Source organism: Pogoniulus pusillus, chromosome 5, assembly GCF_015220805.1.
Source record: "Pogoniulus pusillus isolate bPogPus1 chromosome 5, bPogPus1.pri, whole genome shotgun sequence".
Classification (NCBI taxonomy): domain Eukaryota; kingdom Metazoa; phylum Chordata; class Aves; order Piciformes; family Lybiidae; genus Pogoniulus; species Pogoniulus pusillus.
Window position 1 is genome coordinate 19,676,833 of NC_087268.1, and position 123,001 is coordinate 19,799,833.

The following is a 123,001-nucleotide window of genomic DNA, read 5'->3' on the forward strand; positions in this document are numbered from 1 at the left end:
CAGTTCTGGGCTCCTCAATTCAAGAGATGTTGAGGTGCTGGAAGGTGTCCAGAGAAGGGCGACAAAGCTGGTGAAGGGCCTGGAACACAAACCCTATGAGGAGAGGCTGAGGGAGCTGGGGCTGTTTAGCCTAGAGGAGGCTCAGAGGTGACCTCATGGCTGTCCACAACTAGCTGAAGGGAGGTTGTAGCCAGGTGGGGTTTGTTCTTTTCTCCCAGGCAACTAGCAACAGAACAAGGGGACACAGTCTCAAGTTGTGCCAGGGGAAGTATAGGCTGGATGTTAGGAGGAAGCCGTTCGCAGAGAGAGTGATTTGCCATTGAAATGGGCTGCCCAGGGAGGTGGTGGAATCACCCTCCCTGGAGGTGTTCAAGAAGAGTCTGGATGAGGCACTTAGTGCCCTGGCCTAGTTGACTGGATAGGGCTAGGTGCTAGGTTGGACTGGATGATCTTGGAGGTCTCTTCCAACCTGGTTGATTCTACAATTCTTAGAGTTAAGGTGATACGCATCTCCACTAGATTAAACCACTACATAACAGTGTACTGGGCTAGCCAGAAATGTTACAGTTCAGAAGTTGAGGAAATTCCAGAATATAATCCTAGGCTGTAATAATGGAGCAAGGAAACAAGACCCACAGGGTTAAACATAAAATCCAAACCACATGTTTAAGTTTATTTAAAAAAACAGGAACTACATCAATAAGCATATAAAATCCGTCCAAAATATTAACAATGCTCTCACAAAAAAAAAACCAAACCAAAACAAGCAACAAACACAAACAAGTATCTTGTGAGAAAGACCTAAACATTGTTCCAAGCCAACACACACCTCTGATGTAAAGAATGCTCTTATGCACAGCTTGGGGGGGAGGGGGGGAGTTTCCCAGAATTATAGATGCCCCTTTCTGGAAGGTCAAAGGGCAGGCAAAGAAATCTGCATAACTAAGCCAAAAATATGAAAGTTGGGAAATATGTCAAATGCAATACTTCTGAGAATAAATATCTGCCATGGGAGCCTGACAGAAAGCCAGGAGAAAGTGTATCTCAACAGGTTTGATTTGTGCAAAGCTGGATTATATCAAATGAAGCCACAGGAAGTACTCCACAGCAGTGAATTTTACCAATTTTTAACAGTTTGTCTTCAGGGAAGGTAGGAATGTTACTCAAGATGTCAGATACACATCCCTAGACTAGACACCAATGGCAACAGCTCTGACCTGCTCTGAAACAGCATGCTGTCAGGAAAACTTGGACTGTTTGCGCTACAACAATTTTGCTGTTTTTCCTGCCTTTTACCCACCTTGAAATCTATGGGCCTGCCTCTCCTCTAGGATAACCAGCAATGAATTCCAGCATGAGTCTGTAGGTAGACCCAAGTCTGAACAAGTTGAAATGTACAGATGATGTTAAGAGCAGTTTAAATTGGACCTACCTCTTTTTAGCCTTTTGGTAATTTGTGGAGGACTGGAGAGACACAGGCCTAGAGGGCTGCCATCACAACAAAGCAAAGCAAAGCTCCCACCCATGTGCTTCTTTTTGCCTTCCTCAACTGAATTGTGCTAGTATGGCAGCGAGGGTAGGTGTACACAGTCTGGATTGTCCAACAATGCAAGTGGGGAGGCCATTACTTACTGATGTACAACTTCTCTGCCAGTGCCTGTAGTAGAAGGGATATACTAGAGCCATACACATCTACACAGCACACTGGTGAGCATCACATCATATAGATATTCCAGAGAGGACACGAGGCAAACAATACTTGATCTGCAAACAACCAGTGAACTGTGCACCACAGGCCTTCCACACTGCTCAACTAATAAGCTTTGGTCTCTAGCCCTGCACCTTTATGAACTTACATAAACTATAACTCAACATACTTGCGTCCAGAAGGGTTGTGCTACATGCCTCTATCGACTATTAGAGCAGTTGCTTTGGAAAATAATTTTTATCCTTACACACCTTAAAGTAACTTCCAAATTTTAGACTTTCACCTACTGAAATACAGCAGAGAAGCAAAAAACACACCAGGCATAAAGTTAAGAGAAGGCAATAGTTACCTTCTGGTTTCCAACTGCCACCTTCAATCACTCCCTACAATGTTAAACTGACTGAAAACAAATAGCACTGCCTATTTCCTAGAGTACTACACTTTACACTCAGGAACAACATTTAAAACTGCCACCCAAAATGCCAAATATAGATTTGGATGGATAAACAAGCATACCTCTTTTACTCACTAGTAGATATTTAATTCTAGAGGGCCCAAATAAGTTAAAAGGTGATGTGCACCACCACCTCTGTTGTACACAGCATCCAAAATACCCAATCTCCTGCTTAGTACCACATTGCTCTTTTACAGTCTTATTGCACCTCAAGTCTACAGCATCTTTCATTAGATTAGCTAATTCTCTTAAAACATCTTCAATTTCATTATCTGTACATTTTTGTACATCATTAAAAAAATAAATATTTACAAAGTGACATACAAATAAATAAACTCAAGTAAAAGTATGCTTTCAGTCTGTCTATACAAAAAAAAAAAGCTGGAGAACATATGTATGTAAATTGGTCCCCTTTTTCCTGAGGCTGAAAAAGTGCACACTGGATAGGAAAAAACAAGGAGATGGCTTTTTGGTAGGCTTGTTGAATTCCAGTGTTAACACTGCACACATGCACACAGGGCATACTTGAAGGGCCAGGGACCTGTTTGATGGGTCACGTCAACTCACTACAAAAATAGTATTAGATTCCAAATACATAATGCTCAGAGTGCATGTTAAGCCCAAATAGCAATTGCAGGTGAGAAAAGCAAAAATATTGCCAGGTCTTCTCTCATCCTGATGTTTGTGCCAGGAAAACTGAGATTGTTTCTCAAGTGCCAGCTGTCTTCCAGTACCTGAAAACGGGATAACCCATATCAGATTTGTTTAATACTGGTAAGCCTGACAGAATGGGCAAGTATGGGTGGGGATAAAGAAGAAAATAGCAGCAAGTCCAAGTTCTCATAGTTCTCTTTGCTCATTCCTTTAACAACTCAAAGCAAGTAAGAGTCCAAGTAGAGGAGTGTTGTGAATCTTAGGCAACTTCTTTATCAGGCTGTATGCTGTTCAGCTCTACCATGGGGTTCTTCTCAACAGTCGATGTGGGGCTGGCCTCTGCTCGTCCTTCAAAGCCCCTGGAGATGTCTTCAAAAGTCCTGCCCTTGGTCTCTGGTACTTTGAAGAATGTGAAAATAAAGAAGATGACCAGAAAAACAAGGAATATGAGGAAGACATAGGAGCCACATAGTTTCTGCAGGGAAGAGAAAAGCAGGAAGTTTTAACATGAAAAACTCATAAACATAAATAAATGCAAAGTCATTTGCCATTGACAGCTCCAAATTCTGAAATCTTTCTCCAACAAGGCTCTTAAACTTTTTCCTCAACATAGCATTTTTTAAAAAATAAATCAGGTTCTTGTGGGCTTCTGAAATGCTTTAATGTTCCATGAGGTAACCCAGAAACTCTTTTCTAAACAGAAAGCTTACATTTATTAATTAAGATGGCAAAATCAAAAGGTGAGTCACAATTCTAAACTTAAGTAACTATCAGAACATAGAAGCAGGGAACTTCTGGAAGATTAACCAGCCCTCTGCTCAAAGCAGCAACAGCTTCAAGAGGAGATCAGGTTGCTAAGGATCACAGTCACACTTTTAAGTCTCTCTAGACACCTATTCAACTGCTGCAGCACATGCAGTGCTTTGCAAATTCAAGTCCATACCTCTGCATAGGGAAAGAGCATTCCCACCAGGAAATTAGAGGTCCAGTTGGAACAACCAGCCACTGCCATGGCTGCAGGCCGTGGGCCCTGGCTGAAGAGTTCTGCCACGATGAACCATGGAATAGGGCCAGGGCCAATCTCAAAAAGAGCCACAAAGCCAAAAGTGGCAACAATACTGATGTATCTGATCCACTCCACAATGTCCTGCAAGGAAACAAACATGATGGTGACGCACTGGAAAAAAGTTGCCCAGGCTGTGGGTGCTTCCTCCCTGGAGGTGTTTAAGGCCAGGCTGGACAAGGCCTTGAGCAACCTGCTCTAGCAGGAGGTCTCCCTGCCTACGGCTGGGGGTTGGAGCTTAATGATCCTTGAGGTCTCTTTCAACCTAGACCACTGTATGATCAGGGGCAATTTGGAGGCAAACATCACACAGCGCAGTGGCATTTTCACTGTCACAACTTTCTGAGCTGGACTGTCCTCACTGCAGCAGTTTCTACAGTCAGGGAGTGGCACACTGCACACTCAGCTCTACCCCCGAGATGTACCAGTCCACAAAGCAGATTTGCAGGTCAAGGCAGACACATGGTCTTAGACGTCCCTTGCCGGGATTAGCCTTGACAAAACGAACACTAGTGACTCACCTTCAGAGCTAAAGCAATGGTCATCAGAACAGCGCACACAGCCATGCCACCCAAGCCAACTAAATGGAGGGTCCTGCGCCCAGCACGCTCCACCAGGAACAGCTAGAAATATAGCAGGAGGAGAAAAAAAAAAAAAATTACTCCTGCAGGAAAAGAGGCTCCCTTGCTCAGTGAGCCCTGCAATTGTCTTCTGTCATCTGCCTATAGCCTTCAGCATAAGGAGGCAGTCTCAGTGCAGGTCACAGAGCTCCTCCATCCTTAGTTTCAGAAGAGTTTCTTCTCTCCTTGCTACTGCTTTCTATGTTTCCTCCCCATATGCACTCCTTTGCACCCTCCCTTTCATTTGAAATCTCCTTCTCTCACCTCCTGTCCTCCCACAATGTTCTTTTCTTTGCTCTTAAAGGCCACCACCCAGTCCAGTGCTTTGCCTCAGCCTGGGTACTTGTCTTCAGTCACATCTGCCAAAAGCAACCAGGCAGACAAGTCACCTCTCACCATAAGGCCCCATTCCACTTACCGACACAACTGTGAACACAGTGTTCACCACACCAGCTCCAATAGTGGCATACACAGGCTGTGTAATGCCAGCTCTTTCAAAAATCCCTGTAGAGTAATAGAACACCTGGGAAGGGAACGAGAAGTTGGGCACCATCACAATTCCAGTGTTTGAGAGTGTCCCTCATTTTCTGCCTAATACTTTCCACAGTTTCTTAGAAGCACAGTAGAAAACAGCATGCTTCCAGTCACTGACTTGATGCCAGGCTGCAGTATCTTGCCAGTGTGTCTGTAGGAAAACTGAAAGCCATTCTAATCTTCACCTTCTATTTTAACAGTCACTGCAGTATCACTAAATTGTGACCTCCAATCAAGTCACAAAGGTTTTCAAATGCACAAGCCTCTCAACATTAGTGGCAAGTGTACCCAGAGATAAGGGAGGCAACTCACAGCATTGATGCCTGAGAGCTGTTGTGAGAGCTGCAGCATGATTGCAATGACAATGGCTTGTCGGTAGTTTGGAGAACGGAAGAGTTCTGGCACTGTTGCTTTCTTTTCCTGGGACATTTTAGCACTCTCTTCTTTCATCTCCACAATGTCTTGAGACACATCCTGTGTACCACGGAGCTTCTGAAGAACTGGACAGAAGGATCAAAAATGTCAGGTATAATACCCCCACAACTAATAGGTTCTACTCTAGGCTGCTCTTTCAGTGAGGGCACACAGACTTTGTGGCCACCTGCCAGTTTGGACCTGCTGTGTAGGGAAGTCTGAGCTTTACATGCATGCTTACTCATCTTTTCAACCCAGATGGTGAAGTACTGTGATCACCATGGCAACCAGGCCCAAGTCCTGCTCATGCTGTTTAACGCCCAGATAAACATTTGATCCCTAATTCTGTTCACATGTTTGACAGCAGTGACTACCAGCCATCTGTATTAATAGAAAACCTCTTCCAAACTCCTTGTTAAACACCAGTCTACTTCCTGCCTTTCAGAAGGAGCCCACAGAGCTGCAGCAGCTGGCCATACTACATCCCACCAGGCAAGACGCCACTCCTCATATTTTAATTCCACTTGTGAGTCTGTTGGGATGCCAGGTTTGTCACAGTTCCTGGCAGTGGTGTAACTGAGGGATGGCACAGCAGGCCTGGTGCCCTGTGGGACGGGACTCCCACCCTGATCTACCACATGCTCTACAGTCAGTCCTGGCCTCCCACTCAAGTTCAGAGCAGGCTGGGAGCCAGAATACAGCCCAGCCCCTTCAGGGATGAGCTCTTACCTGCTTGTGCTTTCTCTTCCTCCATCTTGTTGATTAATAGGAAACGAGGACTCTCAGGGCAGAAAAGAAGAGCCACGCACTGCAGGATTGCTGGGAGGACTGTGAACCCCAAAAGGAGTGGCCAAAGTGTCTCAGTTCCCATTATTGCCTCCAAGCCAAAGATCTACAGCAAGAATCGGAGAGAGAGAGACACTCAAATATTCACCCTCACACCAGTGAGTATCGCATACCACACCTGATGGCCAGTGTGGCCCACTTCACCCTTCCCCAGCCCTTCTTACTCCTAAGGGTAGTATCAGGTTGTGTCAAGCCTACCTGGGCCACCAGGATGCCCACAACAATACCCAGCTGGTTGAGGGTGCCAAAGGCTCCACGGAGGCTGGTGGGCGAGACCTCACTGATATACATAGGCACAAAGCCAGTGCTAAGACCACAGAAGAGGCCAATAATGAAGCGGCCAATGATCAGCATCTCCACTGCCTTTGCCATCTTAGAGAAAGCCATCAGAGTACCACCAGCAAGGGCCAAGATGTTCACCAGTAGCATAGAGTTCCTCCTGACAGGGCAAAAACATCAAGATTGAGCTTAAACTGGCAATACAGTGGAAACATCACTGGGAGAGGGAAGGAAATCCTACCCATGACCCCAATCTCAGGAGCAGGAGAAGAACAAGAGTAATTCCTGTTCAGCTCCTGCCTTGGCCTGCAACCTTTCTTTCTGCAGTCACCTCCTCCTCCCTTCCTCTCATCTCTGCCCTCTTCCTCCCAATACTTCACTCTAGAAGGGTCAAAAAAATCCCTAATGGCTTAGATCCATCTTCCCAACTTACCTGCCAAATCTGTTGACGAACAGGCTGACTGAGAAGGAACCAATCATACCTCCCACTGAGAAGATAGCCACAGAAAGGGACCACAAAGAGGTAAGGAGCTCTGGGGAGACAACCTCCCCACTTCGTTCTGACAGGGTACTGTTGAAGAACCGCTGGATGATCTGCAAGAGAAACCAGGTGGAGAGGGCATTACAATCCAGTGTGAGGTTTTTTGCACTGGGCAGATTACTTCTGAGGTCTTCTTGATCTGCTTTCCTGGAAGTAAGCAACAAAGATACTCTGAAAATGCTGTAGGCAGCCACAAGACACGCAAGGGAATATGAGGATGCAGAAAGAGCTTTCACTGAAAATACAGTATACAGGTAGCAGTGTGATGGAGAGATTGCTTCACTGCACATGACAGAGCTGGCTAGTGTTTAATTGATGATGAGAGCCACTGCTTGGGGGAGGGTGAGAGACAGCTGGAAGTGAGAAGAAGCAAGAAAATGTGACCAGAGAATGGAAGGTGAGATTCCTGGCAGTACTAGAACTCTGGCAGCAGGAATAGAGCTTTCTGGGATGAAAATATTTTAAAAAGGCACAGAAAGTTTCATTGAGGTAAGCCTGAAAACTGCAGCATTATGAGGAACCTTCCTTCATTGTGTCAGGGGGATATGACAGTGCTGTTTTGCTTTCTGAAGCAACCCCTTTGCCAACAAATGAAATTATGCAAGGTCTGAGGGAGCCATGACCTCGGAGTGTTTACCCCCAGCAGATGGCAGCAAGATTTCAGCTACGAAGGAAGCCCACACACACACCACCCTCCCCACACCCCCAGTGATGTGACACTTATTCCCGGAGTCAGGGTGGATGTGGTGAGTCAGGGTGACTCAGTTCCTGAGAGAGGAGCCATCTTGTAGTCACAACAAAACTACATTTCTTGTTCTCTTCATCTCTTGTCTTCTTTCTTTGGCTAGTCATGAGATTATTTGATCAGTACCCCAGCAGTGATCCTTTCACAAACACTGAAGCTACAATTAACACAGGAAATTAATAAACAAAATTAAAGAAGCCTGAGATCAACTCTCAACATTTATCTGCACACTACTCTCTACATTCCTGCTGCCATGTATGATTTATTCTGACTCAAAACTGAAGAGACTCACGTTCTTCCATGCACTAAATATAGTCCTATCAGGAAATGGCAGATGGAGCCCTCCTGCCCGCTCTGCACTCCTAATTAATAGAATTAACTTTTCCGTTTGCTCTCTCAACCCTTAAACATGGCTCTCCTTGTCCATTGTTGTGAGAGGGAATTTTGAATGCCATCTTGACTTCATAAATCAGAACCAACCCTACTAGCTGCCTGGGAGACAGCTGAGGAGCTGTCCTTCCTATACCCTCAGTTTTCCACCAGCCCCACACTCATACCATCTCCGCAATTCAGTTTCCCTCTCACCTTCTCAGGAGCATTGATGACACCAGTGTTGTAACCAAACTGCAGAGATCCAATGGCAGCAATGGAAACTGCATAGATAAGAGGTGCTGTGATTTTCTGTGGGAAAAGGGAAAAAAACATTTAATTTGGTTATACACGCTTTCTACACAACTTGAGCTTGTCTTCAGACACTGCTGTAGCTGCAACACACCTACAAGAGTACACCAAGAACTGAGGGCATGTGTGGGTACCTAGTGAGATCCAGAAATGGGAGATGCAATTGGACAGTAGGAAAAAAAAAGTTCTGTGAATCTCTTGCAGGAGGGCCTGTCAGGACCTCCCCTTTATCAGCCCCTGGCCCGCATCAACTATTCTCAGTTCATCAGTAATGAATACACTGCCTGCATTAGCAGCTGTTATTTTAGGTTGATCTGCTTTACAGAAAAGCTTTTGCTGATCTCTGACATGTCATGAAATAAAGAGTCTAACTCTTCGCTCTGCCAACTAATGAGTTGCCATAAATCAAACCTCAGATCTGCCCATGAACTATTCTGGCACTCACTTCTAACAGTTAAAACATCTCTTCAGCAACAGACCCACTTTTCCCAGGCTAAAGCTTCCCAGCCCTGCCCTAGGGCACCTAGCACAGCAGCCAGCCACAGAGGTGGTAGCAGCACTGCCAGCCTCCCAGTCTATTTCCTTTGGAAGTCGTGGCAATACTTAGTATTTTAAATAAGTACATTCATAGGTGTGGCTTTCTTTATAAACTGGTGAGCCCTGGGCTCAGATGCACAAAGAAAGTGTCCTACAGACCAAGAAATATAAGTACCAGTGAAAAGCATCCAACATTTTTTTTGGTTTAGTGTTTTTAAAGATTTCAGTATCTAAGCCAGCTCAGACCTAGGGAGGTTTCGGGAAGTAGGTGACACAGGAATTGGCACTCAGATGATCAGTTCTTGAGTTAACATGATCTGGAAAGATCATGTTTCTGTCTCAGAAGAGATTGCAAGTTTTTCAAAAAACACTGAGTCATGTTTAAGGATTTCCAATTTCTGTCCTAATGCTGGCAGAGGACAACAGGTACTCCGTGGGGCCTACTGACACAGCTCTTCCAGTTGCTCACTTTACAGCTCAATCGCAGGAGCAATGGCTTCCAAGACTGCTGAAAACTTCTGCCAATAACCTTCTGCCATTGCTCATACCACCTTTACCAACCTTTCCAGCCAAGCATGTAGGTGCTTTTGGCCTGCACAACCCACACACAGGCAGCAGTAAACAGAAACTGCACAAATTACTCTCAGGCATGGTTTCCCCCACCTACATGTCAATTTGTCTCGCTGAGCTCTCCTCACGTCGAGGATACAGAGACGAAGGGGACAAGATCCTTTTCTTGCAGGGGGCAGACTATTCCAGAGCTAACGGTCACACCTGATGACACCAGAGGCAGTCTAGGCTTTCTTACCCCTGCCTAAAGCTGCTCCCCTCCTTTTTGTCACAGGACCACAAAGACAAAAGACATCCACATCACCGCGATGGCTGTAAAATGGCATTAAGACATCTAAGCGCACTTAATATTCTGGTCTGGGTTATCCCTAGTAAGTACGTAGAGCAAAGCTGAGGACAAAACTCATCTCTCCACATTGTCAACACAGTGACTCAACATAAGAGCACCTTTCCCCCTCAGAGCTCTGCCTTGTCATAGCTTGCCACGGTCACAGCAGTGCCTGGGTGCAGTAAGCACATGCTTTGTGCACAGTGCTCATGTATATGGTACATACATAAGCTATAAAGTTCTAAGGAGGTTAGCTGTTCTACCGTCTTTCATACTCAAACACTGGCATAGGCCGTCCAGGGAGGTGGTTGAATACCCATCCCTGAAGGTGTTTAAAAGACAGATGTGGTGCTGAGGAACACAGTTTAGCACTAGACTTGGTCAAGATAGATAATGGGTGGAAAAGACCTTTAAGGTCATTGACTCCGAAACAACGCTATGCTATGATTCTCCTGGCTGTTGGCTGCTATTCATCTCCTACCACGCAAGCATCACATGGCCTGACCCTTCATGGAGCCAGACCATGATGTAATGTATGGATCACTGGAAACGCCTCACTTCCCAAAAGGCAAACAGGGCGCTTGAAAATAGCACAGCTACACCCACCCTATCCTAGCTAAAGGCTGTACACCAGCAAGGAATTCAAACCACTAGCTCTTCCTGCAGCCAGACATCAGCAGCGTTCGTTATCCAAAATACGCTTCTCTGCAGCCCCCCATTCCCCCCCCCGCCCGACTGGATTCTCTGAGCCGCACAACTTGTTGCATCAAGCTAAAGCAGCCCCCTAGCCCTCTGAGCGACCTTCATTAGCTGCTCTCCTCCGCTCTGACTCATCTTCTTGCACTACCCGGATCGCCCACCAACATGGCGGGCCGGGCCCCGAGCTCCTGCTGTGTAACTGTAAATCCCCGGCACCCCACAGCAGGTTCGGCTGGATGTTTGTCATCTCTCCCCCCTTGCCCGCCCGCTTTCCTTCCTTGGTGCATTCAAGCCAGTCATCAGCTCGCCCCGCTGCCGCACGCCTTGCTCGTCGCTGCAGAACCATACCGAGAAGGGCTCTGTCCTCTCTCCATACGAGAAAGAAGGGAAGGATATGCCTTGCCTTCCTCTTGCAATTTAAAAACACCTTTAATAGAAGCCGTACCACCACTACAAAAATACCTTAAAGGTCAATCCTACTTTGGGCATCATGAACGCCTGAACAAACCAGTGCTGCTCTGCCAGCAAAATGAACGTCGTAAGCGATAGGACAAAATACGGACAGCACATCATGCGGCTCCTCAGGCCGCACAAGAACAAATCAATCCTGCCCTCTGCAACAACCTCTCCCCAGGCAGTCTGTGCCCCTCGGCCGCCCAAAGCAGAAGGGTCTTCTCCCAAGGCACCCGCCGAAGCGCCATAGCAGCGGCCTGGCCGCCACCACCACCATCTTCACCAGAACCTCCAGACACCCGGTGGCGGCCTCGCATCCAAATCACCCGCTAGTCACGACATTAATCCCCCTCTGCGGCTCTCCACGGAAGCACTCGGCATCCAAGGGGACGGGGGGAGAGGGGACGACGACGACCGAAGTGGGGTCCGAGACCCGAGCAGCGGCCGTTCACGGCGACTACTTCGTGGCGGCTGCGGTGCTCCCGGCGGAGGTGAAGGGGAGAGTAGGAGCAGAAACCCGTGTTTCATCTACTCTACCTTTTTGGCATCCATCGTTGGCAATCCCCGGCGAAAGAACGACTGCCGGACCTACGAATGAACAACCCGGCTTACCCCGCCTAACGGAACCCAGGCAGCCAACAACTCGGCTGCCCGCCCAGCCCCCGCGCCTGCCCCGCCTCAGCCCACGTTTTGCCCGTAACTGCAGCCCGGGGATTTATGGCCTACGTTAGAGGAGGGGGAGCTGGTGCATGGGAGGGGCCGGGGAGGAGCTGGGGAAAAAAAAAAAAAAAACAAACAAAAAAAAAAAAAAAACAAAAAAACAAAAAAAACCCACCACGCGCCCCCGCCCCCCGAAAAGAGGCAAAAAAAGGCAAAACAAAGCAGCGCTCTGAGCTCGGACTGCTTCTTGACTTCAAAGTGACATCAGCTGTCGCCATGCGTGCTGGGCAGCCTACCTACTATGGTGTGCCGAGCTCCGGGCAGAGGTCCCGGGAGAGAGCACAAGCTTGGAGAAGTACTGTCCGCTTTGGATGGCATGCAGGTGTGAGCTAGCGGTAAGAGCCGTGGTTTGCCTGATGCGGGCTGTGTGACATAAAGCTGTTCCCATTCTTTGGATAGAACGGGAAGGCACAGAATCACAGAATCGTTTCGGTTGGAAGAGTGGTTTAAAACCACAGAGTCAAACTACTAAGTCTGGTCCCCCAGCACCAGCATCTCTGTCTCTTTAAAACGCCTCCAGGGATGTGGAGTCAACCACCTCTCTAGGGAGCCTATTCCAGTGTCTGAAAACCGTTTCAGGAAAGAAGATTCTTCTGATGTCTGACCTAAACTTCCCCTGGTGGAACTGGAGACTATTTCTCCTTGACTGATCACTTGTTATCAGGGAGAAGAGACCAACACCCACCTTGCTACAACCTTCTTTCAGGGAGCTGTAGAGCAAGAAGGTCTCTCCTTATTTCTTACAGTCACTCCTCACAGTACCTGTTCTCCAGAACTTTCACCAGCTTTGTTGCCCCTCTCTGGACCTAGTCCAGTGCCTCAATGTTTTTCTTTTAAGGAGGGCCCCAAACTTGAACCCAGGTATGGCCTGACCAGTGCTGGCCCTGTTGGTCACACTATTCTGTATACAGGCCAGGATGCTGTTGGTCATCTTGGCCACCTGGACACACTGGTGGTTTGTACCAAGTGGGAATGGCTGCAAAGATAGCATAGGCTCTGTGCGTGCTCATCAGAGAACTGGAATGGTTTGGGTTGGAAAAGACTTTAAAGATCATGTAGTTTCACTCTCCTGCCAAGGGCAGTGATACTTTCCATAGACCACAGACCACGTTGCTCAAGGCCCCATCCAACCTGGCCTTGGTGGTGTCACACGCAGCACTTCAGAAGCAGTTTACTTTGCTGAACAAGTTTAGAATTGTTTATAACAATTATATAAGATACAGGAAGTTAAATGTGTTACATTGTTACATTGATGGCCCAGATTTGATTTCCCATTATATCTGTTATATAATTAGAATCACAGAATTGTAGAATCAGTCAGGGTTGGAAGGGACCACAAGGACCATCTAGTTCCAACGCCCCTGCCATGGGCAAGGACACCCTACCCTAGATCAGGCTGCCCACAGCCTCAGCCAGCCTGGCCTTAAACATCCAGGGACAGGGCCTCAATCACCTCCCTGGGCAACCCATTCCAGGCTCTCACCACTCTCATGCTGAAGAACTTCCTCCTCACCTCCACTCTGAATCTACCCATTCCAGCTTTGCTCCATTCCTTCTAGGCCTGTCAATCCCTGATATCCTGAAAAGTCCCTCCCCAGCTTTTTTGTAGCCCATTTCAGATACTGGAAGGCCACAGTAAGGTCACTTTGCAGACTTCTCTTTTGCAGACTGAACAGCCCCAACTCTTTCAGTCTGTCCTCACAGTACAGCTGCTGCAGCCCTCTGAGCATCCTCGTGGCCCTTCTTTGGACATGCTCCAGCATCTCCACATCCCTCTTGTAATGAGAGCTCCAGAACTGGATGCAGTACTCCAGGTGGGGTCTCAACAGAGCACAGTAAAGGGGAAGAATCACCTCCCTTGCCCCACTGGCCACACTTCTCCTGATGCAGCCTAGGATCTGGTTGGCCCTCCAGGCTGCAGGTGCACACTGCTGGCTCATGTTGAGCCTCTCATCCACCAGCACCCCCAAGTTCCTCTCCTCAGGGCTGCTTTCCAGCCAGTCACTGCTCAGCCTGTATTTATGCTTGTGACTGCCCCAACCCAGATGCAGGACCTTGCACTTGGTCTTGTTGAACCTCATTAGGTTGGCTTGTGCCCACCTCTCCAGCCTGTCCAGGTCCCTCTGGATGGATCCCTTCCCTCCAGCCTGCCTGCTGCACCACACAGCTTGGTGCGATCAGCAAACTTGCTGCACTCAAAACCTCTGTCCATGGCACTCACAAAGCAATTAAGAGATTTTTGCTTCTATTTGGTAACAGAACCAAAGTGCAGTATGCACTGTTCTTAAACTCCACATGATGTCATCACACCTTCCTATGGAGAGTAGGCATGGTTCTAGATAATATCTCCAGAAAGTGGCAGCAGCTCAGAGCTGGGGCTGGGGGCACGGACAGCAGAAAGAAATCTGATTTATGCAGGGTTTTTTTTGTTTGTTTGGGTTTGTTGTTTTTTTTTTTTTTTTAATAAAATTACACTGGGACCAGCCATGACTTCACAGTATCACAATATCAACAAGGTTGGAAAAGACCTCATAGATCGTCAAGTCCAACCCTTTACCACAATTCTCAAGGCTAGAACATGGCACCAAGTGCCACGTCCAATCCTGCCTTGAACAGCTCCAGGGACGGCCACTCCACCACCTCCCCGGGCAGCCCATTCCAGTAGCCAATGACTCTCTCAGTGAAGAACTTTCTCCTCACCTCGAGCCTAAATTTCCCCTGGCACAGCCTGAGGCTGTGTCCTCTCGTTCTGGTGCTGGCCATCTGAGAGAAGAGAGCAACCTCCTCCTGGCCACAACCACCCCTCAGGTAGTTGTAGACAACAATAAGGTCTCCCCTGAGCCTCCTCTTCTCCAGGCTAAACAATCCCAGCACCCTCAGCCTCTCCTCATAGGGCTTCTGCTCAAGGCCTCTCACCAGCCTCATCACCCTTCTCTGGACACGCTCAAGCATCTCAATGTCCCTCCTAAACTGGGGGGCCCAGAACTGAACACAGTACTCAAGGTGTAGTCTAACCAGTGCAGAGTACAGGGGCAGAATGACCTCCCTGCTCCTGCTGACCACACCATTCCTGATGCAGGCCAGGATGCCACTGGCTCTTCTGGCCACCTGGGCACACTGCTGGCTCATGTTCAGGCAGGTATCAATCAGCACCCCCAGATCCCTCTCTGTCTGGCTGCTCTCCAGCCACTCCGACCCCAGCCTGTATCTCTGCATGGGGTTGTTGTGGCCAAAGTGCAGCACCCTGCACTTGGAGCTATTGAACCCCATCCCATTAGACTCTGCCCATCTGTCCAGGCGGTCAAGGTCCCGCTGCAGAGCCCTTCTGCCCTCCAACCCAGCCACATCTGCCCCCAACTTAGTGTCATCTGCAAACTTGCTGATGACTGACTCCATGCCCTCATCCAGATCATCTATGAAGATGTTAAAGAGGATGGGGCCCAGCACTGATCCCTGAGGGACACCACTAGTGACAGCCGCCAGCTGGATGAGGTGCTATTCACCACCACTCTCTGGGTCCGGCCCTCCAGCCAGTTCCTAACCCAGCACAGAGTGTTGCCATCCAATCCATGGGCTGACATCTTAGCCAGCAGTTTGCTGTGGGGGACAGTGTCAAAGGCCTTGCTGAAGTCCAGATAGACCACATCCACAGGCCCTCCTACATCCACCAAGCGGGTCACCTGATCATAGAAGGAGATCAGGTTGGAGAGGCAGGATCTGCCCTTCCTAAACCCATGTTGGCTGGACCTGAGCCCTTTGCCATCCCTCAGGTGCGCAGTTATTGCCCCTAAGATAACCTGCTCCATCAGTTTCCCTGGCACTGAGGTCAGGCTGACAGGTCTGTAGTTCCTAGGTTCGTCCATCCAACCCTTCTTGTGGATGGGGATCACGTTGGCCATTTTCCAGTCTCCTGGGACCTCTCCAGTGAGCCAGGACTGCTGGAAAATGATGGAGAGCGGCTTGGCCAGCTCAGCTGCCAGCTCTCTCAGCACCCTGGGATGGATCCCATCTGGTCCCATGGACTTGTGGGTGTCCAGATGGCTCAGCAGGTCCTGAACTAATTCTTCATGAATTTCCAGGGGAACACACCACTCCCTGACCCCATCCCCCAGTTCAAGAGGCCTCTTGCCCTGAATTTGCCCTCCTTACTGTTGAAAACTGAGGCGAAGAAGGCATTCAGGACCTTAGCCTTTTCTTCATCATCAGTTATAATGTTCCCCTCCTGGTCCAGTAAGGAGTGGAGGCTCTTCTTGCCCTTCTTTTTAGCACTGATAAATTTATAAAAGTGCTTTTTATTATCCTTCACAGAGGTGGCCAGTCTAAGTTCTAGCTGGGCCTTAGCCTCTCTAATTTTTCTCCTGCATAATCTGGCTACCTCCTTAAACACATCAGGAGAAGCCTTTCCCTCCTTCTAAAGGTGATACACCCTCTTTTTTTCCCCTGCAGAAATAACCTGCAGAAGTATATAGAGACTTTTGTCACCCTAGCCTGGGAAACCAAAAGGAAAACATATTAAATTAATTTCTGCTGTTTATTTCTCATGGTCATCCTGCCACACATAACGGGAAATAATATGGTCGAACAGGGTGATACCTCACTTCAGTCTTTTGACAGATGTTTATGTGTTAAAATATGGTACCCACCATAATAAAAGCCATTTGCTGTTTGGAAGGGTGAGCAAGGCGCCTGCTCCACCCTCTTTCTTAGTTGTTAGATAAAAGTTCTTCCACACTCCACAGAGGATCACAGAGAAACAATGTCAGGAGGAAACCCCCAAGTAACACCCTGCCTCAGCTAATCCAAGGCCCATAACAGAACCTTTAGCACATCAAAGGCCCCATTTTTAACATACCTAGAGGACAACCAGAGCACAATGGGAGATGCCAACCCAAATTAAGGACTTAGAGGAAGGGGCACCCTGTCTGGGCCACCCCTCCCAGAGCTGTCCCAGGAAAGCTACAGGTCCCATTGTCTAGGTGTGAAATCCATCACCAAGGATCAACTGCAGAAGTGCATTTCAAGCTGGAGGAGAGGAGGTGCTTCATGCAAGGGCACTGGAGACATTACAGGATAAGACTGCACAGGATTTGCCACGGAATATTTAGGAATCATGGGAGGGATGAGAGGTACAAAAAGGACAGCTGCATGTAAACCATCGCCTGGCCAGCACACTTGACCAGCATTTGATAGCACAATTTTTCTAATTTAAGTTATCATTTCTATTTTAAACTCCTCTTTTGTGAGGTGTTTGGTCGTGAGGCGACAGGGTTGCATGGGGATCTGAGTGCCAGGTCACAGACGTCTGTGCAGGCAGAGCTACTAGCAGTAGTAAAAATCTAGCCAGATCAGCTGGCAAGCAAGTGAAGTGGTCCGGGAGCTAGGGAGAAGGTGGTGTGTGTGATTGCGAGGGAGGGGCTGCCCATCAGAGGGACTAGGACAGGCTCAGCCAGCTGCCAGAGAAACCATGGGGTCTGGGCTACTACAGGGGTAAGACCCACTTGGTGTCTCTAAAGGTTGGCCATATGGCAGGCTGGCTACTAGAGGGGCCAGTCCTGATCAGTCATGCACATGCTTGTCTGGTCTTACATGCCCAGGTGTCAGTAACTGGGGAGACGGATCTGGAGGCAGACCGAGTGTCTATAGATGTGTACTTCCACTGTGGGACCTCCTCCATCCTGCTCTGCCTGGGAGGGGAACAGAATGAGGTCATTCGTTCTGTCTGTGTAAATACTCTGTTTATCTCTGTAGGTCGTATGAATGACATATGTGGTGTACATATGTATGTTTTAAACGTGCCAGTAGGGATAACATTCTGAGCTTTGCTGCTGGCAGCATCTGGGAGCATCTGTGGCAGCTTTGCCTCTGTCATGCTACTGTATCTGGGTCCAATTCCCTAACACTCTTTGTTTGATTAATCTTGCCTCACTTTCTCCATCCCCCCACCCCCACCTCCAAGCATATTTTCCATTTGTTTGCAATCAAACTCTGGCATTAGCTCTGGAAATAGTCCTTTACTGGTTAGTGTGGGAAGCTGCTGTACTTGAGGCTCTAAGCATACCCAGATTTCAGAGACAATCTTCAGGCTATGCAAAACATTCTTCTGAAACGAACTCATTCCTTTTTTTTCCTGGACCCATATGGCTTTGTTGCAAGTGCTGAGCAATCCAAACTTCAAGATTAGATTAAATACACACATAACTACTAATCCAATTCAGAGGCAATAAGGGTTTAGCTGAAAATTAAATCTTTAACACCACAGTGAAAACAGTGGGTGGCACTTCTTTGTTTACAGAACAAAAGAGATACAAGCTCAAAATGTAGCACCAGAACCCAAATTTCCTTAAGGAATGTGGAGGAAATACTCCACCCTCCCATTTCAGGGAGTTTTGTACCACTCTGAATTCATCTGCAGATGCTCAGATATTTAGGTTTGAAGTTTGCATCACAGTCTGTGCCTTCTAAATAACAGTTTTGTCTCTGCTCTAGGACAGACACCTTCCTCCCACATCACAGATAATTCTTCAGAATATCAGCTCCTGGGGGAAGTATCTTAATACCTGAGCAGAACTATGGAATTTCTGTGCCAAGTAAAACTATCCATCTTGTCTTTTTGTGAATATACAACTCGTGGATTATACAAAGTGTGTTAACTGCACTAGTCTGGAGACCCGCTGCAGCTTCCCAGTAGCCAGACAGGCGTGAGATTTCTGAAGAAAGGGCTAGGCAGAATCAGACCCAGGTAGCACTCGATGCTGGATCCCCTCACAAAACACCAGTATCCTAACCACAGAGCTGGATGGACTGGAAATTGATCATTTTTGCTTTACTTTTTTTCCTCCTTTTTAGCTTTGAGAATGCTTGCGTGTCTAAACTAGTGCATGCCTACTCACTCACTTCCAGGGACTTTACATTTTCTGAGGAAAGCTATTTTCATTAGAGAATGCCTGTTTATCTTTAAGCAACAGCCCTCACAACACACAAGTCTGTTCTTCATTTACCTCAGAAACTGGAGACAGCGAGTGACCTCACAGAAGCATATTGCTGTGACTTTTTGAGAGCTCAAACAGGTACAGTCCTCTGGTAAACATATAAAAAGCCCTGGCTCAGGGGAAAAAAATGAGAAGACACAAAAATTGGATTACAGTGTGTGATTCTGTTCGTGCCTCCACAACCTCATGGGAACAGAACCTGATTCACAGGGACTGATCAACCACAGCATCCTCACTCAGCTGTCCAAGCACCTGGCAAAGCTCACCTAATATATCTGCCTAACTTTCAGTTCACTGGTGCTGCCCCATACTGTTAAGTTCTTTCCAGTCTCTCTTTTCCATTTTAAGTTTAGTGAAGCCTTTCTCACGTTTCTCTTCATTTTGCCTGAAGAACAATTCTTCAGAGATAAGAGGTGCAGAAACAAGGAGAACTATTACGCAGTGTTTGCCTTGAGAAACGATTTTGTACTTTTCTGTTTGTTGTGTTTGTAACAAAAGAGCATTCAGAACAAAGGAGAATGAGAGCCAGCATGGGCCAGATGCTTCCCCCACACGCCATGACTTTTATTGTTGAGAAAAGCTGAGGAGTGGGGGGGAAAGACAGGAGATAAAAGAGAGAAACAAGATGATGGGTGGGGAGTAGGTTGTTCCACAGACAACAGGAGTTTAAGTGAGTGAGAAGGGAACCAATGGAGAGACAGAAGGCATAATGAAGTGAAGAAAACTTCATGAAGGTACAACAGTAAAAGAGAAAAAAGAAGGAAAAGGCAGCAGGAAAGTGCCAGAGGAAAAGAGATAATAGGTGAACAGTCAGAAAAGAGGAAGACAGAGAGAAAGATGTACAAGAGAAAACTGCAGAACTGCCAAGTAGGAGAGCAGACACACAGCACCTCTAACCTCCGCCCTCTACTATAGTGAACTGTAGGTTGGGGCTAACCCAGTTGGTTAATCAAATTGATGCAGTCAAAAGGGTTTCAGACTTTAACAATCACTTGCAAATGATAAGTAACCTTTCATTTAAAAAATAAAATTCTGCATTATCTGACAGACTTGAGAGTAAACCACAAGCAGTAGTACCTGTTGAAAATAATGTTTCTTGTACTTCTCGGTGCTATGCTAAAGGTGTGACAACTTCCAGGAAGTCATCTAAGATCTCCTAGTCCTACTTCCCATAACACCAGCCCTCGTCCTCTTCTTCTGTTTTAACTGGGAAAAGACTCCTGCCCAGCATCAAGCCCTCTAGCCGACAAACATACTCTTCTTGTTGTTGACTGATGTTGCCTGAGCAGTCAGAAGAGAGGAGCTATATACCTGTGCACTCAGCTTTTTCTTGTGTGAGCTATTTAGCCTGTTTTATTCTAAAGTTAGCCCACATCTGAGATAGCTATACTAAAGTACATGCATGTGACCCAAAGAGAATCCTGTAAATACCCTGTTTCCATCAGTAACCACCCTTCTAAAAGCCTCTATACATTTTTCCCTCCTTTTTTGCTGGGACATACAGGTACCAGGTGAGGTATGTCCAAAAATGTCACAGAGCCTACATCCAAGTCCTGCCCTGGGATGCTGCAGCAGCCGGGGAGATAGAGCTACCAGCAGAGCTGTGATGGGGCCTCAGGATTGAGCTAGCAGAATACTGCAGGGGAGAAGCTAAAGTATCTGTGAAGTTTTTTCGATGCATCAAGCACTGCGCCTCACTATGGTTTTGTACACTCTAAGAAAGAAACGGAATTTGAAAGAGAATGTAAGAAACCAGCTTTTTAGGCAAAAAGTCCAATTAAAATATCAACATAAATAGAAAATGTACCATGGAGTAAAGTTACAAAGAGAATTTCCTAGTGAAGTCTTGATTGGTAGCATAGCAACAGGAAAATACACCCAGTTCAGGAGAGGCTAGGAGAGAAACAAAAGGTATGGGATACAGGGAATTAGGTCATCCTCAGACGACTCTTTCCTCCTTTTCCCATGGGCTTAACAGCATGCACATAAGGAGTAAGTTGGTTTTGATGAGTTTTCACAAAAGTAACCTTGACTTCAAATTCCTTGTGAGAATACTTACATTCTGATGGAAAAACTATATTTAGGAGGAGATTTTTTTTTCTGGAAGACATAAAAAGAATTTATCTCTGGTATGTGTAGGGCACTATGCCACCCCAATGAAAGGACAATGAGAAGTGTGACAAATTCAGGTAGACAATGTTTTCTAGCTGCTTAACCAAATGCAGTGTTTCAGTCACACAGATACTAAGCAGAAAGCAGTGAGGAAGCCTGTCACAGCAGCATTTTATGCCTAGCTTTGTCAATCCAGCACCAGTGCAATAAGTGCTTGGGTGTGCTGCCTGCTGGCAGCACATGGAGCCAGTCTGGGCTTGCACACCATGTAATGGGGTGGAGATATTTCAGCAGTGTAAGCTATCTTATCTCATGTCCCAGTTTAGATGTACTTCTAACACCCCAACATCAGTAAGAGAAAACTACACACATAGCCAGCACATCCACATACGGTATGCAAGTCGAACCCACCCACTATACATACACGCTGCCAGCAAATACGCTGACACAGCAGCTCAGACTGAGCCACACACCAATAGGCACAAGCAGAACAGAGAATTCACAAACATTCCTTCTGGAGCACATTCTACTCCCAGTTACCTGGCCCTATATATGCTACACCCCACCACATACATGGTGCAACCAGCAGAACAGGGAAGCAATTGTTCCTCTGGAGTCAGGACTGGTGGCACACCTTGAGAACACTTGGTTCAGTTTTGGGGCCCTCATTACAAGAAAGACATTGAAGTGCTGGGGTGGATCCAGACAAGGGCAATGAAGCTGGTGAAGAGAGAACAGATCTTGTGAGAAGCAGCTGAGGAAGTTGTGGTTGTTTGCTCAGGAGAAACAGAGAACCATGAGAGAACTCACTCTACAATTCCCTGAAAGAAGGTTGGAGCCAGGTGGGTGTTGGTGAGATAGCATGAGAGGAAATGACCTTAAGTTGCACCGGGGGATGTTTAGGCTGGATGTTAGAAAAACTTTCTTGACTGAAAGGGTTCTCAGACAATGAAACAGGCTCCCCAGGAAGGCAGCTGAGTTCCCCATCCCTGGAGGTGTTTAAAGAAGGCAGAGATGTGCTGAGGTACATGGTTTAGCACCAGACTTGGCAGAGTTAGATAATGGCTGGACTCAATGATCTTAAAAGTCTTTTCCAATCAAAACAATTCTATGATTTTCCAGCAATGGGATGAAGGATAGTTTTGTCCATCTCTCCCTTGGAAATGGCATGAGAGCAAGCAAGCCAGGGTGGGCTTCTGCTGTAAACTGCCTTCTCATTTTATACTGACACTTCTCATAGAATCATAGAATCATTTTGACTGGAAAAGACTTTTAAGATCTTTGAGTCCAACCACTATCTCTACCAAGTCAGGTGCTAAAACACATCCCTCAGCACCACATCTCTGCATCTTTTAAATACTTCCAGGGATGGGGATTCAACAGCCACCCCGGAGGACCATATTGTAGTGTTTGAGAACCTTTTTGGTGAGTTACTAGGGAGAAGAGACCAACCTCCACCTGGCTACAACCTCCTTTCAGGTAGTTGTAGAGAGTGAGAAGGTCTCCCCTCAGCATCCTTTTCTCCAGACTAAACAACCCCAGTTTCCTTAGCCACTCTTCACAAGACCTGTTCTGCAAACCATTCACCAACTTTGTTGCCCTCTTCTGGGCCCGCTCCAGCGCCAAAATTACTTCATCATAGTAAGAGCCCCAAAATGGAACCCAGTTCTCAAGGTGTGTAGTCACCAGTGCTGACTCCAGAGGAACAGTCACTTCCCTAGTCCTGCTAGTCACTATTCTTGATATTTTCAGGGGAAGATCACACATTTCCTGATTCATGCTCTCTGCTTGTTCCCTAGCCTCCTTCTTCCCACTCCAGTGAGGCCATCCTGCTCATGCAAACCCATCTGGCTTTTGCATTGCTCCTTCTGAGTGCTACGTACACCTTTCATCCTGCGCATGTGTCAGCTTGCTTGCAGCCCTCCTCATCTTCTTGAAAACTACAGTCGTTACATTCCAAGAGCCTAGCTGTGCAAGCATGCTCTTTATGAAAGGCTTAGATGCACTCTTGTGGGCAGCTAGAGGATTTTCTGCACTTCTATATTAAATGCTTATTGTGTTTTAAGAAGTAAACAGATATGTAACATGTGCTATTGCATGCCTGTACAAATATTAACATGTCTGAGATTACCAATGCATAGAATCACAGAGTGGTAGGGGTGGGAAGGGATCTCTGAATATCATCTAGTCCGATACCCCTGCTGGAGCATGAGCACCTGAAGTAAATCACAGGAACACATCTAGGTGGGTTTGGAATACCTGCAGAGACAGAGACAACACCTCTCTGGCTGTTGAAATGCTCTGCCACCCTCAGAACCAAGATTTTTTTCATTATGTTTATGTGTTCCAATTTGTATCCATTGCCCCTCTCTTGTCCCTGACCACCACTGAGAATCATAGAATCAACCAGGTTGGAAGAGCCCTCCAAGATCATCCAGTCCAACCTAGCACCCAGCCCTAGCCAGTCAACCAGACCACGGCACTAAGTGCCTCATCCAGGCTTTGCTTGAACACCTCCAGGGACAGTGACTCCATCACCTCCCTGGGTAGCCCATTCCAATGCCAATCACTCTCTCTGTCAAGAACTTCTTCCTAACATCCAGCCTAGACCTCCCCCGGCACAACTTGAGACTGTGTCCCCTCAGCCTCCTTTTCTCCAGACTAAACAACCCCATAGTGACAGGACTAGGGGGAATGGAGCAAAGCTGGAGGTGGGGAGATTCAGATGAGAAGGAAGTTGTTCAATATTAGAGTGGTGAGAGTCTGGAATGGGTTGCCCAGGGAGGTGGTTGAGGCCCCATCCCTGGAGGTGTTTAAGTCCAGGCTGGATGAGGCTCTGGCCAGCCTGCTCTAGGGTAGAGTGTCCTTGCCCATGGCAGGGGGGCTAGAACTAGACGATCCTTGTGGTCCCTTCCAACTCTGGCTGATTCTGTGATTCTGTATTATGTAGTGTTCACATATATATATGTCCATGCTTTTATTTCTGAGCACACATTTAAATATCTAAATATATTTATACATGTGCTACTTTGTACATATGCACATGTTCATATAAATCTATACACAGTACATAGTTGTACTTCTGTTTGTGTTTGTCTATCTCTGCTTGTTTGCATTCACTATCTACACATTTGTTTATACGTATGCATTCCTGTCTACCAGCATTCACTAGTTTCCTATCTCAGAGTCTTTATTTTTTTATTGTTTATTTCTACTGGGCATAGTTTGCTCAAAACCAAACATTAACTTTCCCATTCACATTAACTAAAATAAAAGCAAAGTAATATCCTACACAGAAACTTTGGAAGGTAATGAAGGAGATTTTTCTTTCTAAGTATTTTGTTGTGAAAAGAAAAATTACTCAGGTCTCAAAACCTGGAAAAGAAGAGAGCTTGCACAGTAGAGATAAGAATTTTGCTGAAAGCATGAAGAAACTTGACAGTACTGACCAAATCCTCAGAACAAATCTATACTCTTCCAACAAGATGTAAAGGGCAATATTTCTAATATTTCACATCACCATTTGCAATGGAGTAGGCGTCAGCTGGTGTTTGCACAGCTACCCTTTGCTTTACACCCTTTCTTCCTCAACGGAGAGGTCTTTGATACTCCCCAGTGGCAATTCCTAGGAGAGGCTGCTCTGGGAATCATCACACAGGAGCCATAGTTGCTCTAGCCAAAAGAGAGCTTTGGAAAATGGAGAGATCCAGCCCTGGCTGCATGGCTCCTTCCTTCCAATCCACATTACTTCCCCCTACTCCTCAGTAAGGAAAAGGCCAGCTGCTGAGAGGTCAAGAACTTCTACAAAAACAGGCTTAGAGGCAGAGATAGTTTAAATATCTTCAGTACTGAGAAGCTTGCGTTCGAGATCCTTAGTGATAACACAAATGGTGGGACAGCTGGGAGAAAATGGGTTCAGCACTACTCTATGGCTTCTGGTCTATGACAGCAACAGCTATCACACCGCTCTACACCACTTGTTCCAATATGGGCTTTGCTCTTGGAGCCATTTCTTCAAGGGACTGAGGTGGAGTGTACAAGTATTTGTGACACATAAATCACCATCACAGTTGGCTCTGACCCTGTGGTCAGCCTGAGCAGGCAGGCAGTGGATAGTGGTCATGAGCTGTCCATCCCACGGCTCCAGGTCAGGCTGAGGTGCTGTTCACAGGGGAAGCCATCACACATCTTTCCAGGAGGGAAAGTGCTTGGCCTCAGGTCAGTGCTTCTGCACAGATTTGTTCCAAGTTAATTGACCAGGTGGGAACAGGCTGCACTTTGTTCAAAAGAGATTATAGTCCTGAATTAGCTCTCCTGCCAAGTCTGTTATCAATCTGCAAACAATGTAAGTATGGGGAAATGGACCTGGGAAAGCATAGATTGGATGCATGAGGAGGAAGAGTATAGATTCCTCTGCTGATGACACAGATAAGTAGAGCTGGATGTTCCTCAGCTCAGAAATTAAATAAATAAGATGGCAGGTCTAGTACAGCAAGGATCTACAGTGTGGGAGCTACTTGCTGCCCAGTGTGTTACCCCTACTGACAGAGCTACGAGAGTGATAACACCCACAGGAAAAGAGTGAAGGATCATGGAATGGCTTGGGTTGGAAAGGACATCTAGAGATCTAGTCTGACCTCTCTGCTAAAGCAGGTTTGCCTACATCAGGTTGCACAGGAATGTGCCCAGGAACGTGTTCTGAAAATCTCCAAAGGAGGAGACTCCACAGTCTCTCTGGGCAGCCTGGTACAGTGTTCTGCCACCATCAACGGAAATGGGTTTTTACCTTATGTTTAAGTGAAACCTCCCCTATTCTAGTCTGTACCCATTGCCCATTGTTCCATCACTGGAAAGAGCTCAGCCTCATCCTCTTGACCTCCACCTTTTAGATACTGATAAGTATTGGTAAGACCCCCTCTTAGTCTATTATTTTCCAGGCTAAAGAGCCCCCAGTCTCTCAGCCTCTTCTCATAAGAGAGGTGTTTCAGTCTTATCATCTTCATGGTCCTCTGTTGGACTCTCTCTAGTATTTCTTTATCTCTCTTGAACTGGGGAGCCCAGAACTGGACACTATACCTCAGATGTGGTCTCACCAGGGCAGAGTAGAATGAAAGAACCTCCTGGACCTGCTGGCCACACTCTTCTGAATACACCCCAAAATATTCCTGGCCTTCTTGGTCACAAAAGCACATTGTTGTCTCAGTCCAGCCCTTAAACCTGGTGTCTTCAGCCACTGGTCTTCTCTCCAATAAGCAGCATTTTTAAAGCCAGTAATTCCCTTTCTACAAAGCTCTACCCTAGGCAGAGTCAGATGATATGTCTGTACCTGCTGGTGCTTTGGTTTCAACATATCACATAACCCTCCTCTAGCCAGCTCTTGACACCTTCTTTCTTCAAGTCTCCTTTCATCCCTTTGTGGTTTCTCCATATGTCCTTTTCTCTGTTACAGTAATCTGATTCTGAGCAGTCCACATCTTTCTGCACACTCTCCCCAGCTCTCCCCTCCTCCCCACCCCTCAGCATGTATTGCCTCTTCGGTGCTACTCATCCGTGGCTCCTCCTTTCCTCAAGCCACACTCTCACCACCTGTGCCACCCTATTCCTCTTCCATCCTCTGTAGCTGTTATCCCTCTCTTCTATCCCAAAGTCCCTTGGGAAAGGATGCTGTGGGTCACCACAGGGTTAAAAGGATGAGTAGGGGTGAATAACTGCCTTTCTATGCCCTCGATTAGTGCCTTTTGGGAGCCCCGAGGTGAGGAAGGGAGCCGGGTTGCATGTCGTGTGGTTTCTCGGGTCCTCAGAAGTCCTGCCATGGGCTGAGGCAGTACCAAGCAGGAGGGAGGGAGGCCAGGTAAAACATGTTTCTTGGCAAACAGCCAATACCAGAAGCCTCAGAAATGTGAGAATTGAAAGAGATTGATATGGTGAGAGACTGCTACTTTTTCACACAGCTGGAGCATATTCAGTGTCATTGCCCTAGTGCTCAGCTGCTCTGCGAATGCCTTTTGCTCCAGCAGGCCGCTCCTGTGTTCCTCTGCTGCGATGAGGCTCTTTGTCTTCACACAGCATGGTGTCCCTCTTGGCAATCCTCACTTGTGACTCACCTACTTACACATCCATATGTGCATATCTCAGATCCCAAAGAGGTTGATTTTCCGAAGAATCGAATACCTCACAGCAGTCAGTCTGACAGACATACTCCCTGGAGAACTACATCTCCTGGGCAGTGGAGAGTGAAGGGACACATGGAACAGCGAGATCTTTCAGAAACAAAAGCAAGGAGCAGACATCTCTTCTCAAGATACTCCCTCCACTCAGACACAGCATAGGAGAATGTAGGGAGTAGAAACGAAAGAAATGTCAACCCCAAATAGAACCTGGCTAAGAGAGGCTGAACACAGGAATTTAGATGTGGTGTCAGGGATTATGCCACTGAGTCAAATATTTCCAGGGCTGCTGGGTTACTTCTGCTTCTGGTACAGTCAGTTGGAACCAGCCATAGAACAGAGCACTATCCCGCCAGATCCTCGGCCTTCAGCGAATAGCAGAACAATATATCAAGTGCTTCAGAAGAAGGTGCTGCTAACTGTATGTCCTCCCCCATCCATGAGGCATGTTTGCAAATACACCACTTCTGCAGCATTGTAGGATCTGGATTGTTCACAGCACTCTGTTGAAAGGAGGAAAGAGTCTTTTGCAAATGTAGGACTGAGACAAGGAACGACTGAAAGAAGCCTAAGATGCTACAATGCTGAACACTGCAGTATAAGCACTTTCTCTGTCTCTCAGATGGAATATTGCTACTGTGGTGTGATGGCTTGGGAGTTACCCACCCACCCCACTCTTATGAAATCACCCAGACAAGACTCAGCCGGCTGGAATAAGCTTAACTGGTAAAGAGCTATCACCTAGGGGAACTGTAATATGAAATGTCACTGAGGAAAAGAGTAAAGCACAGCACTTTCCAGGCTATGCTGCTGCAGTCAATGTTTCCCTTCAGCAAGTAAGTGCAGTCTGTGCACTTCTGAACCTGCACTCACTCTTCCAAAACAAAGTAGCCATTAAAGAATACGCCCTGTGGCTAGGGCAACAGCCTAGAACATGAGACCATCGCTCATCTTCTCCAGTAAAGGATCCTTTTTCTGTATTCCTAGACATGGTGTTTGTGAATCCACAGGTTGCTCTTGCAGGACAAACCTGTTTGCCGTGCTGCTCTGAATGCCTGGTTAGGTCTTGTAACTACCCGTGGTAGTCAAAATATGCCATATACTCTGCCTAATAAATTCATACATGTTCAGAGTGAGTAAATGACTGGAGCAAAGATTAGAGGACAAGGTAACTAGGGATAGGATTAGAAGAAATGGCCTCAAGTTGCACCAGGAGAGGTTTAGAGTGATATTAGGAAAAGTTTCTTTACTGAAAGAGGAGAATCACCATCCCTGGAGGTGTTCAATAAACACATAGACATAGCACTTCAGGACATGGGCATGGTGATATTGGGCTGGAGGGTAGACTTGGTGAACGTAGAGTTTTTTTCCAACCTTAATACTTCTTTGATTTTGTGATCACCTGCTCTCTATACCTATGCCAGGTAAGGTAGGAGTCAGGCTGCCTCAAAGCCCATGCATCTGTAATTATTCTATGTATGGGCTATGTCCCATTGCCTGATCCAGAAATTGTAATCAATAAGTTCTCAGTGTGTCCAGTGCTGAGAAAGGCTTCCTAAGGAGACATTTTTACAGCCACATAATAGCCACTGCTGCATTCCATGCCATGTCTGACCTAGCAGGGATGCAAGCGGTATTTTCAGAAATAAAGCAATGACAAATATTTGCGTCCAGTATATGACAGACACTGAGAGTGGGTTTTTGGAAACACCTTTTGTAGGTTAGTTGCCTAAACACCGCCTATATCTCCCTTCAGATTCATAAGTTGCTGTGTTGAAGTCTGTCTTAAATAACAAGCACTACACTATCTGTAGAACAAGCAACTGCACTAAGGGTGAGTGAACTGAAAAAGACACCAAGGTGGGCCAGGGAAACTCTCTCAAGGGAGGAGGTAGTATGCACAGGTGGTGGTGGGGAACAGCCTGTTTACACCTACTCCTTAACTCCATTCAGTGTCCTGATATTATAGCCACTGTAACACTCCTTTTCTCTAACTTAAACTCTCATCTGTTCTTCTCTATCTTCTTGTGGTAGCACAGTGGTTGAGAAAAGAAATGGGAAAAGGAATGAAGAAGAAGCAAAAAAATAAGGGAAAGAAATATCTCTTAAGGTAGGAAAAAGCAAAGTGACACCTGGGCAGGCTAGATTGGCAGGCTGAGACCAATCTGATGGCCTCATCATATGGACAAGTGCAAAGTCCTGCACGTGTGCCACAACACCATGCAATGATACAGGCCCCCAAGCCTAAGTGGCTGAAAACCTGCTCAACAGAAAGGGACCCTGGAGTGTTGATTAACAGCAGGCTGAACATGAGCTAGCGTGTGCTCAGGTGGCCAAGAAGGCCAACAGCATCTTGGTTTCTATCAGAAACCAGCAGGACTAGAGAGGTGATTGTCCCACTGTACTGGGCACTGTTGAGGCTATACCTTGAGTACTGGGTTCAGTCTTTGATGCTGCAGTATAAGAAAGTTATTTTGGTGCTGGAGCCAGTCCAGAAAAAGGCAACAAAGCTGGTGAAGGGTCTGAAGAACAGGTCTCAGGAGGAGCAGATGAGGGAACTGGGGTTGTTTAGTCTGGAGAAAAGAAGGCTGAGGGAAGACCTTCTCATTCTCTACAACTATCTGAAAGGAGGTTGGAGCCAGGTGGGGGTTCATCTCTTCTCCCAAATAATACGTGATAAGATGAGAGAAAATGGCCTCTAGTTACACCAGGGAAGATTTATTGAAGGTAAACATTCAAACATCTTGACTCAAAGGGTCCTCAAAGACTGGAATGGGAATCTCAGGGAGGTGGTTAAATTCCCTGAATGTATTTAAAGTCTGTCCAGATACAGTGCTCAAGGATATGGTGTAGTAGTGACCCTGGTAGAATTAGATAACAGTTAGACTTGATGATCTTAAAGGTCTTTTCCAACCATAGTGATTCTGTGAAAAACAGGGTCTGAGTTAAGACAACGTCAGAAAGGAAAGCTGTGCAGAAGAGACATGTTTGTCAGAGGAAGGACAAGAACATAATGAAAACAGAAAAGGAGACAGAGGAAGCTGGTATAGAAAGGTATCTCTTTCTAGCAGCTGATATTCTTCTGACTTTCAGACAGTAGCTGGCTGCGTGACAGTAGAAGGAAGGGATGTTCTTGCAGCACTCTTGTGTGAAGCACTGAGCAATGGGGACAGAACATGTGCAGGATTCCTCCACTGCCTGTAAAAAGATTTTTTTTTTTGTTGAAAGCTCTCTACATCAGTGACTCAGTCATTTTCAGGTCTTCACAGTTTCTTTTGGTCAAATAGTATCTTCTGCACTATCCCTGATGGTAAGTGCAGGCTCTGTGCAGCTTTGTGTCATGAAGGTACAGGGCACCGCAACCATTCAGCCTAACCTACACCAAGAGTTCAAGTTTCGCTGGGACCCTGAGCCAAACCACCTTTAACAGGTCCAAAGACTTATCAGATAACACATTCTTCAGCCTTTCAAAAGAATCACTGGATCAGGGACAGAGCGGATAATGTGCTAATCATGAGACCCTAAATCCTGAACTGACCTAAAAATGCAGTGAAGCTCAAAACTCCATAAATATCATATTTATCTGCAACTCATTCCTGATCAACCACTGAGGTAAGATTTATGGGAACACCTGAGACTGTGGGCTCAAATGTAGTAGTAAAATATAGGTCTGGCCACTGTTGCTATTATCCAAGACGAAACAGATGATGTTAACACAGCAGAACCAAGCCTTCCTGAATCCCATCCCATTCTGTGCCAGGTTCAGTGTAAGGTCTACAATTACTTCCCCATGACAGCCACTCCCTGGATTGTTCTGGAATTTACCCCAGAGAGCCCAGAATATTGCAGAAGCCAACAAATGAAACCACTAATGATGTGGTCTTTAGAGCCTGGAGCCAGCTAGACATGGATTATTAACAGGTCTTAATTAAGTCCTCCTAAAAAGTCCACCCTCAACCAAGATGTCACTGTAGAAAACACTGTATCTATACAAACAGTAAGAAATATCCATGTCTTCAAGATCTATCTCAAAATCCACATACATAAAGGGAACAAATGAGTATTAACTCTGTTTCTGATATGAGAACAAGGCATGCCATGATTATACTTTTTGGCCAAAGGAAATCTGAAATGGAGCTGCAAATTAGGCCCCAATATCCAGAGACCCAGACCAGTGCTTCACCAGCTAGGCAGTCTGTGATCTTTCTCTGACCTAAAAGCAGGCACCATGACACAGGTGTCTGGTAGGTCTGCTAAAGAGAGCCACAAGAAATGCTGTGTTTTCAGCACGATCAATGTCCATCCTAGATTTCATGCTCCTTCATTTACCTGGAGCCTCTGTCACCAATGAATAATTTGCTGGAAAGCAAGAAAGTGCAGTTATGGATCATAAACCCTTGCTTGCCTGCTGGCAATGTGCACAGACAATGCTACCACAGGAACCTACACATGTCAGATTCTGTACCTCTCACCCAGGCTAGAAAGAAGAAAATTACCTTTCCAGTCATACTCCAAAATTTTTTGCTTAGATGCCTGGGAAACTGATGGTCCCGTACAACACTTCCTAAATTAGGAAGAAAATCAAAGCCATCCATTGGTTGTTATAATGCATCAAGTATGATCAAAACCATCTATATGAGCCTGAGCATATTCTTACTTTATACTGAGAGGAGTAATAGCTGCTCAGTATGTGACATTGCCTCCAAACTGTTATGGGCATGAGACAATCTGGTTAAAGAGCGAGCCAGACTAACACTGAAGAGTACATATCAAAAACACAACCTTGCAGTCCTAGGGCCTGTTCTCCGCATTGGTACCTTCACAGACTCATGGAATCATTTTGGTTGGAGAAGACCTTTAAGATCATTACCTACCTCTACCAAGTCTGGTGTTAAACTCTGTCCCTCAGTACTACATCTCTTAATCTTCTGAATACCTCCAGCGATGGGGATTCAGCCACCTCCCTGGGGAGCCTGTTCCAGTGTTTGAGAACTCTTTCAGTGGAGAAGTTTCTGAACCTCCATTGGTGCATTTTCTCTTGGCCTATCACTTGTTCCTAGGAAGAAGAGATCGATACAAAAGGCTAAACCAAACCTTGGTGGCTTGTAGTGCAGTAAAAGATCTGCCGTGACCCTAGTCACACAGAATCAACATGATGTGCTCAAATACTGTACATCTTTTTTCTGTCTCTAATTTTGATTCCTACTCACCTAATATCTGGACTTGATGCAAACTGCTGTGATGAAGCTGGTTTATATGTGTCCAAAATACTCCATAGAGAACAGCTGTCTATTCCTGCCAGGCAGTAGGAGTGGGTGTTGAACCTGCTGAGCTCCTTCCGTCAAAGTTTTCAAAGTACCCAAAAGACAGAAGTGAGGTCAGTTTGGGTCCTCTGTTTTCTAGTATGAAAGAAGCCTCAGAGATCCATAGAGATATGTGGCTGACAAACATGCAGAGGTCTCCAGCGAGAAACAACAGCCTTTCTAGTTCCACTCTGCTTTCCTTCCCCTGTCACAGCTCATCTGGTGTGCAGTTATGTTTAAACTCCCATCAAACCAATGAAGCTGTCCAAAATACCCCAGTGGGGTAACTACAGGCAAAGTACATGCCAACCTCATGAAGTTCAATGAGGCAAAGCTCAAAGTCTTTTGCCCAGGTTGGGGCAATCCCAAGCACAAATACAGAGTGCGTGACAAGTGAATTGAGAGCGTCCCTGCATCAAGGGTGTGCTTGATGAGGTCTTGACATGGGCCAGCAATATGAACTGGCAGCCCAAAAACCCAACTGTATCTTGGGCTGCATCAAAAGATGCATGGCTAGCAGATCAAGGGAGGTGATTCTGCCCCTCTGCTCCAGTGAGACCTCACCTGGAGTACTGCAACCAGCTCTGGAGTCTCCAGCACTTCAAGGACATGGATCTGTTGGAGAGGGTCCACAAGAGGGCTACAAAAATTGCCAGAGGGCTGGGGCACCTCTGCTATGAGGACAGGCCATGGGAGTTGGGTCTGTTCAGCCTGGAGAAGACTGCTGGGAGTCTTCCAGTACCTGAAAGGAGTCTACAGAAAAGCTGCAGAGGGTCTTTTTAGTGATAGGACAAGGGCCAATGGTTCTAAACTAAAGCAGAGTAGATTTAGAGGGGACATTAGGAAGGAGTTCTTTACAATGAGGCTGGTGAGACACTGGAACACTGAATGCCTCATCCCTGGAAGTGTTTAAGACAAGTCTGGGTAAGGCTTTGAGCAACCTGGTTTAGTGGGAGGTGTCCCTGCACATGACAGAGGGGTTGGAACTAGGTGATCTTTAAGGTCCTTTCCAACTCAAGCCATTCTATGACTGGGGACTATATCTTTTCCAAATTCCTATAGGAGGCTGATTCATAAGGTGGAAAATCTATTCCCCAAAGCAACATCCCTTAATGGAATAGCTTACCCTTCTGTTCTACTCCCCTTTCTGTCACCCATTGAGCAGGGAGGCACAAGCAGAGCAAGAGCAAGTCTGTACGTAAATATGAGCTAGGAGGATGTTAAGCAGTGGCCGTAGGACACATAAAGCAGATATGGATTTTATTCATGGTAGGGCGGATCTTACAATTGCCCTGACTTCACTTTGGCTCTTCCCAGATGGACAGATGCTGCAAGATCTGTCAGCAGTCAATAGTGTTCACGTGTGGTGTTCCTATCCACTCTGTGTTCCCTGTATCACCACCTTGCCTGCAGCTTTGGAGCTCCACCAGAGCTGCCACCCTTTAGTGATCCACCACTGGAAATCTGCCAGCTGCCACGACCTATAACAGTTTGTGCTAGCTTCAAGCTAGCTAGAATGTTTTGGTGAGAAGAAGTAGATTACAGGCTGTGAAAGGAAAACAGTGATGATGTCTACTTCACTCAGTCTTGCTGAACAAGAAATGAAAACATTAGATAGCACTCTCACCATTTTTTTTCTCTGACTCTCACTTGGGCTGCTGACTGAGCAACATCTTACTCCCTAACCTCACCTTCCATTTGGCCTAACCCACTTTGCTTCTTAACCTCTTGGCAGAACCTCTGTTCTTCCTTGGGACTGGGGTAAGGTTGAGAGGGGCAGGGGGGAGGGGCAGGGGGAAGGTGCAGGGGTGGTTGAGAGCCCCTCCTGGGGACTCAGGTTTCTGGGAGGGGAGTTGTGTTTCTGTATTACCTTTTACCTTGTATATTTCTGTCTATAACTGAGTATACCGTAAATAGCTGCATGTATATTGTGCTAGCTGTAAATAAATAGCTTCACTCATATTCCCAGATCTGGTTGAGTCTAGACTGGGCGATTTCTAAAGTGTGGGGGGGCGGGGAACACCCAAACCATCACACAGTTTAAGTGACAATAAGCTGAAGCTCCTTTCAAAAAGAATAGGAGAATATACATCTCACCTACTGCACAAATTGTGCAAATACAAGTTATTACAGTATGAAAAAGGAGATGGGGACTACGCGCAGTAATTCATCAGATAAGACCACATCTGCTCACTCCAGGTATCACCTCTGCCATTCCAGCAGCTCTCCCACAAGACTATTTCTGTCCTGCCTGCAGCAGCTCTCTGTTATGCACCCAGGTAATCCTCATGGAGGAGCTCTGTTACTACATTAAACCTTTGCTCTCACCAGCTGCCCTATGACATTTTTTTCTGCTTCCTTCCTGACTTCCTGATATGCATTCACTCTTCCACCTTCTAAGCACTCTCCTTATGGCAACACCTTCTGCTCTGCTAACTCTAGTTCTGGCATCTCTCTTATGCCTCCAGCCTCAGTTGATATGTCTTGATCACCAGCCTCCACACTGCATGTTGGTCTCACCTGTCAGTCTCCCCTGCCCCATGCCTTCAAGGAAAGCACAGCAAAAGGAGCTACATCTGTTTCACCATGTTAGCTACACTGTCTGCAGGACTTTGCCACCCTCTACTTTCAAGAGATATTCTCTCATTCTGAAGAACAGAGGGACTGATTTGTTTGCACTTGTTCCCTAAGAAAGCCAGTGTTTACTGTCCAGCTGCAAGCACCACTCAGAACTGCTTGTCCTGTTCAAGAGAACTGGCATATGGCTGCACTGGAATCAGTAAACCAGACTCCAGCAGTGCTGTTTCTCAGATCCAAATCAAGATGAGCTTTTCAGGACATTCTCTCCTTTAGCATTTTTGCTCATTTCTTTCTTCATCTCCCCTCAGCTACACTCTCCTCCATCACCAAAATGCTGAGGGGATCTCACTGTTGCAGCAATAGCCACTGACCCAAGAACAGGAAACCCAAACAGTCACAAGGTCTGCAAGCTCTGCAAGGTCCCTTGGCTTTGGTATCCTTCCCTTAGTCCCCAGAGAGGCTAAAAGGATAAAGACAGAGTCCTCCAGGGCAAAGCTAGCTTCTGAAGTGTGAACAGGCTGCATCATTCCCTGGTGCCTCTGGACCTGTTAAAGAGTGTAGTGCAGTCCATCACCACCTCATCTGTTCCTAGGAAAACCTGGAAGTACCACAGGCCACTTCTTCCCTTTTAAAGCCTGCTGTCTTCTGCTCACAGCTGAAGCAGCCATGTGTCCTCATTTGCTCCACCTAGGACAAGGAGTCCAGTTCTGGGCCCCTCAGCTCAAGAAGGACCTCAGGGAACTGCTTGAAAGAGTCCAGTGCAGAGCCATAGAAATGACTAAGGGAGTGGAACATCTTCCTTATGAGGAGAGACTGAGTTTGGAGAGGAGGAGACTGAGGGGTGACCTCATTCATGTTTATAAATATGGAAAGGGTGAGTGCCAAGAGGATGGAGCCAGACTCTGCTTGGTGATGCCCACCAACGGGACAAGGGGCAATGGGTGGAAGCTGAGTGTGGTGGAGGGCCACATAGGCCCAAATGCCTGTGTTTACAAACCTATTCTTGCCCGGACATATTGTCCCCCCAAAAGGTGTTGTCCTGCCCAAACCTGGGGAAAATAAATTAAGGGGGACAAAGGAGCATAATAAGCCTGGTGCCTTCGAGTCTGGCCTGCCTGCTTGCAAGGTTGAAGTAAACACTTTATGTAAGCTCACGCACCTAGGGTGGGGATCCACCTGAGCCCCTTCCATATTTGGGGGTACCAGACCCGTGGTTTTCACCTTATTCCGCATGTTTTGGCCTGTTGCCAGACACTTACTGGACAGTATTGTGGCCAAGGACCATCAATCTCGGGCTCAAACCTCATAAAAGGGACAATTCAGTGTTCCTGCCACCCTCCTCCACCCACCGCTCCTAGCCGCTTTGCTGCTTTTGGGGCCACTGCCACTGCATGATTTCAGACCCACGGCACTTCACACCAGCCCAGGGAAAATCGACCAAGGCACTCCCAGCCAGCTGCCGCCCCAGCCCATCGTTCCCAGCTCGATAGTGCCCGTGGAGCCTTCAGACAGTGCGCCCCAAATAACACCCGAACTGAACTATTCAGGCCCACGAGGGTCAACGACGTGGCTTTGCTACATATATTTGGGACCACCAAGACTGTGACTCCAGCCAGTGAGTAACTCAGCGATCTCGATTCAAGCAGCATAGACTTTCAGTGACTTTACCAGTGGCACTTTCATTCTGCAAGACTCTCTCTATCCAAAACCTTTCCAAACCTCTACCACATTCCTGATTACTGCTGTAAATAGACATTCTGTATATTAATTTCACAACCGCATACAAAGGACTTGTGTAGGGTAGCTGTATATAAGTTTGGGGAAGAGGGGGATTCCTTGTGCATATAATATTAAATTATTTAAACCCTTTTAAATTCGGCCTCATATTTCATCCCCCCAAAACCCAAACAAAACCCCTTCACAACACTGAGGCATAGGAACTTTCATGGAAACATGAGGCAACTTTTTTTTTTCACTGTGAGGATGATGGAACACTGGAACAGGCTGCCATTGGGAGTTGTGCAGTCTCCCTCTCTGAGGATATTCAAAACCCACCTGGACGCATTCTTGTATGATCTACTCTAGGTGATTTTGCTCTGGACAGGGGAGGTGGACTAGACAATCTTTCAAGCTCCCTTCCAACCCCTACCATTCTGTGATTCTGCATGTAACAATTAAATTTTTTTGGAAGTGCTCTGGTTCATGAACTTTGTAAAAGGCTGACATTTGTTCTTCTTTCAGACAAAGAGTATGATCATGTTAAAAAATGTTGAGGTCTCCTAACAATGATTCTTACTTTGACCTCATCATGTGCCAAGTAAGAATAGAAAGTGTTTGTGATTCTTCTGTTGTGCATTAGATACACTTAGGGGTTTTATCTGCACTTGTTAAAGCAGAGTAGCTTTTGAGGAGTGTAAACAAATTTTTTCTTGTAGTCTTTTTTTGTGTGAACCATCTTAGATTTGTTATAAAAATTTCTTATGAGCCTATTTCACAATGACTGGTCACTTTGAGAGCCATAGGACCCATTTGAGATGTACATGTTGTTTCAAAGGTCTATGCTTTTTTTTCCAGACTAAAAATGGCTTTGGAAGCAGGATACTTATTGTTGATGGAGGCAGTTTTTACTTCACATAAAAACAGATCCAGGGATAGCCACAGCAATTGTAAGACACGATTGTTGTTTAGCTTAAATCAGCAAGTTTTAAGTTGAATGAATCAGTTACAGTGCAGTGTGATTTTGTATGCTGTTTGCTTAGCTTTACTCAGTATGAGTATCTAGAGTTGCTGAAGCCTGAGGCTACAAGCTGTACACTTTCACCCAGAACTTATGCTGAACTTGTATCTATTCAAGCAAGACAAGGCCTCCAGAACCAGCATGATCCCCAAGATAAGGAAGGTACAAGCGTCAGTGGCAACAGCAGCTATTCAAGGTGACAGGTTGCTGCCTGGAAACAGTGAAGGACTCCAATAAGGAGTCAGAAGGTGTTGAAGGACCTCAGGCCAGAACCACCACTGGAGCAAAAGGCATGTGGAAGGCATATGCACTGTATGAAAGGGTATAAATGCCCAGGGATTGTTTTGCTGGGGGTTCCTCTCTGGAGGTGCCCAGCTTGAGTTGATTCTGCTGCTGGACCATTCTATTAAATTATAGAATTTATGGTATTTGATGCCTGAAATTCTCCTTCAGGAAACCCAGGCTTTGGACTGCAAAATGACTAACACCAGACACCTAGATTGGACTCCACATCTTTTAAGAGTGTAATAATTATCCCACCAAGATGAACACTAGTTTATTTCCCTTATAATTAAGTGTGGCTCAATTCAATGAGAATGTGAGCCACTGTAGTCAGTAAGACAACAAAGGAATCTTCTCTGGCATACTAATAACTCTCCATAAAAATTCAGCCTTGATTTGTCATTAAGTCCTTTAGTCAGAACAGCGTGTTAAGGGCTGCACGGAGAATCCACCTTGACAGTAACAACTGAGCACAGAATCGCAGACTTGTTTCAGTTAGAAAAGATCTCTAAGATCTTTGAGTCCAACCATTGACCTAATCCCACCATGGCCATTAATATTCCAAACAGTTTACAAAGGTCAGAGTTACTTAATGCCCTTGCTGTATTACAGGGGCCAGTCATGCCAGATCTAGAAACTGACTGTAAACCTTCTAATTTTGTAATCCCATTATTCCCTGTTCCCCACCTCCATAGCAACTGGAATTCCCAGCCTTTCCTTTGTTCTCTTCCACCTTAGCATCTCTGCAGCCAAAGATTCAGGATGAGTAATGTGATGGGAGTGTACAACTGGATAATCCAGCCTCCCCTTGCCACCATACACTTGTGAATTTGCCCTATACTCACTCTGTAAGAGTGGAACAGATTCTGGTACAGAATCACAGGCCAGCCATGGTCTGTAGGTCCTGACTGATGACATCTGACCTGGGTTGGCTACAGGTGTATTCCAGGCCACAAACATCACACTCAGTATAAAGTTTGTGAAAAAGAAGGTAGCCTCCTGATAGAACTTCCTGTCTAGGTTTCTGCCTCACCCCTCTTCTCATCCCTTTCCAAAACTTGAGAACTGCCTTCCTGGATATTGTGGCTGCTGCAGTTTTGCTGGGGTGACTTTAACTTTACATACTTTGTGTTGATGTTGGTATTAATTTGATGGTTTAATTAAATCTGTTTTCATTTCAGCTCTTCTCTCCTTTTCCTGATTCCCCCTTTTTGCTGGGGAGAGGGTCACTGGGTGATAGAGTAACTGCTGTGGTTTAGCCCCAGATAGAGGCTAAATGTAGATACCAGTTTAATATGGACAAGTAGATTGCCTTTAATGTCATGTTGTGATTAAGTTAGAATCTAAAATGGGTACTTTAAACCCTCATTGAGGCAAAAAAAAAGGTGTTTCGTTGCATATCTCTCAGGTTTTATTAGCTTCTGACATTCTTCCAAAGACCTTATCCTTGTTTGTTGTTTTTTCTTCTGCTCACTGTCTTTTGGAACCCATCTCTCTTTCCTCCCTTTGTGCCCAAGAGAGGTTCCTTTACACAATATTTTCATTGCACTAAGCAAGATGCACGTCTTGCTTTTCCCCTTCTTTGTCTATGCACAAGATGTTTTCCTACCCTCTCCTCAGGCAGATCACATGGCTTTTCCTACTTAGCTGCTTTGTATGTGTTGATGTTAATACTCACTTGCTGCTTGTTCCATGCTTATCCTTCCTGTCTTAGATTTCTTAAGAACAAAGAATTCCTTGTCTATCTTAGATATGGATAAGGTGAGGCCAGGATCCGGGAGGAATGATGTTGATTATATAGGGAGGCAAAGAGGGAACAAAAGAGAGACTAGAAAATAAAGTTGCAGTAAAAGCATGACGGCAAATGGTTACACATAGGGCTTAATTAACAGCCACTATCAAGAACAAGGGAGCCTGACTGCACCTTTCCACTTACCTTTGGTACTCAGGAGAGGGCAGGTGGTAGCAAAATGGGATTGCAACCCATTTCAGCACTCCCATCTGCTGCCCAAGAACACCAGGCAGGGCAAGGTGAGGTGGGTATGGGGTGCTCCAGATCAGCCTCTTTTGCCTGCAAGACAGCAGGACCCTGATGAGTGCCCAAACAGTCTTTATTAACTGAACAAAAGCATTCTGTTTGTGGGTGAGAATAACTTAATCACTGGGGGAACTTCATCAAAATTCTAGGTATTTATTTTGTGTTACTCAAACAACTTTAGGTGTGACCATGAGTAGGTCTTTAAAAGTACACTAATCTACTGCAACACCCCTGTCTCTCTATGGCACCAGACTGTTTCCTGCAGTGGCCTGGGTTTCCTTTCTTTGCTGCTGTTAAAAGTGGCAGAAGTTGAGGCATGCTAAACAGGAAACCCTAACAGGCCAGATCACTTGCAAAACAACACGTAGCCATACACTTCCAAACAATATTAGACAGCATGAAAGAGTTGTATGTTTTGCTGTATCCTTTTGTACTTAAGAAAAACTGATGTATGATCTTAGTTTAACAGGCATCAGCAGGCTTCTTGGCCTGATTCCAAGATGTGCACAGCTGTGTGTGATTTCCTACAGCTTTGCAGTTGGAAGTGCAATATCATTTGGCCAAAGCAAAGCTCTTGCTGTTTTTACAGAATCACAGAATTAACCAGGTTGGAAAAGATCTCTGAGATCATTGAGTGCAACCTATTACCTAATCCTTCTAATTAACTAACACATGGCACTAAGTGCCTCATCCAGCTGCCTCTTAAACACCTCTGGGGTGGTGACTCCACCACCTCCCCAGGCAGCCAATCATATGAGGAACAGATGAGGGAGCTGGGGGTATGTAGTCTGGAGAAGGCTGAGAGGAGATTTTATTGCTCTCTACAGCTACCTAAAAGGAGGTTGGAGTGGGGCTGGTCTCTTCTCCCAAGTAACCAGCACTAGGATGAGAGGAAATGGGTTTCAGTTGTGCCAGGGGAGGGTTAGACATGAGGAAAAACTTCTTAAGTGAGAGAGTGGTGAGGGGTCGGAATAGGCTGCCCAGGGAGGTGGTGCAGTCCTCATACCTGGAGGTGTTCAAGAAGCTGTACATGTGGTGCTTCAGGACATGGTTTAGTGGTCATGGTGGTTGGGTTATGGTTGTTTTGTTGCAGGGGCTATGCAATGCACATCATGCCTGTTGCATGTCTGTTGTGTTTCAAGACAAGTTTCTGGATCTCCTTCTCATGTTGCACACTTTCAGTCTAGTCCAAATCTTCCTAAGTTTCCGAGCTCTTGATTTTAATTTTTGTGACTTAAAATTTCCTTTTTCTTGCTTTTAGCCACCAGTTGCAGCCAGGTTCTCTGGAGTACATAAATATTGGTAAACATTCACTTTGCATACTCCTTCCCTGAATGTCCAACTTGTGGCTGTGTCCCACTTGCTGGTGACACAGGCAGCACAGGATACACCTTGAGTACTGTATCCAGCTTTGAGGCTCCCACTGTGAGAAAGACATTGAGGTTGCTGGAGAGAGTCCAGAGAAGGGCAACAAAGACAGTGAAAGGTCTGGAGAACAGGTCTTGTGAGGAGTGGCTGAGGGAACTGGTGTTGTTTAATCTGGAGAAAGGGAGGCTGAGGGGAGCCTGACAGGAGATTGTAGTGATGCCGGGGTTGTTCTCCATAGGAACAAGTGATAAGATGACAGCAAATGGCCTCATTTGTATCAGAGGAGGTTTAAGTTCGATAGTTGAAGTAACTTTTTCATTGTAGAGTTCTCAAAGACTAGAACAGGCTCCCCAGCTAGGTGGTTGAATCCCCATCCATGAAGGCGTTTCAAAGACTCAGAGATGTGGTGCTGAAGGACAAGGTTTAGCACCAACCTTGGTAGAGTTAAACAACAGTTGGACTCTATGATCTTAAAGGTCTTTTTGAAACAAAATGATTCTATGATTCCACTCCACCATCTCTCCTCACCCCAGCTGTTCCACCCACTCCCACGTTTTGTTTCCCTGCTTCCCTCACTAGTTTCCTCTCCTTCCATCTTCCTTTCTTGCTTTTCCTTCTTCTCTTTGTTGGAATGACTGTAACACTACCAGGACCTGGCAGATGAGCCTCCCTCTGCCGCCCAATTACCTAAATTTGCTACACCAGCTGTGAGTGCTACAAGCTCATCTCAGACAACCCTGGAGAAGGCCATTTTCAGGGATTCAGTTTCCTGTGGTCATTTAGCTGTCTGATGCTGTTTGCTTCTGAACCTAGCCCTGGGCTGATGCACACAAACTGCTATTTATGATGCAAAAATGTGTGTGTTGCCCTTGGAAACTGTCTCTCTCACTCACCTCATTGCTAAGCAACGTGCTTGTGCTTGAGATGTAAGGGGGAGAGCAGGGCTAAGTGCTGGCAGCAGCTTCTTTTTGGAGTGACCTGTTGCAAAATAGGAGATCAGGGACAGGTGGGACCACTTGTGGCTTAGCATCAGAGGACACAGGGGGAGGGGGTGGCTGATTTACTGTAGTGTTTCACTGACAGCTAGTAGCTTGCTAGAGACAGTAACTATATTCTGAACTCTCGCCACCCCCAACCACTGTATATTAATATTAAATTTTGATACATGGTTATGAAAACAATCTAGGATTCAATATGTACAGGAACTGGTTAATTAACTAGCAAATATTCAAACTATAAACAGAGAGAGGAGTTTTCCCTGCGGCTTAATGCCGTTTGGGGTCTCTATGCTATTTGCCCAGCAGAGCGGGCTGAAACTGATTCTGCTCTACGGCAGAGGTAACAGATATTTACAGAGGTATTAAAGCTTTTACTCACAACTCTTATTAATCACCCTCCAGGGCTGCGTCACAGCCTGTGTCTAATGTCCAGACTTTAGGGGATCTCTGCCCGTCGACTTTGAGGCTGGAATCTTCCCAGCTTGAGGGGAAAGGATAAATCTTCCCAGTTTGTGGGGAAACAGGTTTCTGACCTTTTTCTCCTGATGAAGGATGTAATCTCTGCCCTGGTGTTGCTGGCTTCCTCTGGATGCTTCTGTCCAGGAATTCTCAGCTGGCAGGATCTCAGGTACAGGAGGAGAATATCATGCTGTCTCTGGCACAGTTATTCACGGTTTCAGGCAGTGTGTGTGTGCAGACAATCCAGAATCTGCTTCCTGGTTATCTCAGCGGCAGTGGCTTTTACCAGGCAATGATAGGCAGCGGGCATGCAAAGTGTGTGTGGTTGCTGGGAGTCTGAGCTCCATAAGTAAAGGCAATGCAGGATATGGTCTTGATAACACCAAGTGATAACACTTGATAACAGCAAGTGTGCACAGCTGTCTTAGGAGACTATAGGCTCCGCATATATATATTATAGGCAGGCTTAAATGAACTCTGCATCTAAGGTACGCAGGCAGGTGAGCTGTGAATAGGTCAAACTATGAGGTCTGGGCCTCTGAGCATCGGAGCTATGCAATGGCGCCCAAACATGGGGATCTAAGTGGCTGAGCTATGCAGGGTCTGAGCTGAGCACATTGTTTACCTGTGCACCCCTATTTATTGACTGTGGGCCAAGATTAATGGTCCCTTTGGCCACTAGAATGACCAATCAGGCTGGCAGTTAGCCAAACCTTACCATAATAGGCAGAAGCTCTTGTCTGGACTTTCCCAAATACGGGGATCACATGGGCTTACCCCAGGGAGACATGAGCTGGGTGTGTAGGGGCTTACACAACCTGTTTACAACGAGGGGTACTGACAGAAAAACATGTCCAGGCAGGATAGACATAAATAAGCCTATTTTCAGGCCTACAGGCCCTCCATGACATCGTCTGAGGTCAAAACAATGACTGAGGCTTCCAGAGAAAAGAGAGGGTAAATCCCACAACAGTGACTGCGTGACTTGGTCTGCCAGCTCCACATGCCTAAGAAGCCCTTTTTCCCCTTTGTCTTGGCCCCAAACTGGACTGCATTGCTTGATGCTACCATGCTCCTTGAGGGTCTCCAAAAGCCAGCTTATCTATCTCAATGCCTCTACTGAATTCACAGCTAACTATTTTTGTTTCTGCATCACTGAGAACACATCTGAATAGTCTACAGAGGTTGGCTGCAGCATGGAATTGCAGATCTGATTAAGCAGGGCCATGGAACTGGTGAAAGGTCTGGAGAACAGATTTTGTGAGGAGCAGCTGAGGGAACTGGAGTTGTTCAGCCTGGAGATAAGGAGGCTCAGGGGGAGACCTCATTCCACATCTAAAAGGATTGTTCTCTTCTCCCTAGAAACAGGGGATAGGAGAAGAGGAAATGGCTTCCAGTTGCACCAGGGGAGGTTTAGACTGGATATTAGAAGAAACATCTTCACTGAAAGGGTTGAATCCTCATCCCTGGAGGTGCTTAAAAGAGGCAGAAATGTGATGCTGATGGACATGGTTTAGCACCAGTCTTGGTAAAGTTAGATAATGGTTGGACTCTATGATCTTAAAGGCCATTTCCAACCAAAACAATGTTATGGTTCTCTCAAATCATAAACAAGCACTGTCCATGTCAGGCCGTCAAGCTCACCTGTCACCATTCCCTTTCTTTCCTTGAGTACCTGACTTCATAAAAGGACAGCATATACAGGCCTAATAATAAAATCACACTGGCTTTGTTTGATGGTTTGGTTTGATTTGCCAAGCAGGCAACCTTGGAAGACCTCCTACAAACATTTCAGCCAGGAAAGTAACTGGAACTGTGCAGCAGAATCCTGCTGTGATGAAACAGATTTCTGTTGCCATCTGGTGGAACACCTGGAATTGTAGAATAAGTACAAAGATCCACACATCCTGCCATTTGCTGAGTGGTGCTTTTTCTCAGTTTATTCAGCAGGCCTTTAATCTGGCTACATCAGTTTGCTCACTTAAGAGGAGACAGAAGAAGAATATTAATGCTATTAGATTTGCTATTTAATGTAGCGTTATTAGTTTAGATTATTGCAGGTTACAGCTGTCACCATAAGCCTTGTTAGGTAGTCTGGTTTCTTGATTACTCCACATGCTGTAGTCACGACTCTCTCCTAACTTCCAAAGCCTGTGGTTTATATGTCTTCACTCTAGCCCTAGGAGTTGCAGGATGAGTCATGCACTGTGGGTCAGTTAATGAATGTAAGATTAACAACCCCAACTATCCCTTGCAGAAATCTCTTTACAGGATTGGACTCCTGCTTAATGAGCAACAGAAGAACTGACAGCCACCCTGATTCCCTCTCCATCTATTCCAGGGCCCCTTACTTATTACTGACTTAGAGGCAGAGGCCTTGTGGAAGGTATAGATCTCACATCTGATGGCTTACCCTGGCATGTTCCTTCCATGGGCAGTACTACAGCTTCTGCTAGAACCGAGCTTAAACTCAGCACAAAAGTTTCTGCAAGTACCCATAAAATCATTCTCTTACCATCTCATTCCCTAGTACAGAATAATTCCCCTCCCACTGAGGGAGGGCACCAAACTCAAAACACTGCATTGAGAAACAGCATCCTGTTGGCATTTGATTATATTCCTCTGTTTTCTGTTCCCACCTATGCTTAGCTCCTTGTTGGAGCCTTGCCTTTATGCCTCACCTCTTGCCAGCTTTGCTCTTGCCCCTGTTCCCTGCTCCACTCCAGCCATATCTGCCTATTGGAATTGCTTAGCCTTGTTTTTGACCATCTTGCCCAGACTCCAACAAATCAACTTTAACAGTCAGGCACAAAGCGTGCTGTGAATTTCCCATTCAGGTGTTCCCAGAGGCAGGGATGAGGCACAGCATCCTGTCACTCCCAGTAACTCATCTGATGAAATCCCAGCAGCAGACAGCCACATTAGCTTTGTGTGGCTGCTGGTACTCCAGCACCAGTTTCTGCCCCAAGTGAAACTGTCTGTGGAAGAACAGGAGCTACATTACTATCTCTATTTCAGAGCCGAACCTTTCCTTGTCACACAAACACCTCCAATGTTGTTTTGGTTCACTTATGTGTTCGGTTTGACCCCATCTCCTGTGTATGCTGTGAATGGTGTCACGAGGACCCAAACAAGCCCTTCACTGCAGAAGACGAGACATTTAAGGGTTTAAAGACATTTAAGAACCCAGTAGCCAGAATAAGATACACACATAACACTAAAGCAAAGGCAGAGGGACTATGTGGGGATGTTTGCCCATACTTGGTGGGCCCAGGAAGAATTCCTGCCGTGCAGTAGCCCCACTTCCAGTAAGGGCCACTCAGAAAAGCCCTGGTGCAGCTGTAAACATCCTTTGGTTTAGGTAATCTATTTTTTATTCTTCTACATCAGTATTGGCACCCAGTGACAAAGCTGAAGGGTTAAGTGTTTATGTGGCTTACAGCTGGTAGTGATTCTCTCACCCAGCTCTCTACAGCTCCATGTTTCAGCTTCACACTGAGCCCAAGGCATTCACAAATGGAGACAAGCACCAGAGAGCTGTTTGCCACCATGTTGCTGGAAGGTGGGGGACATACGCAGATGCTGGTCCTCAGCCGTTTTGAGTTAAACACCTGAGCCCACAGACATCATAAACCTAGGGCACCCAAGACACTCCACTGACATGTCCACCCACTGCATCAAAGTGAGGTAAGCTCATTCTACCAGAGTATGATGGCAATCATCATATGGGTCTGAAAGACACAGAAGTCTCTAGACACTTCAAAGACAGGAATTTATTATTTATGGCTTTTTTACAGCTTACCCTAGGTACAGATCTTTATGCACTCCAAACTATTCTGTAACAGATTGTTTGGTTGCAACCACACTACTAAATGAAACAATGGCTAGGAGTGTCCTCCACAAGTGAAGTTTGATATTTCAAGTTTTGTTAGCAGCCAGCTAGCAATCTTCAAAACATCTGTGTTCATGATTTAGGAGTTAGCACATGGCAATGAATGGTCCAGAAGGAAACCTGTGCAGCCAGCCTGTTATGGAAGGTAAGTGAATTTAACACTACAGTAATTTCATACTTAGAGACAAAGAAGAGTTTTGTTAATTTACTATCATCAAGTCACTCTTTCTCTCTGAGTGGGCACTGAGACAATTTATAGACATATGTTGACTTTTCATACTCACCAATTACATTAGGCTGTCTGGTACCAAAATCAATTGGATCAAAAGAATATTGCAGTTTAAGTCCAAAGTCATTTTCCACTAGCATGTCTCTACATGTAATACTTGATTCACTGTGATGATAAAGTCAAGCTTGGCTCTTTTTGGTTTGTTTTGGGTTTAAGTTTTATTTTTAAGCTTCATTGACTTTATAAAATTAGAACTTGTTTCAGATTTTCAGTATTTACATTACTGGAAAGCCTTGTTAATAGGTCAAGTGTATTGCTCTGCCACAGCTGTATTTCACCACAGGCCTCCCACCAATTTGCTCCAAGACACATAGACTCAATATCAAAGCCAAAGCCAATACTGCTTTCAAACAAAGCCAGGTTACTCTGAATAATTAATATAGGCTTCGTGTGTTCCTTCTTTCATCTACACATCTCCATGTTCTCTTCTGAGCTGGAAAGGAAAAATTCCTTAAATCTTGTGCAGCCTATCAAGAACTCAAGAGGAGTACTGGAAAATACAAGTACCACTTTTATTGCATCCTTGAGTTACTGGCTTGCCTGTGGCAAAAATCACTACAAAGCTACAGTTGAAGCATGTAAATTCTAATTCCAATGGGAAACAAATGGTAAATATGTTTTCCAAGCCAGAACTGGTGATTTTAGTATACAGCTGCCAATCTTGCTGACAGTAATTCTTCCAGATGCTGCAGGCTAACTTAGCTCTGAATGTTTTGTATCATCACCAAGCGTAACTCCTAACTGCCACAATGCTATTTTAAGCAACCCACAGCAGAAGTGCTGGTTTATACCAATTCCTAGCAAATTAGCTGTCAATGAGTTGTGTTAGGATTTCAAAGCTCACAGATTGAACCTACTGGTGTTCAGGGACTCTGCAAATATTTATTACCAGCTGATTACCAAGCTACCAAGTAATCTCTCTTCCTCACACAGAGGCTTAAGAACTATGTTCAGGGTTGGGGCTCTCACTATAAGACATTGAGGTGCTGAAGAAGGTCCTGAAAAAGGCAACAAAGCTGGTGAAAGGTCTGGAGAACAGATCTTGTGAAGAGTGGCTGAAGCAACTGCCATTGTTTAGTCTGGAGAAAAGGAGGCTGAGAGGAAACATCCTTGCTCTCGACAACTCTCTGAGAAGTTGTAATGGGTGGAGGCTGTTCTTTTCTCCTTAGTACCAAGTGATAGGATGAGAGGAAGTGGTCTCTAGTTACACCAGAGGAGGTTTAGATTGGATAAGAAACTTCTTCACCATAAAGATTCTCAAACACTGGAATTGGGTCCTCAAGGAGGTGGTTGAATCCCCATCCCTGGAGGTGTTTAAAAGACTCAGAGATGGTGCTGAGGGACATGGTTTAGCACCAGCCTTGGTAGAGTTACTATTTAATGGTTGGATTCCATGATCTTAAAGGCCTTTTCCAAACAAGATGATTCTATGATTTTATGACAGTGCCTCTGGGACAGCAGACATTCAAAAACCCTTTGAAAACCTAAATGAACATTTGTAAATTTTTCCCCCTCCTACTCATCCTGTGCCTCCTCAAATGTTTGAGACAAATCACCTGATTACTCAGAGGAACACAGTAATCCCAGTTGTTCATTCCTTTGATAGGAGGGCATCTAGCACTGACTATTCCCACAAATTTCAGAACTTAATTAGCAATACTGTAAAAGTATCTTGCAGCTAACTGGGATTATCCGGCTAATGGTTAACACCGCTTTAAGGAGTATGTTGTGCTTTCAAATCTGAAGTGATCAGAAAGCTTTAATAGCTCAGAGAAGAATCTGAAATTAAATTCAAGTTCAATGTCTGATTCCTTCTCATGTTTCCACTCTACCACCTCAGTCTGGGTGGAAAAGAGTAGGGCAGCAGATGTCTGCCCGTGAAAAGCTGCTCCCTCAAGCTCTGTTGTCTTCATTTTAAGCTCAGTTACATTTCAGTGTGACTTGCACACCTTTGGGACATCCTTCACTACAGTCTCTCCCTAGCATCAGTAACTTGAGAAAAAAATCAGCATCCTCTACCAAGATGTTTTCCTCTCACAACCTCTGAATAGTTCACAAGACATAAAACTCTCTCAAGTAACATCACCCCAAATATACTGTCACTGATGAGAGTGATAGACATTCATGAGAACTACATAAATGTCCATTTTTTTCTGAAAGCTAGTGAAGTATTTGCCCCAACCACTTCCTTCAGCAATGAATTCACTACTGTAATCTTGTGACATGGAAAAATCTTTCCCCAGTTTCATTGAATTGTCCCCCATTCTCATTATGATTCAGAAAGAACTTTTCCTATTATAGTACTCTGTCCACTTTTATATCCCTCTTTTCCAAAGCAACAGCCTCATTTTTTCTAGTGTCTCAGTTTTTACAATTCTATCACCATTTCCTGAAACAGTCTCTTTAAAGGCAGATTTCTATGTCCTCCCCAGAGCATTCAGACTGTCCACACTCGTGCCTAAATCTCATGCCTGTTGTTATTATTATTACAGAGTTAGTTAATTTAAAACCCAGAAAGGGTAACATCAGCCTAAATGTTTCCCTTGCCATTGCATTGTTGGCACTGAACCAAAACTACAGCTGCGCTGCCCAGTCAACTTCCCTATTCAGGTGTGACTGAAGTCTTCCAGAGTCCTCTCTCATACAGCTACTCTAAATTACTTTGTCTTCTGGAAGGTTGTTTCACTCCTCACTTTTCTCCCCTCTTTACAGATGGATAATAAATAAATACACCACAGAGCACAGGATAAATATGCAAGGTATTTTTGCTTTTAACATTTTGTCTTGATGAAAATTGATCAGTTCCACTCTTTCCCTGGTGCTTATAGGACAGTTCTTGTTCAAAGACAATTTGTCTCATATTGTACTGTCATACTTAAAAAAAGAAACATATTTTGCTTGCACAATTCAGGGAAGGACGTTTTGGGAATTCCCTCCTTAATTATGGATTTTCCATTTACTGTTCAGCCTAACTTTGGCCTCTCTGTATCTTTTTGTTCTTAAACTAGTAGCATCCTTCGAATTAAAATCTCCTCTCCCTATCCTTTGCTCGCTATCAGGTGTATTTCTGGCCAGCCATCAGATTCTTTCCTAGTGTCCATTTCACTAGGTGAGGCTTTTAAGCCAAAATTCCACTGATAGGATCTTTCTTCTCCAGGAAATCCTAGAAGCAATTCTTCTACCTGCTTCAGTTTGAATTTAATCTTTATTGAGAATGCTCAGAATTATTTGCAACATTCTAGACAAGATTTTTTTGAAAACTGTCTCAGTACTTTCCTGGATACCTTTTACCTTTCAGCACTTTATGGCATGTGACCAGCTAATACTCAAATATCACTTACTCCTTCTCTCTCACTTCTCATCAGTGAGTTCCTATAGTCATTGCACTCAGAATCTCATCCACAATTTCGTTTCGTAGAACTGTAGAATCCTTTCTCAGATGTCTTTCACTATTTGTTTGTAATATCATGAGCCTTGTGCTGTCAGCAGATTTCATCCCAATGCTCATAAATTTAAATATGAAACAAGATAAGGCCCCAAAGAGCCCTATGTTAGGTCTTATCAAGATTTTGTCTTTATGGAGCAGTTTCAAAGGCCTTTAAAAATCTAAATAGATTATATTAAATGTTCACATTTATTAATTTTTAACATCCAGGAAACAAAGAAGGGGATTTTTAATGTACGCTTTGCTTAAAAAATTCATCTGGTTATCATAGTCTTTCAGCAGTTCAGACAATTTTAATTACAATCCCAAAGAGCTTTCAAGGAATGGATAAATGTTTCAGTATTCTACTTCCCTGCTTCATTCTCAACACATTTTTAAAACCGTAGGTGCAGTCTCTATCATCTCTGCTCTGCTACCACAGCAGCTATGACAGACTACAAACTTTCCTTATCCAAGAAGCCAAAGCGTCCAAATACTTCTTGTATTAAGTTCCCTGGAATTCTTGGAGGTATGCTGTATTATGTTTTAAGATTTGTGGTGGTTTGGGTGTACCCCACCCCCCCACACTTTAGAAGTACCCAGCTAGACTCAGCCGGGCTCTGGGAATATAAATGAAGCTATTTATTTACAGCTAGCACAATATACAAGCAGCTATTTACAGTATATACAGCTATATACAGAAATATACAAAAATATACAAGGTAAAACTAATACAGAAGCACAACTCCCCTCCCAGAAACCTGAGTCCCCAGGAGGGGCTCTCATCCACCCCTGCACCTTCCCCCTGCCCCTCTCAACCTTACCCCAGTCCTAAGGAAGAAAAGAGGTTCAGCCAAGAGGTTAAGAAGCAAAGGTGAGTGGAAGGTGAGTTAGGGAGATGCAGCTCAGTCAAAGCCCAGCCCGAGAGTGCAGACAAAATGGCAAGAGTGTTATCTAGTGTTTGTCCTTCCTGTTCCCATACATCTCAGCGAGACTGTGAGGGGAGTAGACATCACTATTGTTTTTCCTGTCACAGCCTATGATCTACTTTTTCTCACCAAAACATTCTACCCTGCTTCAAACTAGCACAAGATTACTTGTTTGGTCCACCTCTCTAATTATAAGATTTCAACCTACAAAAGTTGCTTCATTGTGAAAAAACAATCACATAAAGCCATCAAACCAAACAACCAACCAAAAAAAAGAATGGATGAAGGGCAAGAATATAAAAGCCTCCTTACTTCCTCAAAACTAAAGGTAGATATGGAAAATAAAGTTTCTCTTCATTGTTCTCTTTAATCTCCCTTGATCCAACACATCCACTTACCCTTTCACAGGCTCCCTGGTTTTCACACCCTGGAAGATACTCATTTACACTTTCTATTCATTAAATTTTTTGCTCCACAACTCCACATTCCAGCTTCTCTCCTAATTACTACATGCTGCAAATTCAGCATGCTGCTTCTCCTTACTATAAAGTTTGAAGAACCCTCTTGCACAACTCCCAGTTTCTCAGAAATTGTAACTTAAGTCAGTCAGTTATCCTATTTTCCTTTTGATTCCCAGGTATGCTTCTCATCCCAGACTATTATTACTGCTGATATCATAGGTATCCACAGCACCTCTAAGCATTTTAATGTGTTACTATTAACTGTGACCTCAACTTCTCAGTCAGAATGCAATGGCAGGAACTGCTCATTAGTTTGAGCTAATGCAGTCAAACTTTATATCCTGTCTGCATTTTCACACCATCAGCTTTTGAAGTGGTAGACAGCTAGTTAATCAGTGCTTCGGTGCCTGTGAAGTGTAGTGGTGTGATGGTTTGGGAGTTACCCACCTCCTCACACTTAAGAAAATCATCCAGACTAGACTCGGCCAGCTGGAAGTTAAAGAATGAAGCCATATTTACAGTTTAGCACAATTTATATACAAGTAGATATATACAAATATATACAGTTATATGCAAGTTACAATTAATACAGAAACACAATACCCCTCCCAGAAACAATGAGAGTCCCCAGGAAGGCTCCTGACACAACCCCCACTTCTCCCTCCCTCTTTCCCTCCTTTCAGAAATAATCAGATCCACATATATTTGATGCTTTTAATTTTTTTTCTCATGTGATAAATCTGGAGAGCTGAGGTGAGATGTCAATAAAAAGATGGCAAGCAGGTCAGAGGGAAAAGAGTTAGATCGGATTAGAGTTAAGGCAGAGATCACACCACCAGAAAAGAAGGCACAGCCAGAAGTGAGAGCTGAGCAGTGTGTGAGAAGTGCCTGTCCTATCTATATTTTGACTAGTTGTGTTTCTCAGCAGAATGGGTGATATAGGGTACATATTGTTTTCTTTTCTTTCTTCTCACAGCTAAGGATTTAACTTCTCTCAGTAAAATGTTCCAATTAGTCTCAAACCAGCACAAGTGGCTCTTTGAAAAGCAACTTGAGGTGACTCTACATTTATTGTGTCATAGCAACTTTTGTCTACATTTAAAGGCAGACTAGCTGTCAGTCCTGAGATATGGCCACAGCTCTTCTTCCCTAGCATTACTGCCTTATATGAACACCCAAACTTTAAAGCACAAAACAGAATTTTCTTTTAAAGACAGATACCAACTGATCACTATAACTTTCTGAAACTTAGAATAGAATTTTGTTATTTCAATACAGGAAAAAGTGATATCAAGCTTCCTATCTCAGTTAATGTAATTTTGCAGGCTAACAGCAAAAATTATTTCATCTTCTCAAGTCAGAAGATTAGTCAGAATGCACCTAAGCAACTCAAGTGCTGAATAAGAAAGTACCTTTTCAAGTACAGCTTTTTAGCAGAGAATCACTGCATCATTTTATTGCATTTTCTGTTCACTGAGTCTAAAGTAACAACAGGTAACAGCACCTCTGTGAACCTTTGGGCCCTAAAATCTCTGATACTTTTCTGTCTAAATACGATAATGTCTCACTTGCAAGTACTTCATAATCTCTAATGTAGTAACACTACCTAAACTCATGAATAAAGAGAATGCAGTTATGGAAATATTTTCTAATTTATTTTCTTTTGAGATATTTTACACTGTAGGAAAACCAGCATGAATTGAAAATTAATGTAAAAAATAGCACTTCGTTCACTTAATACCCCCTTGTCATCCTGAGAAAGCTGCTTTATCTCACCCAGGTCTGCTAGAACAGACCACAGCACACCCTAGGTTACTGGAAACACTTCAGAATACCCAAACAACTTGGTCTGCCAGGTAACGATGGCCAGGAAACGATGGCCAGGAATCGTGTCCCCAGGAGTCCCCTGCTCTCTAGCTTTACAAGCACCAAATTTTCACAGGAGTCTGTCTTTAAGTATTACTTATTCTCATATAAGCACTTGCTGGCCCTTCCAGCTCTGACTTCAGCTTGAGCTGAAGCTCCTGAGCAAGCCTCATATGCAGGATTTCCCATCTAGAAGATGTTGCTGCCAGAGGCCCATTCAGAGCACATCTCAGCAACAGGGAACCTGAAAGAAGGGCTGGGGCATATATCAAATACCATCATAGTTAAAATACTCTCACCATTTTGTGGGAGAGCTGCTTCCTTGCATTGCTTTCTGTCAGAGATGTGACAGTCTGATGCAATTAAGTATTCTGCAGTGAGTGTGTGTCATTTTGTATCTCCTATACACTGCCTGAATGTCCTGGAGACCGGAATTTAACAATCCATCTATTTTTGTGTCTGTGAGTATTTAATGATTCACACAACTAAGAGGAGCTTCAAGAAAAAAAAATTAAAAGCATCCAAAAAAATTTGCCTCCAATTATCCAAAGCTGGGTAACAAAAGCATTTACCCGAGATGCACTGGCAGATCTCTATTTCAAACAAGGTGTTCAGCCTCAGACTGAACAGGAGGCGGCATCTTCTTCTGCTCATGATTCTTGGGAATGAACCCTGCTCTGCTCTGGTACCTATCTATAGCCACACCACCTGTCTGAAAGACTGAGATAAAAGCAGGTCAGCCAGGTTTAAACCTTTGCTATGAAACTATGTGAAGAATAAAAGGCCCTTGCAGAGATCTACAAACTCAAGAACTTCTACATGGTTCCTAAGAGACCAAATGCGGTGAGGCAGATCTCGCGGAGAAGGGCTGAACTCAATATGCAAGGACATCGCACAATCCAATGTGGATCAAAAGCGAGTGACAACTTTATTTAGTAGACGCACGCTTATATGTGTTACAGATAATATATGCATACATGTAAGAAGCTAAATGGCTGAATCTCTAAATACCCCATTTGCATGGTGCACCTACTTGCTACGTGCAGCTGCAAGCAGCAAACTACTTCTTACCTCATTCAGAGTTAGCTGTATCCTGCTCTGCTTGAGTTGTCCGACGACTCATCAAGGACAGCGCCTCCCTAGCTAGCTATATTAAATGCTGCCTTTGTTTATTCAATATGTTTTTGTTTCTTCAATGTGGCCTTTGTTTCAGTGTGGCCTAGCACAGCCTTAATTTAGTTCCATATACTCATCCTGCTTGCCCACCTCTAAGTCATGTCCATTTTCCTTTAGCCATTCTGCAACAACCAAACATAGGAGAATGACTGTTTTTTTGCACATGCAGATGGAAAGGTCATGGTACAAACTGAAGATTCAAAAGGCATAGAATTAAATTAGTTGTTACAAATGCACCAATTATAGGAAAAGTTTCAGTTAGAATTTGTGCTTTGACTAATGTTAAGGAATCCAAGACCAAAAGTGGTAAGGATCCAGGCATTGTTAGTTCTGCAATTCAAAAAACTACCTACATCTAACACTAATTATTGAAGTGCAGCTGCAAGGTGGAAAAAAAAAAAGTATCACAACCACAGACAATAGAGTAGAACCAGCACAGGGTCAAACATGGGCAAAAAGCAAACCATCAGTCAACTGAGAAATGAAGGCTGGGACTTTTTCTGCTTTTGAAAAAGACTTTGTGTGTGGAAAAGCACAGCCAGCGACCCTGTCTTAAGACTAAAGGTTTCAGGAAAGAGTTCACAGAGTTGCAGATCCTAAGATCCTATATGAAAGTAGAGAGTGGACCCAGTAGAAACTCTGCTTTTCTGAGAGAGAACAGCATTCCTCCACCTGAAGTACTCAATTACCTTTCCAGTGACTGAAAGCTCTGTGGAGCAGGTCTGTTTTTTTAAAATGTAACCTGGCACACTCCTCCAGCACAGTTGTAGCAGCTAAAACAAGCTTCATTGCCAAGTGCCTAAGGGGAGTTTAAATAGGAAAAGGATCTAATTCACCCAGTGAATTCAGCCGTAACAACTAATACTCTTCCACCGTGGCATGAACACAGTTGAGAGCACGAGGGATATTGCATTCCCCGATATATCAACACTGTTACCCATTGTGGTTTGGGCTCTTACCCACCCCCCCACACTTTGTATTTGCCCCAGCTAACTCAGACGGACCCTGGGAATATAGATGAAGCAATTTATTTACAGCTAGCAGAATTTACAAGCAGCTATTTACAATATATACAGTTATATACAATTATATACAGAAATACACAAAGGATAAACAATACAAAAGCACAACTCCCCTCCCAGAAACCTGAGTCCCCAGGAGGGGCTTTCAAACCACCCCAACACCTCCCCCGGCCCCCTCAACCTTACCCCAGTTCTCAGGGAGAGGTGCGGACAAGAGGTTAGGGAGCAAGGTTAGTGGGAGCAAGGTTAATGAGATGTGACTAGGTCTGAAGGCAAAGGCAGAAGAAGAGAAAAAAATGGAGAAAGTTCACTTCTTCTTCCCAGAGCTCTCAGCGAGACTGTGAGAGAAGTTGACATCAATTGTTTTTCATTTCACTGCCCGTTATCTAGCTCTTTTACCAAAACATTCTAGCTTGCGTCAAACTAGCACACCCATCCAAACTCTCTGCATCAGTTTGAAGTGATGATAAAGCGTGCGGATAGCAGAGCACCTGTGAAGGCCCGCAGCTGCCCACCTCCAGCTACAAACAGACGCGGCGTGGACGCGACTACGACCGACCACACAGAGCCCGTCTCTGCCATTTTGCAGGCGCGGTTCCCAAGGAAGGGGGCTGTAGAAGGAAACACGCCTCTGCAGCCTGAGTGTCACTGCACGGCTGTGACTTTCCGCAGTGGCGCCGGAGCCCAAGGCCACCAGACGCCGACGCGCTTTTCCAGCAGGGCCACAGAGCGACCCCGCGCGGCGGCAGCAGCAAGAACAAGCGCCCCCGAACCCTTGGCGCAGGCGCCCTCCGAAGGACGTCCCCCGCCTCCGGCCGCGGAACGAAGCGGAACACGTCAAGCCCGGACAGGAAGTGACGCGTACCCACTGTGACAAACAGCCCCGCCGCCCGCGCAGGCCTCTGTGACTCATTTGACTGACACGGCAGGTTGACCAATGGAAGCCATTTCTCCCTTCCCTTTTGGCCCACGAGATATAGTCTTGAGACCAATCAGAAGGGCGAGTCCATATCTGTCGCCGTCACCCTTTGATAGACGGCTGCAGGAGCCAACCAGACAGCGCTCATCGGGCTAGCTCTCTCCCCGCCTCCGGCCAATAAGTGCTGCGGAATGAAGGCGCTAACGGGGGAGCGGTGGGTAGCTGGGCTGTGTGTGTTATGGCTGCCCCAGTAGGCGCTCACCCCATATTCCGTGCTGTGATGCCCGACCCCGGGCCGGGACAGCCCCGGCGCGGCGAACGTAGAGTAGCTCCGCTCGCCACCACACGTTCCCAGGCTGGATGCGACATGGATCAGGGAGGAGCCGCCTAGCAGCTACCTGCGGGGGCTGCTTGCGCTCTTAAGGTGGCCCGGTGCGGTGGTCGCCCTAGGGCCATGGAGGGGCAAGTGGCTGTGCTGCGCCACCCGCCTCACAAGGGCGCTGTGGCCTCTGCCCCAGTGTGCGAGGTGAGCTGTCCCGCCGCGGGGAGCCCAGTGGTAACGGCGTGAGGCAGCAGTTGCCCGGTCTGAGTGCGGCGAAAATGGTGTGTCTGGGCAGATTTTCTGTCTCAGCGAGCTTCTGGGGCAGTGGGCGGCTGGGGAAAGTGACCCCATTTTCCTTGAGGTTGGGGGAGTCGGTTGGATGCGCACGCCACTCCTGGCTCTCTCTACATGGAGGTAAGAGCTTGTAACATGAGACTCCCTGCTGTGGAAATGGAGAGCTGTTAAGCTAAGAGAATAGTAGCAGGAGAGAGGTCTTTGCCTGCTTAGGTGGACACTGAGGCTGAACTGGCAAAGCATCTCTGATGTGTGGACACCCTTTGGGACTCAAGCAGGAGCTGGTGTGGTTGGCGCTGTGTCTCTTCAGACGGAGGGCACACAGACTTCTTTGTACTTAAGTTCCTAAAGGTATACTTAAAAGTGTCCAGGTTTAAAACAGTACTTTCAGCCTCTTGATCCTGTAAGAATCACAGAATGGTGGGGAGTGGAAGGTACCTCCAGAGATCTAGTCCAGCCTCCCTGCTAGAGCAATTTTGTGTCATCTCCAAACAACTGGATTGCCCCAACCCAAGTGGGTTACTTGGCCTTGTTGAAGCTCCTAAGATTCACACAGGTCCACTCCTCCAGATTGTCCAGATCCCTCTGCATGACATGCTGTCCCTCTGGAACGTCAGTTGCATCACTCAATGTATAGGGTTAACACTCCTGGGGGAGTAACCCTGAACCTGACCCTAGGGGTCTTGGCCCCTCCTCAGGGGTGGGCCACACTCCAGGTGATGGTTAGCCCACTCCCCCCACTTCCTGCGGTATAAAAGAGGAGCACTTCCTGCTCCTCGCTCTCTTTCTCTTGCTCTTTTTTCTCCTTCACTTGCGTTCATGACCGCACACACACACTGATACTGCATACCAGCCACGAGGCAGAGACACCATCACACTACTCGGGTTGTATCCATCCCTGTTTTGTATTTTGCTGTTTTCCCTTCCTTATCCTTTGTAAACTCCCCTACCTCCAATCCCTTTTTCTAAGTTATTGTTAAACTTTTCCTTTTTTAACTTCCAAATCGAGTGAGATTGATTTATTGGGGTGTCCCTACCTTTTATCTCTCTCCCTGTCTTTTGGGGAAAGGAGGGGGAGGAGGGGAGGGCACTCTATAAACTCTATAAATTCTATAAATTGTCATTGGGTCTACCAAATTTATAAGAGTCTCTGGGAACTTGCATTTGAACCCAAGACACTCAACTTGATACAGATTTGCTGAACTTGCATTTGATGCTGCTGTGTCATTGATGAAGACATTAAAAGGCACCGGTCCCAATATGGACCCCTGGGGGGGGGTGTGTCACTGATTCCCATCTGGACATCAAGCTGTTGGCCACTACCCTCTGGATGCAAACACCCAACCAATTCTTATCCACTGAAGAGTCCACCCATCTCAAATTTGGAGAGGAATATGAAACATTCAATCATGCACCAAGCCAGTGACATCTTCAAAAGTTGTGAGTAGGATAAAATACATTGAATGTAATATAAAAATAAGTTCCATGGTGACTGGTCTACTTTTTTTTTGTCCATGTCTCCAGCTGCTATCTTCTACTTACCTCACAAAGACTTTTGGGATGGGTCTTTTTGTTCTCTGCATGTTAAATAAGATAATGGATCACAATCTGTTCACTTTTTTTTTTTTTTTTTAAATTGAGTTTATGTGTTTGGCATTTTTATATTTATGTTCTTTCAAATAGTGGAATAAGTTACTTTTTTTTTGTCTATAAAAGGCAGACAGTGTTTCAGACATTCATTCTGGAGACAGGATTTGGAAAATCAAAAGGAAAAATAAATGAGGAACACTTCTGGATGCCTGGCACATAGAGTCCAATCACAGCTTTCTAACATCTTTGCAGTTAGCTGTAAATCAGACAACTCCCAGATAGCGCCCATGAGCACCTCCCAGCACGATGCTTCTGCCTTGTCTCTGCACATTATGGACAGAAGTCCTAGCTAGAGGGGAAATGGAGAACTTGGTGTGGGAATAGCAAGGAGACCCAAAGATGGTCTACACCAGGGAGAGGCAGAAGGCAAAGGGAACTTGAACTAGGATGTTTACCCAGAACTGGAGCGAGGCTAGGAGAAAGGAGAGAACAAGACAGCTCTGCTGTGGAGGCAGAAGGGAAGGAGGTCATTGTTGGCTCTTGGTAGCTATTAAGAACACTGCAATGGGATGTCTGATGCAATAATATGAATAGTGTGGTAAAAGGAGCAGGAAACCCTTCTTGACAGAACAGATAGTAACATAGGGAAAAGAGTTACTGACAGAGCTGCTGGCCTAGAAGCAGAAGAAAGGTTAGGTGTGGGAGAAGTGGATACAGAGTATTGGCGTAACCGGTGGAGCACCTGGGTAAAATGACTCTTTGTTCACCAGTATGGTTAGATGGTCATATTGCTCTTTATTTCCGTGATGCAGAGACTTACATGCATTCTTACAAGAGGCGTGCTCTACCAAGATTGGTTACATACAGAGGGTACAGGGTTTCTTGTAAGGCATGGATAGGTCAGTATACCATAACAATCTGAGGGTCAGCCTCTGGGGCTGGCTAAACTCTGCCCACATGCATCTGCCACTCCACCCCCTGCAGCTGCATGTGGGGGGTGCTACCCTGTGCCTGGTATCTTAACTCCCAAGATTGATTCGAGGATGCTCCCAGCACGGGTTGCTCATGTTTATGATTTCTGTGTCCTCTGCTAGCAAGAATTTCTCCAACAACAGAGCATATTGAGAGGATGGAAATTGAGTGTTCATTCTTGTGACTTGGTAAAATGAAAGCATGGGACTCTGTACAGCTTTTGAGCTGTTGAAAGAATGCAAAGAGTCATTGCAGGTGCAGTGGTGAACTAATCCCTGCTAAAGCAGCAACTCTTACAACCTCTACTGTCAGAACAAATTTCATAAGAAAACAAACTCACTCAGAAAATTCCATTTTCTCCCAGTATGTATCCTATCCTTTAATCCAAGCCTTTCAGCAGTGTTATCATTTGAAGGAATGCAGATGTGAAATTAATGCACAGAAAGAACAGATTGTCAAATGCAGGGAGTCTTTGTGATAACTGGAGCAAGGACCCTCAGGGAGGCTGCTTCATGGAAGAGTTGCCTAGCAGAGAAAGAAGGGATGTTGACTGACAATCTGATGAATGTGAGCCAACACTGTGCCGAGGTGGCCAAGGCAAACAACATTCTGGTCTGTACCAGAAATGGTGTGACCAGCAGGACCAGGAAAGGGATTGTCCCTCTGGACTCAGCGTTAGTGAAGCCATGCCTGGAGTGTTGGGATCATTTTGGAGGTAGTTTTTACAAGAAAGACACTGACATGCTGGAGAGGGTCCAGAGAAAGGCGATGAAGCTGGTGAAGGGTCTGGAGAGCAGGTCTTGTGAGGAGCAGCTAAAGGCACTGGGTTTATTTAGTCTGGAGAAAAAGAGGCTGAGGGACACCTTGCTTTCTAGAACTCTGTGAAAGAGATTATAGCAAGGTGGGTATTGATCTCTTCTCCCTAGTACCATGTGACAGGATAAGAGGAAAATAGCCTACAGTTCCACCAGAGGAGATTAGGTTGGATATTAGAAGAAACCTCTTCACTGAAAGGGTTCACAAACACTGCAGCAGGTTCAGACAGAAGTGGTTGAATCCCCATTCCTATAAGTGTTTAAAAGACACAGAGATGTGGCGTGATAGAATATGGTTTAGCACAAGACTCAGTATCATTAGGTAGTGATTGAACTCCATGATACTATTTTCTAACCAACGTGGCTGTAACGGTCATGGATTTGTGATTTCCATGTAGAAGTGGCCTGTCTACAACAGTTGTCTCCAATGCTGGGGTATGCCAGGTGGTGCCTGTTCCTTCTCACACACATATTTTTGAGTATTTGATTTATTTAGTTCACTGTGTGTTCCCCTTTAGTGTTGTAAAACAATGGATAGTTGCCTTGGTCTGTGTCCCTGAGACAAGCATTGCAATACACTGATGGGTGACTCGGAGTTTTCAGCAAACTGGGTGACAGTGGGACAACGTTGTAACTAATTCATGGGGTTTTCTTTATGGCTTTAGCTGGCTATAACATCGGAAAGATTGCAGCAACACTTCTAACAGGGTGCAGCAGAAGTATCTCTTGTCAGTGTTACTGCAGTAAGTTAAGAACAAATGCAATGCATGAGGGAAAATCACCAAAGGTGGAGAGTTGAATTTGGGGGTGGCAGAAGACTGAGTGTCCTGGGGTGGAGCACAGCAGAACCACTGCGTAGCTGGTGGGAGAGGAGCAGGTCACCCAGTGCAGCATACCAAACCCACGGGAAGGACTGCCAGGCAGCCATTTGGGAACCGCGTCCCGTGAGTGGGACGAGGAGAGCCCGCAGGCTAGAAGAGATGACCGCCGGGTGGGCGAGAAGCTATGGCAAGAGTGGCCCAACACCTGGGAGGCAGCAAGGGGCGGCTGCCCGTCGCTGAGGAGCGAGGCCTGCGGCCATCTGCAGGGTGAATACAGCCCCCGAGTAGTGGTGGAGGGCTGGGCCAGGTCCCAGCCCGGTGTGGTCCCGCTGGCCAACCAGGTTCTCCGGGCGAAATCGGACTGTTCCTCCTCCGGATAGACCGGGTACAGCCTCTTGGGCAGCCGCCAACTCCTCAAGACCGGCGCCTCCTTAAACCGGGAAGGCGGGGGCGGCCGTGACCGCCGAGAGCCAGGGGAGGCGGAGCGGAGGCCGGGGAGGAGCCGGGGCCTGCAGTGGAGCCACAGCCTGCAGTGGAGCCACAGCCCGGAGCAGCAGCCGCGGGAGCGGTGGGGCCTGGGGAGATTCAGCGCCGCCCGGCTGGGCCGCCCCCCCCCCCCGGCACCGGAGCCTGGGGAGCCCCCCGGGGACGAAGCGGAGGCCCAGCGGAAAGCGGCGGAGACGGCTGCTCAGCTCCGCGGAGGCCCAGGAGCAGCCGCGGCCTGCCGTGGTAGCCGGGCCCGGGCAAGAGGCGTTGGGGCCTGGGGGGAAGCAAGGGACAGCCTCTGGGCAGCAGGGGTGGGGGGGGACACCCCCTAGCCTGCTGGGGTGGGGAAGAGACCCTGCCTTCGCTTCCGCGCTCCATCCACAGCCGTGAGGGGACAGCCCCGCTAGGCAGCCCTGCTCCCGGCGTGGGGGGCACCCCGGTAGTCCCTCGCTGACCCCGCTTACCTGCGAGACCGAGGCACACCCGCTTGCCAGCCCCCTCTCCCCGCAACTGGTGGGGGAACTTAACATTAACCCTGTTCTCCACTAATGAGCCAAGAGTGAGCAGAGACTCCGGCCACCAAGCCCTGGTAACTACAGAGAAGCAGGTCTGTGTCCTCAGAGTCCCGTTGCTGAGGGCTGTGAGAATAACCTAAGCCATCTACACCCCCTGCTACTGTGGGAATTTCTTCTCCAAGTGAAGGAGACAGCACTTCCCCTGGTCTCCTTCAGACGAGATAGAAGAAACCTCATATGCCCAGGAAAGACAGTCTCCAAGGTAGAAGTAAGCAGGAGCTCCAGAAACATAGTAATTTAAATCTTTTACACCTGCTCAGCAGGCAGCAGAGAAAGCGAAACAAGGGGAGAGAAAGGGTCAGATTTAGATATTCTTTCCTTCTCCAGTTGCTGTTAACTATTGGAGATAAAGGTAATTTCCAATACTGACCTGGGACATCCTTTGTCCCAGGGAAGATCCCTCATCCCCTAATCCCCATACGGTTTTCTTCAAATACCCTGTGCAAGGAGAGAAGCGGCACCTCCCAGTTACAGGGAAAGGAGAAGGCAGATTTTGCGAACAGTATCTACAGAGATAGCAAGGGTGGGTTTTTTTAAATAAAGATTTGCTCACTCTTAAGGGTAAGGTTCACCTAGAGGAAAGAGAAGAGAGATTTACAGGTAGGGAAATTGAGGGAAATTGATACCTAAAATTATCTGGCAATCAGTGAAAAAGCTGTCTCCTAGGGGAACAGCCCTTAAGTAGTTAGCTGCCAAAAGGGAGAGAGGATCTCCATCCTGGCATAAACTCAGCAGTTTTAGGGGACCAGCAGTCCCATGCAGATTGTTTAATACTCAAGATCCTGGTTTCATCCACAATCCCTTCGCCTTCAAAATATTTCTTGAAGAAGCTCTTGGAATAGCTGACAGCAGTGCTCTGGTGATGGGTCTTGGAGAAGAAGTGTGAAGGGCAGCACTCCAGAAATCAACATTGAAGATAATCCACCTCCCTTCAGAAAATATTCCAGACAGAGTGAGTGTAGCTGAATTATATCACGTCTCTATTCCTAGCTGTCCTTCTCTTTTGCCTTCTGTCCTTGTTTTCCATGTCTCTTCTCTCTTGTATCTGCTTTCCTTTTAATCTTTTCTCTATTTCTGAACCTCTCCCTAGGCTTCTTTTGGCATGTCTTTCTCCATCTCTGTAATTTAGCTGCTTTATATGCTATATGGAATTGACCTGATTCTTTCCCTCACTATTTAGGTTACAGGAGACTTTAGACCTATATGATTGCAAGAAACCTCCCTACACTTTTCCTTCTACTTTCTTTCACTGATATATTCTAGGCTCAGTCTTTATCATCACTGGCATGAATTAGTTTTTGTTACTTAGGGGTCGTTGAGAAGGGTAATACTGCCCAAAATGCATTGAGAAGACAGGAGCAGTGATCTGTTGTATTAGTGTGCAAGAATGCAACTGTGAGGCTGGAGTGTCAGTTGTTGTCCATGTGGGTCCCACTGTGCTCTTAACAGTGTGAATAAAACAATTCTGTGATGCAGATCCTAGCACCAGTACCCCAAGATGTATGTTCTAACGTACCTAGGGTCTGTGGGGTGCATTCTGGAAAGAGTGCCCTTGAGAGCAGGTCCTGTGGTACTCAGGGGCCTGGGTATGAAAGTCATGACAGTGCAGGTGGAACCCGTTCTGAAAGGCAAAAGAAGCCATTCTGTTGTCACCAGTTTTCGTCTGTGTTTTATGCTGTGTTCTGGGGCTAGTAATGTGAGTGAATCCTCATGCTAGTGCCATGGGGAGCCAAGCTGGCTGCTTTCTGTAAATGAGGTAGTTAATTTCCAGTCACACTCTGACACTACCATAGTGATTTCCTGAGAAATCAAGTCTGAGGGAGATTTATCTCAAATGAAGCCAAAACAGATTGCTGTAGCAGAGTCACATGTAAGGATATCTCTCCTGTGATACTCCCGTTTCTGTTCTTGAGTGAGACACAAGTGATGAAGTGGAAGATCCTTGGCCAGAACAGGAACCCTTCTGGAATCCATTTGGGAGCACAATAGTTAAGAGGGAGTCCCTCAAGAAGGAGCTCTTGAGATGCTAGGTCTCTCCGAAGCTGTTCGTCATTTTGACAATTATGGGTAGCTTCAGAAGGTGCCTCTTTCTAAGGCAAGGCTGAACCATGAAGTGTACATCTGTTCTGGGGGTACTGTTAGGTGCCCTCCTACCTGTTGCCCTTCAGTTACGCAACCAGCCTGTTTTGAGTATAGCTGTGTTATCTAGCACAAGGGAGGAGATAACTGAAGCATTCTGGCCTTTGTACATTCAAGGGGGTAACTGACTTTTCATGCTCCTGAGATTGATTTACTTCATACTGCCCCTTTCCTCACAGTAATGACTTGACATTTTTCAAGTGCTTTTGGCTCAGATGGATGCCAGGGCACTTTACAGAACATGTATGCCAGCCTTAAAAAATTCTGCTCTTCCACAGCAGTCATCTTTCTGGATATGAAATGGTTTGCTCTTCATTACTAATGATAAAGATTAAGATTTTGTATTTGCTGCCTGAGCTTTAAATATTCATGACAGACATATGAGGCTGAAACTTGTGTTCTATAGAGTGATTTGTTAATTGCTGACTCTGAATCAATCTTGTAGTCTAAAATGCAGCTATAAATTTAAGGGAGAGAATTTTTTTTTTAGAGAGCATAGTTCTTGAGTGTGATCATGGTATTTACATATTTTTTTTACCACAGGCAAAAGCAGCGCTTCCTCTGAGGGGGAATACTGCAGCTATTCTGCACCATTTATTTCATGCAAAAGTATTCATAAAAGAAAAAGGCAGAGTATTATTTATCTTCATAGATACATTTAAGTGGAAGTGCTGCATCTTTTAAGAGTTTACATTAAGAATGTTAAACCCAAAAACCTAAGCTTAAACTTAAACCACGCTTAGGTACCGAAGTAAGTACATTTGGGTACCGAAGTAACCAGCATAATTCCTGGGAATGCCCAGGACCATACAGTTGACTTCAACATTTGAGTAAGGAAACATGTAGTTATGTGGACTTGGGTTGTGAATGTAAATTTGGACATTCATGCTTCTAAAAGTTGACTTTTCAAGTGGAAGCAGTCAGCTCCTGTCCTATGGGCACTCTGCTCCCATCCAAAAACTGAGTCAGGCCCTTAGCTAAAATGAAATGTGGTGGTCTATAGAGTTATGGGAAAATTACTGAAACGATTTGGTATTTGTTCTCTAAGTTCTTGGGTCTTATCTTGAAGTATGGTTCTGTAGGCAAGTTTCTAGGAGTCAGAAGAGTTGGTATGAAATACAATAAACAGTTTGAGGAGTTTGGATATTATTTCCCAGACAGGGGTTATGATTACTATAGTACTTTTTTCCCTCCCTCGGGGGAAAAAACCTCCCAAACCAAACCAAAAAACCCAACAAAACCAAAACAACACCACCCTCCCCAACCCAACAACACAAAGCCACAAAAAAGCCCCAAACAACCTAGCTGAATGCTGCTCTCTCTGAAGAAGTTTTTTTCCTACCACAAAGTTACAGGTATCTTTGGCTACTGACCTTCATATAGTGGGAGATTCAGTCTGCATCACAGTTTGGACCTTTGGCCCTTCAAATGTCAGAATGGAGACATGTTTAATGGCAACTGTGATACAGACAGCTGTCCCTTAAGAGCAGGACTGAGCTGGTTATCTCACTTTACACTCTTGTCAGACAGGAATTACATCTCGGGCATTAGCAACCAAAAAACTCAAATGCTTTTGGACTCATTTTTCGATTTACTCCTTCTAACCTTGCTTAGAACTGTAACCAGTGACTTTCACACAGAATTCTCTGTGTTTTGTAGTACTCTATTTGTAGAGTCTGTTATGGAGTGATGCTTTAGAACTGAAGCTTTTACAATACCTCTTCTAGCATTTTTGACCTGGAAGACAACTTGGAAAAGATGACTAGTACCTAGATTAGCAGACAGCCTAAAGTGGTATCTCCGAAATACTTGAACTCTCCAATTGTGTTAAATGTGTTAAAAGCATTTAAATGTCTGCATTGCTGGTTGTTGCATGTCACATTAGTTTAGCAAGAATATACAATTGATGTGTTTAACTCCCACAAGCTTACCATCTTAGTAGGAGTCAGTAGTGCTTCTTTTACTGTCTATTCTGTTGAGTTTATTTCCTTCTTTCTAAGGGATATGTTATGAATTTAAAAGTCTATAATGTGTTCTTGCCCGGTACTCATGTTTTCACTTTTAGAAGCAGTCTGTGTGTGTGTGTTACTGAGTGAGAGCAACTATGCTACTGTATGTTTTTATAGTTAAGGAATTGCAAATCATTTTAAGTTTGAAATGAAAATGCAGAATTGTGGGAATATTTAAGGAATTCACAGATCTCACAACAGAGCTTAGGACCAATTTAATAGTGTGTTTTGTGCTTTCCCAGTTTGGACTAGGCTGTTGTTATCCTTCTGTTTCTGACCTGTTTCATCTTCTACCCTTCTATGAACCTTGGAGTTGGTGTCTTAGAGGTAGATAATGAAGAGATTTTGCTAGTTTCTGACCTTTGTGAACCTTATCCTGAATCTCAGGTTGGGTTTCCTAGCATTGTCACAGTTGGGTTCCTCTCTGCACGTTTAAGGCCCAGCATGTTTTCACTCTGCCCACTTACATACTCTCATTTCCTCCTACACACCATTTCTCCTCCCAGTTCTTTCTGTCCTGCTCTTTGCATCACATTCTCTATGCCGTCCCTTTGGCATTTTGTCCTGTAGCTGATATCTTTTGCTGGGGAATAGCACTTCCTGCTCATAATCCATCAGACTCATTCTCCCACTCTCCCTTCTTCCCTGCTCCCCTTCCCTTCCTCAGGAATAACTGGATTTGAGTTGGTTAGAACGAAAAGCCTTTGAGTTACATTCTCTGGTTCTTTCTGATCTCCAAGGGTCTTGCTTTTGACAGCTGAGGTGAATAATTTGTGCAAGGCCTGGAACCTCATTCCTCATCTTTCTAATCTGGTCAGTTTACCTGTTGTGAAGAAGTAAGAGAATGTATATTATTTCTTTGGCCCTTTTTTATGTATAAGGCAGACTGAGTAATGAGTGAGAGCTTTCATACCTTGAGGGAAAAAAAATGCCTTTTTTTTATAATTAGCAATTCAAATTTTGTTAATGCTTTCTGCTCTACAAGGACTGTGGCTGATTATTGGAGAAATATGTAATTACTGTTAAAAGTTCAAATTTGGATAATTGAGAAGGAATCTGAACTTATTGTGGTCACAAATCGGAGGAACAAAGCTTCTGAATTCTCAGCTTCTCCACAAAGAACTATTAAGTAAAACCAAAATAATTCTACCTCCCTGTCAGGAACTTGCAAATAAAAATAAACAAGCTGCTGAATTAGTTCCCTCTGCAGTTCCTTTTATCTCTGTCTGAATGAAGCAGACAAGCTTTGAATGGAGAGAACTGGCTTAGGATTTTTGAGATCTCTGTTCCCTGCTTAGTCCTGCTGATCCTTTGCTGGCTGAACTCAGGCTGCTTACTTCTCTGTGCAGGGCTTCTCATTTATTCTGGAACAGTTTTTTTATGATTTATAAGGGTTCTAAAGTATAAGGATGAAACCCACATTTTAAAGGTTGGCTGTTCTTGCTGTTGATTACTTGAATTACAATGTGGCATTGAACTCAGACCCTCTCTATACCAATTTTGTGGCATTAAGACACAGTGAAAGTGTGATATCCCAGTTATTTTTTGTTTCATAGAAGGAACTGTGACTCCAGAAATGGAATATCCTTCACAGTGTTTGCAGCCTAGAACTCTTTTTAAAGTTGACTTAAGCTTCAAGGGAGTTAGAATATCTATACTTATCTGAAGATCTCTAATGACCTTTTCTTGGCCTGGTCTTAGGGTCTGTGTTCCGTCTTCATCCCTCTTGGCTTCCCTACTGGTTTTGGCACTTGATCATGCCCAGCCTTGAAATCCTGTCCTCTGTTAACTTTTTTGTCTCAATAATTTTGTGGTTTCCCTCCTACTGTTCTAGTAATTTGTTTGGTGGCTTCTGCACTAAGCTATTTACCTTTCTCTATTTATGTTTTTTATACTTTCAATACAGAATCCACCACTGGTATCCTCTCCTTGTTTTTCTTTACCTTCTTCATGCCACTGATACTAAATTATGCAACTTAGCACACTGCCTTACCTTCTTTGTGAATGATTTGCTGCAAGTTTAAGAGTGCTGAGGCCAAGAAAGCTCCTCTGAGATTTCCCTTAGCTTCTTGCTTTCCTCTGTTATAAGCCTCCATGGTTGGGCCTATAACATAGGTTTTCACACACTTACCTTGCTCTGCACGTGCACTTATCTTCCAGCTTTGTGGCCTGAATCTCCCCCTTCATTCTTAGTCTCTTTGGGGAGGCTATATGCTTTTTCCTTTGCTTCCCATCTTGGTTTTTGCTAGCTGTTCTTGACCTCTGGTGACATTGTTACCTTTCTGTCTTCTTGAAAACACAATTACTGGGACTACCTTCCTGGTGTGTTTTCTCAACATGTTGCCATGTCCTCCTTGACAAGCCTGTTTTTGGCTTCCACCATGTGAAGTTACAGTACTCAACAGGACTTCACATTTATGTGTCCCCCCTACCTGTCACTGTCTCCTGTTTACAGTGGCTTTACACTGCCGGCAACACTAACGTGACACTGTGTTTTGCTGTTCTTGCATGGGCATCTCTTCGCATTCTTTCTCAGTTGACTCATACCTTGATACAATTAAGAAAATTGCCAGCCATTAGGGGCCAGACGTACTGGAAGTTACTGATCTCCGTATTTGAAAATCATTTAAAAGGTCTAACTGATACTCAGAGGCATTTGCCTTATTATATGTACCCTCCTTTCCCTGTCTTCTTTGGTAAAGGACATGATGAAAGAAAGTAATGATGATCCTAAGCAAAGCCACGACATCTCAAAGACTGGGAAGGTCAGGATTGGAACACAGTAGTATTTACTCATAGTTGCAAGGTGGCAACTATGGCAAGTATGTGTGTTGAAAAAAGGAGCTTTTTTTCAGTGTCTGTAAGAAAATGAACAGGAGATTTAGTTTGGGGAAGATACACAAAATGGATCATCTTATGACTAGGATACAGAAAGGCAAGTAGCAATACCAGCATTTTAAGATAGCAGAAACTGGTAATGGCTATATGTTCCTGGCCTGTGTAGTTCTGAATGCTCTTGACATTCAGGCATGGTACCAATCATAACAAGATGTGAACCTGACTAAGTGTTGTCAGATGTTTTGTCTCAGTTTAGTTCACAAAACCCGCATCATAGTATAAAGGAATTGTGTTAAAATAGTGGTTAGGACTTAATTTATGAGGTTTACACAGTATTACTTAGTTCTGATCATTCTACAACTTCAATTTTGGCTGCTCTTTGCTTCCAGACTCTTCTTTAACAGGCTTTTCTGCCATGCTTTTGTAATCTTAACCCTGGGAGTATCTGCTGTATGCACATTTTTGCTGCATGGTATTCAACCGACTTGCATTTGGTACTAATTTCCTTATTTTCAATTGAAATCAGTACATAGTTCTTGGTAGTGCTTGATTCCTATTTTCATAAGTGGGACACAATGGGTTGTGGCTTGTTTTAGCAGTTATTACAGGCTTTGTGTTGACTAATTTTTATTCAGTGGTTTGTCCTTTGGTGAACAGGTTCTGACCACTGTCAGTCAGATTTTCATTTTCACTGTACCTGGGTGGCATTCATTCAGTTCTGGGAGCTCTCTTCCATAAGAGCTTTGTAGTATTGCTATTATTAAACTGTGTGTGGTTAACATTGTTTTTCACTGACAGACCCATTTTTTAAATGGGAATACAAACGCAGTTGGCATAAGTGCACGTGGCATTCTTTTAATCTGATTTTTCTGGGACTGTCTTTGCCATGATGTGAAGATCATCTGAGCAAGATGTTCTGCCTGCTCATCTACTTCTGATTTTTGTCTGTAATTTCAGAGCTAATCTGGGTTATGGTATCAGTGTTTGTATATCCTGTACTGAAGGTTTACTACTGGATGGGACTCTCGACAGGCAGCTAAAACTGAAATCACAGAATTAGTGTTAGGGGTTGAAAAGGATCTTGAAAGATCATCTAGTCCAACCCCTCTGCAAGAGCAGGACCACATAGAGCAGGTCACCCAAGAATTCATCCAAGTGGGTTTGAATGTCTGCAGAGAAAGAGACTCCACAACCTCTCCGAGCAGCCTGTTCCAGTGTTCTGTCACCTTCACAGTTGTTGGTTTTTTTTTTTTCTCATATTCATGTGTAATCTCCTGTACTCCAATCTGCATGTTGTACCTTTGGGCATCACTGAGAAGAGCCTGGCTTCATCCTCCCAACACGCACCATTCTCATATTTATAAACACTAGTGACATCACCCTTCGGTCACCTCCAAGCTAAAGTGACCCTCAGCTTTCTCAGCTTTTCCTCATAAAGCAGTTGTTCCATTCTCTTAATCACCCCTGTGGCTCTGCACTGGACCCTTTAAGCAGTTCCTTGCTCTTCTTGATCTGAGGGGCCCCAAACCAGACACAATATTCCAGATGCAACCTCACCAGGGCAGAGTGGAGGAGGAGGAGAACCTCTGTGGACCTACTAACTACACCCCCAGGATGCCATTTGCCTTCCTGGCCACAAGTGCACATTGTTGGCTCATGGTCATCCAGTTGTCCATCAGGTCTCCCAGGTTCTTTTCATCAGAGCAGCTCTTGAACAGATTACCCCTCAACCTATACTGGTCCCTGGGGTTGTTGATTCCCAACTCTACACTTGTCCATGTTGTATTTCATTGAATTTCTCCCTGCCCAGCTCTCCACCTGTCTGTGTCTCACGCAATGGCAGCACAGCCTTCCAGTGTGTCAGCCACTCCACCCAATTTGGTGTCATCAGCAAACCTGCTGGCAGTGCTCGCTCTGTTCCCTTATCGAGGTTGTTGATGCATATATTGAATAGTACTGGTCCCAGCCCCTGAGGGCTCTAGATACAGGCCTCCAACTAGACTCTGTCCCATTGACCACAACTCTCTGACTTCTTTCCTTCAGCCAATTCACATCCACCTCATTACCTGCTCGTCCAGACCACACTTCCTCAGTTTAGCTGCCAGGATTCTGTGGGAGACCATGTCAAATGCTTTACTGAGATCAAGATAAACCACATCCACTGCTCTGCCACCTGGTTATGCCCTCATAAAAGGCTATCAGGTTGGTCAAACATGAATTCCCTTTGTAAAACCATGCTGACTGCTCCAAATGACCTTCTTGTCCTTGATATGCCTCTCTAGGCAGTGCCGAGGATAAGTTGTTCCATCACCTTTCCAGGGATGGAGGTGAGGCTGACCAATTTTAGCCAGGTCCTCCTTGAAGACTGTAGTAACATTTGCTTTCCTCCAGGCCTCAGGCACCTCTCCTGTTCCCCATGACTTACTGAAGAGTGGCCTAGTAGTGACTTCTGCCAGGTCCCTCAGCACCCACAGGTGCATTATGGATATCCAGATTCCTTAACTGATCCCCAGTCCAGTCCTCATCAACCGAACTCCTCTTTTATCCTGACTTGCTCTGGGGCCTCAGGTGTCTGGTGCTCTTGAGGGCAGTCTCCATCAGTATAAATAGAAAGAAGGCATTCACTAGCTCTGCCTTTTTTTTTATCCTCTGTCATCAACCCACCCACTTCATTCAACAGTGTGCCTACATTCCCTCTAGTGTTTGACTGCAGTGTATGTAAAGAAGCAATTTCTATTGTTCTTAACCTCTCTTGCAAGGTTTAATTCCAAGGAGGCCTTAGCTCTCCTGGTTTCCTCCCTGTGTCCTTTGACAGCATTTCTCCCAAGTGGCCAGCCTCTCCTTCCATGATCTGTCAACTCTCTTCTTCCACTTGAGTTTGCCCAGAAGCGCAACCATGCTGGTCTTCTGTCTCCCTTTCTTGATTTCCTACCCATTGGAATGCACTGATCTTGGGCTTGGAAGAAGTGGTGCTTGAATGTTACCCAACCGTCTTGGTCCCTTTTATCTTCTATTTCCCTGTCCCATGGGATTTTCCCTAGCAATTTCTTGAAAAGGCCAAGGTTGTCCCTGCTGAAGTCCAGGGTTGTGATCTTCCTTGGCATTCTGTTCCTACCACACAGGATACTGAACTCCACCATCTCATGGTCATCGCAGTCAAGTCTGCCCCCAGCCTTCATCACTTCAACCAGCCCCTCCTTGTTAGTGAGTATAAGATCCAGCAGCACTCCTCTCCTAGTTTGCTTGTCCACCATTTGCATCAAGAAGTTACCATCAATGCACTGGAGGAACCTCCTGGACTGTGGCCTTCCAGCAAATACCTGGGTAGTTAAAATCCCCCACGAGAATTAGGGCCTGTAATTGTGAAGCTGCTGTCAGCTGCCTGTAGGCCTTATCAGTTTCCTCATCATAATCTGGTGGCCTGTAATAGACACTGACAGTGGTATCACCCTTGCTAGCCCGTGCCTTCCTTTGCACCCACAAACTCTCAACTCCTCATCCACTCCTGGGCAGAACTCAATACATTCTAGTTTCTCTCTCATGTAAAGAGAAACTCCACCACCTTGCCTTGTTAACCTGTCTTTCCTAAAAAAGAGGACATAGTCATGTGAGCTGTCCCACCATGTCTGTGTAATTGCCACCAGGTCATAGTCCCTTGACCACACACAGATTTCCAACTTCTGCCTATTCCTTGTGCTTCATGCGTTGGTGTACAGGCATTTCAGGGAGCGAGCTGAGCATGCTGATTGCTCCCTAGCTGGGTGGGAGGCCTTCTGGTCTTCCTTAATACTAGAACAGTGCCTCACTTTTGCAAACCCAGCTGCAACCTCATCCTCTTTCAAATCTAGTTTAAAGCTCTATAAATTAGCCCTGCTTGTTCTTCTCCTAAAACCCTTTTCCCCCTACAAGGTGAGCCTTTCCCACTTACTACCATCAGGCCTGATGTCTTTTAAAACCAGCCGTGATCAAAGAACCCAAAATTCTGATTGTATCACCAGTCTTAGAATTTACAGACTGGATCCTTCTATTCCATCCTGGGTCACTGCCTGCAGCTGGGAGAAGGGAGTCTGTGCTCCAGACTTTTCCCTGACCATCCCCTCTGATTGTGGAATGCAGGTTTTCCTCAACCTGGCTGCCCTCAGAAGGCTGGGGGAAATAGCTTCTCTTAGATACAGTTTCTCTTACCACAGACTTCCTGGTTTCCATGGGAAATTTTCATTCCAAATACATACTCATAAATTGGAATTATTCCAAAAACAATGCACAATACCTTTCTCAATATAAGAGTAATTGTTCTGCTAATATTCTTAAAGCAAATGCCAAAGATTTCTCTTGCATGCCTATTTAGAACTGCAGCTCCTACTTCCAGTGGTAAAATACTGTACTGAGGGTGGAGGGGTGCTGTGGATGCATTTCTGCTGTGGTGATGTATTTTCATTGTGCTTCTTCAAAGTGCTTGGTTTACTTTTTATTTCAAATCTGTTTTTAGGAAGGGTTTAATGGGACAACCATTATTATTGTTATTAATAGAATACATCCTTAATAGTCTTATTGCAAAAAAGAATAATTTTAATCTCAGAAATATTTTAGGCAAAGCAGTATTCTGAAAACCATTTGCTGTTTTTTTTGACAGATGTTACATATTCCCAAATTTAACTTATGCAGCACCATAAATAACCAAACTAATCTTACCTCTGAACACATATTTTAGACTGTCTGAATGATCTCTGCAACGTATGAGGAGTGGCTGAGGGAACTGGGGCTAAGAGAAAGGAGACTGAAGTGAGGCCTTCTCACTCTCTACAACTACTTGAAAAGAAGTTGTAGCCATGTGGCTGTGAGTCTCTTCTGCCTACTAGCAAGTAATAGAATGAGAGGAAATGGCTTCAAGGTTGCACCAGGGAAGGTTTAAGTTGGTGGGTATTAGAAGAAAGGTTTTGACTGAAAGGGTTCTCAAACACTGGAACTGGCTCCCAAGGGAGGTGGTTGAATCCCCATCCCTTGAAGTGTTTTAAAAGGTGCAGAGAGCATAGAATCATTAAGGCTGGAAAAGACCTCTAAGATCATCAAGTCTAACACTTACCTCAATACCACTATGTCCAGAAGTGCCATGTTTAGATGGTTTTTATAAATGCCTCTAGGGATGGTGACTCCTATCACTTACTTGGGCAGCCTGTTCCAATGCCTGACCACTCTTCAGGTAAAGAAGTTTTTCCAAATAGCCAATCTAAACCTTCTCTGGCACAACTTGAGGTAATTTTCTGTCATCCTATTTCCAGTTACTTGTGAAAGAAACTCACTCCACCTCACTGCAACCTCCTTTCAGGTAGCTGTAAAGAGCAGTAAGGTCTCCCTGAGTCTTCTGTTCTCCAGATGTTGTGCTGAGGGACATGGTTTAGCGTGACAGTTGGTAGGGTTAGATCATGGCTGGACTTAATGATCTTAAAGACCTTTTCCAGCCAAAATGATTCTGCCGTTCTGTGTTTGTATAATATTTCTCAGTGCATGTTTGCTACATGCTTATATGGTGGACAATAAAAATACTTGATTAGTTGGTCTTACTGCCACTGGTCAAAGCACTAATTAAAATCAGTGAAGGCACTAGCTGTGTTTCATTGCAGTCTTTTATGCCTGTCAAGATATTGTCTGCCTGAATATGAGAAGATTTTAAACTTTGGATGTAATGCCACCAGGTGATACTCTTAAGAGATCAGGTTTTGTAAACCACAGATTTGTCAGTTCTGAACAAAACTGGTACGTGACTGCTTTTGGAATTGGATCCTGATGCACTTCAGTATTTCCAGCATGAGAGTTTGATTGACTTTGTAGTCCCCACAATACTTTGTGTTTGATTAGTACCAAGAATGAATGTTAGTACTGTTTGTTCAGTAAATTCAAAATAGGAAGTTATATCCTACTTGTGCTCCTTTCACAGAATGAAGGGAAAGGAAGGGTCCTATGTTAAAAGGTGTTATTATGATATTTTCATAATTAGGAAACACATTTAGTTTCACTTGACATTTAATAGGCACCCTTATGTGGTCAAAATGTCTGTTAAAGGAAAACCATATCTGTAACAGTTTAATTATAGGCAAACCGTTAGTTTGAACGGATCCCAAGGCCATAGGATGGACCACTTCTCATTTTATCTGGTCAAATGCTACCTGCTGTTAAGGTCCCCACTCAAAATTATGTTTAAGAGTAGTTTTATAATTTGTCTGTATCCAGGAATGTGCATTTTCTACGTAATTTTTATGCTAGTTTCTTACATGAGACAAATATCTCTCCATGAGCATGCTTAGAGGAGAGTTTTTGAGTGCTTTGTTCCTGCTGTCTTACTTTATATCTCCTTATTTTTGTGGGTAAGAATGTGTCTTAAAATGGCAGATTTCCTGACCGAGTTAACAAAACTGATGCTTTTCCCTTTTCTGTATTGGCATAAGAATACACATTTCTTGCATGTGTAATTTACACAAGTATGTCAAAATTTCCTCTTTCCCTCAAAGCAGAAGCTGGTTTTCTGTGCATGTGGTATTCTTCTGTGTCACTTTTCTTCCTTATTTTTTGACACAGTTTCCTCTGACATGGAGCTTACCAGTCAAATGATTCTTTTTTTTCTGTTTATTGGGTTTGAGGTTTTGGCTTGCTTTGTTTGTTAAAGTTCTTTGTTTTGTTTTGTGTGGGTGGGGGGGTTTGGGGTTTTTTTGTTTGTTTTGTTGTGGGTTTGTTTTTTTTTTTTAAGTACTATACAAGCTAGGTAGATCTCTGAGTATATTAGATTGATACTGTTAGATCACGTGATCTGTGTGTCAGACACCTAAATCGAAGTGGCCTTGTTTTTGTAGGAGTTCTGTGGCAATGTCTCTCACTGCTTCATAGGCCATAGTGCATTTCTTCCTTGTCCAAATTTACACTGAGAGATCTAAGTTGAGCCTCCTTTGAGTGTTTTGCCAGTAGTGTTTCACTATATTGGAAGAGAAGTAAATATAGCAACAGTGAAAGTAACTGTAGAGAAATAAATGTAGAGATTTATTCTAGAACATGCCTCGGCTGTATGCTGTGCACAGCATAGTTTCATACGTTGTCTGGCTCCCTGATCCAGTTGTAACTGATTCTGACTGTCCAGCATTTGAGTTCAGCGCTAGAGGATGTTTCAGGTGATAAATGCTTAAGAGCTGCATTTGCTATGACCTCAGTGCTGATCCCACATTTCATGCATTTGCCAATCCTGTTACATAAGTAGCAGTGTATCTTGGATGAGCTCTGACTGGCTTAGAGCAAGCATTTTCAAAATAGCAGGGCAAGCAAAGTAGAAATTTTGTAGTCCATTGACAAACATGATACTTCTGGCTGATAGACCTAAGGCTGTCTTGTGCTCTCAGCCTGAGGTTCAATTTGCCAGTTGAAAAGACTCAGGGCAGTAGATTTCCTGGAAATCTGTAGTGAACTATTACTAGTCCCAAGTGAATTAGTGGTTATAAAAGATACTCAGTGTTGGGATGCTCTTTAATGATATTCTTGTGAATCAGAGAGATTCTTATCAGTTTAATTTAGTTTGAATCAGTGCCAAGTTGTTGTTTTTACATCTTTCTGACCTATCTTGACTTGGAATTGTACTGGAACTAGTTAGTGCTTGAGAAATTAAGACTGGAGTCAATTTCCAGCTGTTGGTGGTGGTGACTTAGCTACCTTACCCTTGTATTTTAAAGCTAGCCAAATGCATAAACAGACATCATTTCGCTTGTTAAGTAGGAGATTATGAATTCTGGTCTTCAACTTTATTTTTTCTTCATCAAAGTTAATTCTGGCTTGCTAATGTGGTAGGAATTTTTGTTTTAAACACCCTTGATTTCAGTTCAATGTGTTTGTTAGTCATTAGTATTTTATTTTATTTTTAATTTGTTTGAGTGGGATCAGAAGTGAAGAGTTTGAAAGTAGGTTTGCTAGGCAATAAAGAGGGAAGGGAAAGTTGCAAGAATCATCATCTGCTTCGCTTTGTCTGCAGTCTTTTTTTCATTATACAATTAAGTAGTGTCAGGCTGTTATATGCCCTGAATCAGGTGAACAAGATATACAGCAAAAATTATAGCAAATATCACTGGTAGAGAAAGTATTCTTTGAAATAACTTTGTAGCCAGGTACACTAATTTATTTTTGCACTGGCAGTGTTCTGGAATTGCTACCTTAATTAAAGTTCAACCACATCTGATTACTATAGATACAGACTTAAAAATCCAATAACATGATCAAGTTCAAACTTGAGATAACAAATCTTATTGCACTGCTTTGTAATTTCCCTTGTAATTGCTATTGTGTTGGAGTTGTCACTTTCTGTTCTAAATTACTGTCTAGCATTTATATTCTTAAAGAGGTGCTGCACTTGACTGAAAAGCACTTGTTTGAGTTCTGGGTGATTCAGTTCTGCATGTGTAGACAAGAATTTTTTAATTTCAGATTTAAAGATGTCGTTTTCTTGTCAAAGATGTTTATAAAATAGGGAATGAAAATACTCAGATTCTTAGTGTGGATCTAATGGGATCCAGTTCTAACTTGCTTGTCTCCCTGACAGTTGTGTTTTACAGAAGTACACAAAAGCTGTGTATCTGGGGTTGGTCATGTCATGTTGTCAGCCTTACATTTTACTCCACAGTCTATCATTCCAAATGCTCTGCTGATAGAACCTATGCAAATCTCAAGCTCTGTGAAAACTGCAGTATTTCCTTCTACTTGAATTTCCCATGATGCAGACTGTTATCTTAATCTGTCATAGGTCTTTATAACCTAATTGTCTTGATTTCTGTGCTTGTCGTAAAGAGAAGGAAGGGATGGGAAATCTGTGTTTATCTTAATTTGAATTTGTATTGTTAGCACAACTGGTATTTTATAATGGTTTAACATGCAGCAGTTTAACATACCAGTAATCTGTTCTCTGACTGCACTGTGGAAATTAAAATTTATGAGTGACACTTAGAAAATTAAGCATTCAACTTATATTTAGTTCATGCTTGTTTTCCTCCTAGGTTGAATACCACTTTTATAGAGGACTGTACCTGTAAAGTCACCATGCAAATTTAGCCCTGTGTCAGGTATGTGGATCAGCCCTCTGTCCATCACCGCTGGATAAAAAAGCATTTTGCTTTTCCCTTGTATAAGTCATGAAAGAATGGTGCTACTTTATTTAAGTTAAAATGTTTGAGGTTAGGTCAATTCAGCTGAAATTCAGTAAACAACCACTTGATGAGGGTGGATAATGGAAAGCTTTTCCCAGCTTTGATCATTTAGTTAACTGTATGCAATGCCAGTCACTCTCTCTGTGAAGGCTGGGCAGTGACTGGCAGAAGAGCAGCCCTGAGGACAGGGATCTGGGGGATGAGAGGCTCAACTTGCAGCCCAGAGGGCCAATCAGATCCTGGGCTGCATTAGAAGTGTGGCCAGCAGGGCAAGGGAGGTGATTCTTCCTCTCTACTCTGATCTGCTGAGACCCCACTTGGAGTACTGCATCCAGTTCTGGAGCCCCCATTACAGGAACGATGTCATCTGATGTAAAAAGAAAATCTGGACCATAGAGAGCAATTTGACTTAATTTGAGGGGAAAATAAAGTTATGGTTTTTCCAGGTGATCTAATTAATTTCTCTTACCTGACAGAGTACTGGATTATGAGTGATCTTGGCGAAGGGTCCCAAGGTTTTTGCTTGCATAGTAAAGGAGTGAATGTGATATAGCTGCCTAAAATACTCTACCTTCCATTAAATACATACTAGTTCTTAACCTGACAACAGTTGGGATGCACTGGGTAAGACTCCTAACGACATTACCATCAGCACTGTCCCAGGTATTATCAGCAAGGATGGTCCTCCCAGAGACAGTCATAGGCCTTTTTAGATGATTCTGACTGGCTGTGTTCAGGTACATGGAGTAGGTACTTGGGTATTTGCGATAGAGTGAGAAGCAAAGGATAAATGCAATTGGATGTTTGTGTTCTTAGGTTTCGCCTTGTTATTATCTCAGGAGTTCCCTGCCTGCTCTTTTCTCCTCACAGATACTCCTGTTTCCAGCAGCATGGCCTCTGACCTGGAAAGCAGTCTCACTTCCATAGACTGGCTCCCACAACTTACTTTAAGGGCTACTATTGAAAAATTAGGGGGTTCCTCACAAGCAGGACCTCCAGGAGCTGCCCGAAAGTGTCCCCCAGGCTCACCAACAGATCCCAATGCCACCCTGAGTAAGGATGAGGCTGCAGTACACCAAGATGGGAAGCCACGTTACAGCTATGCGACTTTGATCACATATGCCATCAACTCATCACCTGCCAAGAAGATGACACTTAGTGAGATCTACCGTTGGATCTGTGACAACTTTCCCTACTACAAAAATGCTGGTATTGGTTGGAAGGTCAGGACTTGTTCCACTAAAGTATCTTTTTCTGTCTAATTACAGGATTTACTGAGCAAAATAAAAAGAAGAAAGAGTGGACAAAATGTAGTCCCCAAAGTCCTGTTTTATCTGTATGTGTGCAGTGGCTCCTTAAGAAGGAACATGCAAACAACCCCAACAAAAACAGCCAAGAAAAATGAAACCAGAAAGTCACGAAATGCGTATCACTTTCAACCTGTGCATCACACTGATACTACTTTCATCGCATCTTCTGCATATGCATAGATTGTTCAGCCCCATATTATGCATCCTAATGTATCCCTATAATTTTCAAAGCTTCTGTCTGTCTACAACTATAGATAGTGAGCTTTGGCTTTTCTGTGCGCACCATCCTATTTTTTCTCCCTCTTCCCAGGCATAGTCAAAATGCTATATGCCTTTGTGGTAACACCTTTATCTCTTACTCTCTCATCAGAATTCTATTCGTCATAACCTCTCTCTGAATAAATGTTTTCGGAAGGTGCCTCGACCACGAGATGATCCTGGAAAGGTAAGAAGTCTTCATGCTCCTGAGCAAGCAATATCAAACTGCAGGGAATAAGCCAAGGTTGCCCTTTCTAAGTCATGGTTGGAATTTAAAGTGTAGGCAAAAATGAAAGCAATACTAATATTTACTATAGTGCTTTGGTTATGGAAACATTCCCTTAAAGGGAACTTATGAAGTGCCTTAATGATTTTAGCAATATTTTTCCTATCTGTGATGTTTGTTTCACTTTAAAGATACTGGAAGAATGAAAAAAATGAAGTCAAATGTACTTTTATTTGTTTTGTTTCTTTTCGTTCTTGATCTTTACATACAAAATGTGGGTCTAGTCCAACGTATTCTGTTATGAAAAACTGTAATGGCTGCTGGTGAACAGCAGGATTATGATGTGATATCACAGGTTTCATGGAGGCAAGATTGATAAGAACTGAGCTATTGCCTGTTAGACTGAAAATCATTAGGTTTTGAGGAAAATGTCATCCTCAGTTGAAATCATAAAAACAATTTAGAGTGGTGGTCAATGGGTCTATGTCCAAGTGGAGGCCAGTGACAAGTGGAGTCCCTCAGGCATCCGTCCTGGCATCAGTCTTGTTCAACATCTTTATTGGTGCCATGGACAGTGACATTGAGTGCACCTTCCGCAAGTTTGCTGATGACACTAAGCTGTGTGGTGCAGCAGACATGCTGGAGGGCAGGGATGCCATCCAGAGGGACCTGGAGAGGTGGGCACAAGCCAAGCTCATGAGAGGTTCAACAAGACCAAGTGCTGGGTCCTGCATCTGGGGTGGGACAATCCCAAGCACAAATACAGGCTGGGCATTGACTGGCTGGAAAGCAAACCTGAGGAGAGGAACTTGGGGATGCTGGTGGACAAGAGGCTCAACATGAGCCAGCAGTGTGCACTAGCAGCGCAGAGGGCCAACCAGATTCTGGGCTGCATTAGGCTAAGTATGGCCAGCAGAGCAAGGGAGGTGATTCTTCCCCTCTACTGTGCGCTGATGAGACCCCACCTGGAGTACTGCATCCAGTTCTTGAGCCCCCATTACAAGCGGGATGTGTCCAGAGAAGGGCCATGAGGATGCTCAGAGGGCTGCAGCAGCTCTGCTATGAGAACAGACTGAAAGAGTTGGGGCTGTGCAGTCTGGAGAAGAGCAAGCTCCCAGGTGACCTTCTTGTGGCCTTCCAGTATCTGAAGGGGGCCTACCAAAAAAAATGGGGAGGGACTTTTTAGGATATTGGGGAATGACAGGACTAGGGGGGAATGGAGTGAAGGTGGGGAGATTTAGGCTGGCTGTGAGGAGGAAGTTCTTCAGCATGAGAGTGGTGAGAGCCTGGAATGGGTTGCCCCAGAGGTATTTAAGGCCAGGCTGGATGAGGCTGTGGGCAGCCTGCTGTAAGGTAGGGTGTCCCTGCCTATGGCAGGGGGGTTGGAACTAGATCTTTGTGATCCCTTCCAGCCCTGACTGAGTCTATGATTCTAAATCAAGAATGTAAGAATTTGGCTATGTAAGAGCTAGTAAAGCTCTGTTAGTATGTGTAGTCTACTCAAACTCATCCTGAAGTTACCAGAAAGGGCCACTTGCTCAGGTCTGTTATTTCAGGTTATATTTAAAGGACTAAGTGGTGTTCAATTGGCATCTATAAATGGAATCATAGAATCAGCCAGGTTGGAAGAGACCTCCAAGATCATCCAGTCCAACCTATCCCCCAGCCCTATCCAGTCAACTAGACCATGGCACTAAGTGCCTCATCCAGACTCTTCTTGAACACCTCCAGGGAAGGTGACTTCACCACCTCCCTCGGCAGCCCATTCCAGTGGCAAATCACTCTCTGGGAAGAACTTCCTCCTACCATCCAGCCTAGACTTCCCCTGGCACAACTTGAGACTGTGTCCCCTTGTTCTGTTGCTGGTTGTCTGGGAGAAGAGAACAACTTACACCTGGCTACAATCTCCCTCAGGTAGCTGTAGACAGCAATGAGGTCACCCCTGAGCCTCCTCGTCTCCAAGCTAAACAACCCCAGCTCCCTCAGCCTCTCCTCATAGGGTTTGTGTTCCAGGCCCTTCACCAGCTTTGTCACCCTTCTCTGGACACCTTCCAGCACCTCAACATCTCTCTTGAATTGAGGAGCCCAGAACTGGACACAGTACTTAAGGTGTGGCCTGACCAGTGTTGAGTACAGGGGAAGAAGAACCTCCCTTGTCCTACTGGCCACACTGTTACAGATCCAGGCCAGGATGCCATTGGCTCTCTTGGCCACCTGGACACACTGGTGGCTCATCTTCAGCTTACTACCTACCAGTCCCCCCAGGTGCCTTTCTTCCTGGCTACTCTCCAGCCACTCTGTCCCCAGCCTGTAGCGCTGCTTGGGGTGGTTGTGGCCAAAGTGCAGAACCCTGCACTTGGCCTTGTTAAATCTCATCCCAGTAGTATGTCTTTGAAAATCACTGCTCAAAAATACCATTAATTATTTGACTTAATCAAAGAGATTCTAACTGAATTTAGTGTATATGTTTGCAGGTGTTCATTGGCCTGTCCCTGTCACTGATTATTTATATTTCATTTGGAAGTGAGAATGAGCTAAATCATACTCTATAGAGTTCTCTTTATATTTATTCAGAAACCAGCCAACATAATTATAGAATATTTTATGTTGAAAAGGACCTTTGGAGGTCATCAGGTGTGCTCACTCTCCTTCTAGACAAGGACAGTTACACTGGGCTGTCGAGGTCTTTGAGTATCTCCAGGGAAAGAGATACTCCAGTGCTGCAACACCATCATTCTGAAGAAACTGTTATTTATATCTAATTATAATCTCCCTTGCTCTAACTTACTTTTGTTCCCTCTTATTCTTGTGGTTTGCATTTCTGAGAAGAGTTTGATTCTACCTTCTTTATAATCACCTTACACAGTTGAAGACAGTGGCTAGATCCCCTTAACCTCTTGTTCTGCCTAAACAAGTTTGTGTGAATTGCTTGTGCGCCTTGTGTTCTACTTAAGCACTCTGGTGGCCCTCCTTAGATGCATCCTAGCATGTCAGTGTTAGTCTTACTCTGGGAACCTGCTGATGGGTACAGTATTTAAAGTGGGGTCTCACAAGTATGGTTAAAAAAAATAGACAATCCTTCTAGGTGTTCCTGCCCAGTCTGAACACTGAAGTAGTTCTCACCAGTCAATAACAAATTCTTGTGGTGAGGAAGGTACTGAAGAGGGTGTGCAGGCCTAAAAGAGTTGGCCTAACTTGTATCAAAACATTCTTTGTGCTTGTCAAGATTTCTGAATATCTAAAGGATGAAGGTCGAGAGGATGGGGCTGGGTTGTTTTCAGTGTTGCCCAGTGATAGGACAAGGGACAACAGGCACAAACTAGAACTCAGAAGTTTTCACTTAAAGAAAAACTTTGCTGCAAGGTCACCAGAACACTGGACCAGACTGCCCATAAAGGGTGTGGAGTCTCCTTCTCCAGAGACCTCCAAGACCCACCAGGACATTGTGCAGCCTTTTCTAGGCAAACCTGCTTTTGCAGGGGGGGTTGGACTAGAGGATTTCCTGAGGTCATCCCTACCAGTCTGTGATTCCTAGTGTACTGTCTCAGAGTGATGAAAATGCAGAGAACTCTGCCTTCCACCAGTAGCATCACACTACGTTGTTCAGTACAACTCAATGAATGAGAGGAATCTCTTTCCAACATCCAAGTCTTTGTTATTTGATATTCTGGAGGGCGATCCTTGGGGTCCTAATGTTTATTTGGTGCTGCATTCTTTAAGTCATTAACTACCTGCTTCAGAAACCTCTCTGATTTAATCATACATTCACCAATGGGTCTTCTTTCTAGGGCTCTTATTGGACAATAGATACGTGTCCAGATATATCTCGCAAGAGGCGGCATCCTCCAGATGATGACGTGAGTGTTGCTCTTTTCAGACAGCATGGGGTAATGGCCTTCTTATTTCTAGGAGCCCTTCCAGCACCAGACCATGGTATTGCTTTGGAGAGTGTACAGATAATAGGGAGACAAAGGATAGGACTAAGCTATCATGTATGTGTTGCGGAGGGCAGAAATAATTCGTGGCCGAGTCGAGAATTTATCAAAAATAGATATTTTTTTATTTTTACAAAACCCGCCCCCACAACTATATATACAAAGATTAATTTCGTTTGATAAACAGGTTAAGTTGCATGAGAATTCTACAAGGATACCATTAATAATCTGACTATATATATTTGGAAGTCAGTTTTTGGAAAAGGAGTCGGCTATTAATTAATAGCGGTTTCTTACTAAATTAAGCTAAGCCAAATAACTCACTCAGGCTGGCTCGTGCAGTCGGTCTTCCTCCTCCAGCGGCTACAGGAGTCGTTAAGAGTCGTTAGGCAGACAAAGGTGTGCCTAACACCAAGGCAAGTCCTTTGGTCTCTCTGCAGTCCAGGCACAGGAGAGTGAGCGAACTCGTCCAGGCACAGGCAAAATCCAAAACGGGAACCCCAAAGGCGGGAAGACCCCCAATATTTATACCCTTCGCTAGACAAAGGGCAGAGTTACCACACTTTAGGCGCGAAAGCGCACGGCCAATCCCAGCCTGGCTCCAGCGCGGGAACTCACGGGGCAGTCGCCGCCCCCTTCTCGGCTGCAGGGCAGGCGAGGGGGGGGGAAACCAGGCGGCTTTTCCCCTTTCCCCCCGAAGTCCGGGCAGGAGAGGAATTTAGGGGTACAGGACTCCAGGACATCCCACCCCGGTGGTAATGAGCATCTTTGTCTAGAACTTGAGTGAGAGGTGATCCCCCTTCAATTTAGGAACCTATTAATATATATATATGGCTTAGCCTTTTCCAACATTAACAATATGTAATACATTAATCGCCCCAACAATATTTAACAATACTTAACAAGGCTTAACAATAGCCCAAACAGTATTAATAAAGCTACACAGTCAATTTGAAGATTGCTCTGTTCCTGGTAGAGCAACCAAGTTCATGGCAGAGCCTTAGATGCTCTGAGTCCATGGCTGGAGGTCACAGTCCGTGGGTCCTGATGCCATCATCCACTGGCCACCCCGGTGATATGACTCCATCTCTCGTGTAGCTGGTTCTCCTTTTCCCAGGTGCTGGTCAGGTAGTCAGGAACTGGTCCTCTGCCTCGACCTTAACCTGTAAGGAGACAAAACCTGCCTCGGCCTATAAAGGCCAGGCTTGACAATTAATAATTGGGGACGATCCACCGTGCACTGATCCGGTGGCCTTTTCCATTTGCATCTAGGGCTTCCCAGGCATATAAGTCTCTGGGTTTACCCCATGCCATTGGCACTACCCCTATAGGTTGGCCTTTTGTACTGGGGCAGGTGGTCAGTGACCACGTGGCTCACCTAGGCAGCAGGTCTTTATTCTGGGGGCTTCTGTAGCTCTCCCCGTGACTGCTGACCATTAAAAGCTGCCGAGCCACCATTACACTAATTCAGTGTTTTGCCTCCCGTGTGGGAGACGAGAAAGGGTTAACCTTTCTGTCTGGGGACGAGCTGCAGTTCCCAGCGGGGGGGCTGCCGCTTCTGGGCGAGCCGCTCTGGGAGCCACCGCTGGGTGTGCCGCTGCTGCTGGCCCTAGGCTTCTGGCGGCTGCCTCTGGATTTTGCAGCCGATTGCTGAAGGCACCGCACTAGGTCCTTCAGCTGCCAGTCTGCCAGCTGCCTTAAAACAGTCTTTGGTACCCCTAAAGTCAGGGCTTGTCTATACCAGCTGTTCTTTTCTCTGGGTCTCCAGTCACTCTGTTGGTCTCTGCCCCTTCCCCTCGGGGAGAAGCCTGCAAGACCCGTCCCCCTGGGGGGGCAGTCCTGCACTGGCCGGACCTGCCTGCGCAGAGTCCTGGGATTTTCTGGGGGAGAAGCACGAGACTGTCTCTCCCCAGCCCCTTTTCCTTCAGGAGACCCAAACCCAAACTGCAGCCCGTGGGCATTCAAGTCAGTTAACAGTTCAGCCCAAGTCATTACGTGCTCTTTAGCACCATCGTTCTCTGCATTTTCTCCAAGCACACGTTCAATTTTCTCAACATTCTTCATTAGTTGGATTTGCAGAGTTGCTGGCAAACCCTTCATAATAGGGTGCAGTCTCTCCGGGTCCACAGGGGCATAAAACGGGCAATCATAATGACCCTTATCATAGATAGCCTGGACACAGGCAAGTCTGCGGAGAGCAGTGATGAGCTCAGAGGAGCTGGTGACCTTTAGTTCCGTCGGCTCCCCCCGGTAGGCTGGGCGGACGCTGCTTGCCCAGTAAGCTATCCGAGCGGTGAGGCTGTGTGTCCCCTCGGGTTCACGTGTCAGGAACACATCGTCCCCCCAGTCTCCAGCAGCTTCCTGCGAGTCTAGAAGGACCCGGTCCCCACCGGCTCGGGACACTCGATACACATAGTCAGCGACTGAGTCCCCAGGATCTCTCGCATATTTGACTTGTAAGTCACTGAGCTGTGCGTCTGTGAACTGCTTTTTGATCACGGTGGTCCCTGCACCGCCTTTCCTGCCCTTCACGGACTCACTCCTAATCACAGGCAACACGTGCCTCTGCACCGCGGCGCCCTCCTCACCGGAGCTCTCTTCTCCGCTAGCTACGGGAGAGTCCGGTCGGGACCTGCGCTTTCTGCGTGGCTTTGAGGCTTTCTGCCGCGCAGAGGCATGTGCAGAGGAATTCTCTGAGTCTCTGGCAGAGTCTTTTGTGCCTGGTTTCGGGGAACTCCTCTCCCCCGAAGAGCCCCTCGGGGCATTCTCTGCCTTTCTCCCCGATTCCCGCGAATCACTCCATTCAAATTCAGACACGGAGACCGAAGAGGTGGTGTCTGCAGGCGTTACAAGCCTTTCTTTCATCTGGGCAGTCAGTGCCGCGGTCAGGCTCTTTGTCTGCGCCAGCATGCTTTCCCAGATACTTTGGCATTTAGCTTTTTCGGCTAATAAATCCTTTTCCAAGGCCTGAATTCTTTTTTCATAATTTTCAAATTCGGCCAGAGTCTGGGTCACGACTGACCCCAGAACAACAGAGAAATGCTCCGTTGGAGACTCAGAAATCACAGGGTCTGAGCGCTCAGCTAATTTCTCCAGGATTTTCTCCGGATTTTTACAATTTTTCTGAGCCCAAATTAAATCAAGCCCTGTGATTAGGCATCCCTTTTCTTGTAGAAATTCTATGATTGAACTACCCTGCATACACTGCGCCATAATGTTGCGGAGGGCAGAAATAATTCGTGGCCGAGTCGAGAATTTATCAAAAATAGATATTTTTTTATTTTTACAAAACCCGCCCCCACAACTATATATACAAAGATTAATTTCGTTTGATAAACAGGTTAAGTTGCATGAGAATTCTACAAGGATACCATTAATAATCTGACTATATATATTTGGAAGTCAGTTTTTGGAAAAGGAGTCGGCTATTAATTAATAGCGGTTTCTTACTAAATTAAGCTAAGCCAAATAACTCACTCAGGCTGGCTCGTGCAGTCGGTCTTCCTCCTCCAGCGGCTACAGGAGTCGTTAAGAGTCGTTAAGGGTCGTTAGGCAGACAAAGGTGTGCCTAACACCAAGGCAAGTCCTTTGGTCTCTCTGCAGTCCAGGCACAGGAGAGTGAGCGAACTCGTCCAGGCACAGGCAAAATCCAAAACGGGAACCCCAAAGGCGGGAAGACCCCCAATATTTATACCCTTCGCTAGACAAAGGGCAGAGTTACCACACTTTAGGCGCGAAAGCGCACGGCCAATCCCAGCCTGGCTCCAGCGCGGGAACTCACGGGGCAGTCGCCGCCCCCTTCTCGGCTGCAGGGCAGGCGGGGGGGGGGGAAACCAGGCGGCTTTTCCCCTTTCCCCCCGAAGTCCGGGCAGGAGAGGAATTTAGGGGTACAGGACTCCAGGACAGTATGTCCTGCTGATTGGCAGCAAATTTAATCCTGATTATTAAGTGACTGAGGCTCAGTCCGCCTCTTTTCTGAGAAGGAACTTCTACGTCAGGGCAACTGGCTTTGTATCTGCAGTTTCATTTCTCTATCTGGTTTTAATTTCTGCTACTTTCCTTTTTTTCTTTCTTTTCCATCCACAGATGCCGCAAGACTCCCCAGAGCAAGAGGCAAGTAAAAGCCCCCGAGGCACTGTTCCAGTCAGCACAGAAGCATCTTTGCCACCTGAGGCAACCCCTCAGCTGTCACTCCAGAGCACCACCCCCATTGCCAACTACAGTCAGGTAAGCCACAAGGTTAGAAGCCTTATAGTGAGGGGTGGGCAGAAGAAGAGAGTGGAGAGTGCACGAATGGAAAAGCAAAGTGGTAAGAAGAGAGGGGAATCATGAAAGTGGGTGATAGAAAGGTGAAAATAAAAAGAAGGGAAAAAGCTGAAATTGCAGTCAGAAATTGAGGAGGAAGTTAATTTTAACAAAGTGCTGGATGGGGGTAAAGATAAAGGCATAATGACATTAGATAGCTGAAGAAAAGACTGGAGCCAGTATGCTGTGGAGGAGTGGTAGTGCTTGATTTTCCTCATGGAAAGCAGCGTTCAGGAAGATACCTTGGGATAAGAGCTAAGCAGCAGAGGTTGTCACTGCATGTTCTACTTGTATCCAGTCCCTGGATCTCTGTTTTAAGTTAGAAAACCTAGAATAAGATAAAGCCCTTACTTCTCTCTTCTTTAGCAGGGTGCAGGGCCTGTGGATGTTGCCTCTACTGTGGCAGGGGGGCAGGGCCGCGAAGGGGCTGATGTGCCAACCCCACTGTACAGTGCCAACCATGACTTCAAATTCTCCTATTCTGAGATCAATTTCCAGGATCTTAGCTGGTCTTTCCGAAATCTCTACAAATCTATGCTGGAGAAATCATCTTCCTCTCAGCATGGTGAGTAACTCTGTCATGTGGGGTGGGCAGGTGTGTGCCCACACAGTCTTGTCCGCCAATCTATCCTTAGTATCTCTCAGATCTCTCTTAGTTTAGGAGCCTGTACAAACAGACTTTTCTTCTGTGGCATGCTGTAATTATTTCTGCCAGGAGCGGATAAGAAATCTGCATGTCCTTTATTGCTTCCCTTATTTTTCTCAGAATAAGGAGCATAATGATTTAAAAATACCTTGTGTCAATACGAAAGCAAATACTGAAATGGCTGAAGGGCAGAGAAAGGAAGACCTGAAGAAAAGCGTGTTGGAGAAATATTCAGTGTCTGTCAGGCTAGAACCATAAGGAGAGGATTGTTGCATGTGGAGTTTCTCCAGGAGAGTGGAAAGCCTGTCCTTAAAACTAGGATTGTACAAGGCCTCGGAGAATTGAGCTTTGTAGATTGAGAGTGTGGAAGGACAGCCTACATCTATATCCATAGCTTGCATTTCTGAGATTGAGGATGCAGCCACCAGAGGGCAGGACTGAAACGATAGTATAAGATGTTCATGGAAAAGACTAGAAAAATCTACAGTTGTAGATTATTTTTTTTCTCTCTTTAAACACTCTTGTAAATACTAGTCTGATGTAAAAAGGAATATATTACCCTCTCACCTATGCTGTTAAACATACAGTGGAGGCCAAGTCTCCTTCCCTAGAAGTAGCCTCCTGAACTCGTAGCTTCAGCCGAATTCCAGTGTTTTGCTTTTACAGCCTTCATCATGCTGACACTAGAGATTTCCAGCAGAAGCCTTGTGTGTGAGGTGTTGTAGAGTAAGTGAGTTACAAAAATGTAAAGTGCCTTGACTCATTGTCTACCTCTGTAAAATCTTAGCAGTGGTCTGGTTTGATTTCCCCTCCACCCAAGTCTTCAGCTGTGAGGTAGTCTGGGAAAACTTGCAGTTTATGAGGACATCTTGTGAGCAGCTTTTGAGTCAGGATGGCAATATTCACCCTTTGGTTTCATTGAAGTAGTAGGATGCTCTAAAGATTGATTCTGAATCTAGTGAAAAAAAAAAAGCTTGTTTGTGGATGGTGAAGGAAGAGCATTCCAAGTAAGGAATGGGTAGCTCAGGTCAGGGTCATGTTATGCCCTTCACTCTGCATTGTCCCAGAGGTTCTCCAACATAAGGGAAGACCAAACCAGGAAAGCAGGTGTAAGAGAGATGCTGAGCTTCTAATGTGGGGAAGAACAGAGAATATCTGATGCTCTGGCATGTAGGGGATGCCTCTAAGACAGGATATAGATATGACACACTCAATAAGTCAAGAAGAATGAAAGTGTTAAGAGGAGCCCTGATGTGTGCAATAGGCTCTCGGTACAGAAGCAGTGGAACGTATGACCTCTAATGACCAATGTGAGAAACACTCGGAAGGTTCCTAATAAAGCTGCTTTTAACATGGGAAGTGAAGGGAGCTTTTGGGAACAGCAAGTCAAATTTATCATTACTTGTTTTCTGTATGTTTTGTTGCTTAACTTTGCTTAATGGTCATTTGCGGGAAAACAACATGTGGATGACATTTCAGGGAAATATGGGTTACTTTAGTCAATATAAGTAAAATCCAGAGAGGACTTCAAAGTGCTTAGCACAGTACTGGAAGTATTTTCCATGTAAAGAAAGACATTGAGGTCCTGGAGTGGTTCCAGAGAAGGTTAAAGCTCATGAAAGGTCTGGAGAATAATTCTCATGAGGAGCAGCTGAGGGAACTGAAGTTGTTCAGTCTGGAATAAATGGGGCTGAGGGGAGCCCTTCTTGCTCTCTACAACTACCTGAAAGGAGGTTGTAGACAGGTGGGGGTCAGTCTCTTCTACTGAGTGTCAAGTGACAGGATAAGAGAAAGTGGCCTCCGGTTTCACCAGGGGAGGTTTAGGCTGAATGTTAGAAGAAAATTCTTCACTGAAAGGGTTCTCAAACCCCTTAACAGGCTTCCCTGGGAGGTGGTTGAATCCCCATCCCTGGAAGCGTTTAAAAGAGGCAGAGATGTGGTGCTGAGGAATGTGGTTTAGCACCAGACTGATAGAGAATGATCAGACTCTGTGAGTAAGGGTCTTTTCCAATAGAAAACAATTCCACTTAAATCTTGATGGGGTTTTGGTGTAGAGCCTTTAGTTTTGAACAGAATCTGGAGTATGGTGGGTTTGTAATTGTGCAGGTGAGTTGCTGGCTGCCTGTAGAGTGCACTTCAAAAGCTTCATGAATAGCAGGATGGGCACTATGAAATTAGAAATGGGCAATATAAGCAGAAGTCTGACCCAGGGAGCTTTTAGAGCTTTCTCTTCTTTTCTTTTACCTGGCAGGTTTCTCTTCTCTCCTTGGTGATATGCAGCCCTCCAACCACAACTACTACATGTACCAGCAGCAGCAAGGCCCTTCATCAGTGGGTTCTGCCACGCCACTTCACACTCCAACCCCAGAGGGTTGTCCACCCCAAGGGGGAAAACAGCAAGGTGGTGAAGGTTATGGTCCTCCACCAGTGATGTCCATGCATCCACCCCCAATGCAGCATGGAGGCTACCACCAGCATCAACAGCATCACCCACACTCCCACCCACAACAGCAGCCACACCAACAGCAGCAGTCACAGGCTTCAATCAACAGTGCTGGCTTTGGTGAGTCAGGGGTGATGGAAAGCACAGCTGGGGAAGAAGAGAGCAGTGAGAAGCTCTCGGACACAAATTCTACAAGTAACTTTCTCTAGGTAGCGCCTGCAGGGCATTCTGAGTGACAGCCATCTGAACATGAGCCAACACTGTGCCCAGGTGGCCAAGAAGGCCAGCAGCATTCTGGCCTATATCAGGAACAGTGTGACCAGCAAGACCAGGAAAGGGAAGGGGTTGTTTCCCTTGACCTCAGCACTTGTTAGGCCATGTCTTGAGTACACTTGGTTCAGTTTTGGGGCTCTCACTACAAGAAGGACACTGAGGCGCTGAAGTGTATCCAAATAAGGCAATGAAGCTGGTGAAGAGTCTGGAGAACAGGTCTTGTGAGGAGTGGCCATGGGATTGTTTAGTCTGGAGAAAAGGAGTGGAGTCCTTGTCACTCTCTACAACTGCCTGACAGGAGGTGGTAGTGAAGTGGGTGTTGGTCTATTTTCCTAAGTAACTCATGACAGAATGAGAGGAAATGCCCTCAGGTTGCACCAGGGTAGGTGTAGTTTAGAAATATTTCTTTACTGGAAGAGATGTCAAGCATTGGATCAGGATGCTCAGGAAGGTGATGGGAGTCACCATCCTTGGAGGTGTTTGAAAACGTGTAGATACGACACCCTGGGACATGGTTTAGTGGGCATGGTTGTGTTAGGTTGGTGGTTGGACTTGGTGATCTTAGAGGTCTTTTCCAACCTTAATGCTTGTATAATTCTCTATAATTTTATGTGGAAAAGGATGAAAGCCATTTGAGATCTGACAGGAAAAGTGCTTCCTTAATGAAGGAAAGGGAGATACATTGCCAATGGTTTGGGGATTTTGTCTAGAGCTGCAGGATAAAGTCAGAGGCCAAATGAAAAAGGAGGCACCATTCCTAGTCTAACAAGGGAGGAAGAATTTCTAGCTGCTGTAGCATCAGGCTCATTGGTTAAGAGGGGACAATAATTTTATATGAAGAGGCAGAAGGAAATGCAGGGTCTCTATTAGAATAATCTTATCCCCATTTCATTCCAGCTTTTCCCTCTGATTGGTGCTCCAACATTGATTCCCTGAAGGAAAGCTTCAAGATGGTAAACCGGCTGAACTGGTCTAGCATTGAGCACTCCCAATTCTCAGGTCAGTGTTGGTCTAGCGACTCAGTGACCAGGACTGTAGTCTAGAGTATGAGTGCTTTGGCTAGATGTTTTTTCACTGTAACCACGTGAAGTCCTTGGGTTTCTCAGTAACTCAACTCTTCTGTTGGTAAAATGAGGTGTTGTGCTTCATGGGTCTGCCCAAATGGGCAAGGGGAATAATTCATAAAAGTATGTCAGAAAGCTAGTAAGAGTTTTCCCTCCTACTCTTCCCTCCCCTGTCTGAATTGGTGAGAAAGTATCCTAGATATGGAGCTCTGCAAGAGTTTGGTGACAGATTTGAAGTGGTGAAGTTGGGTTTCCAGGGAGAAGGTGCAAGGGTTTGAAGACTGAATCTCTTTGCAGGGAAGCACACAATGCGAATGCTGCCTTTGACGTTGTCATTTATTTCCTGCAGAGCTGATGGAGAGTCTGCGCCAGGCTGAGCGGAAGAACTGGACGCTGGATCAACATCATATTGCCAACCTCTGTGATTCCCTTAACCAATTCCTTACCCAGACTGGTCAGCTTCCTCATCTGGTTGGCCCACAACAGCCCCCTCGAATCTCTGATTCTTGTGCCCTGAACAGTGGGAAACAGGAGCAACCCATGAATCAAGGTAAGCAGGAGGGAAACTAAAAGGACATCAGTATATAAAGGCCCACTTCTGTGAATATTCTCAACCACTTGAGGCCTTACCAGGCAGTGCAGCACTGAGCAACTCAGGGCTCAGCTGTCAGAGCTGTTCATAGCCACTTCTTTGACTTCAAAGAATTATGATGTCCTGTGTCTGTGGTCTAGACAGACTTATGGATACCATCGACAGGCAGCCTTTCCAGTCAGAAACACATTTAAAAGGTAAATCCATAAGAGGAGAAGGGAGGTGGTGGTTTCGGTAGATAACTGGCAGAAAGGGATATCAGGGTAGAGAGCTTGCTATTCCAGATATCAGGAACTGTACAGAAGAAAGCACTTGCAACTGTTGGAGAAATACTGATTGGACAAGGAGTAGGAGGATGTACCCTCAGGAGAGCACAGAGGCTGTTTACAATCTTGCTAGAACTCTGATGGTGTGTATAATCTCTCTAGTACTGACCTTACTTGATATTGGGCCAGCTCATGGTGTTTCTGGATGAATTTTTTTTTCTTTTACAATAGAGAAATTTCTGCTGGTTCCAAGAGAAAGATTGCTGAACAAGCTATAGCTTGCAGTTAGAACCCAACAACTGAACACCTCCTCAGTCTCCCATGGGTCTGAGTGAGTTCCTTTGTGGCAGAGCTGCCACCCAAGTCACAGCCAAGACACATGAACAGAAATGTTAACATTTATTTGTTTTATTCTTTCATTTCACAGTCAATTCCTATGGTCAACCCCAGCCTCCCCATCTCTTCTCCGGGCCATCTCCTATGTATCAGATTTCCACCCAGGACTCTCCAGGATATAATCGCCCAGGTAAGGGTGCCATTGTGAACACGGAAGAACCAGTTCTCAAACCCTTCATACAATCAGATGGAGCACTGAGAGTAGAGGGGGAACCTGTACTGCAAGGGAACCTCCATTTGGGACTTTGCTGTTGGTCCAGCAAGGTTTCAGTTAGGATTTCAGTAGCCTCATTTCTTTTACTTTACATGAATACTTATCTAGCTCAGCCTTGCCTTCACTTAGTTACTTGAAGGCAGCTTTACTTGGGAAGCTTCTACTGATGAAGTCTTTGTGCTGTAAGGCAAATTAAGGAGGCTCAAAGAAGCTGCTGTGGAGAATTTCACAGCATACCACCTAGAGACAGTGGTGAGTGCTGTCTGGCGGAGCAATTCAGGCCAGTAGCATTGCTGGTTATTAGACTGTTGGAAGGGAGAAAGCCCAAATTCCTTATACTTCCTTTTGCTCGCTGTAGAAAATCATGACTATTTAATTCTAAAAGCTCTCTTCCCTTTCTCTTCTTTTTTTTGCTCAGCTCACCATCTGGTTCCTCGGCCTCCAGGCCCTCCTCCAGGTGCCAGTGAGGAAATTCCTGATGATTTTGACTGGGACTTAATCACCTAGTGAATTAAAGACTTGATAGTCCGTCCTTGGTGAAGGACGATGGAGGGGGGGCACACATGGGGTCACTGGTGCCAGCACCACCCTCCCCAGCCTCCCTGCCTCACTTGTAAATAGATATATATTCTCTATCTCTGCCAGAGAAGCCACCACAAGATGCCGCCGAAGATAATCCTTCCTTGCGTCCTGTTTTTTTTTCTTCTTTTTATTCTTCTGTTTATTATTATTATTGTTATTATTATTACCAATAATTGAGCACAGCCCTCCCCCTCCTCTGGTGGCCTCAGATGCATCAGAATGGCTTCTTTCATGTTGTGTGGTGCCCTATGGAGGGTGGAAAGATGGGTCCTTGGTGCCATGAAAAGACCTTGGAAGGCTGAATCCTTGAGTGCATCTTTCTCTGCCTCCATTGTTTTACGTTTAACAATCCCTCTTTCCCTTCAAGTTGGCCATCAAATCTGCCGCGTTGCCTACTGGAGTGAGAGAGCCTAGTGAACCCTGGGAGCCTGTATTTTTGTTGTTTCATAAATGTCGTAAAGGTCGGGGGGCTAAAGGGATGCTGGAGGGGGTGATCTTAGCTCTGTGAACTTTCTCGCACCAGGAGGAAAAGCAAGGAGAGTTCCCACGCATAAAAGGAAGGGGTAACCCCTAAGAACTGAGCTGATCTGGGTGAAGAGACCTTGGTTTGGAGAAAGGAGAATGTAGCAGAGAAGGTGTTTCAGCAAAAAAGTTGAGTCTCGGAATGCTGTGTCATCTGAGAGGGCTGAGAGTATGAGGGAATTCAGACCTATCTTCTACACTGCCTTTTGCAGTGAAACATCCATACCCATCAGATACAAGAAGCAGTCAGGGGTGTCATGTGCTTCAGCAAATTCCATTCCCCAGAGCTTTTCATTTCACCCCACACCTCTACAAACGCTTCTTCAGAATATGTCATGAGGCTTTTACTTGCATATGCAAATTTGGAAGTTTTTTTCCCATGAGTATTTTTTCAGTTGTTAACCCCCTTGTATTCCTTTGAAGACTGTCCTTGCCTGTAGTTTGAGAGCAGCCAAAACCAGGAGTCTTGGTGCAGAGGTGCAAGTTCTCGGTCAGTGGTTCCCATTTTGGGAATAAGCTAACAGTGGGGAAAGAAAGCTGCTGCTCAGTGTGGAGGTGGATGAGGGTACTTCTGGTCAAATAACTTGAGGCCCTCACAAGAGGGTTTTGTAAGAGATACATTAAAAGAGAGAGGATGAAGTGAGGCAACTTTTTTTAAACCAAATGGACAAAGGTCAGCATAGAAGGGAGGAGGATGGGTCAAGCCAGCCCCTTGCAGTTGAGCTGGGGAGATGATGGAATCTAGTGTAAATCCTAAATGATAAGTTTTGTCAGCACTTGCAGATCAAGAAGGTGGAGAAGGTGCCAGGAACAGGAGGGAGTGTTGAGACTTCTCATCTCCAAAGCTGTGTCCCATGTTCCCCTTTTTTCTGGCATGGCCCTGTTCTGCCAAACCTCTTGTTCCTCTTAGTATTTTGTAAATCCTGCCCCCAGCCCTTATTCCCTGTTTGCCAGTGAAGGGAACCAAGGTGAAAGTGAAACCATTGTGGCCACTTGTCAGACTTGGAGTGTGGAAGTCTGCTCTGAGTGCTGCAAGGTGGGGAACTATCATGGTATTTTATGTGTGCTGTAAGGATAAACTGGTTGGATCTTTGTCAGGGAAGAGGACAGTCTCGTCATACTGCAGGGAGGGGACATTTTTGTTTGTTTTGTTTTGTTTCTTTTTTAAGTGTGTGTTTGAGGGGAGGTGGGGGGGAAGTTCATCACTGAGTGTTTCCAAGAGAAATGAGGAATTCCAGACAACTTGAATATGGAGTCAGCTGTTCTTTCTGCTGCCTCAGGATGGGAATGATACAGCTTGGAAGCGGCTGTGACAATTTTCTGTGGAATGTGGCACCAGAGACAGCCATGAGAGACAACCTCTGGTAGATGCCAGTTAGTGCTTTACAGAGGATGTTAGAGCTAGCCCTGTAGAAGCCTGAAAACACCACCAGGAACAAAAACAAGATGTCTCCTTCTGCGTATCCAAGTGTTCCTCACTTGCATAATTGCATTATTTGAATATTAAGTTGTGCCTCATTTGCATATGTAAATACATGCAGGTCAGTGTGCAAATTAGCCTCATTCCTCTGCCCCTCATTAGTGTGTTGGAAGGCATGGGGTGGGTGTTTCAGAGCTCTGCAGGGAGGGGAGGGATGCCAGCCTGTCCCAGAGAGGGATTCTTGGCAAGGCCCCCCTGTGCTTTGTGTCAGTGGTCAGGGAGAGAAGGGCATGGTTTCACGAGTTTATTTTTGTGCATGCTTTCTTAATAAAAAGAAAAAGTGAATGTTTATGGTTTAACTCTTTTGGTGCCAGTCTTGAATCATTTTTTTTCAGCGGCGCTCATTGGATGGGGTCTGTCCCCACTTACCTTAGAAATGGGATTTAGGTGTGGACAGCACAAAATTAACAGCCCACACCTACATGTATGTCCTGGGTTAACATAGCCCACTCTCACCAATCCTCTTCTCCCCGAAACAGGAAGGAGCCGGGATGGTGGGGAGGCAGTTAATGAAATAAGGCAATTTACTTACTTAGATGCAGGGATTTCAGCTCACACACAAGAAAAGAGAAAACAACCAGCATCTGCAGCAGCCAGTGGAAAAGGCAAAACAGGAACCATGAGAACCAAAACTGAAAGAAAGGGATGCAATCCTGCCCAGAAGCCAAGGGAAAAAAACACCAAAACCCTGAAACAGGAATCTTTGAAAACTATAGAATATACTTAGGGGCCATAAGCCCTGGCCAACCCCTTGCTGTCATGCAGTATGGTGTAGAATATATGATCCAGCTAGCACTGCAGCACTGCCTCTGCTGGAAGCAGGTAGCCCTCATCCCTTGTAGTGGGGCCAGTCTAACCACTAATTCTACACCATCTTTGTCATGCTTAGCAAAAATTAACATAATTTATCATTAACTGTCTATGCTTGCCCGAAGCAAGATCATCTTGTGGTACACAATGGACTTCTCCGTCCTCCCTCATTACCCTCCAGATGCACCACGGTCCCTGAGCAAAAGCACTTCCACAAGTAGATTTGCCTTTACCTGAAACAGGACTAACACAGGCCTTTTTCCTTAAGATACTCTTCATGTGTACCACAGGAACTCTTGCCACCACCTACAGGACCAGATCCTCTGGTGTTAACCAGCCACCTGACTTGTGCTAGATGTGCATCTGTTTTTTAGAGGTTGCTCCTCCCATTGCTTTCAATATATTTTTTCAGTAGACTGTTGTACTGTTTGACCTTTCCAGCAACTGGTGTGTGATAAATGTGATAAGCTTGCTCAATGCCATGCTCCTTGACTCAAGTGTCTGTAAGGCTGTTTTGAAAATGAGTCCTATTCCCTGACTCGGTTCTTCCTGGGGTGCCATGTCACCACAAGACTTGTGTTTTTGAGGCCCAAGATGGTCCAAGCAGTGGCATGAGGCACTGAATATGTTTCCAGCTCTTCAGTGGTTGCTTCTACCATTTTAAGCACATAGTCTTTGCCTTGGCAGGTCTGTGGCAGTGTGATGAAATCCATCTGCCAGGCTTCTCCATATTTATATTGCAGCCATTGCCCCCTGCACCACGGAGGCTATACCTGCTTGGCCTGTTTGATTGCAGCAGTGTTTCACATCCGTGGGTAACCTGTGCAGTGGTGTCCATGGTTAAGTCCACGCTTTAATCTCAAGGCCATCTGTATGTTGCATCCCTTCCTTGATGGCTTTGTGGGCCCACTGAGCTAGAAAAGCCAGTCCAGATCCATCCAAGCCACTCTAATCTTAGAAGCCTGATCTACCTGTTGGTTGTTCTGATGTTCTTCAGTGGCTCAGGTTTGGCTATGTAAGCATCCACATAACATACCTGGACCACCAAGGTTTCTGCCAAAGAAGCACAGTTCAGCTGCCCAGATGGGTTTACCTCTGTGCTGCCAGTTGTTTTCCTTCCATTGCTGCACCTACCCCCACGAAGCATTTACCACCATCCAGGAGTCTGTATAGAGATAGAGCACTGCCCATTTTGCTTGCTCAGCAACATCTAAAGCCAATTTGATGCCCCTCACTTAAGCAAACTGACTCAGTTCACCTTCTCTCTGAGCAGCTTCTCCCACCTGCCTGGGACGCCACCCAGCGGCCTTTCATGTTTGGTGTTTTCTCACTGTACAGCAGTACCAATCCGTGAACAGAGCATGTTGCTTTTCATTATCTGGCAGTTTGTTGTATAGGGGAGCCTCCTCAGCATGTGTTTCCTCTGGTGACACCACAAAATGTCTTCCCTCTGGCTAGTTTGTGATGACGTCTGAGATTTCCAGGTGGACAGGACTCCCTATTTGAGCTCACTGTGTTACCAGTGTGATCCACTTCCTCCACGTGGCATCAGCTGCATGATTCTTCCTTTGAACATCCAGCCTGGTGCTGGCAGCTGGAGCATCAGGAGCTGTGTTTTACCGATCACTTCTGCGGCAGCTCAAACTCCTTCATGTGCCTCTAGTATCTCTTTTTTGGTTGGAGGCTATTTGGCCTCAGTTCCTTTGTAGCTTCAACTCCAGAATCCTAGGGGTCAACCTGTCATCTTCCTGGATGTCTTCTGCCAAAGGCTCCACGTGGGACCATTCTTCTCAGCTGCAGTGTAAAGCACATGTGTAATATCTTGTCCTGTTTGAACTGACCCAAGGCCTGCTGCACAGACAATTTCCTGTTAGATCTGTTCAAAGGCCTGTTGCTGCTCAGGGCCCCATTGAAAACTGTTCTGAGTGACTTGGTAGAAAGGGCTCACAATCAAACTGTAGTCTGGGATATGCATCCTCCAGAAATGTCCAACACCCAAGAAAGTCTGTGTTTCCTTATTGGTGAGTGGAGACACAGCTGCAATGTTATAAATGTCGTGCACTGGAATCTGGCAACACCTATCTTGCCATTTTATCCTAGAAACTGAATCTCTCTGGATTATTTTCTTCCCTTTCTCCTAATTTTTTTCTGCTGTGTCACCTCATACTATGATGTCATCAATGTACTGCACATGTTCTGGAGCTCCACCCTGTTCTGGTAGAGTCTGGATCAGTACATGGCAAATGGTGGGGCAGTGCTTCCACCCCTTGGGCAATTGATTCCAGGTGTACTGGACACCTCTCCAGGTAAAAGAAACCTGTGGCCTGCATTCCAGTGCTATGAGAATGGAGAAGAACACATTAGCAATGTCAGTTGTGGAATACCACTTGACTGCCTTTGACTTGGTATTGGAGCTCCATCATGTCTGGCACAACAGCACTCATCACCGGTGTAACCTCTCTCAGTCTTTATTCACCACTGGATTTCTGCACTGGCCACATGGGGCTGCTGAAAGATGAATGAGTTTTACTGCTCACCTCTCATCTCTCCAGTTGTTGAATTAGTTTATAAGTAAGGGCCAGGGAATCCCAACTGGGGTGATGTAGCCACAGGTGCACCGTTGCAGGAGCAGTTGGCACTTGCTAATCTATAGTGCTTAGCAGCCCCACCACAAAAGGGTCCTCTAAGAGACCAATCAAAGCAGTCAGCTGGTTTTGTTCCTCTGTTCTGAAGGCAGCTATACCGAATGCCCACTGGTGTCCCTTTGGATCCTTCAAACATCCTCTACTAAAATATACCAAGGATGCACCCCATGGCCACTCACTCAATGGTGTGTTTGTGCCATTCATTCCCAGTTAGACTCACCTTGGCTTCTAACACACTCAGCTGTTGGGATCCCCCTGTCACATCAGGAATATATATAGGTTCCACCTCTCATAGTTTGACTGCATCAGAGTGCATTGTGCACCTGTATCTACTAAACCTTTATACTTTGGTGGTTTTGACATACCAGGCCAATAGACCTGACTGTCCCTCTCCTCCACCCAGTCAGAGGCAGAACCCCTCTAATCCTGATTGTAATCACTTGCATATTGTAAGAATGCTCTGAAAGTCCCTTCAAGAGGATCAGAGGCAAGACCAATCCATCTGCTCTTGGGAAATTCTCTACTGGAAACTGGGGCAGCATTCTTCTTGTGCAGCTAGAACTGAACTTTCCATCGCACTTTTTCATGTCCTCCCCTCAGTCACATAAGTAAAACCAGAGCCTATGCTTCCCAGATTCTCTCTTGGACAGGGAGACACCTGCTTCTAATAGCTGAGATCAGACTGCACAGATCGGGAGTAGGCCATGTTCTCCTGGGTTCGGTTGCCTCCTTGTGATGGTTCCTCCATAGCTGAAACACAGGCCTGTACATGAGAAAACAGATTTTTCTCATATTGCTGGAGCATGCCAATCATTTCAGCCACCATTTGTCCTGGGCCATCTTTTATGGCCTAGGATGCTGTTGCAAATGAGCTGGCACGTGACAGTTTTGCACTTTGCAGAAACTTTCTCCACGTGGCTGGTGTACATATGACCTCATCTGGGTCTGTAGGCTGAGCACTGACATTCGTGTCATTAGAGAGCACTTCCAGCACAACCAGTTCCCTCAAGTACTGGATGCCTTTCTCCATGGTGATCCATCTTCTCAGGTAGCGCATCTTATCTTCTTTGAAAGAGTACCTGTGTTTCACACCCGCTGGAATTTGTCTCCAGAAGTTGAGAGTTCAGACCTTGTCAATTTCTCCCTCTGTAGACAGGAATCCCAACTCTTTGGCTTTCCTGCCTTCTAGTTCCAACATACTGTCTCCACTGTCCCAGCACTGGAGCAGCCACATGATAATGGGCTCACCTGGTTGGCAGTCAAGTCCTTTTGCACGTCCTGAAGCTTGCCCAGGGATAAAGATGGAATGATTACCTCTGGCTCTTCCTCTCGTTCCATGATGGCCCCGTTTGGTCCTCATCCTTTGCAGGACAAGCTGTTTTCCTTGTGTACTTCTTCCTCTGTACAGGGTTCACCGATACTGCACAGGCTGGCTCTTCAGCCTGGCTGCCATACCTGTTGGTCTGCTTCTAGGCCCACAAACCTCCTCTTCCTTTGCCTCTGCATGCTGAACTGCACTGAGAAGGGCTCAATAGGCACGGGACAGACCCCAGCACATCGCAGTGAAGTGTATCTCTTGGGAAATTCCAGACTGACAACATCCTTTGTCCAAGCATTCTACCAGCTCGTCGGGGTGATATTCCATAACACCAGAGGTGACCACTGTCCTAGGCACTTGCCCATATTCTCCTGCATACCCTCCCACTGAAATTACCCAGCCTCGGGGCAGGTCTCCAAATGGCATTCTTTGGAAAGATTTGTATCGCGGTGGTCAGGACTAGGCACACATTTAAGAGACAAGACAGAAGAAGCAGTCTGGTGTTAGTGTCTCACAGATATTCAAAGCACTCAGAAGGTGAACAAGTGCTCTCTTCTCTTCTACTTGTCAGTTGGGTGATATTACTGATAAATGACAACACTGCACAAGGAAACCAGTTTAACAGTGAAATAATCCAATCATAACAGCAGACATGCCACTGAACAGCACTGTACCATCACTGCCTTAAGCCATTTCCCCAAAGTGACAAACAGCACCACAGGGAATGCAAATACATAAAATGCATAAGAGCTTATGTAGTGGAACCAGGAAAGGTTAACACGAAGGGAAATATACCAAAACAAATACAAGGTGAGCAAATTTACTGTGGCAGAATTGAACTCTCTCACTATCTCAGCTTGACACTTGGGCTCAGGCCACGTGCCAGGACACCAAATATGGACTGTCCTGGGTTAACACAGCCCACTCTCACAAGCCCTCTCTTCCCCTCAGCACAGATGGAGAGGGAAATGACTCGGAGGCAGATACATTAGATGAGATAAGGACAATTCACTACTCTATTACTGGGATACCAGATGACACAAAAGAAAACCGAAAAGAAATACCAGTGTATGCAGCGGCGAGGGAAACCAGCAGAAGGCAGAAGGCGAGCCATTGGTGAAGAGCACAAATGAAAAAAACACAAAAACTCAAACCAGGAATCTTTATAAGGTATATACTCTACTTCAAATCCCATAAGCCCTAGCCAGCCCCTTCCTATCATGCAGTGAGTATGATGTTAACATGGTGTAGTATATACAATCCACCTGGGAATGTGTCACTGGTAGGGGAGGAGGGTAGCCTTGTTCCTCTAGTACTTGTCCCTTCTAGTGGGGCCACTCAGCTTAAACCAATACACCTGTAGTTTACTAGGGCAAGTGGTGTCTTCCTGCAAGTACTGCAACCTTCTAGGGAAATTTTCACCAAAACGTCCTTCTGACCCTAATTATACTCAAAAGAGAGAAAAGAGGGGATGACAAATTCCGAAGAGACATACCAAAGTTTGTTTTATCAGTTTTATGGCACACAAACACGCCCAAAAAAAGCTGTTAAGTGATGTGCAAGGCCACAGCTCACTCTTCATACAGTGGTGATGAGAAGTTCTGCATTGCACTGTGCTGCTGATGTCCTGCTCTGTTGAAGTCTTGCTTCTGGCAAGGAAGTAAGGTATCAGATTTACTGGTTTTTCAGTAGAGGCACCTTCCAAGATTGCTTGCACTGATTGCCTGCCTTTGCTACATAGAGCAGGGGTGTAGATGCAGCTGCTGGCAAATGCAAGTGCTGCAGGATGATCCCAGAAGATCGGTGGCTCCCTTAGTCCTGTTTCAAGAGCAGATACAAGGGACAGAATCCCAACTACATGGTATGGAGCCCAGGAAGTGAAAAATGCGGCTACTATTTACAGGGTAGCAGGCTGAGAGCAGACCTTCCATTTTTCTACAAGTGTTGTGGAGGCAGGGAATTAATGTAGCCTTGGGCACTGTGGTAAAGGGTTGGACTTGATGATCTGTGAGGTCTTTTCCAACCTTGGTGATACTGTGATACTGTGATACTGTGACTCAGGACATTTATATAAAAATAGTTATTTTATTTTCCTGAAAACCTGACCCCAAAACTATATACAGAAATTAATTTAGTTTTAATTATCAGATTCAGCTCGTTTGAGAAAATCTACAAGGATACTGTGATGGTTTGGGTGTTCCCCCCCCCCCCCACTTTAGAAATCACCCAGACTAGCCTTAGTTGGCTCTGGAAATAGGAATGAAGCTATTTATTTACAGCTAGCACAATATACAAGCAGCTATTTACGGTATATACAGTTATATACAGAAATATACAAGGTAAAAGGTAATACAGAAACACAACTCCCCTCCCAGAAACCTGAGTCCCCAGGAGGGGCTCTCAACCACCCATGCACCTTCCCCCTGCCCCTCTCAACCTTACCTCAGTGCTAAGGAAGAATAGAGGTTTGTCCAAGAGGTTAAGAAGCAAAGTGGGTGAGGCCAAATGGAAGGTGAGGTTAGGGAGTAAGATGTTGCTCAGCCAGCAGCCCACGTGAGAGTGAGAGAAAAATGGTGAGAGCGTTATCTAATGTTTTCATTTCTTGTTCAGCAAGACTCTGAGGGGAGCGGACATCACCATTGTTTTCCTTTCACAGCCTGTAATCTACCTCTTCTCACCAAAACATTCTAGCTAGCTTGAAACTAGCACAGATACCATAGGTAATTTGACTATTTTGGAAGTCAGAAGTTGGAAAAGGCTTGTTGAGCTATTAAATATTAGCATTTCCCACTTAATAATAAAGCTGAGCCAAAATAACTCAGTCAGGCTGGCTGAAGTGAAAGGGTGGTCCAGCTGCTTCTCCCCTCCCTCTCTTTCAGAGGCAGTTGGAGGGTCGTTAAGGCCTGTTGAGTCTGCTTAAAGGGTGCTAATGGTGAGAAGCCATCCTTCAGAGCAGAGCGCCAGGGGCTCCTTCTGCAGAGTCTATCCAGGTTGGGGGGGGGGGGGGGGGGGGCGGGAACTCTCAGGCAGGCACGAACGCTCAGGTGGGGGCGAACTCTAAGGTGGGAACCCCAAGAGCGGGAAGTCCCCCAATATTTATACTCTTCCTACACAAAGAGCAGAGTTACCACTTCCTAGGCGCGAAGACCACAGCCAATCCCCAGCCCGATCCCAGCACAGGCACTGCATGGGGCACCCCTCCTGCCAGAAGGGCCCCTTGCTCACCGCCCTCCACGCCTGCAAGGTGGGCAGGGGGAAACAGGTCTTTTTGCGCCTTTTCCTCTCCCATTCAAACCACAGAGGGAAAGGAATTTAGGGGTATACAGGACTCCAGGACAAGAAGTCCCTGAAAGGAAGTTGCAGTGAGGTGGGGGTCAGTCTCTTCTCCCCAGGAACAAGTGACAGGATGAGAGGAAATGGCTTCTAGACACACCCAGAGAGATTTAGGTTGGCTATTAGACAAAACTTCTTCCCTGAAAGGGTTCTCATAGATAGGAACAGGCTGCCCAGGGAGATGGTTGAATCCCCATCCATGGAGCTGTTAAAAGAAGCAGAGATATGGTGCTGAGGGACACAGTTTAGCACCTGACATAGTATACAAAGTTAGGTAATGGTTGGTCTCAATTTTAGGTGTTTTTTCCAACTGAAACAAGTCTATGATTGTGTATTAGCAGAAAGCAAGAGACTGATGTGCAGAGAGTTTGCTATAGTTTTCATAAAACAACTGAATTGGATATCTTGTCTATTGGCATGTTGACCTTTGCTCCACGTATTTCATAATTCCAAGCCCTGTCACACCACAGCTAGGCCTCTCTGGTCTGTCATTGAGTGGCCACTTCTATGTTTTATCAGATTGGCACATTCATGTAGTTCATCTCATTTCTAGGATTCTTACGAAACCAGATCAGCTTCTGTCCCAGATTGAGATAGCTTAGTTCACCAAATACAGAACATTGTGCTCTGTGAACTGGTCATGTCAAGGAAATTTCAATCTAATTGTTCACCTTTCAGGGTATTTTAAATCTTACTGTTGTTTTGTGTGGGGTTTTTTGTTTGTTATTTTCTGGGTTTTTTTTCCTAATGTAATTAAGAAGGAACTTAACTAATGAAAAGTTAGAAGTGGTTATCTGAAATGTTGGTAGCACAAAATGTGGCAAGCCTGTAAAAAGGAAAAAGCATCCAGGACAAGGCATTTCAAGTGTGCAATGGCAAGGTTCCCCATCAGCCCTCCCAGTCTGGGAAATCAAGACATCTAGAAGAAATGAAAAAGACCCTCGCACAATAATCAGCTTTAGTATTTCAGTTTTGGTCTGGAAAATGAACCAAGACAGAACAGAGTTCTACTCCTGGGCATTTCACCGTGAGACACATGAATGCTACCTCCAACACAAAACAGGACACGAGAAACTGGAAGGCAGGCCAAGGCTGGGCTGTACCTGCAAAGATGGAGAGGCTCTCAATAGCCTACCAGGAAAATTCCTCTAGCTGTTATCTTATTTTCAGATGCCATTTTTCTTGGGGACTCCTCAAACCCAGAAAGAAAGTGTTGATAGGGGCTGTTCCTGTTGGCCAAGCAACACACATTCTTTTCACCATGATGTTGCTCACTAACTCTAGTCAAATTCTCCTGTGCCAAAAGGTCCTCCACCAGTAGACCAGCTCTGATTCTGCAAGTTAAAACCACTCCCCTGACAGCAACCTTGCAGAGCAAGCACATTTGTCATTAGCCCATCCAGCTCACTCTGGACTGTGAGGAGATTATCTCTGTAGAAAGGAACCTTTCAAGAAGTTTTACTAGCGAAGCATTTTGCCGCTCAACAAAAAAGGCCTAAAGATGTTGACGTGCAAAGGAGATGGTGCAAAGAGGAAAAAAGACTTTTTACTGTTTTCATAAACACTGACTTGCAGCTTTGATGGTAATCTCAAATCACCAGACTACATTCTTCTCTTGGGATCTTTCCCTTCCCTCATGTTAAACACACTGAATTAGCTTAGAAAGGGTCTAATTCACAGAAACACAGAATGACTGAAGTTGGAATACTGTCTGGAGATTGTCCAGCACAACCGCACTATTCAAAGTAGGGTCAGATAGAGAAAACTGCCTAGGGCTGTATCGTCAGGTTCAAGCACCTCCACAGCAGAAGACTCCATAAACTCCCTGGGCAACTAGCTCCCAGTGTTCAACCCCTCTCACAGTCAAAAAACTTCTGTTGTGTTCAGATGGTAGCTCCTGTGTTCCAGTACGTGCCCACTGCCTGTCACAGTCATCGCTGAGAAAAGTCTGGCTTCATTTGGATTAAACACTTCCATCAGACAGATGTTAAGATCCCCCTCAGTCTTCTCCAGGCTAAACAGTCCCTCTGTCTCTCCTTGCATGACACACGCATCAGTCTCTTAATCACCTTACTGTCTCTCCACAAGTTTCACTCCACTACACCGTACCTGTCTTGTGCTGGGGAACCCAAAACTGGACCCAGCACTGTAGATGTGGTCTCAATAGAGCTGAGTAGAGGGGAAGAATCAGGTCTCTTGCCCTGCTGGCAACACTTCTAATCCAACCCCTGGTAGCTATCTGCATTCTATACTGCATGGTCACATTACTGGCTTATGTTTGGATTTTTTGTCCATCAGGACCACAACTTAATAATTATCTGCAATGATGCTTTTCATGTTGTCAGTCCCCCAGCATGAGGCTGCTCCTTCTCAGTTGCAGGACTTTGTACTTTTTGAGGTTTATGAACTTCCTGTCTGCTCAGTTCATGTTACCCTGAATGGTAGCAGGGATACATTAGTATACGTCTTTGTATTACATGCATACTTGCTGAAAGTGCATGTTGATTCATCGTCCAGGTTATTCAAGAGGAGTTAAACTGTACTAGAACCAATGTCAGACAAAACCAGACACCACTAGTGACTGCTCTCTATCTGGACTTAGTTCTGATCACCACCTTCAGCGACTGCAGAAGTTCAAGCACCATTCATCTAGCCCATACTCCACTGGCTTGTCAATAAGGGTGTTTGTATTGACATTTATCTTGATGTATAGACTCAACTGGCCACAACAAGAAGCTGGTGAAAACTCTAATGCATTACCATTTATATTGCCATTTCAGGACTTTCATTGAAAACCTGTACCAGTTTATCAGTTACTGAATAGTTACACCCACATAAAACTCTGAAAACCTGCACTGGCATTCCTCAGACTCTCCTCTTCAAAAAATCCACTGATGACCTCAGGGCATTTGCATACATTGCTGAGTAAGGTCACAGAATGACAGAAACATCCTTAGGATCACCAAGTCCATACTATAACCCTACTCTACAAGTTAGATAAACTATATCCCGAAGCACCACATCCAAATGACTCTTCAACACATCCAGAGTGGGTGACTCCAGCACCTCCCAGGGCAGCACCCCCTGGGCAGCTTGTTCCAGTTCCCCGACCACTCTCTCAGTGAAATTTTTTTTCCTACTATCTAATGTAAACCTCCTCAGTCTCATCTTGAGGCCATTTCCCCTTGTTCTGTCTCCAATTACCTGTGAGAAGAGACCAGCGCCAGCCTCACCACAATGTCTCTTCAGGTAGCTGCAGACAGCAGTGAGTCTCCCCTCAGCCTCTTTTATTTTCAAACTAATGATCCCCAGCTCCCTCAGTTGCTCCTCACAAGATTTATTCTCCAGGCCCTTCACCAGCTTTGTTGCCCTCCTCTGGACCCACTCCAGCACCTCTACATCTCTTTTGTATTGGAGTGCCCAAAACTGAACACAACACCCGAGGTGTGGCCTCACCAAAGTCAAGTGCAAGGAGACAATCACCTCCCTACTGCTGCCAGCCACAGCATTTTTAATACAAGCCAGGATGCTATTTGCCTTCATGGCTGCCTGGGCACACTGCTGGCTCACATTCAGCTCTTGTCTATTATAACCCCCAAATCCCTTTCTGCAAAGCAGCTCTTCAGCCACACTGGCCCAAGCCTGTGGCATTGCTTGGAGTTGTTGTGACTCAACATTTGGCCTTGTTGAAACTCATCCCACTAATGCTGGCCCATTGATCTAGCCTATCCAAGTCTCTCTGAAGAGCCTCTCTACCCTCATTCAAATCATCACTGACACTTAACTTGGTGTCATCTGCATACTTACTGATGACCTCTCTATGCCTGAATCAAGGTCATCAATAAAGATGTTAAAAAGAAGTGGTCCCAACATAGATCTCTGAGGAACACCACTAGTGCCCAGCTGCCAACTGGATTTAACTCCATTGACTACCACTCTCTGGGCCCTCCTGTTCAGACAGGGCTTTATCCAGGAGACAGTGCTCAACCAAGCCATGAGTAGCCAATTTGTCTACAAGAATCTTGTGGGGAACAGTATCAAAGGCTTTTCCAAAGTCTAGGAATACAACATCAACAGTCTTTTCCTCATCCAGTAGCCAGGTAATCTTGTCATAGAAGGAGATAAGGTCAGTCAGGCAGGACTTGCCCCTCACAAACCCATGCTGACTTGGTCTGGTCCTCTGGTTGTTATCTATATGAGGTATGATGACATTTAAGATGATTGCTCCATGACCTTCCCTGGTACTGAGGTCAGACTGACAGGTCTATAGTTTCCGGATCTTCCTTTTTGCCTTCCTTGTAGCTAAGTGCTACATTTGCTGCCCTCCAGTCCAATGGCATCTCCCCAGTTAGCCAGGACTCCTGGAAAATAATGGAAAGTGGCTTGGTGAGCCCATCTGCCAACTCCATCAGCACCCTTGGGTGCAGCCCATCCAGCCCCACAGACTTGTGCACGTCTAAGTGGTGCAGCAGGTCAGTGACCACTTCCTCATTTATTGTGACACCCTCATTCTGATTCCTCTCTCTGACTCCTGCTTCATGAGGGTGGCTGCCCAGGGCACTGCTGGATCCAGTGCTAAAGACCAAGGCAAAGTAGGCATTGAGCACCTCAACCTTCTCTTCATCCTTAGTCACTAGGTTTGCATCTGCATTCAAGAGGAGATAGAAATTCTCCCTCATCCTCCTTTCGCTGTTAAGGAATTTATAGAAACATTCTGTTATTATCTTTAACAGCTCTAGTTGTGCTTTGTCTCTCCTAATTTTCTCCCTACATAGTTTCACTACAACTGTATAGTCTTCACAAGAGATATGCCCCCTCTTCCAAAGGCCAGACACTCTCCTTTTGTTCTTGAGGTCCACCCAAAGGTTCCTATTTTGCCAGGCTGGAGCCTTCCTTGCTAACTTGTCTTTTGACACACAGGCACACTTTGCTCCCATGCCTTTAAGACTTATCACCTGAAATGAGTCCAACCCTCCTGGACTCCTAAATTCTTCAGGATAGCTTCCCAAGGGACTTTGTCCATCTACCTCCTTGTGCTAGTTTGAAGCAGGCTAGAATGTTTTGGTGAAAAGAACTAGATAATTGGCTGAAAAAGGGAAACAATGGCTGTGTCTCCTCCTCTCACAGTCTCGCTGAGATGTATGGGAACAAGAAAGTAAACATTAGATAACTTTTGCCATTTTCTCACTCTGCTTCTGGCTTTAGAAGAAGCTACATCTCCTTAACCTCACTGCCACTAACCTTGCTCCTTAACCTCTTGGCTGCGCCTCTATTCTTTCTCAGGATTGGGGTAAGGTTGAGAGGGGCAGGGAGAGGTACAGGGGTGGTTGAGAGCCCCTCCTGGGGACTCAGGTTTCTGGGAGGGGAGTTGTGCTTCTGTATTGTTTTTACCTTGTATATTTTTGTGTATTTCTGTATATATTGTAAATAACTGTTTGTATATTGTGCCAGCTGTAAATAAATAGCTTCATTTATATTCCCAGAGCCCGTCTGAGTTAGCTGGGGCATTTCTAAAAGTGAGGGGGGGCGGGGTAAAAGCCAAACCACCACACTCCTAAACAGGCCAAAGTTTGCCCTCCAGAAGTCGAAGGTGGCCATTTTACTGACCTCTCTCCTTGTTTCCCCAAGGATAGAGAACTTAATAATTTCATGATCACTGAGCCCTAGATGTTCCCCAACCTTTACCTCCCCCAGTAGTTCTTTTCTGTTCACAATAAGCAGATCAATGAGGACACCTTCCCTGGTTGGCTCTCTCACCAATTGTGTCAGGATCCTATCCTCCACACACTCCAGGAATCTCCAGGACTTTTTTCTTGTTGCAGAAATCTGTTTAGCTTGCCACAGGAAACATGGTCAAGGCCCCACAGATCAATGTGACCAAGGTGATGCCACATGGACTCCAGACGATTCAATGTGAATTATGCCAGAGTCCTTTATTGATCATTTTAGCATAAAGCACACATTAGCACAATTAGTCAAGGACAACCCACTCCATCAGCATAAACCACGCCTTTCTTTCCTCATTAACAAGGTGCCCATTATCTATCCCTTCTGAGATAAGATAGCCAGCTGCTGGTGGGAACTAAGGTCAGCATCCACCTGTTATTATCCTTCTTCACTTTGCATTCCCACATTTTCTCATTGCTATATTGTATTTCTGGGAAATACATCCGGGACATCCAGGAAGTTGAAATCACCCACAAGAACAAGGGGCAGTGATCATGAGACCTCTCTCAACTGCTTATAAAAAATTTTACCTACACCTTTGTCTCAGTTCTAATTTAAATTCCCAGAGACTCTAATAAATTTGATAGAACCAATAACAATTTGTAGAGTGCCCTTCCCTCTTCCCCCTCCTTTCCCAAAGAAAGGAATTAGATATATATATATAGAGAGAGAGAGGTAAGCACACCCAAATAAATTAATCTCACACGATTTGGAAGTTAAAAGTTTAACAGTAACTTAGAAGAGGTATCTGAGGTAGGGAAGTTTACAAAGGATAGGGAAGGGAAAATAGCAAAATACAAAATGTATAAATACAACCCTAGTTTGTGATGGTGGCTTTGTCTGCCTCCTGTCTGCTACGTGGTATGCAGGGAAAATGCAGAGAGGTGCATAGAGTAAAGCAGAGCGATGCCCAGAGGTATAAACAGGAAGTATCCCTGCTTTTATGGTACAGGACAGGGGGGGGAGTGGGCTAACCATTACCTGGTGGTGTTCAGACCCACCCCTGGGGAGGGGTCAAGACCCCGAGGGTTAGGTTCAGGGTTACTCCCCCTGGAGTGTTAACCCTATACAGCCTTCATCCTGATTGGGTGGTCTATAGCATACTCCCATCACAGTATCGCCCTTGCCATCCTTACTCCTATTCTCACCCATAATGACTCAACCCTATCATCACTTCCATTAATTTGTGTGGTTAAGGCCAGGTAAGCACAATCTTTGGACACCAAGCAGAACAAAGCTAGGCAAAGTTGTTACATATATAGATCACAAACAATTAAAAAGTAGATCTTCACAGTAACAGTCCTCAATACTGGCAGAGTGTTTTGATCAGATGTTTTGCCAGGGCATTTTCAGTGAAGGAAACACCATTTGAAATAGGATTTGGACTATTCTACAGAATATTCTACCTTGGGATTTATCTTTACATTTTCTAATGAGTAATTCTGTGAGACTGGTTTTCCCTGTACCTTCTGCACAGAGAAGGAAAACTCTCTATGCTGGATCCGTCCATTAGGTACCTTGTCAGACAATGCCTTTTCAATGCTTTTTTTTTTTCTTAAATAGGGAAAGCAAAAGCCCAAATGATTCTTCTACATCATTTATTAAACTTCCTGTGGACTAGCACAAACTGTGCATTTTACCCTGTTTATGTAGGCATTTTTATATGCACATCTCATATGACTGAACATTGTGGAATTCCATCCAACTTTTCTGCATCCAACTGATTGCTCCAAATGACCCTCTTGTCCTTGATATGGCTAAGGACAGTGCCAAGGGTAAGTTGCTCCATTACCTTTCTGGGGATGGATGTGAGGCTGACTGGTCTATAGTTACCCAAGTCCTCCTTCTTACCCTTTTTGAAGGTTGGAGTGACATTTGCCTTCCTCCAGTCCCTAGACTCTCCTATCCGCCATGATTTACCAAAGATGAAAAACAGTGGTCTGGCAGTGACCTCCATCAGCTCCCTCAGCACCCGCATGTGTATCTCATCAGGACCCATGGATTTATGGATGTTCAGATTAATTAACTGTTCCTTAACCCTGCCTTCATTAATCAGAGTCACTGTATAAAGTTCTATGGAAAACCACGTCAACACACAGCTACACAAAACTTAAATACAACAGGAAGTATTCAGCTGCTCCTTCAGTCATAGAATGTTAGGTGTTGGAGGAGACCCCAAAAGTTTATCTAGTCTAATCTCCCTACCAGAGCAGGATCACCTAGAGTAGATCACATACGAATGCATCCAGGCAGTTTCAGGATGTCTTCAGAGCAGACTCCACAACCTCTCTGGGCAGCCTGTTGCAGTGTTCTGTCACTAGTTCACAGAATTATACAATTCTCTCAGTTGGAAAAGACCTCTGAGTCCAACCATTATGCCAGTTCCCTCAGCTGGTCTTTACAAGACCTGTTCCCCAAACTCTTCACCAGCTTTGCTGCCCTTCTCTGCATCTGCTCCAGCACCTCAACTTCTTTCTTCTAGCAAAGGACCCAAACCCAAGCACTCCTGAAATTGACCTTTACTTAGCATTTTCACCACTTCTAGCTGCACAACTTGTGACAGTTTGTGCTGTACTTCCTCTTTGGTTTGGTGGTGTTTTACCAAAGGACTCCCGATCTCAGCACCACACACCACACAAACCCCCATTTCCCCATAAATCCCAAGCTTCGACCAAAAGGCTGCGAGGAAAGAAAACTACTCAGGGGAGAAGGAAAAAGCGCGCAGGAATCTACATGCTCCCGCCATCACCCCGGACCAAAGATGGCCGCGCCAGGCTCTGTGTGAGAACTGCCAGGGTCCGCACTGGCCTCAGCATCGTCACCACATCAGAACCGTCTCCAAGATGGCCACCTCCCGTCACTCGAAGCTGCTGCCAGAATCCAAGATGTCTTCCTTCACGCCTTCGACGTGGGCTTGCCCAGCCGCCCTTAGGCGGCGTCTGCCCTCATCAAAGATGGTGATCGGAAGCATTGTGGGTTATTAGGCTCTCACCCTTCTCTCACGCTTTGGTGGCAGAGATGGCGGCGGCTGAGTTAGAATATGAGTCCGTTCTCTGCGTGAAGACCGATGTAAACGTCTATCGCATCCCGCCGCGCACTTCTAACCGCGGGTACAGGTGAGACAGCGCTGTAGCCGGGGTGGCCCTGTCTCGGTGCAGCCTAGCCGAGGCCCTGCCTATTCTGCTTGTGGCGCTGCTGCTGCAAGGCAGGGTGGGCAGGGGCTGAGCCCAGGAATGGGCGTGCTCACCATGAGCGGGGCTGTGAGAAGCCTTTGCCTGCGACCGAAGAGCATGAGGGCCGTGCTCTCAGGCCTTAACTCCCACCGGCTGTAGCTTTGGGAGACGTTAATGGCTTGAATCTCCTCAAAGCGGGAGCCTTTGCCTCCATGCTGTGGGGAGGAAGCAGGGATTGCTCTGTTTTTAGGTGTCAAGAGCATCTGAGGTAACTATCATCCGTGTAGAGCTGGCCTCCCCTCCCAGTTTGCCCGCTGGGCTGTGAAGCTGATGCAGTGTAACGTTGAATTTGGCCCCGCTGGCTCTTAACAGCGGCAGGGAGGAAGCCGGAAAGAGTTCAACGTGGCTTTTAAGGAAGAGCCGGGACTTGAAAATGTGTTCTAACTCTTTAGACAGCACCAGTGGAGTGTCACTTTGCAAGCTGTATCCACAGACTTATGGGAGAAGGGGGATTATGCTCTGAAGTGCCCATGGGTGCTGGTGGTACTTGCTGGACTTGGTAGCCTGTGGATGTTATGTCTGTCCACAGGTGTTTCTAGTTGCAAAATTTGTTACGGTTTTTAAAATTTGGTTTGGGATGTTTTGTTTTTTTCGCTTTGCAACAGTTTTTGGCAAAGAGTTGGATGAGCTAGGCAAGATGGCTGTGTATAGCGTGTCTCACCTAGCTGCATCTAGTCTGAGACTCGATACTGTTCTGCAGCAGTGGGGTGCCTATTCGTTATGCAACACCACCGTGTTTCAGGGCAATGAAGCTGGTGAAAGGTCTGAAGAACAGGCCTATGTGAGTACTGGCTAAGAGAAGTGTGGTTATTTAATCTGGAGAGAAGGAGGCCAAGAGCAGACCTCATTGCCTATGCCTCCTTGAAAGGAGATTGTAGCAAGGCGAGTGTTGGTCTCTTCTGTCTAGGAGAAAGTGATAGGATGAGAGTTGCACCAGAGAAGGTTTAGGTTGGATAGTTGAAGAAACTTCTTTCCTGAAAGGATTCTCTAAGACTGGAATAGGCTGCCCAGGGAGGTGGTCTAAGCTCCATTCTTGGAGGTATTTGAAAGAGGCAGAGATATGGTACTAAGGGACATGGTTTAGCACCAGACTTGGTAGAGTTTGGTAATGGTTGATCTTCTTAAAAGTATTTTCCAACTAAAACGTTTTTGTGATTAATTTGGGGAGTTTTCCTCATGCTCACAAGTCCATTATAGGCTGCTTTTGGATTTACCGTTTGAATTTCTGAGTTTGTCTGCCCACTTCTGCAAACTTTTAAAGATAGAGTTTATGTTCTCTGGACTGTGTCTGTTTCTTCAGAGGAGAGAGAGGCTAATCAGAGCCATGTGTGTTGGATAGATGTAATGGAGGGGAGCTGAGACTTCATATTTTTGAAGGAGAGGCATGGAATGAAGGGAGCTGCAGGTGTTAGAGGTTTAGGAATGGAGACTTTTGCTGAGATAGCTGGGCAAAAGTGAAGAGTTTTCTCTCTATATATGTTTTTGTTGGTGGTTTTTCCCTTTGTTTCAGGGCATCTGACTGGAAACTGGACCATCCAGACTGGACAGGGCGGCTTCGTGTCACATCTAAAGGCAAAACTGCATATATAAAACTGGAGGATAAAGTTTCAGGTAACAGAAAGGCAGTGACTTGGGAAGACTGCAACTGTGGTTGCTGCTTCTCTGCCTGTGCTTCTGAGCCTGCTCAGAGCTGTATATGGCAGCCCTGGTCATGCTTGAGTAAGAGGTTGCTCTTCTGAACACCTAATTCTTTATCTGCAGGAGAACTCTTTGCTCAGGCTCCTATAGATCAATACCCTGGCATTGCAGTAGAGACTGTGACAGATTCCAGCCGCTATTTTGTTATTCGAATTCAGGATGGGACTGGTGAGTTGAGTGATCCTGTATGTGCCAATTATTAGAAGTGGAGGAGGCAGCCTGCTGAAGCTGAGTATATGCTCAGTGAATTGAAATGGTGTTAGTGCTGAAAAGGCTGAGTAGTGTGATTGCAGAGGTAGGAGGCAAAGATAAAAGGAGACTTCTTTACACTGCACAGTCCGTGGGCTAGGAAGGATCATTTGCTTTGAGAGTGCCATGTATGAAGAAGAGTGCATCCTGAAGGCTAGAACCAGTGAAGTGCTCTGAGCTGCTGGTGTTCAGCTGCAGATGTCAAGAGTGAGGTAGCATGGAATGATTCAGGAGAAGGTGAAGGATTTTAGAGTGAATGAATACAGGGGTCCATTTGCAGGGCACCTCCAATGATTCCTCCTGTCTCCTTGCTAGGACGAAGTGCTTTTATAGGCATTGGATTCACGGATCGTGGTGATGCCTTTGACTTCAACGTCTCTTTACAGGATCACTTCAAGTGAGTTGTGCTTTCCAGAAATGCTTTTTCCTCTGGCCTGTGGAACATGGCAGGTGCTGGTGCCTGTTCATTTAGCACAGGCTTCCTTGGGATGGTCATGATGGCCTTCTCTGGTTCCATCAAGGACACTTGAGTGTGCTGCCAGCGGTCATGGAAACTGAGGGACCTGCAGGATCAGATCCCTGAGCTTTAAGTTTAGGTCCTGTGATGCTACAGGTGCAGCATTAGATAGTTTCTTGGATTTGCAGTGGTCCCACCTTTTTGCTGTACTACAGTAGGAGTAGAGAGGTAGCTGGTATAATAAGGCAAGGTAGTCCTTTGGTGGGTTGGAACCATATGTTTTTCTGAAACCCTTTTGCTATGGGGTCTTGTGTCTTTTTTCTTTTTAGGTGGGTAAAGCAGGAGACTGAGATCTCCAAGGAGTCTCAGGAATCTGACACACGTCCTAAATTAGACTTAGGGTTTAAGGAAGGGCAGACCATCAAACTGAACATTGGGGTAAGCATCCCAGTTTATCCTGCTTCTTTCTCTGGTATGCAAATAAAGACTCTTCCTTACTTGTCCTTTCTTCTTGTACAGAATATGATGACAAAGAAAGGAGGAGCAGCCAAGCCCCGTGCACCTGGATCAGGTGGCCTAAGCCTGCTGCCACCCCCACCAGGAGGCAAAGTTGTAGTCCCTCCCATACCTCCCCCTTCTTCCACAGCCATTGCCAACCATGTCACACCACCACCTGTTCTGAAATCCAGTGGCATGGGCAATGCAGGTAAACACTGGCTCAGGGCAAGCTGTTAGGCACTAATAGGTGCACAGAGAGAATTGAGGCCTGCTTTCAGGAACTGATGTTCAATCTAGCGTCAGGAGTGCTCTGTGAGATGTGCATCCTGCTGACTTTTCTCTCTTTGCCTTGAAGATATTCATGCTTGTTTAATAATGCCCCCTTGTTCTTGTGAGGACAGAGGTTTAGCTTCTGTCCTTTCAACAAGAGAAATGAAGTGACTTGATTAAGACAAGTCAGGAGGAAATTTAAATAGTTGGATTTTTTCTGAAATTGTGTGTGCTTTAAGTGCACTAGCAGAGCTGTCTAGAGTGTCCACAGAAATACTGCACTGGCAGGAAGATACATGTTGAGGGGGTTGTTGTTGATGCAGGAAAAAATAGTGACTCTAAATAGAGAGGAAGGTTTAGTATGAGCACCAGAAAGAGGTTAAAAAAATAGTGGTATCATAGGTGTACTGGATTGGTCTTAATGTGTGCATATAATTCTATATTAAAAATATGTTTATGTTCATATGTATGAAGTCCAATGTCCTTCACCTATGGCAAGGCAATCATCAGTATCAATTCACAGTAGAAGATGAATGGATTGAGAGCAGCCCTGTGGACAAGTATGTAGGAATGCTGGTGGAAGAAAAATTGGATATGAGCCAGCAACATGTGCTTGCAGCCCAGAAACCAAATCATATCATGGGCTGCACCTGTCCAGCAGGTTGAGGGAGGTTATTCTCTCCTTTTACTTCACCCTTGAGATCCCACTTGGAGTAGTCTATCCAGCTCTGCTGTCCCAGGTACAAGAAAGCCATAGATCTTTTGGAGCAGGTCCTGAGGAGGGCTGCAAAAATGATCAGAGGGCTGGAAGATCTCATCTGTGAAGAAAGGCTTGAGAGAGCTAGGGTTGTTCAGCTTGGAGGAGAGAGGGAAACCTTATTGTAGCCTTTCGGTATTTAGAGACCTCCTAAGAAGACTTATTACCAGGATGACAGGACAAGGGGTAAAGGTTTAAACTGAAACAGGGTAGATTAGATTTTCTATAAGGAAGAAATTTTTTATGATGAGAGTGGTAAGACCCTGGAACAGGGAGATCAAAGAAGCTCCCCTTCACTGGGATTACTGGAGGCCAGATTGGACAGGGCTTTGAGCAACATGATGACGTAGTGGTTCAAAGGTGTCTCTGCCTGCGGCAAGAGCCGCTGGACTAAATGATCTTTCAAGGTCACTTCCAGCCCAAATCTTTTTGTAATTCTATAACAAAGAGGTTGCTGAGCTGTTCTGGATGCTATACCAAGGGCATAACTGTACAGGAGCATCTGGAGAGCTGATGGTACTCTTGTGAAGGTAGAGACTTTAGCAGAGCTGTGTACAGATCAGAACAAGAAGAAACCACAAGCTTCTGAACAGGGCTGGAGTCCAGCCCAGTTTGTACTGTTAGGGTGATGCCTGTTTGGCCCCTGTTTACAGTTGCTGAACTTGGGCTTATTCCGGGCTTTAAATCTGTTCCAGAGAAGTAAAACACCACTAATCTACCAGTTTGTGTGCTAGTCGAAGACTGAATAGTTCTTCAAGACTGTGTACCCCTCCAGCATGAGCTGGAGGCTCTCTGCATGTTCAGTAAAAGAAGCTGCTACTGTAAGAAAATCCTGTAAAGGTCTAACTTCCTTCTTCTGAGTCCTTTCAAAGATTCTGTGGCCCTACATTCAGCAGTTTGTGAATGTTGACTGCTTCAGTGCCTTTAAAGTTTTGTTCTTGATGAGTTAGATTTTAAAAAAAGAATATTTATTTTATCTTTTCCTTCTGCTTTAGATATTCTGTTAGACTTAGAGGGTCCTGCATCTGCATCAAAGGCACCAGTATCAGCCCCTACAGACCTCTGGGGAGAATTCAGCACTGCAACCAGGTAAACTGTGGTGAAGGCAACTGCATGCAAGAACAGTAGTATCCTCATAGGCACTGGAAAGTGTAAGTTAAGAAGCCTTATTATATCTGCTTCTTTTGATTCTTCTTTCTTTCTTTCAGTGCTGTTCCCAGTCAGGCTCCTCAGCAGTCCAACTGGGTCCAATTCTGAATAGTGAAAATGGTGGAAGGGGACAAAATGATTACCAAGATACTCTAGAGGCAATCAAATGGGGCACAAACCTCTATAGTCTTCAATCAAAAACAAACTGGGACAATCCTTCCTCCTTAACCCAGATCTTCACTTCAGTTAAAAGCTGTCATTTATGATCCCAAAGTGAAACCACTGAACCTAAAGAGAATATGCTGACTCGTCACAAGATGGGCAAGAAGAAGAGAAGTAGCGTCATTTCTTCTAACCGCTTGATGCACCTTAGCTCTTTTCCTGTATGGAAGGACTCAGAAAAAGCAAGAATCCTGAAGAAGGTGGATACAGGAGGAGGCTGCTTAGCTACTTCTAGGTTCCTTGTCCTTTTAAATTTTCTGCTTTTTGTGGCTGCTTTCAGTGGTGACTTGGGCCTCTGCAGCTTGTCCCACAGTACTAAGAACTGCTTTTGGCTGCAGCTTGTAAACAGAAGCTGTAAGCAGACAGGTCTTGTATCACACAAAACCCTCTGATGAGTTGTCTGTGGTAAGGAGCGAATCTTCTATGCATGTAGTACTTTCCTCTTTGGTTCAGTTCCTGATAGCTCTGGATGTTCTGTGTTTTGTGGGAGGAGTTATGCAGTTGCTTGAGTAGACCTCCTGCAAGTTTACTGCAGCTCCAGGTGGGGACACCATCATGAACTTGTTTGGCTTGTAAGTTCACTGCAGGAACTTCTTTATTTTCACTCCTTTCTTTCTCCCACCCAACATAAGTCCTTATTGCCATTATTTTTAACTGGAAATAGGTTGTTTTTCCTTTTAAAAAGGCAAGCCTGTTAGTGCAATTTGGTAGTTACTTGCACTAGATGACAAATAGGTAGTCCTATCATTCATCATTTCATGTTCATCTGTCACTATCCTGAGCCTTGTGCTGTGACTTGGCACCACAGGGATACGACCTGCCTATTTTAACTCGGATATTTTTTTCCTTGTTATTTTTAATGTGCTCCAAACCCGTTCTCTTTCCCTTGTGGTTTAGTGGTTTAGAAAGGTGTGAAAGGCCCTTGCTCTCTGCTCTTTTTTTTGGGAGAGTTTCATAACAGCCTTTAATTTGGACACTAGTATCTTCAACAACTGTGGATAGCATCTGGTCAGTCTGCTGATTCTTTTGGGCAAAGCTAATGGGCAGGCTGGAAACCTCACAGTGCTGGCTGCCTTTTGTGGTAGCTGATAGGCCAAAAGAGAAGCTAGGAAGGTGGTCTCAGTGACTCTTCTAGAGCTGTCCCCAGTTAGTAGAACACTAGTCTTTTGGTACTTCACTGGAAGGCTTCTTTCTGTTTTGAACACTCAATGGGCATGGACACTTTTTAAACTGGGATATGCTCTGCCAGCACACCCGTGCAAATAATTTTTTCCCTTTGGGCAAAGATTTCCTGGTAAGGCTTTTAGAAGTTTGCTGTATGCACCTTGTACTTGCAGAAAGTACTTTCTACACTGAGGGCATTTAGAGACAAAGTTTCACTTAGACCATCCCTGTGGGAAGAAAAAAATCTTGAAAATAGCTCTGAAGCTGCTGCAGTTCCACTTGTGGAAGTGGGGACCAGACTGCTCTTGGATGTATTTTAAGTAGTCATTTTAATCCTGATCCCATGGTTCTCCTGGTGTTTCCCAGCTGTCATCCTCACTTCTGCAGTTTCCTGCCTCCTCTGAATTTGTGGGTGGCTGTAATCTGCTAGCAAAGTCACAGACTCTGTTGGTTGCCTTTTTGTTTTCTTTCTCTGCTCACATCATAGTGAGGTCATGTCATTTCAACTATCTAGCAGTTCCCCAAGCCAAGAAAGTTCGTGGCACCAATTAACAACTATGTAGGAGCCTCTTCTGTATTGTCCTAGTCTTCTGAATATATTATGTATTTGAAAAGCCGAAGAAGCAAAAATTAAAGATATATGTATATAAAGCATAAGATGTACTGGTGCAAATGATAATTAAACTAGTAATATTGGGGAAAAGAGTGCCATAAGTCTTGTAAGTTGTCAAATTGTTATTGCTTATGAAGCCCTGCAGATTGAAGGTCTGTATCTCCATCAAGAAGCTAATAGCCTACTTACCCTTCTGCATATGCATTATGGTCTGCAGACAGGACAAGAGCAACTCTAGGTAGGAGTGAACAGGTTCAGGATCTGGACAGAGAAGTAGGAATGTGGGAAAAGGCTTGACTGCAGTGTGTGATTTATAAGAATGTGGCTAATACTATCAAGTAAGAAAACTTAGTTGCCCTTTAGCATTACAGACATTCGAGGCTTCTGCACCCTGCAGATATTTCCAGAGCTGATTCTTGCCCCGTTTGTACCCAGGAAGCAGTCTCTCTGCTGGCCAGAGAGGTGAGCAGAGCAGGAAGCAGCAAGGACAGGCTGCTTTGAGAGGGAGATCAAGCTGGAAGCTGAATTGCATTAAGGCAGGCAGGAACAGTGGCATAGCCAACAAAGGAACAGTCCCACAGTACTTAAGCAGGAAGCTTAGAGCAGGTCAAGATGAGGACTTAGATCTGCAAGGTACATGGCTGGCATAGGCATAGCTGCATTAGCTCAGGCAAGGATCTCTGAGAAGAGCCTGCAGTCAAACCTTGTGGTTTCCCAGAGCCATGACACCTATATTCAAACTGGTTCCAGTTCCTCAGAAGATGGAGGATATGCTCATGGCCTTGATATTCTTACATCAAGCCTGCTCTCAGTTATGTCTTACACAGCTGCACTTGGCTTGGTGTTCTCCTGACAAGCAGAAAAGCTCTGCATATAGTTGTCTGGAAAGTACAACAGAAGTCTTATGCTCTGGAAAAAGATGAGGAGTCTCAACTTGCTGGCGTTGCACCTGCGATAATAAAACTCCTGAGTCACCAATATGGTAATTCTCTACTTTATTTCTGTGTTACAGTGACTTATATGCTTACATGGAAGAGGCGTGCACAGTTAACTTAGTTCAAGATTGGTACATGTGGAAAGTACAGGTTGATCCAGGGTTACATGAATGGTACAGATAGGTCACAATCCTGCAGGATCAGCCCCCTATGGCTGGCTGACCCTGCCCCCTTGCACTGGCACTCTACCTCCTGCAGCTGCATGTGGGGGTGTGCCACCCACCGCCTGGTATCTTAAGTCCAAGATGGACTCAAGGACACTTCCCAGCACAGGTGCTCATGTTTATCAATTCATGTCCTGTTATCAAAAATCTCTACATCAACTAAGTCAACTGTTTGAATGACACTAGTAAACACCAGCCAAATATTCTACCTAATTGGGAGGGGTAACTCCATACACTAGTACAGGTGAGCAGTTGCCCTGCTGGAAAGCATTCTGTGGAGAAGGGGCCAACCAAGAAGG

General features: G+C 45.3%; 3 protein-coding genes and 1 long non-coding RNA gene across 7 annotated transcripts; 3 read left to right on the forward strand and 1 right to left on the reverse strand.

Moving 5' to 3' along the window:
• Window positions 1-640: 640 nt before the first annotated feature.
• On the reverse strand, window positions 641-11,816 carry LOC135175375 (solute carrier family 2, facilitated glucose transporter member 3). Of its 3 annotated transcripts, XM_064143413.1 has the most exons (10): window positions 11,664-11,816; window positions 8,444-8,539; window positions 7,006-7,166; window positions 6,492-6,732; window positions 6,177-6,339; window positions 5,346-5,533; window positions 4,918-5,022; window positions 4,401-4,502; window positions 3,760-3,963; window positions 641-3,291 (listed from the first exon to the last, which is right to left on the reverse strand). In XM_064143413.1, exons 1-10 carry the CDS (start codon window positions 11,676-11,678, stop codon window positions 3,076-3,078), a joined length of 1,491 nt encoding a protein of 496 aa, XP_063999483.1. In that variant the 5' UTR covers window positions 11,679-11,816; the 3' UTR covers window positions 641-3,075. The 3 variants fall into 3 exon arrangements, with proteins under 3 accessions (XP_063999483.1, XP_063999482.1, XP_063999481.1); XM_064143412.1 differs by lacking the exon at window positions 11,664-11,816 and having other exon boundaries at window positions 7,006-8,015; window positions 8,444-8,529; XM_064143411.1 differs by lacking the exon at window positions 11,664-11,816 and having other exon boundaries at window positions 7,006-8,532.
• A 34,675-nt stretch (window positions 11,817-46,491) lies between these two features.
• Window positions 46,492-53,518, forward strand: LOC135175669 (uncharacterized). The gene is made up of 3 exons (XR_010302430.1): window positions 46,492-46,566; window positions 46,855-46,916; window positions 53,200-53,518. It is a non-coding gene; the product is annotated as an uncharacterized LOC135175669 (long non-coding RNA).
• An 8,660-nt stretch (window positions 53,519-62,178) lies between these two features.
• FOXJ2 (forkhead box J2) lies at window positions 62,179-97,699 on the forward strand. 2 transcript variants are annotated; one of them, XM_064143414.1, is made up of 12 exons: window positions 62,179-63,684; window positions 78,739-78,804; window positions 79,759-80,111; window positions 80,569-80,643; window positions 84,471-84,539; window positions 88,704-88,844; window positions 89,289-89,487; window positions 91,820-92,131; window positions 93,182-93,283; window positions 93,698-93,898; window positions 94,634-94,732; window positions 95,235-97,699. In XM_064143414.1, exons 3-12 carry the CDS (start codon window positions 79,779-79,781, stop codon window positions 95,321-95,323), a joined length of 1,620 nt encoding a protein of 539 aa, XP_063999484.1. In that variant the 5' UTR covers window positions 62,179-63,684; window positions 78,739-78,804; window positions 79,759-79,778; the 3' UTR covers window positions 95,324-97,699. The 2 variants fall into 2 exon arrangements, with proteins under 2 accessions (XP_063999484.1, XP_063999485.1); XM_064143415.1 differs by having other exon boundaries at window positions 89,292-89,487.
• A 16,459-nt stretch (window positions 97,700-114,158) lies between these two features.
• On the forward strand, window positions 114,159-121,644 carry NECAP1 (NECAP endocytosis associated 1). The gene is made up of 8 exons (XM_064143417.1): window positions 114,159-114,349; window positions 115,977-116,077; window positions 116,228-116,332; window positions 116,729-116,810; window positions 117,200-117,308; window positions 117,390-117,576; window positions 119,391-119,484; window positions 119,604-121,644. The coding sequence occupies exons 1-8, from the start codon at window positions 114,252-114,254 to the stop codon at window positions 119,650-119,652; spliced, it is 825 nt and encodes a 274-aa protein (XP_063999487.1). The 5' UTR covers window positions 114,159-114,251; the 3' UTR covers window positions 119,653-121,644.
• Window positions 121,645-123,001: the final 1,357 nt, after the last annotated feature.

Bases quoted from the DNA above. Each gene is read 5' to 3' on its own strand.
- LOC135175375 (XM_064143411.1), bottom strand. From the start codon at position 7,403: ATGTGCAGTGAAGCAATCTCTCCATCACACTGCTACCTGTATACTGTA. The intron at 6,733-7,005 runs GTAAGTTGGGAA...TTGCCCTGTCAG, and splicing joins TTCGTCAACAGATTTGGCAG to GAGGAACTCTATGCTACTGG. The intron at 3,292-3,759 runs GTATGGACTTGA...TCTTCCCTGCAG, and splicing joins TGCTCTTTCCCTATGCAGAG to AAACTATGTGGCTCCTATGT.
- FOXJ2 (XM_064143414.1), top strand. From the start codon at position 79,779: ATGGCCTCTGACCTGGAAAGCAGTCTCACTTCCATAGACTGGCTCCCA. The intron at 92,132-93,181 runs GTGAGTCAGGGG...ATTTCATTCCAG, and splicing joins AATCAACAGTGCTGGCTTTG to CTTTTCCCTCTGATTGGTGC. The intron at 93,899-94,633 runs GTAAGCAGGAGG...TTCATTTCACAG, and splicing joins GGAGCAACCCATGAATCAAG to TCAATTCCTATGGTCAACCC.
- NECAP1 (XM_064143417.1), top strand. From the start codon at position 114,252: ATGGCGGCGGCTGAGTTAGAATATGAGTCCGTTCTCTGCGTGAAGACC. The intron at 116,333-116,728 runs GTGAGTTGAGTG...TCTCCTTGCTAG, and splicing joins TCGAATTCAGGATGGGACTG to GACGAAGTGCTTTTATAGGC. The intron at 117,309-117,389 runs GTAAGCATCCCA...CTTCTTGTACAG, and splicing joins CCATCAAACTGAACATTGGG to AATATGATGACAAAGAAAGG.